A 142691-nucleotide genomic window follows, 5' to 3' on the forward strand; every position below is an offset into this window, starting at 1 on the left:
CGATTAACATTTTGCAATATTCTGTTGTAGCAACGCAAGCGGTGAACAAAAAAACAACTGTTGCAGAGACCACAAGCTGCCAAAATACTTGAAGTATGTACCGAAGGGCACAGTATCGCCTGGACCGCCATTGCATTTCATCGCACATCTTAAGCATGGATACCTCTAACGTGGTGCTGGTCTTACTTCTGATGAGCAGACGGCTCGGCTTCAATTTCAGCACGTGTGCTAAAGTGAACAGTTGAAAAGTTAATACATTTTCTTAAGCAGCCACCTGGACAATGCATTTTGTCCCAGAAGTATGCCCACCTCTTCAGACAGCCAAACTGAGCAAGGCTCAATTCATGCAATTTGTTTTGCGATGACACGTACATAAGCCAGTAGAGGGTGTTGCAAGGCCAAGCTTTTTCACACCAAAGCAAGCTAGTGGTTGTCATCGAAGTCTGGGCTTTAGCATCCTGAAACAACACTGGAGCCATGGGAGACGCAGTGGGAGGGCTACAAATCAATTTTGACCACCAGGGGATCCATAACATGCACCTAAATCTAAGAACACGAGCACTTTTGGCATTCTGTCTCCATCAGAATGCAGAAAGTGCTGCCAGGGCTAGAGATTTGAACTCTCGAACTCACCAGCAGAGTGATGTAGCCATTGCAGATAGTAAGCCATGGACTTAAAAAAAAAAGCTTTTGTAGAGTTTTATAAAACAACACATCAGCACAGTGAGATGAAAATTTTTTTAATAGACAACTTTTAATTACAGCATAGTGACAGTACATGTGCTGCAATGTCAGAGAGAAACTACTGTTCAAGAGTGTCATTTAATGAAGCATGTCAAGAAGCATTTGCACAGGAAGTGCTCTGGCGAGCAAGAACAATATATTAAGCATGATACATAGTCTTGTACACGCATACAACAAAATAAACGACAACACGTGCACAAATTTCAAGGAGGCTACAAGCAAGCCACCAATGTTAATGCTACATTCATGTACATACAGACTGCAGTGAGAGAAAAGCTGTTGGACACTGCGAAATAATGTTGCGATGTGTGTGGCAATTTGAAACAGCCGACGCTGCTTTGTCTTCAACAAAGTACAGCTAAGGAGCACCCTCGACACTCCGAGAAGCTCCGTCTTGCTTCGCCTGTGGCCTGAATGCTTGACCTCGGCACGCCCTGCAATCCGTCGATAGCTAAGCATCCAGCAATGTCTGAGGTATGGCACGTGGCAAACAAGCATGCTAGATTGTCACTCACGTATAGCTCCATAGTCAACTGATGCAGTTTACTAAACTTTTTATTTGGAAAGCTTGTGCAGCCTTAAATCAAATTACCTTCTTTTAGGTCACACTTAGAATTAATCCGTAAAGGCTGCTTTTAAGAAAACCAAACATCATTGCACCGGACATGAAAGTTGCTCTATTACATTATCTGTTGTAAAGCACATACGCAGTTTCTTATAGTATGCTGATGGCAACTAGAACATATTTACTTTGCTATATATAGGTTTGAATGTACAAACTAAGCCGTTTGGTTCTACCAGTTGGTTATTCCGAGCACATCTATGAAATCAATGAATCATTGCGATTGAGTTAATCTAGCTATATGCAGTGCGGCTGTTCGCTAGAGATAATCCAGCTTGCCACTGATAACACGGACATAAACCGACAACCTTGTTCTTTGAAATGTATCTTTAGGCAATGAGATGCCCGAAACAGTGAACAAGTGATTGAACACATGGCTTTGTTTCCGCAGCTCCATAGCTGGCCCTCCTGACACCTCCACCTAAAGCATTAGTTTACCAACACAGAATTTTGCACCAAAATATAACACTAAGCTTTTTTGTGCAAACCACTCCTGCTTGTGTATAGCAAGCATGACTTATACCAGTTATCTGCCACATACAATCGGCGATAAAAGTTTGTAAAAGATGAAATTCATGAGAAAGCTGTATTTCCATGGTTCCCGGGAATGCTAGGAATATTGAGTAACATCCTATGCAAGCATGTATAACAAACAATGTAACATTTTTTTTTTTCACAGTTTGGAAAGCCAGACTGCACAAAAATACTGCATGGCTGACTGGGAACAACTAAATAAGTGAGAACTCTGGGTTTCGATAACTTCTTGTTGCAGTTTTTTTCAGCTTTAGCAAAAATCACGGCTTTTTTCTTTTTTTTTCGGAACCCGTGCTTTCTCAATTTCTTCCACTGATAGTGCAGTCAGACCTCCAATTTAATAAATCAATTTTACGAAGTGCTTTTGATTTCCCAACACACATTCATACAACCTAATGCATTAACATGCTCAAACCAATGAACTACGAACCTTGCCTAATTAGACAAAGTTTCGGGAAAACATTGGTGCAACAGATTTTGGTGTCGGGCGCAGTACATGTGACGGATGCCCCTGACCTGTTACGAATGCATGCCACTCACATTAAGGCACACAAGACGTGATCAATGATCTCATGAAGACTAATGTGTATGCAGGCAAAAGAATTATTTTTTTCTTGCTCTCCAATAAGTGTACGGTTATTTGCGCGAATGCGTTACATGTTTACACTTTAGCGAAAGGGTTTAACAAGTCATATCAACTTTGTTAAATTGAGGTCTGACATTACTGCTTTTCAAGAACTTTATTAGTGCATCATGGTAACCAATGTTGCAATAGGATGCACTTTCATGTAGACTGCCCACAAACTTTTGTGACAGCATAACTTCATTTAACTACATTGCGCTCCATTACATCCATTTATTATCATTACTAGCATTACTACTCGTAGACAGGCACACAAGGTGTGAGGGTGCAAAAGTGACAAGGCACCCCAGAGCCTATGGGAGGGGCTGAATATTTTTCTCATCGCATGAATCACTCGGGAATAATTATGTCGGGTAATTCAAAACAGCGCCCCATACAGCAGGCCACAGATGTTTGCAGGACATAGGCTGCGTGAGAGATATGAACTGCTGTTCCTGTTAAGGCATAGCAGTTCTAGTTTAATAAATAACTACGTAGGTCGCAAAGGCTACTGCGCACAAAAACTAATTGATCTGAGGATATGTGCCTGGGCTTTGTGACAATTCAGCTTTCTCGCAAATCCCGTGTCTCTCAAACAATTATGGCCATCTGTACATCCAACTGTACATCATGGTGAAGACTCGGGGTGCTAAATAATGAGCCCAGCGATTAATCTATAAGGTCAATACTGAACCATCATTTCGGTTGGAACGTTACTGAGTGACTTCATCCGAGATACTTGACAACTATCCAACTAATCGGCACGTAGCTAGAATGAAACAAGGCGACATACAGAGGCAGGGATGAGGGGAATGGGGGAGGGGATTCAACAAGGGACACAGCCCAGGAGGTTGGCATTTGCCCCCTCCGGTGCCCCCCACGTGGGCACCTGTGTACACCCCTGTCCTGCTACTCCGCTGAACTGCTTCCGTAAGCAGTTTCTTGTCGGCCTCCCGTTTGCCTTGGGGCGAGGATCTAGTCCCGTCGCCGAGAGGTGTTGCTCCGCAGGTGGTCTCCACTAGCACACGCACCCGCGGACGCACCAAAACGAATCCACTCGTGTGTCCCGTGCAAGGGCTACGTGAGCACAATGTCGGAGAACACGCTCTTGGGTGCGCCGACCGCCAGGGGCTGGTCGTCCGAGCGCATCTCTGCCACGAGGGTGCGCGCCTCATTGCGCGACATGTCACCGCGCAGCAGCAGCAGGGACTGCAGGTGCTCGCCCGAGATGTCCGGGTAGCGCTTGATGAGTCCTGACACTTCCAGGCTGAGCAGGCTCGTGTCCTTCATCTTGAGCACCTCCGCGAGCAGCGGAAGGGCGTCCAGCGGCGAGGAACCGTGCGAACCCATGCTGCCACCCCTGCGCGAACTCGCTGCACAGGCGTGAAAAGAAAGACACCAGATGTTTGCATAAAAATGCGACTGAAAGAACGTGCAACAGAAAGTTCAAGTCTCTCTTGCACATGTTGTTGTACATGTTGTAACGTAGTACCACAGTCAATCAATCACTCAATCAGAGAACACTAAAATCTTGCGCATAAATATCTGGTTCGATGTCCTGATGCGGCTAGTTATCAATCCAATACAATTTTCACATTATTGCCTTCACCAACTGTTTTGTAACTTCACGTTGTTTTAATATGTATACCATAGCATTTGGCTTGCGTCTGTGCAGTCTTGCTACTGACTTCGTAGTACTTCCACTCGCAAATTGTATATATTTATATGCACAGTGAAATGCCTTTATAACGACGTGCTCGGGACCTCAAAATTCCTTCGTTATTCAGGTCACTTCATTGTTAAAGTCGCGCACCATACCGCTCGCAATAGCGCAGGCTAAGCATATTCGACAAAAAGAAAACCTTTCCGAGATGAACTGAAAAGAAACTTGGCAAAATTAGTCGACAACTTTTTCTGTGCTGTGCGACTTCAGCCAACCTCACTGCACCTAGGCTGATAGCATCTGCTGCGGCAAAACGCCGGAAACATGCAAGGTAAAGCTGCAGATTGTCAAATGCCGCCATCGCCTCCCTTGCTGTCAAAATTTTTGGTTTGTTTACACAATCTCTTCATCACCGGTGCCTTAATTTACATTCACATCTTATGCCTTAGACGGCTTTGAAGACATTGGTCATCAGTTAGAACTGCATCACCATGTCGCCATCAACTGTGATGCATTCGTCAGCCATCGCACTCGTTCATGTGTTATGAAACGCAGTGTACTATGAGTTGAGCGATTCCCAGTGCAGTCCAGCACTTATATCGGCATGCTCTCTAAGTACGTCACTAGCACTGCCATTGACACCAGCATGGAGCACACCTTGGCAACATCTGCGGAGGGACGTGGTGGCAAGGCTACATACTGTTCATAGTAAAGCAACAAAACAATAAAATTTCAACATAAAATTAAGCTCAATCCATAGGTCCAACATGTATTGCAAGTCCAGAGGTCTTTTCAGAAGAAAAAAGAATGACATGCTAACTGGCTCAAAATCTTGAGCAGTTTTATTGTGCTCCAAATTTTACCACTATAAAACTCCATTAATCATGTGCTGTCGCTCACCAATAGCCACTACAGTGTGCCTAGACAAACGCGCTAAAGCAGGGTGCAGATACTGCATTCCTTGATAAAGCTGAGTTTGCTGTGGCACTAGTGCATATTTTAGTAACTGCTCACTTGAAGAAAACTATGCAAAACGTTTGCATATAGTATGTGAAATTTGGCATGATTTGATTAATTAATTAATCAAATGAAGCCCAAGCCTGCATCAAGTACTTTCTTTTGTTACACATTTTATATATACACCTCCACTTTGTCACTGCCACAGTTTACTTACTCCCAATGCTATTCAGCTGTACAAATACATATATATGCATAAAAAGCATCAGAAAAAAGAGTGAAAAATAAGAAAAGCTTTGTGCAGTGCATACGCATTTGGACAGTGACAGAAAATCAAGTGTTTTGCACTAACTGCTCTTCTACATCTACATTCAGCTGCCCTTGCTTTGTTCCAAGTGTTCACGATAAGCCGTTTATACTTTCTCTCTCACCTGCTGACGGTGGTGCAACCTTCCTGAAGAACTCTGCAAGTTTGTCACTCTCTCGGTTGATCTTCTCGGCTGCATCCTTACGCTCCTCGTAACCCTGCAACGTTAAGAGTTGCGGCACCCTTATAAGGTGTCCTCTAGGTGACCAAGGGAGCGAACATTCACGCTATAAAAAAGGTAGGGGCGCAGACATGGACACAAATCGTGGGAAACCAACAGCATGACCTGTTGTGTTGCCCATTTGTGCCTGCATGCCTACCTTTCTTTCCAACAAGAATCCCTACCAACTAACTCAGTAATTGCAAATCCCTTGAAAAAGGAAAAAGAAGAAAGAAAAATTAGAGATAGAACAAATAAAGAAAAATACAAGGCACAAAACACTAGTTCCTCTTGGAAGATGCCAGGTCGTCAACAACAACCCAATAACGTGAAATTATAGAGTTGCCACTAGCCAGTTGGGTGACGCACTGTCATTTCACTCACTGCTCCCGTGCGCTTGCTTTACTGTTGACTGGCCGAAGCTGACCACTGTTACGTTTCGCCTATGACGCGCGGTGTAGCCGGCGCGGATTCAACGGACGCCGGGGCTTCGTTCAAAGCGGCGGACATTTTGGCCCGTTCGGAGCGGCCGCGACGCATCCCCGCCGAGCACGTCCCGGCATGTTTCAGTGCCACGTGTCTGCGTGTGTGTGTGTGTGTGTGCCCACGCTTGTCAAAGCGCGGCAGCCGGGAAGAGGAGCTCCCCCAGTGTGAAGCGAGGAGGTCTGATCGGCGCCGGCCCGGCTGATGCGTCACCTCCTTGTCTCTACATGTCTCTCAGTCCGTCCGTGCCTCGCTGTCACGTGGTGTCATCTCGTGACCTTCCTTCTTGCCCGCGACGCCAAGAGTATAAAAGCAGCTGCTCCTGGACGCCAAGAGAGAGGCTCCGGTTTCTTCAGTTGTGTAACGTGCTCTCCCGTCTCTCTACTTCGGTCGACCTGACCGCCCGCTCTTTGCGATGCTAGAATAAACAAGTTGTTCTGTTAGCAGTCGACTCATGCTTTGCTGGGACCTTCGGATGCTTCCAGTGTGCCCCAGGCCGCCAGGCCAACGCTACCCTTGGGGCTTGCGACCCATTTGCAACAACGGGTGTCAGCACTGAGGTTCCAACAGCTGGTGGCAGCGCTGAGATTCCAACAGCCGATGCCATCGGTGGGATTCCAACAGCTGGTGGCAGCGCTGAGATTTCAACAGCCGGTGCCATCGGTGAGGTTCCAACAGCTGGTTGCCAGCGGTGAGATCGCGACAACGGAGGCCAGGAGCGAAGATATGCGGTTGACTGTATGCTGAGCAGCAAACGACCATCCGGGAGCAGTGCAACGAGCCCTGTGTGATGACTGGTTGCCTGCAGCGGAACGACTGCGCTGAATTCTTGGCTGCGAGGTTTGGTGAGTGCGGGACTTTCTTCTTCTGAGTTTTGCCAGGCTTTTGTTAGTGTCAGAAACAGAGCTGGTAATTGTGGTTGTCGTTGCTGCCGGGTTAGTTTGCGGCAAGACAATAGTAGGCAGTAGAGAAAGCAGCATTCAGAGCAGCCATGGATTTGAAGTCGTTGCGCAAACCGAAATTGCTGGAGCTTGCAAGAGAGTTGGGTCTGGATGTCTCAGACAAACTCAGAAAACCAGAACTGCTAAGGGCTATTCTTGAGTTGAAAGCTGAGGATGACGAGCTGTCGGAATGCCTTGAGACCATTGAGGAGAGGGAGACGGCAAAAAGACAGGAGCGCGAACTTAGAGAACAGAAAGATGAGCGTGAACGTAAACAACAGATAGAACGAGAGCAACAAGAGAAAGAAAAAGAGCGAGAGCAACAAGAAAAAGAAAAAGAGCGTGACCGTCAACACGCTTTGGAAATGAAGCGTCTCGAGGTAGAGATGGAACGCGCTCGTAATGGAAGTCAGGCACACGGTGCAGGAGAACGAGTATTGTTCAAAATGACTGACTTGATGCGGCCGTTTAAGCTTGGAGAGGACATTGGTTTGTTCCTGGTTAACTTTGAGCGAACGTGCGAGAAGCAGGGGTTCTCTCGGGAAACGTGGCCACAGCGCTTGCTCACTTTGTTACCCGGCGAGGCGGCCGACGTAGTCGCTCGCTTGAATAGAGAGGAGGCAGAGGATTTCGACCAAGTGAAATCGAGTCTGCTAAAAAAGTACAGGCTGTCAGCGGAGGCGTTCCGTCGGAAGTTTCGGGAAAATGAGAAAGGCAAAAGTGAGTCGTATACAGAGTTTGCCTACAGGCTTATGTCAAACATGCAGGAGTGGCTCAAAGAAGAGAAAGCGTTTGGTGACCACGAGAAAGTTCTGCAGTGTTTCAGGCTAGAACAGTTTTATAGTCGGTTACCTGAGAACGTGCGGTACTGGGTCTTGGATAGGCCAAACGTTAGTACGGTGGCTAGAGCCGCTGAGCTAGCCGAAGAGTTTGTGACGCGTCGGGCTCGCGGAGCTAAGGACGGTCAAAAAGGTGAATTTGGCTCTAAGTTTGAGAGGCCAAAGTTCACGCCCATGAGAGCAAAGGGGGACACACGTAGTGCGGATGCGAGTGAAAGCAGTCCGACCGAACGTAAGGAGACGGCGGCAGCCGAAGCCGAACGCAGAAAGCGATTCGAGGCGAGGCAAGCGCGCGTGTGTTATACGTGCCAGAAGCCGGGTCACTTTTCGGCGCAGTGTCCGGAAACAAACGCAAAAGTAGTGTTTTTGTCATTACGCAGCACTGACGAGAACATGAAGCTTCTCGAGCCTTACATGCGAGACCTCCTCGTGAACGGGAAAGAGTGCCAAGTGCTTCGCGATTCCGCAGCTACGATGGATGTAGTTCACCCCTCTTACGTAGAACCCGATATGTTCACGGGCGAGTGCGCATGGATCAAGCAAGCCGTGGAAGCTAATAGCGTGTGTCTCCCCGTAGCAAAAGTGCTTATTGAAGGACCTTTCGGAGCACTTGAGACGGAGGCGGCGGTGTCATCTATACTGCCACCCCAGTACCCGTACCTATTTTCGAACAGGTCCGATCACCTCCTGCGCGAGAAGGGGCTTTTGTTTGGTGAGGCTAGCGTTCAGGCCTTAACCAGATCGAAGGTTCGGGAGCTCGCTGCAAAGGCGGTAGTTGCGGGGCCGACGTTGTCGAACAATGAGAAAGGGTCAGAGGCGCAGCAAGCTGATATTCAGAGCACGCCCGAACTGAATAAAATTGAGCCTGTAGCGTTAAAGGCACCAGATACTGGAGAGGAAATTCCCGATGCGGGAAAGTTAGAAGAGCTATCTGCAGATTTGCTCATCGCGCCTACGTCAGACGGACTTAATAGGTTGCTAAAAGTCAGCCGGTCGGCTTTGATAGCCGAGCAAAAGAAGGATGGCAGCCTAGAAAACATACGCTGCATTGTCAAGGAAGGTATCGCCAAGAAAAATGCTCGCTTTGTGGAAAGAGGTGGGGTCCTGTACAGGAAGTATATAGACCGCAGGGGAGTGGAGTTCGATCAGCTGATCGTGCCTCAGTGCTACCGTCAGGATCTGTTGCGCTTGTCGCATGGGGGTTCGTGGTCCGGACACCTAGGAGTTAAGAAAACTAAGGACCGTCTCTTGCAAGAGTACTATTGGCCAGGGTGTTTTCGGGATGCAGACCACTTTGTGAAGACATGTGACACCTGTCAGCGGGTGGGCAAACCAGGGGACAAATCGAGGGCGCCGTTGAAGTTGGTACCTATCATTACGGAGCCTTTTAGACGGCTCGTTATTGATACAGTGGGACCTCTGCCGGTAACAGCCACGGGGTACAGACACATTTTGACTGTGATCTGCCCAGCGACAAAGTTCCCTGAAGCAGTGCCGCTTAAAGAACTCAGCTCAGTTGAGATAGTCAATGCACTACTGTCCATATTTGCGCGAGTTGGTTTTCCTGCGGAAATCCAATCAGATCAGAGCACAGTGTTTACTAGCGCTTTGACGACAGCCTTTCTCGAAAGGTGTGGGGTAAAGCTGTTACACAGCTCAGTGTACCACCCACAGTCGAATTCCCTTGAGAAGCTCCACTCCGTCATGAAGCGCGTGTTGAGAGCATTGTGGTTTGCACAATACACTGACTGGGAGCTGTTTCTGCCTGGGGTGATGTTTGCATTGAGGAGCGCGCCGCATGCGGCTACGGGGTTTTCGCCAGCTGAGCTGGTGTACGGTCGCTCGCTGCGATCTCCGCTTCGCATGCTTCGAAACGGATCACTGCCCTCTCCAATGGCTGCAGACCATCTGTTCCACAAATGGCCGCCTCCTGCGCTGGAGCCTCGCTTTGCAACAATATTCCTTTGAGGTGCGTTACAAAGGGGAGTCTCAACGGTAACGCTGATGGCTTAAGTCGAAGCCCCTAACGTGGGAATCAGCCTCAAAATTGTTTGTTATTGATGTTTTTCTTCCTGAGGCAGGATTTTTAACATATTGCTTTCGTGTAGTGTTTCAAAGTGATGATGTGCTTTGTAGTGCAATTTTCCGATTTGTGGACGCTTTCTGAGTGCTGCTATAGACTACTGTCAGGAACTAGGCAGTAGTATAAAAGGGGAAAGAGCCTGGCATGGCTTAGTGAGGGTTGTGCCGTGCTTGCTGACTGAGCGGCTGAGTTTCGGCGCAGTTCTAACGCTTGCTGGGAAAGAGAACAAAAATGGCAACTCTCCTGAAGTCACTTTGCAGTGTCCTGTGTGAACCTGAACGTGAGAACGAGGCCTTCTCGGTGCGCTGCGCTCAAGAAACGCCGAGGGACGACCGACTTCAGTTATGAGCATCATCGAGTGACATCCCTCCGGACAGCGGATGCAGTCCCCTGACCATCGGGATCTCCCTCCCCCGGCGGGGCGGTCTGTTACGCTTCGCCTATGACGCGCGGTGTAGCCGGCGCGGATTCAACGGACGCCGGGGCTTCGTTCAAAGCGGCGAACATTTTGGCCCGTTCGGAGCGGCCGCGACGCATCCCCGCCGAGCGCGTCCCGGCATGTTTCAGTGCCACGTGTCTGCGTGTGTGTGTGTGTGTGTGCCCACGCTTGTCAAAGCGAGGCAGCCGGGGAGAGGAGCTCCCCCAGTGTGAAGCGAGGAGGTCTGATCGGCGCCGGCCCGGCTGATGCGTCACCTCCTTGTCTCTACATGTCTCTCAGTCCGTCCGTGCCTCGCTGTCACGTGGTGTCATCTCATGACCTTCCTTCTTGCCCGCGACGCCAAGAGTATAAAAGCAGCTGCTCCTGGACGCCAAGAGAGAGGCTCCGGTTTCTTCAGTTGTATAACGTGCTCTCCCGTCTCTCTACTTCGGTCGACCTGACCGCCCGCTCTTTGCGATGCTAGAATAAACAAGTTGTTCTGTTAGCAGTCGACTCATGCTTTGCTGGGACCTTCGGATGCTTCCAGTGTGCCCCAGGCCGCCAGGCCAACGCTACCCTTGGGGCTTGCGACCCATTTGCAACAACGGGTGTCAGCACTGAGGTTCCAACAGCTGGTGGCAGCGCTGAGATTCCAACAGCCGGTGCCATCGGTGGGCTTCCAACACCACTCTGAACACATTCTCCTGGTCTACTCGGAGCACTCGGAGGCGCTCTCGCCTTCATCCTGGAGCAATACACTTGGACAATCAATTTCGAGAGATCACGTGATTCACGCCGGATGCATTGTCGTCTGTGAGTGGCAGCTTTCTTGCCGCAGTACCAAGCAGGCACAGTGCACGAGTAGCACAGTGCCAGGAACAGCCCTTGCTTGTGGACAGAGACACATCTTGTGCCTGTCATGCAATCTCTCGCGAAAGTTAAAGTATTCTCGAATGTGATCGTTCCAAGAGTAATGCCCCGTAGAGCACAACTAAAGATCTGCCAGAATACCAGTCACATGGTTTCTGCTGCTTTTGGTGCCGACTGTTTTCCTTAAGCGAAGCAGCAGTGATGTGTGACTGCTTCTAGCCTCATATTGCTTCCAGCCTTATATTGCTTTGGGAAGTGGCTGATCAAACGCCTTCTCTGGCTCCAATCTTGATCGTTCCCCACAGCATTGCAGTTTGAGTTGGAAACCAGTAGGAATCAGCCAAATGTACCATAGGCACATTCTGAATCTGAACCAGTTGGAATGTGTCAACTGGTTTGGCTTTGCCAGCATCGCTTTGGACAGGGCAGAGAAAAGCGAGGAGCTGGAGATGTCAATTCTCTCTGCGGCTTTTGTCTTAACTTATGGTAGTGAAACCAACGGATGCTTTCTAAACGTTTAGCGCATGAGAATCCAATGATCTATTGGAAGGGCATGAATGCTTCTCACCATCCTATTCAGCCACACAAGGCTTTAATGTAAAATCAACAATGTATGTTCAACTTGGCAACCCATCTACTACATATATATTTCCATCAGAAGAAATTATTGCGAAAGCCGTAAGCTTTCACAGCAGGTGCTGCAATCATCTCGAGAAATTCTTGAAGCAATGTTGAGAAATGACGGTGAGCACCTGACTGACTTCAATAACGAGGTTGAGATAGGTCAAGGCGAGGTCACTGGCTGTGGCGGAACGCTGAGGTAAGACCAAAAGCACCTCAACCTCAACGAACGAGGTTGACTGCAAGTATCATATCCAATTTGACTCTGAGGCGAGGTTGAGCTGTGCAAGGTCATTGGCTCGCCTTCGACCTCGATTTAACGTCTGTGCTTAGTGTCCACTCAAATGTCTTTAATGTAACCAATAATAAAATTACAGCTAAAAAAATTGTCAAGGAACGTTACTGAGTACAGCAAATCAGCACAGCAGAAATCCACAAGGCGGAGAAAGTTTGATAAAAATTATCAGTTTCACCTGAAGGTGAAGCCCTGAGAGCAATAGCGAGGTTTAGCGTTGTGCTGAAGGTGCCATAGGGAGCACCGTCAGCGGTGTCGGAGGCATCACACCTCAATGGCGCACGAGATGAGACCAACAAAAACCAGCCGGCATTTGTCAGTGCTGAATGAAGGGATTGGATAGATTTAAACTGAAACTTGCGGTCCATTGCTCTCAGTCCAGTGTATGCACTGCGGTGTGGTATGCACACAGCTCATAAGGCAGGAATGTTCATGTGCGTGGGCAAAACGCTCATGGCAGCAGTGGAAGCCAGAATGCTGCCCTCACTCTGGCAGAGGTGACCGAGCTGAGTGCGACGGTGTGTCCACATGGCTCCTTCGCGTTTGGCGCCATACGCACTGCGCATGAGTGCGGGTGCCATCACAGCCTGACGACGGCAAAGTGATCGTGTGATCGCTATTGCAATAAAAGAACAACAACAACAACAAAATTGGCGGCATCACCTGAAAGCGCCACAAAGCTACGAATGAAACCCACACAGCTTTCATAGAAAAAAAAAAACCACTTGCATGGTATTGATTCTGGTTTAGATCGCCGATTGATCCCCACACCAGGCCAAATTTTTCTTCAACTGTAAAACTTTCTGATAAATTCGTATGGGCTTTCCCTTTAGCTTTGTGCTGCTTTCCAGATGTATGACAATTGTTCCCTTTTAATAAGCATTACTAAATTGCAGCAATTACTACAATCAAGGGCCGCTGCTGCCCACCCTGCGATGGAGCAAAGAAATGGTTTTCTATTCATGATGTGTTTGCGTACCTGCCGACCTGCGAGATCAAAATTTGTAACAATCTCTTGTGCATGATGCTGATGAGAGGTAGGGGGGATAGCACTCATATTGCTTTAAAGGTTGCCTTTTGTGGGGTACACATGGACTTTCCTAATGATTTACGTTAGGCACAGCAAACTTGAAACAGCGAGCACTGACAAGCAACACATTATTTTTAGAATACAGGAATTTTTTAATGACTTAGCTGTTAGACTGACTATACCAAAATTAAATTCTGGGGTCTTACATGTGAAAACAACAGTCTAATTATGAAGTGAGCCATAGTGGAGGGCTCTAAATTAATTCTGACTACCTGGGGTTCTTTAACATGCACCCGAGTAGTGCATGACCATTTCAGAAATTCATGCCCATCGAAGTGCAGCTGCCTTGGACGGGATCACACCCACAACCTTGACCTCAGCAGCTCATTGCTATGGACAAGTAATCTACAACTTTGCCATTGCCAATTTCGCCTGCTTTAGGAAATCGCCTTTATAGACTTGTTTGAGTAAAGTACCCATATGGGGTCCTCCATCGGACTTGCAGTGGAAGGTTTGGAGGCCGTCAAGTGAAACTTGTCCACTAACAGAAACTATTCTAGGCCCCCGTTCCTGTGTTGAGCGTCGGCGTGCCTCGGCGTAACTGAGCGAACGGGCACAGCGAAAAATGAAAACGAACGTGGAGCGCAGAGGGAGATGAAAGAAGAGAGCATGAAGCAGAAAGTGGAGGATGAGAGTGTGACAAAAGAGTGAGGAGGAAAGCAGAGTGCCTCACGAGACTACGAGATGGCACCACAGTATCTGTAATCTGATTGGTAAGTGCGAAGCGAATTATGTAGTACTTTCTGGATGCCATGCAATTACGCTGGTACCATCGAAGAGCCATGTATAAAAGCCGACACGCTTGACCCACAGATCAGATTTTCGACGATCGCCTACTCTGCTAGCCGCTATTGTTGTGCTTGAGTGTTACCTGTTTCGCAATGCGTCACTCCGTTCGCAATATCCCGCACAAGCCAGATTGTCCGCACAAGCCAGATTGTCCACACAAGCCAATATATTGCGAAATGATAACACATATAGAGTTGCATTCAAATTTTGTATTAGGAAGTATCGCAACCATTGAATTTTTTCGTAAAGCTGTCTTCCCCTTCCCACTCGCCCACGCCAGTCCTCAAGGGTGAGACGCACCCACCTTGAAGGTGATCTTGCGCTGCAGGATGGCCTGCATGTACGACCGAGCCAATGCCCACTGCACCTTCGCGACCAGCATCTCGTGGTTGCTGGGCAGCAGGCGGGTGTAGTCGCGAAAGTAGTCGTCGAGTGTGGCCGCGACTGTGTCGATGATGTTGGAACCCGTGAGTAGCCACTTGCGGGTCATCACGTCCGTCAGCTCCTTGTTGAGGTCCAGAAAGAGCTCATCGCGCAGCGAGTCCAGGGCGCGCTCCTGTAGCCGATCCAAGCTCTGCTGCAGCCGGTGGTAGACCTGCGAGGACAGCAGTTGTAAGCAAGTACTAGTGGGCAATGCGGCTTGTGAATGAGATGCGAGTAGCAAAAAGTTCTAACTGCCGATGAGAGAGAGAGGCGAAGGAAGGTGCAGACACTTTGCAAGGCATATGTGTCACAAAGTGCGTGTATCCCTCGGCGTTGCCCACCGCCACCAACAGTTCCCGCCGCGGCGTGCCCGGCGCGGGGAGCGCTCTCCCTAGATCCCGCCAGCACCCAAACCGGTTCCTCACGTCACAGCCGGCGCGGGGAGAGGAGAGAGGAGAACGAGGTGGAGCGACCTGTGACAAGCGGGCAGAGTTGCTGGACCAGCGAGGCAAGCGGCAGGTGAATTGGGCGTCAGGCAGGCGTGAGGACGGCGGCCTGAGTTCCTGTAGCCGGAGCCTCCCTAGACGCGGCCCCGAGTCAGCCCCGATGTTCGGCAGCGACGTGCGGTTACGACGGACCCAGCAGCCCGGCTCCTCCCCAGCTCGGACGCCCTACTCGTCACTCCGCAGATAAGCCCACGCCACGTGTTTCCGCATCTTTCAGAACTTTCCGCCGGACTGTATTTTTGTAATCGCGTGTAATCTTTTGTTTAATTATCCATCGAGTGTTAATTCTTTTATGTTCTGTTAGTGTAGTGCTTGCCGTATTTATTGTCGCGTGTATTTTTCGTTTGTGTCGCGTAGTTTATTTGTATTTCGCGAGTGTTAATGGTTCCCACGTGGTGGGCTTAGTGTCGCGCGAGTGGCGTCAGGGCGTGTGCTGTGTGACCCGCACGCCTTCCGCGAGCTAGGACCCACTACTGGAAGTTTGCATGTTTTTTTTTCCCATTATGTCTCGGGCATGATTTTATTGTATTAAATTGAGTGGGTGTGTTGTACGACGTCGCCTCCCGTCTCATGCCTCTGGTTCACGGTCGATCAGGCGTGGACCTTATCGCCGGTCAGCAGTCGAACCCTCACTAAACGCACGCGGGGTGGGTTTGTTGTCGCCCCATCCCCTCTGGTTCGGAGAGTGCGAACTACCCCACCATCAAGCCTTGACAATATGACACACAAGAGGCCTCAGACAAGATGTTGGTTGGTTCATTTACGGCTTAATGGCACGAAAGCAACTAAGGCTATGCTGCACCAACCACAGGATGATAAATATAAACGAAAAATAGAAGCAGTTCTAGTTGCATTACTGCAAGGCTTATTTAACGAGCCAGTCTTGTCTAAAGACTTAAGGATGTCTGTAAGCGAACAAATATAGTGCGATAAAAGGTACAAGTGGATTGTCTCCTAAACGTAAAGTGGTGTATAAATTTAATCTGTATAATTTGTGAAAGTATTTTCATCTTTGTGTTTTAATAGCACAGAATGCGATTAAAATGGGTGTTATTGTTAGTGGTTCTTGCTATTCATTCCATATCCCTCAGACTAGCCGTATAAATTGCTATTGCATGTAAAATCTTGAGTGATTACACATCAAACACCTTTTTGTTCTTTAGGTGGAACGAAAGAAAACGGTACTCTTCAACAGCAGATTACATGAAGCAGACGACACACATTGCGTGGTGCTCTTTCAGGGCAGTATTCCTGAGTGAGCACTTTTGGGGATACTACAACCACCTTTCGCAAGGTTTCACCCAAACTTCCACAGGACGTGTCTCTGTACATGGCCTACAGCATTCACCGTGCAAGGCTAGCAAGCTTGTCACAGCGCCGGGAGTGCTGCCAGTTGTGTATCCGTCAACATGTCCGGCACAGAGTCATGTGAAATCTTGCAAAGGTGACCATGCCCCCGAAAGCGACCGCTAAAAAATAATAATATTTGGGGTTTTACGTGCCAAAACCACTCTCCGATTATGAGGCACGCCGTAGTGGAGGACTCCGGAAATTTTGACCACCTGGGGTTCTTTAACGTGCACCTAAATCTAAGCACACGGGTGTTTTCGCATTTCGCCCCCATCGAAATGCGCCCGCCGTGGCCGGGATTCGATCCCGCGACCTCGTGCTCAGCAGCCCAACACCATAGCCACTGAGCAACCACGGCGGGTACGCTCAAAAATGATGTCCCTGCTCTTAAATGTCATCTGCTTTATGTCCTGTCATAAAGCGATCCTATTTTGTTACCTTTGGCCACGCAACGCATAAGACATAACTATTGGTTCTTTGTTATTAAATTAAAGAGTTTGACATATTAAAACTGCACAGCAGGTTATGAGGGATGCTGTAGTGGTGAAGCACTCCGGCTTAATTTTTACCCTGTGGAGGTTCTTTACTGTGCACCCAATGCATGGTACACGAGTGCTTTTGCCTTCTGCCCCCACTGGAATGTGGCTGCCGCAGCCAGGGTCATTCACTGGACGTTGTGCTCAAAAGTGCAACACCATAGCATTGCAGTGCTGTGCTCGGTTATCGTTAGTGCGGTCAGCCAGAAATATAGTGCTTTCTTTGACTTCACAACGGTGTGGCGGCTACACTTGCAGACTACATTTTCTGGCTATGAAGGCAAAGCTGCGAGGAGGAGGGGTCTTCTGTGATTATGTGTCACCGTGTGAAGCAGTTTGGACGAGTCTGGTGCTGCTCTCTTGGCTCCTCTGACTCTGCAGTCTACTTAGTTCCATGAAGGCAGCCACAATTAAATCGGCATAAATGCTGTGCACCATTTTCCTTGTTTGCTGCAACACTTATTTGTTGCTGACGCTCGTTATAACCCTCTGGAGCGTGAGCTGAGCAGAGAACCAGCACGCAACAAGTGGTCACCTGAAGACACGGATACCATTTTGCCTTTGAGGAATGCACAAATGCACAATTATCCCGCAGGGGCTGTAACTTGTGGGGATGCTCAACTCTCACGCGTCTCCTGATGTTGTTTTCCTCGCATGGCTCTCGCATCTCCTGTAATTTGGCTTCTCCCCATAGCTAAGCGCTGGTGGCGGTCGGTGTGGTTGCAACATGTCACGAGAGATGGTGCGAGTGTTGCACTGCTAACGCCACCTGATGGTGGGTTTAGTGGGGTGTGACATGGAGGAGGCACTTCCTCCTGGGTTTGGGGTCGGTGAGCAGTGCGAACGTGCTGCGCGTGCGCCGACCCGCTTCGCGGGACACTGGAATGGATGAACACGATCGTTCGAACGTGCCAGGTGCCATCGTTCATGTGACCATAGATGCAAATAGTCGGTGTCCAGCATGCGGGCAAACATATTAGCTCCCTATCCGGTTGCGGTGAGTGGGACTTCCTCGATTTGTTGCGTGCCCATTGGAATGTTCTGTGTGTTGTGAGTCAGCTAGCAGGCATTAGTGTATGAAAGGTGCAATAAATGCTCTCGGGACAAAAGAACAACAACACATAATGCAAAACGCCGCTTCTCTACTCTTGTGTCCTGTCTGCACACCTCGCCTCTTTTTTTGCATTATGAATCCTTACCAACTAGCTCAGCTTTCTGTTGTTCTAAACAACAACACAGTAGTGCAAACAATCACAAGGGCATTAAACGTGAAAGGCAAAAAATCTGTGTTTGAAGTGAAGCCTTCATAGATGTTTAAGTGAAGAATGCGGTTCCTGCTTAGCAACCACTTGCAGTAGAGACCACACAACCCGGTTCGAAACATTTTCACTAGTTAGTGCCTTGTTCAACATAAAACTATGGCACTCGATTATGCACATGCCAGGCATGACGACAAAAGAAGGATAATGATGGAACGGCTACGACGGCATGATCACAGCTGTATCAACAACGATGCAATGACGACTATGGAATAACGATGATGGCTTGACAACACAATCACTATGACAAAATGACGACAATGGAACCACCACGACGACATGACAATGGCAGGACGACAACATCTTGCCAATTCTGGTGTGACAGTGACTGTGCGACAATGGGACGGAGTTATGATGACTATGGCATGACAACAATGGGATGACAATGATGCAATGACAGTGTGATGACAATAGGATGATAACAGTTGAAACACTACGACAGAATGACAACGATGGAATGACCATGACGACATGACAATGGAGGAATGATCACAAGTAGGTGTAGTAAAAATAGGAGCACCATCCTGTATGCAACTGATTTGGCAAAATGATGAAGGCAGCAAGAAAGTTGAAGAGGCAAAGAAAGTTTCACTTTAAAATTGTTAGCCAACTGAGAGTAGCTTCCTTAACTGCAAAGCTTTCTTTCTGAGAAACCCCTACGAGTTTCCCTTGCAGCTTAGAGCTTCTCTAGGGCGGATGACCATTTTCGCTTAAAAAAAAAAAATCTGCCTCAACCTTGTGAAGTCATTCTACCTCACAAGAAGAACCTTCCTCACCCCTCACCACAACTTAAACGGAGCCGAGGCAACCGCCCTTCGCCTGTTAGACCAATACATACCCCTCCCTCACACGCTATCACATCATATACCCAGACATCTACCCGAGCCAAACGTGCAAGATCTGTAAAACTCAATCATCAACACTCCCCCACATGCTATGGGAGTGCAAACATCAATACCCAGACCTTAATCCCGTGACCCTCTCGAAGAGATGGCACGCCGCCCTGCGCAGCTCCCATCTCGACGACCAACTCTGGGCGACCCAGCAGGCCTACGAAACGGCGAAGAGGCAAGACCTCGACGTCCCATCATGGGAGGCTTAGGCCCAGCCAACTAAAATACTGGTTCTCATTAAAGTTCTCTCTCTCTCTCTCCTTGTCTCTCTCTTGCAGATTTCTGCAAGACTGACGTACCAAAAACAACTGTTTCTATCTCCTAAAACTATAAAATGCCAATGAAATTATGTGGCTATTTCCTACAGTAATGCTACCTACCTGCACATTTCAGTTCTGTAGCATTGCCTACATAGCCAGCAAAATTTGTGCGCGATGATATACCCTTCATTTCCCTCTGAAAGACGTCAACTAAGTTGGCCTCACCTTATATGCAAAACAGGTGAGACTACGGTGCTCACCTGAGACACCTCATTGTCTCCCTTGGCCAGGGCGCCCTGGCCACTGCAGCAGTCGCTGTAGGACTTCTCAAAGAGTTGCCGGAACTGGAGACAGTTGTTGGCCACGCCTATGACGTACTGGGTGAAGAACTTGCGCAAATTGCGGTTCTCGAAGTGACGGTCCCGGAACTCGGTCACTGCCTCCATGTAGGAGGCCACAAACTTGGTCGTCTGCTCTAGGCTGATGGTCAGCACTTTGCGCACCAGGTCGGGCCCCACCGTTTTGGCGACCTGGAGTTCAGTGACCAGTCCTTTAAAACCTCAAAAGCCTTCACGATCCGTACAAGCAAAAGAAGCCAGCAGAATGTCAGAAGCTTAAAAAGAGCTTCCGACACAGTGTAGCAAAGTGATGTGAGACGTTATAAAGTGAAGACATGAATGCTAATCAAGTGAAGCACACTTGACTTCTGTGTAGAAACAATGTAATGCATCCACATAAGCGTAGTACAGTGGACTCTCTTTAAATGGAACTTCAAGCAACCAGGGAAATTGGTTCTGTTTATCAGGAGTTTCATTTACTGAGAGTCATTGCAGGGAGCAGTGCACGAATACAAAACCAACTAACCATGAGGAAATTGTCCCGCTTAATTAAGCAGCAGTCCCGTTTAAGCAATTTCGTTTATCAAGATTATACTGTAGTATGAATTCACACAGAATGTATGAATTCGATGAAAACGTAACACCTAATTCAGAACTGATTAATTTAGTTATCATCAGCAATCTATATTTATGTCCACTGCAAGACAAATGCACCTTCCAGCGGTCTACAATTACCCCTGTCTCGCTCCAGCTGATTCAAGGTGATGCCTGCAAGTTTCACAATTTCATCATTCATCCTAGTTCGCCGCCATCATTCTGCACTTCCTTTCTCTTGGCACCCTATCTGTAACTAATAGAGCACTGGTTATCTGCCCTATGCATGACATGGTCAGCACAGCTTCATTTGTCTCCTGTTAAAGGGGCCCTGAACCACTTTTTATTGAAGTCAAGAAATGCATTTAAAGTTAAAATAGACTATTTCAGAAATACTTTGCCGCAAAAAGTTCTTCAATATGTTAAGAAGCTTGATTATTGGCAATCAAAGGTCCCCTATGATCCCATTCGCTGTGCTTGCATTCCTTCTTCAATGCCTTGCACTGCTAAGGCTACGGCGGAGCAGGGCATGTTTACAACACTCTGCTTACTGAATGTCACAGTGGCATGCAGTTCAAATTTGATTTTGGAAGTTCATGTAGACATCACTACTTCCGATTTTGCCGTCTACGATGCACCAAATATAGCCTAGCACAAATATAGCCTCAGCGAGCTGTAGTGTGCTCAGCCACTGGACTTGTCGTGGCACCCTGTGGCAGCTGCAGTGCCTATGCCACGTAGCAGACCGCAATGCAACTGTAGTGCGTATGTGCAGCATTTTCTGTGTGCAAGACAGTGCTTGAGTATGCTCACAATGTCGCATATGAGTGCTGGACAGTGCTCGCACTCATATGCTCCAGTCTGGCCGTGCTGCACGGTGCAGACCGGCATGGTCCTGCACCAGCTTCACTGGCAGATAGTAGCCACATCCAATTTGCGCATTTTGAAGCACTGTCAATAGCTCAATACGAAGCGAAGTCTGCCAAGGCGTCTAACCAGGAGCGGCCAGGAGTGGGCACCCGCTGGCAAGTCTGCGTGGGGTCTGACCTCAAGTTTCGTGTGGTTCGAGGCTAGTTGAGTGTTCAAAAATAGTTGAAATTAGCGAGACCCGACGGCTTCGACACCAATAAGCAGGGTGGCCACAGTTCAGCTCCTATGCAGGTGGCCGTGGCCGAGCTTGAGCAAACAACGGCCGACTTCCTCCGCAAGTACGTAATTCTTATCGAAATTCGGAGGCACATTTTCATTTACTTCAGCCTGTTTATTAAACTGCCTCAATAAATATACACAGTAACATTAGGAAGAAGCGCACTGATCCAGACACCCTTCTTGATGTCAGCTATTGGCCAATAGCAGCCGCGTATGGGAATCTGCTATATTACAAAATAAAGTGCCCAGAAAAGAGTGAGGAGCAGGCTTCAGTTGAAAAGAGGGCGTATGAAAGGCGACTTCGTGCTCTGCTTGCAAGCTCTATGTGCCGCACACAGCTGCAAAGTTTGGCTCAGATGCTCACAGGCGCGTATGCTATCCGCGGACGGTGTTTATTTACCAAACCCGAGTGGTGGTTCAGGACCCCTTTCATGTCCACTATAATATTGGCCACCCCTGTTAACTGTCTAATCCACACTGCTGTTCTCCTGTCCCTTAATGTTACACCTATCATTTTTTGTTCCCTCGCCCGTTGCGTAGTCCCAACAAGCTTGTTGCATGGACTAAAATGCTTGCATTGCCTTGGTGGCTTGTCCTGGTGTGTTGCACCTCCGCCTCTGCTTAAATCGGCGACGATTTGCCATGCTTTGCGCATATGTTCGTGCCAGCGAGTTTTCAGTCCATGCTGCCTGTTACAGCCCTTCTTGGGTGTGTGTGCCTGGCTTGGCTTAGTTTGACTGGCACTGGCTGGTCTGCTTACAAATGAAGTAGTTGCTTAGCCCAAATAAAACCACGGACACAAGGAAGACGGACAAGGACAAGTGCTTGTCCTTGCCCGTCTTCCTTGTGTCCATGGTTTTATTTGCGCTAAGCTACTACTTCAAATATGGATGACCAACTAGCCCAACAGTCAACTCTGCTTACAAATGAGCAAGCTGATGTGTAATGGCAGACGCTTTTCCCCATGTCTGCAAGAAATGTACAAGCACTTCTGTGTGAGTGCAGAGGAATAAGAAGGGCAGGCTTAGCAAACTTCTGCTAGAGGAGCTTCTGCATTCTTGACTCGTCATTGATTATAGCGCCTATGTTGCACCTATAGAGTGGGTGCCCACCTGCAGGTGCTGGTCGACCATCTGGAAGACGATCATGGGCGCCGAGGTGTGGTAGCAGCCCCGGCTGTCCATGTCCGGCTCGCACTCGCGGTGCCAGTCCTTGACGTCAGACTGGAGCGCGTTGCGCAGCCAGTCCTGGTAGTTGGCCACCAGGGTGCCCAGGTACTTGTCAATCAGCTGCTGCACGTCCTGCCGGCCCAACAGGGGCTCCAGGGCCTGCGTCTCCTTATCCAGCGCCAGGTCGGGGTGGCCCATCAGCTCCTCGCTGGTGTACACCGTCAGCCAGCCCAGCACCGTGATGTACTCATTGCCTTCCAGTTCATTGGCGATGATGCTCTGCAGGTGCCGCGACAGGCAGCTGTGGTACATGCGTACATACCTGTCGCGCGTTGCAGCAAGAAGAAAAGAAAGAGACAAATCAGGGCACTTCGGAAGAGGACAGAGAGTATTGGCAAGTTAGTTCTGCGGAAATCTGCAAGAGGAGGATGTTTGGCTCTTTGATCTGCTAGCCTCTGGTTAGCTCATACAGTAGGGCGGCTGTCCCAGAAATGCATCGGTTGCACGTTTGAGCTCCGGAGCAGGACGCCATTTGTTTAGCTGGGAAGTTTTCTATCTGAGAAACTCGTATTGGGATTTCAATTTGTTGCTTTACAATACCCTCGGGTGGTACTGTGTAGATTTATGTCGTTTAATGTCCCAGGGTATTACTCGGGCTATGAGAGATGTCACGGTGAAGGGTAACAGTGAAGCGGTACCACTGTGAAGAATAACTCTGACCACCTTTGATTCTGTAGCATGCACTTAAATCCAAATAGGTACACGAGAGTTCTCACATTTTGTCCCATCAGAACGCTTTCACGACAGCCTAGAATCAAACTTGTAGCTTTAAAGTAAGCAGTAGAATGCCATAGTGTCTTAGCTGCACTGTGGTAACATGTATCAGCTCTTTCAGCAAGAGCTACATACTTTTAGAGGGAGAAAGAATCGGGTAACATAACATCCTGTACTGACTGAATGCTTGCATTTAGTGCATTATATTAAAGCACTTATGAAAGAGCTGTTACTAAATGAACATGTGCATAGTATGTGCCATGTGTTAGCAGCCTCCGTGATGGCATTATTGTGCACCAGTAACGAGCTCTACAGTGTTACCCTCCACTTATTATGCTCAAAAGTCTAAAGTGAGTGGGCACCTGTTGAAGATGTCATATTCTGGTGGGAAACAGGGAGCGCAGACAGTCTTGACGGTCCTCAGGTCATCCAGGACAATCTGCCTTGTTACCTCCAGGTGTCGCACCAGCCACATCTTGTTCTCGTGCCGGTCTTCAAACTGGTTACCTTCGATGCGGTCCTCGACTGCACTTTCCAGCACCTATACAAGGGTACGGGGTTAGCACGCCTTCACAATATGTGCCCGGAATTGTGAGAACGTCGAAAAAGCTGGATCCACTGAGGATGCATTTCTTCTTTTTGCTTATCATGTCATTTGAGTGTATGTTTTATGCTCATAGTACAGCTCACAATTCATTGTCATTGTTTCAATATGTATACATTTTAAGCAGTTTAAGCGACTGTTTTCAAGCCCCTATACAAACCCATTACAGCTACCTTTTGTCACTGACTGCATCATCAAATACGTCACACCATTGCTTTATGCTCTTTAGCCATCAGTGGCCATTGACAACAACAACAACAACAGCAACAGCAACAACAACAACAACAAAGAAAAGGGAAAAAAAGAAAAACATGATCATCATCAATGCTAGAGGGTGTGCCACTAACTACGCATTTAATCATTCGGTGAAGGCACATTATTGTTTGTTATAATGTCACCCGTTTTCAGTCTGGGCCTCAAAATATATTTTCTTATTTTCCTATGCCCTGCTCATGTCTTGCTGAAAGTAAAGCATGTAGTGACAAGCTGCGCGTAGCTCTTACTTTCATGAGAGAGTTTTAGCTGAGCATTTATAGTCTGCTCTACTAGGACCAGTGCGTCTTAACTTGCATAGAGGTGCTCAGCGTATGCACTAGTGCGTGTGTACACAATGCTAATGCATAAACACGAGAAGGCAGAACGCTGCTCTTGCTTTGTTACAGAGAAGATTTGGCGATGTGTGACAGCGTGCCCATTTGGCTTCCTTGTTGTTGTTACGCAGCCAGGCTGACCTTATCGAAATTTTTTGCTCAACGCAATTCGTAGCAGTGCCACAGTGCATAAACTGTGAACAGAGCACATTGCCCCCCACATAAGCAGTGTTCAGCTAAAGATCTCTATTATTTAAAGGAACACGAAAGAGATGGCACCAAATAAGCTTAGACTGATGGAAAAATCTTTAAGATCTCCATTTTCATTATTTCATAAAAGAAGATATGAAGACCACGCTCTGACTTTTAAAAATTTTCACGCCAAGACCACAAAGCCGGCAAACCAGCACGGTGTCACAAATTTCCCGGTATCTCCTCGTATTTTCACCCATTGTAGGCCAATAAAAGTTCTCAAAGCTCTCCAACTTTGGTCTTTGGCTCCTTTAGAATACTATGTTGTCCATCTTTGTCAATATAAAATTAACTAGGTGTGAGCAGACACCATATAAATCTACGATGACATGGCGAGCAGGCGAGAAAACTTCAGTGTGGCGTTGCAACCGCTCTTTCTTTTTTGCTCCTTTTTAGGCTTAAAACAACTCCTTAAACAGTAAGCATGCCTTTTTTTGTATTGTAGAATGTTCATTTACTAATACAGCTCAAGTTATTTTTGTCTCTTTAGTGTCCTTTTAAGGGAAAGATGTTTTGCAATGTGACCGACAGCCTTTGCTCAGCTGCGTGCCAAGCCACAGCGAGTGAGGCAATCATCAAGCAGCAATGAGTTAAGAGGAGTTAAAAAAGTAACGGCACCTGTTCACTTTCTTGAATGTCTAGCTGCTGAAACTTATTCAGATCTCACCGAACTACCCTCTCACCCAGACTGTCCTGAAATGATAAGTCTTCCTCAAAGAATATGAGGGGAAACATGGGGAAGGAGGGAGATGGAAATTCAAGACGATGAGCAAAATGAGAACAAGGTGAAAGCAGGAGCCAACGTTTCGACAAGTGGTGTTGTCTTCTTCAAGGCAACATATGCTTTGAACTTGCCTTGAAAAAAAAGACCACTTGTCGAAACGTTGGCTCCTGCTTTCACCTTGTTCTCGTCTCGCCCATCATCTCAAAGAATACGAGTTCCCCAGATCCACACAAATCCTGCTCATCAATGGGGGCGTCACAATTCACGCGCCGCACCTCGAAGCAGCGCTTCCTCCACTGCTTGGGCCTGCTCGGTGGCAGGAAACCGCCCGAGGACTTCTGACGCTCCAGCGCTGCTTGGTCACGCCGCTCCTCGCGTTCGATAATGCGCAGTGCGGTCACCACCACCTGCGCATTGGCAAATGGCACAGGTTGGTATGATGTTTTTGCCAAGAGGCATCACAGGTCGATATCAACAGAATGACTGTACACATTTCCACAAGAAGACCTGTGTGTTTGTTTTCCGTTGAAACTTCTATCCGCCGAGTGCGTCGCTTGATTCAAGAAGCAGCTATGTAGCACGAAGAAGCTGCCACTTACACTCAGATAAACAACGTTGGATATGTTTGTGCAGTGAGCAGAGGGCATTGTGTATCAGTTTTCGAGCCCGTGCAGTAAACATTACACAGGCCAAGCAATGCTGCATCAACACCAGATTGAATTAACATAAGCAGTTGTTTTTCAAAAACCCGTCTAATCGTTTTTTATCGATGCACTGCAGTGCGGTTGAAAAACTATTGTTCGAAAGGAAAAAAATTTCTTGGTCACAAAGTCAAGAGTGCAAAACCTTGTCATGGAGGCATACTACATAAGGAATAATTGCCACATCAGCCTTAATAAGTCTTCAGTAAGCTTTCAGCTTCCATGAAAAAGAAGTTAGTATGAATCTTGACTGCAATAACGTGACTCATGCCTTGCATCTGGTGTTTCCATTTTTATTGCCTTTTTTACCAGCTCACAGTATACATGAGTAATTTTTTGTGTTAGGCAGCAACCATTCTTCCAAAATAAACTTAGTTGCATGCCACACTTGTTTTTGTCATCTCCACCATCCCTTACTGTTTGCACTGTTCACTTTCTTATAATGTCTTGAGATTGCAGAGTGACTTTATCACTACAGTTGGCACCTTCTTTGATGACCAATGCTCAGACAGTCACTTCTTAAATTAGTCTCTCTTATTTTTCTTTCTTTTGGTGCACAGATCAGACCATCTTTTGCTTGTGCAGAATTGCTGTTTGGCATCTGTTTTGACAAATGGTGGCGATGTGCTGTGCACAGCAGTGAATTATTCTGCATTAGACAACATTTCAGCCCATGCAATGCGTTACTTCTTTTCAGTGGGAGGGAAACCAACAGCTGCCACAGCTCACATGCGTTTAGTTTACAATAAAGCAGACCTCAAGTGTCCCAGAATAAAAAAGGGGTGTTTGACTATGCAGTCATCACAGGTGTTGTGATAAGCTTAAAAGAGAAGAAGATAGGTAATTTTGAGTTATTATGTGTGAGAACCATTATCTGATAGCAAGGCATGCCGTAGTTGGAGACCCTGGATTAATTTTCACCCTGTGGAGTTCTTTGACGTGCACCTAAATATAAGTACATGAATGTTCTTGCATTCTATCCCCGTTCAAATGTGGTCGCCGCAACCAGAATTGAACCTGCAACCTCAAGCGCTGCAGTGCAGTGCCATAGCCGCTAAGCAACTGCGGTGGGCGTGCAACAAGCTTTGACTCTGCAAGTGCGATGTGTGGCTTTTGCACACAACCTTGGTTCACTTTGCACCCAAGATGGTGGACCTCCGTCTGTTGTCTTGCTCTGAGAATTAATGAGTTCATGAAAACTGCACCATAAATTGCACCAGCAGTGCCAGGTACAGCACCAACCGCAGTCACCCACCTGCGGTTCCTTGCGCACCGAGTTGAGCGTCCTTTTCAGCACCAGCCAGATCTGCTTGCCCAAGTCATCTGAGAGCTTCTCCACATCCACAAAGTACTGCTTGAGCATGTTGCGGTCTGTCACGCTCTGGCTGGGCAGTTTGTGCAGCTCGTAGAGCAAGTCGTCACGCGAGTTCTCCAGCTCGGACAGGGCCTGGTGCGCATGCAGCAGCTTGTCGTTGGCAATCAACTCCTGCGTCTTCTGCACGCTGCCCGGGACATTGAAGATGTGCTTTAGGTTCTCGATGGCCGCTCCATACTGAGAGTGGCGGATGCTCTCTTCTTTCACCTCCTGCAAGATGTGGAGTGAAGGAAGAGAAAAAAAGATAACGCCTGTTTCACAAGCTGCAATTTCGCACTGATGTTTCTGAATTTCGCACTGATGTGGTCACAAATGACTGCTCTATAGAGTAGTCACTTGTGACCGTGATGCTGAGATCTTTCAGGAAGACGAACAGAATCTCAGAGTGGTGTGTCAAATGTAATATGAATTTGAATCTGTCTAAAACTGTTCATATGAAATTTTCAAGAAAGAAAAACCTTGATATGCAACCGTATGTTATTAGGAATGTAATGTTGGAACAGGTATTCGAATTTAAATATTTAGGTGTTTATTTTACTCCCACTTTGAATTGGTGCCGTCAAGTCGATTATGTCACTGCTAAAGCATGCAAAATCCTGGGATTTCTTCGCCGAAATGCAAACACTTTTCCACAGTCATGTCGGGACATCTTGTACAAGACTTATGTGAGGTCAATTCTGGAATACGCGTGTATGGTTTGGGACCCGCCTACTCGTAGAGATAAAGATAAGCTGGAGCGGGTGCAGAACATTGCTGCTCGCTTCGTATCTGGCATACGCGGGGCTCAATACAGTGCATCGCGTACGAAGGAAGCACTCAACTGGGAATTACTAGACATGCGCCGTAAGAAGTTGAGGCTGAAGTTTTTCCATGCTATTTATTATTCAGCTGTTCGGGTTGATCGCGAAAAGTTTGTGCTAGAGCCTTTTTATAGATCCAATCGTGTTGACCATGATTTTAAGGTCCGTGAATTTGCGACAAAAACTGAATTGTTCAGAATGTCTTTCTTTCCTAAAACCATTAGGGAATGGAATAGACTGCCAAGTGATGTTGTGAGGGTTGAATCAAATGATGCTTTCTTTTTGATCTTGTAGATTGTAGATGTGCATTGCTAAGGGCTTTGCCTTTTTTTCTGTTTTTTTTTCGTTTTTCCTCTTTTGTTATCACTTTTAACACTGTACAGGAGCAGAGGTGTCGTATGTATTTCTTCTTGTACCCCCCCCCCCCCCACTGTAATGCCTTGGCGCTGTGGGTTCCTTAAATAAATAAATAAATAAATAAATAAATAAATGGAGCCACAAGTGCTACTGTGCTGTACAATGATAAAAGACCTGTCTTTTAGCATGTCTTTTAGCAAGCACCAACTAAGCCAACAAGCAGTTCTGTACAATGATAGTATGTGGTCACAATGACTGACTGCAACTGCGTATCGGTGCTCCCTTTATTCCTCTCTCTACTTTCCCCTCACTTTACCTCTCCTCTCTCTCTAGCGTAATTAGCAAACCGGATCTTCCCCTCTGGTTAACCTCCTTGCCTGCCTTTCCCCTTTCTTCTGTCTCTCTGTCTCGCACCAATTTTCACGGCTACGATTTCCCCATATGCAAACTTCTAAGTGCCATCTCACATGTACCGATCACCGTGGCTCCAATTTCTTGCATTTGTGAGCAGCTAGTGGAACACTGACCTACAGAACCTTGTTGACATGTTTTTTGGGTGACCATGGAAAAAGAATGCATGATGAGGTAATACATAACAACCAATAGTGCTTGTGGCAGTGCTACTAATGGCACAAAGAGCCACTCTCACACAATACCTTACTTGAAGTTGAACGGGCAGCCAACAATCTATTGAAAGCATGGTCAGTAATACCCATTATCGCTACCTGGTGGTTAGACAATCTTAAAACTTTTTGGGGGGCAGTCGTAGGCATTAATAACAATCAGTCTAACACCTTTATATCAAAGTGCTCAGGGCCCCCAATATCATTTGTTAGGCAGGTCACTTGGTTGGAAAGGCTGTGCACTGTGCTGCTCACAATAGAACTGGAACAGAATTATTTTTTTGTTACACAGGTCATTTAATTGTAGAGGCATTCATTGTAGAGGTGCTCAACTGAAATAATTACGAATTTATATCTTGCGATTCTCTTAAGTCATTGATATTAACACCTGCTTTTTGAGCACTCACAGCGCTTTTCCATTTTCCCCGGAGCCTTGTATGTCAAAGTAACTGCACAACACAGAGCAGGTCATGAGACACCTTCTGCGAACCAGGGTGAGGGGCACCGCTTTAGTCTCCTTCCTCTCGACTTTTGGTCACCGGTGCTGATCTGAACACAGCAATTGCAATCTTTCTGTGCCACATGGCAGATCCTGCCAAATGATAGTTTTCAGTGGTCACAGTTAAAATTACAATTGTCAAATTCTTGAATCAAATATGAACTGAACAGCAAGGACTACGGCAGATTAACTTCCAGACGAACTCAAAGGGACCATGAAACTTTGTTTTATCACAAGATAATTGGCAACATGACTACGTGCGTGCACATATCTTACTTCAAAATGGTAAATTAAGTAGACTTACAACGGGGGAAAAATGACATAAAAAGCATTTATTTAGCTGAACTTAATAGAAGACTATCTTCAAGCGGTACTCTCGCTTGGTTTCATCCAGTCCATGATGGATGTTTGGCGCTTCTGCACAAATCAACGAGCAGCCACAAACGATGTCAACTCGCCTAATGACCTTAAAGATCCTTCTGTGCCTCTGTGCTGCCGGAAAAAGTTCGCTAGGGATTTGAAGCAGGCATATGCCACCTCACAGGTCTTCAGTGCAGGCTCCGAGCTAGCGTAAGTACGAAGGAGCGCGCTGAGCACAAGGCAAAGCAACGCTAGCTAGAGGAAAATCTAGGTGACATTGAGCAAAGTGGGGAAGGAGAAATAAGGCGAAGAGTTGTCAAGGAGAAAGGTAGGCAGAGGTGCGCTGGGTTGACCTCCTCTGGTAGTTGCTACAGGTTACGTTTGCAATACAGACATACTGGTTTTCTCTCGTGATATCATCCTTGCATGCCGTACGCTGTGTGTGCGAGTGAAAGCATGCGACGTTAAGCCGACGATGGCAGCTCAATCTCACGTACGCAAAGGAGGAAATGGGGGTGAGGAAGCATGTCGTTTTCCGTTGCGTGCATGAAACCAGGGAGGGAGGAGGGTGTTGTACTCCAGCTGCACGCAGTTGCGCAGGCTTTAGCTTGAAAGCGATATATATATGCTTTAGGGCACAGTCTCGGTAGGCCAATGGCTCGTAGCTTTGCATGCGCCGTGTTCTTATCACTCAGTTTGCATTGAAGTGATGGACAGGGCAGAGGTCACTTCACTCGCTGCTGCTGCTGCCGCGATTCATCGTGCCAGCTTTTTGACAGCAAGTGTGCCTGGTCATCGAGTGTGACGTGCTGTTTACCTGTGCATACTGACGCCATGCTTGTCAATTTAGTTAGTAAGCAAATGAAAGAGGCATTCTACTCCAGCGGCTGCTGCATGTGGTACAGCCGTGTAAGTCCTATCTTGAATACAATCTGCGATGTCAACAGTCCATGTGCATTAAGGGCCGACAGCTTCGTGTGCGCTAAAGCACCCATACGCTTGCGCATCATCCGTGTTATGAAGTGAAACGTCACTTTTTTCTCTCCTCTTGTTTTCACCTCCTTCTTGGGCAACATGCGCCACAGGCCTCCAGTAGGGTGCCTCGAAGCATGCGTCCTCGGCTCATCGAGGCACCCTAGCCTGCAGATCGGCAGCGGTGGCAGTCATCCCAAACGTTCGTCTGAATCGAAGATCATGTATTAAGCGGATTTTATTTTTTGCATCGAGTCTATGGCAAACCAAACAAATGTTCCCATGTTGTTTGGTATAGGCGAGAATTCGGCTTAACCGAGTTTGTCTTAATGAGAGTTCACTGTATTTGGTTTCTATCAGAAATTTCAAATTTCACACACACCTAACTTTAAGCATTAATTTTCAAGTTACAAAAGTTCCTGTATGCAAGATTTGCAAAATGAACTTATGACTTGATTTCTTGTTTTTTTGTTTCTTGTTTACAGATTCCATGAGACTTTTCCAGACATGAAGCTTTGATGTCTTGTAGAGCAACATATGCTTTACATAGTATCAAATGCAACCAAAGGTTACAAGAATATTTCGTTTTTTCTACCCAGGATCCTACGCACCATTGTCAAGAGATGAGCCTTGACCTATATATACTTTCAGCCATTAAAAGAAATAAAGAAAGGAAGGACGAATATGGGGCAAGCAAGCAACACGGTGACATAAGCGCTTATGTGTGTCTTAATTGAAACCATAATTGTGCATACTTGTTTAAGAAACTTCATTCTTGAACGCCACTTTATGCGTTATTTTCGCCTGCTACTGTGCTCTAGCTAGACCAGGTGTATTGAGGCACTTTCGGTTATATCGCGATGTCAGTGCGTTGTTTAACACACAGTGCTTTCGTACTTTTAATCCTCAGCTATGTGTGCGTGCGCGCGCGCGAAGGAATAGGATGACGAGGATTCAAAGCTAGCACCATAAGCGAAGGTGACAGGGCCGCTTATAAGCGAACTTTACAGCTGTCAATGTATACCTGCAGTCGCTCGGTGAGCCCTGGCAACGACTTGAAGATCTCCTGGACATCCTCGTTGAGGTTGCGCTGAACTTCGAGCAGGTCGTCGGGGATGGACTTCTGCAGATTCAGGGCGGTCCGGAAACCGTCGAGCTGGGACTGAAGCGCCGTTTTGAGCATGGCTTCAACAGACGCCTTCTTGCGGCTGACGCGCTTCTTGTACTGCTGTACTTTTTCCAGCTGCTCGGGCACTTGCAGCATCGTGACGATGTGCTTGATCGCCGTCGCCTTGGCCTCGGCCTCCAAAGCGTTCACGTCCATGGCTGTCCTAGTTCCACGTTACTCAATTAGGTATCGTAGCCCTGGTTTGGAAATGGAACGAGCGTCTGCTCGCAACGTCCCCTCTTCCGGGGTTGAACCTATGGTTGAACGGTGTCAGCGCGCTGTCCTCTCGGCAACCGCCATTTGTGCGGGCTGCCTTTCTAAATCCGTAACTTCCCGCTCGTGTCACCTGATAGACATAACGCAGCTTAAAAGTTACGACGTGGTTAATAAATAGAAGAGCAGGAAGCGACGGCAAGCACAAGCCCAACGCCCCCAGCAAAGTGTATATGCCGGTGCGTCCTATCATTATCTTAGTAGATCCAACGCGCTCTAGTAAATGAATAAAAAATATATCTGACTTAAGAGGCGCTCGTGTCGCATTTTGAGCTCACGCAGCAGAATCGTAATACTGTAACCGTACTGCTGGATTCGGCTGATAATGGTAGATCCCATATAGTTGTAGTTCCCTACCAGTTTCTTTTTAGAAAGTATGATACCAGCAGAATCACCATTCCTTCAGAAAGCTTTACAATGACTTCAGCTACCTTACGAAACAAGCGACACAAGCGCCGCCGCAGCTTATTTTTCGCACAGAGACTGGCGTTTTTACCTCCCGTACAATACGTTTTTATAAACTATATGTAAAATGATGGTGATAATGAAATACTCGCTCCACAAACATTTTTAGTTCACATACGCCTAAATTAAGCAAGCCCGCAAGTATGCGACGGCAAATAAGAGTTTCTTGTAAGTGAACAGCAACCAAATGATAATTTAGCAGAACACACAACTCTGCGGGCTTTTTTTTTAAGAAGCGCGACGGAACCTTCTATTTCGCTTTTGCAAAAGCGTTTCCCCAGTAGCACTTTAACAGTACTTTAGACAGCGCGTTTGCTAGCCAGGTATTTAACGGCCGTGGGCTGCCTTGTCCGAATTTTATCCCGTCCCCAGAGTCGACGCGGCGACGTACACATCACGCCCCGTACGAAGCCGCGTCTGACGAGCAACGACGCTCCTTTCTTCTCTCTCCTCGCCGCGGCGTCCATCTTTAGCTTTCGCACCGCCATCTCGGCTCGCGGAACAGGCCTCGCAGCTGCACGCCGCTTTCCACGCCGCATAAAACCTCACTCATCGCCATGGCTCCACCGTGCTACGCTGACTTGGGCAAGCAGGCGCGTGACCTGTTCAACAAGAACTACCACTTTGGCGTCGTGAAGCTCGACTGCAGGTCCACCACCGAGACTGGCGTCGAGTTCAACGTGAGCGGTACGAGCCTCAATGACACCGGCAAGGTGAACGCCTCGCTCGAGACCAAGTACAAGGTTCCCGAGTACGGCCTCACGCTCAAGGAGAAATGGAACACCGACAACACGCTCTCGACCGAAATTTGCACCGAGGAGAAGCTCGCTCGCGGCGTAAAGGTGGCCTTCCACGCCAACTTTGCGCCCCAGACGGGCAAGAAGTCGGGTGCCCTGCGAACGGCCTACAAGCTCGAGAACGTCCACCTCAACGGTGACGTCGACCTGGGACCCCCGGGTCCCGTCGTCCACGGCGCCGCCGTGCTGCACTACCAGGGCTGGCTCGCCGGCGGCCAGGTCTCCTTCGACACGACCAAGAACCGATTGAGCAAGACCAACTTCGCCGTCGGATTCCAGGCGGGCGACTTCGTGCTCCACACGGGCGTGAACGACGGCCAGGAGTTCACCGGCTCGGTGTTCCAGCGCGTCAACCCGCAGCTGCAGACCGGCGTCCAGCTGGCGTGGACCGCCGGCACCAACGCGACCCGCTTCGGCCTGGGCTGCGTCTACGACCTGGACCAGGAGACCTCGGTGCGCGCCAAGGTGAACAACTCGGGCCAGATCGGGCTCGGCTTCACGCACCGCCTGCGACCGGGCATCAGCTTGACCCTGTCGACCATGCTGGACGGCAAGAACTTCAACCAGGGCGGACACAAGCTCGGACTCGGGCTGGACCTCTCGGCGTGATCTACGCCGCAGTTCCTTGACCTCTCGCGCCACGCCGGTGCAACACTTTCTGCTGCTTAGGCCCAACAAACGCACCACGTTGCATGTCTCGACCGACCCCTCCACGTTTCTTCTTTTAGTCTGGGGAGAGAGAAAAAGTTCTCGAGTAACCATTGGGACTACGAAATAGCGAAACCAGTTATTTGCATTTTGAGGACCGTTTTTTTTTTTTCCTTCAGTGTTTCTGTGCATCTCGTCGCGTGGCGAGTGCGTATGGGTGTGTACAGTCTTGTATCATCGGGACTTGTAAAAGTGTAATACCCTGTACCGTTTTTTTTTTTTTCTTCAGGTGTCCTTGCGAGTGAGTATAGTGAAGTCTAGTTGAGTGACTGAAGAAGCTTTAGGTGTTCACTTTGTGCTTTCTTTCATTACATTTATTTTGTTGCATCTCCTAGGAGAAGCACCGAAAGAAAAAAAAAAGCAAATAAAAACCGTTGGCTAAGCTCAGCAACAACTTGTGTGCTCTTTTGAAAACTTCCCTTTACTCACTGCTGAACGACATTCTCGGTGGTGCAGTCGGCATGCAGCTGAAAGTGTCCAGTGTGGGAGCTTGCAGTGGAAGCTTTGCTTGAAAGTTGATGCTTGTTGCACTCCATGTCGCAATGTGTCACACCCAGGATCAGGCTACGAGGCATCGGCAGGGTGAAATTTTAACCTGAGCCGCACCTCGCATCTATCTGCTCTGCCTAAAAAGCTTACCCGATTGCTTAGCATGGAGCTCCAAGTTGCAACTGGCGCATGATCCCTGTAGTGGTGCAAGAAAAAAAAGTATTGAAATGCCATAGAAAACTGGCTTGGCGGCTATGGTGACACTAAGTCGCAAGTTGGATTCTTTGCCACAGTGGCAGATGGGGATAGAATGCAAAACCTCATTTGCCCATGCTTTGGGTGCACAGTTAAAATTTGCTTAAAGGCCTGCATCACTTGTGTTCTTTATAGCTCGCTGTGCAACTTTGGGTTATTGAATCCACAGCTTACAGCTCTAGTGTTACTTGGTCATTAAACTATATGTATCACTGGTGCCCGAGGCACCAAAATGTTATTCTGTGAGCATGGATGATTTATCGAAGAATGTGAGGATTTTTGCAGGGAAGGCTCGAAACAAGAACTGTATTGAAGTACGATTAGGATAGGCAAGTAGCATTAAGGAAAAAAAAGGTCCGACAATAACCTCATCACTCACAGCTGTCAGGCAAGCATGCTTTGTTCTTGCATCATCCAGACCCTTGAGCTGTCTTTCAGACCCCATAGTGTGCAAAAGATAGTTTCCTTGTAGCCTGTTTCATTACATATATATATATACATATATATATATATACATATATATATGCATGCCAGTTGAAATCATAGTTCAGCTTTCCTGCGCGTTTGGTCAATGCAATGTATTGAAGCAATTACACATTGTGAAGCTTTGTTCGAGGAAATTATCTTTCACTGATGGCATGGTCTCGAAACTTTTGCTCTCAACCGTACAATCCTCAACCAAAACAATACTTACATAGGAGTGTACATAGCAGAAGTACGACACACTGCCTCTATGTTGAACTACATTTGCTTCACAATTAAACGCTATTTGTTATATTGGGCAATGTTAACTGTTTTTTTTTCAGTTTTGCAGAAAGAGGCAAGACCTATACCCATGGACAACTTTCTGTGGAAACGAACAGAAGGGTGCAAGCTTCTGTACATGTGTTGCGGTTCCAAGTAGCCTGGCAGAGTTCGATTGACTTATTACAATGAGTATTATTCGAAGTGGCAAACAACTAAGAAGTTAGAGAACTAAAAAAGTCGTCCCCTATATTCACTTGTACTATGCCCGTTTGTTCACAGACTTGTAACTTGTCTAATGTCCCTATTTTGAGTCTCTTCAGAAATGTCAAAACGGCTTTGCCTTCCACGTGTTCCTTCATCGTATCGTCAGCCTATTTTACGCCCAGTGCAGGATGAAGGCTTCTGCCAGCAATATCCAATCGTACTTCTTTTCATACTTAGCAGACAACACTGCAGAAGCTGTGCAAGAAGCACAGTCATGAATGTCTCAACCCCCCCACGTTCAAGAATGTTCCTCCACTGAGCCCTTCACTGCAACTCGAGGAAGAGGATGGAAGCGATGCTCCTTGACAGAAGTGGTCACTGCTCTTCATGGACCCTTCACGGCAATTTGTCAGAAGTGTAGGGCCTCTTCTAGTTGAGGGATGGCACTGTACTCAACTCGTTTGAGTGGAGCATGAGCTTTGAGTGGAGGATCGTTAGTCACCCTGTGTGTTTCGCAATGCAGTTGTCTTTGATCTGCAAAGCAATCTGCAAAATTCCTGCTTCCTAAAACACACTTTCTGGATGTCAGGTTACGTCAGACTATGTGTTATTTGTGCCCCTCGGTGCTTTCAGTATGTCAGTTAAATCTCGATATAACAAAGTAGGTAAAATCGGCAATTCGGTTCGTTGCAATGAAATTTCGTCGCATGAAATTTGACCTTTTGTGCACATAAGTACAGTCGCCGATTGATTTTTCCTACACGAAAAGGTGCTACAGAATTTTCCAAATTATCGGGCAATAATAATTTTAAAAAAACAAATTGGAATGAGAAAACAATTATTTTGATGAATTTGGGAGTCGGTGACGAATGATACGGTTTCATGCCACATTGACAACATCTTCACATATGCGTATGAAATAAGCGAAGCTAGCCACGCTTTCGCACGCACTCCACTTCCACGGCTGTTAGCGTTGCCCTCACTGGGACAACGCTATCCTGAAAAGCGCCTACAGTGGGAAGCGAATGCTTCTACCTCTCGCTCCAATGGGTCATCGAAACTCGAGATTATGCAACCTTCAATGCTAAACGCATGGGAAGGCAGCTTACCTGATGCCATGACCACTCTTTGCACATGCGGTAGATTATCTATCACGGCTGTGTATGCGCTCACTCGTGTCGTTTACTGCCATGCACAGCCATGGCCGAGAGGCGTGCCAATGTGCCCCGTCCCTTGCGTGCACTTGATCGCCTTACCAAGGTGTTACCGCAAGCTTGTTCCCCTTCCCTCTTTTGCAGGGAGGCAGCACTCGTGCGTGAAGCCACCATCTTTCTTTCTCACCCTCACGCACTTTCACTAACACCTAAAGCACAACGTGTGTGGGGCGCAACAGGATCTTATCGCACTTGGACTTTATAGGGAACATGATGCAGCTCCACTTTGGGGGGTTGCTCTTGTGGCGCAGCAGCGTGCGATTTCAGAAGTGCGTTTGCAAGCAGCTGCTTGGGTCAAGCTTCTGTTTATTGTCTCGGCATTCCTTTGCGGGCGGCAGTGTAATTTCGTTATAGTGAGGTTCTAATTACATGGTGTTCTATGGACAAGAGGCTAGGTGAAGTTAAATACTTTGTTATATCGAGAAATTCATTATACATAAGTTCGTTATATCAAAGCTTAACTGTACCATATTTTAGTTTTAAGTGGCATGTTGTAGCCCCTGGTTGCAGAAACATGACACTAATTTGTTTGAGGCTTTGATCTGCAACACCTTCCATGTAATGAACACATCATATGTTGTGACATAAAAGTATCAGACTTAATCTTGAATGTAATTACGTGATGCACACCTATACGTATATGCCTATACTACATGCCTGCAAATTTCCTAATCTTATCACGCAACCTTATCCTCAGCTGTCCTCGATTGCGTATCCCTTTTCTAGGCAGCCACGTTGCACTGCCCTAACAGATTGCGCCATGCATAATGTGACTTGTCTAACTCCATTTCTTCTTATGGCACATTTGACTAATCATTCCACAGCACTACGGCAATGCTACAAAGGTCACACAATACAGTCTTGAAGCTGTATTACAAGTATAAACAGATCTATAAAAGGTTTTTACGGTAGGCTTCACTACTCCCAGCAGGGCCTGCTCATGCTCACTGTCAAAGTCCTATACCCCATTCACATGGGCCACTTTTGATCATGATTGAGCCTCATTGGGATCAAATCTTTTGATCTCGATTGGCTCCCGTCTGCAGCTTGCGCAAAGAGGCCAATTGAGATGGAGAAATTCAATTGTGATCAAAAGTGGCCCCTGTGACTGGGGCATTAGTTGCTGTCCTAATCAACTTCTGGAGCATTGCTGCAGTTTTTTGAAACTAGCAATCAAGTGTTTCATCGACCTCACAGAGAATATCAGCAATAACAATATGTCATCTAATGGCCTGCTTAGCCTTACCACTATCGTTTTACAATCCATCACACGTGGTGCAGTCCCATTAGCTACTCCTCAAGCTTCTTTGTCATCCTCCAAAATCAAGAAAGGGACTGACAGATAGAATAGCACACTGTGGTATAAAGTTTGTAAACAGGGATAAGGTGCCTCAGAAAGGCTGGCCAACGTTTCGATAGGAAGACCGTTCCGATAGGAGGATAGGAGAAACGTTGGCCAGCCTTTCTGAGGCACCTTATCCCTGTTTACAAACTTTGTCATCCTCCAAGTTTCAGCTCTCATAAACTAGCCTTACTTCTAAGGATCTGTTAATGCAAGGAGTTGGTGGCTCATCTTCCTTTGGAGATGAATGGCAATGTTTGTGCGATTAACAATCTTTGGTATGGTGGATGTGCAAATGGTGATGGTATGTCTTGCATGTTAAGATGCTATATCCATGCTATATCCCCCCTTGCCATCTGTGAACTGTGAAAGCAGCGATCTCACTGCCAACCACAATGCCGAATGATACCACAACACAGTAGATGTCATAGTTGAAACTCCACAGTGCTGAAATCCGAGTAGGAACTCCATAGCAGCCCCCACTATCCCTAGCATCCTACCTGAAACTTTGTTGCAATGACTCTCCGTCAAGCGGCCGCGCTCGACACGGAGGTGTCTGCTTCAGATGGGGTGCTACAGCTTTAAACTATTTAAGGCTATGCACCCCTCGTGTCACCCTGACACACTCATTCTGGGGGACAGCCAAGAATGGGCATGTACCCACACTATACGCAATTGGGGGCCCAAGCTAGTTGGCAACTGGGGTCACTGGTTAAGCAAAAGAGGTTAGATACAAACATACCGCAAACTGGGTGAGGTTCTCACAGAATGCCAATTGCATTAAATGAAAAGCAATGACAACAGCACGAGAGTTTGTCAAGACTGGAAGAGCATGGTTTTCTATTCCTCTTTCTTGTCCTCGCCGCCTTTTTTCTCCATGCCTTCCCGGTGCTTGCGCTGCTTCTTCGTCTCGGCCTCGTCGATTGGAGCCGGCTTCACAAATGGAATGAGTTCCCGGTACTCTGCAAGCGTGAGCAAACATGATTCATTTAGAGCTCTCATTCGATTGGCAATGGCAAATGTGCCTGTCACAGAGGAGGAAATTTAGTTGACTGGTTTGACGTCTGGCTGGTTACTACCATGCTAAAACTTGGTTTTCAGCGATGCAGAGCTGCTGGCTGATCCACAAGGGAGGCCCTGGTGGCCCGGGCCGCCTTTGAGGCATGCCAGCTGACAGTAATGAGCGTGGAACAAGTCGCTCTCTCTCTCTCTCTCCCCCCACTCCTCCTTCACCATATTCTTTAATGAGTCCTCTCCCCCCTGGAGGGTACCCTGGATCTGCCCCTTTGAAGAGCCTTGTCAAGCTTGGAGCCAGAAAAAGCCTGCCAAAGCTGAACGTACAATTTCAAAAATTTAAATGCAAAGAATTCGGAAACTATTCCAATGCATTGTACCATTTCCATGTTCCCCTTAATTTGTAACAGTGGCTTAATTCGAACTCCAAAACATACACTTGAGACTACCGTAAAAACCAGAATATAAGTCGAACTTTTTTCAAGAAACCATTGCGAAAAGTCGACCCTCGTCTTTTATACCAGACATTTGCGGAAAAACTACGAAAGTCTTGTAACAATGGGCAGATGAAGTAAAGAGCCGCCTTTGCCATCGCCATGAGCAGCAGCACGGCGTGGCAACATTGTGGCACCACCAATTTGCGTTTACGTTGTCACAAAGTTATATTGGTTAAAGGCTGCTTTTTTCACATTTTGTATCAAAATGAGCGGAAGCCGACGGCAATTCACCGTTGCCTTCAAGAAAAAGGCGATTGAGTGCGCGGAAGCCCACGGCAACCTCGCAGCACAGCGCGAATTTGGAGTATCCGAAAAGAGCATTCAGTACTGGCGGAGGACGAAGCAGCAAACCAAAAGAAAACGTCATTTCGTGGGCTGACCGCAAAACTGGAAGACAAGGTTGCGGAGTTTGTCCGGGAGCTGCGTTTAAGATCGCTGCCTGTGACTGCCGAATGCATCCGTTTGAAAGCGGTAGAGATCGCGCGCACCTCTGGACTGGGCAGCGAGAAGCACTCGTCATCCGACTCTAGTTCGGACGACTCTGATCAAAGGCGTTGTTCTGGTTCAGAGTAGCACTTGTGCACTTCGTGCCCTTCTGTGTACTGTACACCCGGCCAATTTTTAACAGTATCGCACGACCATCGACCCGCATGTTTGTCAGCACCTTATCATCACGGCACAGAGCGGCGAAAGTAAGCGCACGTGTACACATGCGCGTACCTCGTTTGTTTCGCCGCTCAGCGCTGTTAATAAGGTGCTGACAAGCACGCGGGTCGATGGTCGCGCAATACTGTTAAAAATTGGCCGGGTGCACATCCGAGCAGCATTTAAATAAATACTGTCACTATTGCGCATGAGTCGCATTTGTTTCAAGGTAAGGGTGTCTTTCGATACTTTTGCCATTGAAAAAGATTTTTTTTCATTTTTAGAATTCGTTAGTTGGGGAATCGACCTACATTCCGGTCCGACCTATAGCCCGGTTTTTACGGTAACTACTACATGCTTAGAAACTGGCTGCAGAGTGATTACACATCATACTGTTGTGTAATTCCACACAAAATAGGCATGTTTGTTGCTCTTCACATTTCAATCTTTCAGAACTGTACACCCATTAACAAAACTGTGCGGAGACCAGGGATTCTGTAAAAATCCGAATTACTTGGAAACTCAGATTGACAACTTGAATCTAAAGAAGGCACCGTCGGAACTCTTCGTTTCATGCTGGTTGAGTCGCATTTCAAAAGCAAGGAACAAAAAGGTGCTGCAGATTACTTCAAGCAATAAAAAAGATTTGAATGTGCTGATTTTGCCGCTGATTGTAAATTTGACCTTTCAGATGACTCGACCAAATCTTCAGATTTGTTCGAGTCACCTTCGATCAAATCGACCAAATCTTCAGACTTGGTCGATTTGGTCGAGTCATTTGGACCAAAGTCAGATTAGCGGGAGTCGACTGTATCCCCGAAAGTACACTGCTTCAGATCTTCAGAACAGCTCGTGGAACACGTTGCATGCACGGAGCATCAGTTGAAGTACTGGTGACGACATGTAAGCACTCACCAAGTGGCATAAATGGCCGCAACGCCTCAGGCACGACGACACCCTCCTCTGTCTGGTTGTTCTCCAGGATAGCACAGATCACACGAGTTGTGGCACACATTGTTGCATTGAGCATGTGCACGTATTCAGTCTAGAAAAAAAAAGTAAAGCGTATCTATGTACAACACCGTCATCTGTCTTAATGTGGATGTGTTGTAGAGGCCACTCAAGTACTGCAACATCCGATTCTCATGCATCGTAGCCTGACATACAAGTACAGTTTAATTTCAATAGAACGGTCGGCAAAACCGGCACTTCGTTATATATTGTTGCCAGTAAAAATTGGGCACGTGCCAAAAGAACCACTGCAAGGACGTCTGAAGCATGAAGATTAGACAAACACACGTACTAACCACCATTCCAACAGTAACTGTACAATCACAGCACCAGAGTTGCTGCTAGTAACTTTTGCAGGAAAGTCTATGCATTCTGCACAGCACCGATCAAAAAGTCGTCACCTGTGCATTCATCTTCTTGGTCTGGCCATAACGGACTAGTAGGCGGCGTGCCTGGTAGTCGAGGCAGTTGGAGCAGGACACCAGCTCTCGGAAGGCACCCGATCCGGGAAACCACGCTTCCAGGTCGTGCTTCTTGGCCGCTGCATTGTTCAGCGCTCCTGGAAAGCGACGAAGTTGGACAGTTGATGCACGCGTGCAGGAAGTGCAAACCATCACGCACTTTGTAAGGCTTAAAGGCCGGCTGCAACGAAATACCGCAGACTTCCGTTCATTAGACTCTGGTCACTTTGATGCCGGCCAAAAGTCCCAATGCATCTTTGCGGAACCAAAGTTTTGTTATTTCAATCCTGAAATTTATCTTTGCTGGATAATTCAAACTTCACCAGTCAGCAAGCGTGCATGAACCCTATGGTGATCCCAACAGCGGCCTCGTGAGTCTCGGCATGTCTCAGCCGAGCTTAGGGGACAGCGAATGCGCTGAACGCAAGTCACCCCTTGTTGAAAACGCCTATTTTTAGCCTGTAAGATTTTTCAAGCAATAATGGTAGCTCACAACGTCCTATTACATAATTTACCCGATTGTAACATGCACCTTTCTCTTTCAAGCCACCATCTTTCATTTTCACCCTCGCACATTTTCACTCAGACGTAAAGCACAAAGTGCGGGGGGCGCGATAGGATCTTAGGATAGGATAGAAAGGATAGAATAGAAAGAATAGGATAGAAAGGATAGGATAGAAAGGCAAGAATCACCTGCATAGTGCAATTGGATACAAAACCATAACTGCCTTTACGGCGTTTGCATACTTTATAGCATAACGCAGTCATATTGTGGCGAAGCTGACTTTAGGAAACTGGCCGCTATTGTGCAACACGCGTTAGACCTCTGCCCATTTTTCTTGCAAGAAAATCGGTTGTGCATTAGGTTTATGACTTGTTTGGGAGCTCTAATGTCATTTCTACATTAGTTTTTTACTTTGGACGCACGGAAAGTGAGCAGTGCACATTTCATCTGGGGTCATCTCAGAATTGGGCAAATACAGCCACATAAGTGAGTGGTGTCTTGGCGTTATCTTTCTGCAACTTGTTTAATTCAACTCAACAGATAATTCCATAATTTCATCGGTTCTGTCAGGGTTGAATTAACGGAATTTGATGGTACTGGTCTGAATAAAAATTCTAGCTTCAGATAGCATAGGTATTGAGCAGCATCCATAACGAATTTTACGTTTGAAATGAGTAGATGCATCACAAAAGGCTAGCAAAAATAGACGTTTTATATAACAGAAAGTTAAAAGATAATGCTGTCAGTACCACACTACTTAGAGATAATGCACAACCCACAACACATAGAAGCAGTGCAGCTCCTCAAGATAACCTTCAAGATAAGGCGACACCCACAGCTGCCCACGGCGTGCTGAAAAACTTGGGAAGCGACGCACTGGGACATATGTCATGCAATGGAACCTCATTAATTCAAACAAGCTTAATCAGAACTTCAGGTTTATTAAAACTTATGCCCTGATCCTGTCAAAATGATGTGCATTTAAATTTGAGAGAACACCCAGTAATTCGAATGCGTAAGCACTAGCGAAGGTTAATTCGAACATACCATGCCGCCATCTGCGCTCTCAGCGACCACCAACTCGAGCGGTGACACTTCCGAACTGGCAGCGCGGCCGCATTCTGGCTGCTGCTCCCATTTTCCATTGCAAGTAGCGTATTTTGGCTAATATAACCGGCACCAGAAGTTCACAAAATGTAACAGTAAAGACAGGGGCGTGACTTCACTTCAGCGATAATTTTCCTTAAAAGTGCAGCTTCATGGCAGTATGTGACGCGCTGCCATGAAGCCACAACTTCTGAAACACGTTACAAATGTGCTAGCTCAGTGCACCTACATATAGGCGCTGCATATAAGTCCTACATTCAATCAGCTTCCTTTAATTCAAACTCCCCTTAATTAGAACAAACTTTATGGCCCCTTCGAGTTTGAATTACCGAGATTCGATTGTATATAATAACCACCAGCTGCATGCGTCGTCTGCTTAGGAACCACTTAAAGGCTACTAATATGAAAATTGCAAGCACAAATTGGAGTTAGCTAGCGCAAGATAGGGGTAACTGGAGATCGCAGGGAGAGGCCTTCATCCTGCAGTGGACATAAAAAAGATGGGCTGATGATGATGATGAAAATTACTCATTTACTAGCCCTGCAACTTTGCCAAGATTGCTCCAATAGTATGGTATAGTATTAATAGTAACTTATTTAATAAACTTAGCCAAAGTGAAATTTTGTTGCAGCTGGCCTTCAATGGAGCTGTCCAACTTAGGTAATTCAGCTTCTGCTACTAATGACAAGTGGGTGTTCCTTGTCTAGGCTACACAAAGACCATTTTCCTAGTTTGCAAGTACACTTCTCTGCGTTGCGTATTTGTCCAACTAGTGGAGGTGCCAGTCGTGATTCAAACGAAAACGAAGTGTTACCTGTTCAGACTGGGGTTTGCCTCAGGCACATGGTTTCATCACAAGAGCGGGTCTACGTTTTCCATATCTTAAGATAAACTGTGCTCGTACCCACTGATTGCAACAATGACTGCACCACTGTTATTAGCCTGGCAAACTGAATAGAGGGAAAGCTAGCTTTACAATTATGAAAAGGTTTCACTTTACAACTCACTCTATTCGTGGATAACTTTCCATGGCAATGAAGAAAAAGTTGTGAGGACAGAGCTTCTGCACGTGTTACTGCACCAAGTATTCTGGTAGCGTATTACGTTGCTTTTAGTTTCTTGGAAGGGATATTAAGGCGAAAGCATTCAGTGGCTCATAGGTTGAAAAATCTGTAGTCCAGTGTCATTGACATTCCGGCACCAAAATTCAATGGCACCAACATTGATGGCGCCACCCATGACCTTTGGTGGGACCAAAACTCAATGGCACCAAAATTGATGATGCCAGCACTGATGGTTGAACCTATTATCATTTGTGGGAGTCACACCCATGATTTTTGGTGTTAACTAAGGTGAAATTAAAAAGGCATAGTTAAGGCACTCGGACCTCCGACCTTAGGTGGGACCAAAATTCAATGGCGCCAAAATTGATGGTGCCACCATAGAGGGTCGAATCCACGACCACTGGTGGGAGTCGAATCCACAACCTTTGGTGTTAATTAAGGCACAGTTAATTAAGGTACATTTAATTAAGGCACTGGAACCCACAACCTTTGGTGGGAAAAAAGAAGTAATAGGGAATAACGTGTTCGAATGAGAATGTCAGATAATTTAATGAATGTCTTGCGAGTGCGAAGGCTTTCGCTTCTATCCTCTTAGCGTATGCCAAAGTGACAACTTTTGAATCTGCACAGCTTCTACATCCGATGTTCTACAATTGCACAAATACAGGAGAGAAAAGCAGAAAAGTCAAATTTAACACTCCGTGATGTATTTAATCTTATTCTGCTGATGTTGATTTTTGATTTTCCCCAGCTTATGCAGACGAGAATATGGGACTTTTTAAAGGAGTGCTATTAATTGTACATGCTTTGCCTTTTCAGCTCTTCCTTTCTTGCCACAAGAAGTTGTCTGCGAGTATGGATTAGTGAAGAAGCCAGATGTTAACATTAAAAAAATTGCAAAATGTGATCACCTAGTCAATAAAATGCTTTATCTCTTACAAATTATCTTCGCTAAACTGTCATTAACTCTAATTCATATAACTGTGAAAGAATTTCAATGTAATCAGTACTTTGAGATAAATAAATTGCAATGCACTAGCCATGCATTGTGAAATTCAGAAAAGTATCTGTAACCATAAAGCCACTGTCTGTGCATAAAAACATGACATATCATAACTCAGAGTACGCCAATATCAGCATGGAATACATACAGAGCACTCTGAGGCAATATAATTGAGAAAGTGCTTTTCAAGTACCCATGCTGCTCACCGCCAATCGCACTGCCAATGGCACTGCCGATTGCACCGCCACTCTCAAAGCACACATGTGACTGGTGCTAGTGACGGGACCACAATGTCTACATCGCAATGTTAAGTCTGAGTGAGCATGTTATATCAGAACTTTGCGACTCGTCAACAGCTTCTCACCTGACACAATGCTGACCACACGGTAAGGAATGCCCAGCTTTTGACAGAACTCTTCCGCATTGCCAATCATCTCGTCAAACATCTCCCACGACTTGTTGTCGTGCGGCGAAGTGATGCAGAACTGCTCCACCTGGTGGAAAGCAATTCAGTGATGAGATCGGCTGACGTCACAAGCTGGAGATGCAAGGCGCAAGCTTGCAAGAAGGTGCCTCTTTCATAAACCATAAGTACAGGCCATCGGGCTTTCTGCAACAGTCGTGTAAACATTTGCGCATGTGCACAAATGAAGTATAATGGCGATAAGAACTTCTCAAGACCTTGAAAGATACTTGTATCATCTCAAATTCTAATGATCTATAACAGACCGCAATCACAGCAGCAAAGCAAAGGTAAGACAGTCCTGTTTATTTATAGTGATTACGTTCAATTGAAGGAGTTCTCGGTGGCCTTGGAGTAGACACTGCTGGAATGCATAACTTCCCACTTGTTCCTTTGTCCAGATAGCCAGCGCTCACTGCATGCTGCAGTGAGCCCTTTTCAAGTACGCAGACTGCTGCCAAGACCATAGAACACACAGGTTTTGTATGTTGACTTTGCAATTATATACAGTGGCCATACTCCTCTTACACTGACAGGTCTCTTAACCACTCAGAAATTCCTATTGCTCATCGCAGCCCAGTAGAGCATTCGAGTCATTCCAAGGCTTTTAGGTGGGAGTTTCTAAAAACTTGTACCACCACAAAATTTGGATCCACCATGACGGTATCATTGGGATTCTGCAACATAATGCAACTACAAATATAACGATATGGAGGCTTTCAAAGACCTGGAAGGGTATTCTGTAAGTGTCCCATTAAGTGGACAGTCCATCTCAGTGCGCACCAATTGTATAATTGGATGGAGCTTGAAGCTGACAGCACAGGCAGGGGCCAATCGTCACCACCGGCTCGCAAGCTCTATCCATTCAGCATGCGCTGAAATGGACAGTCCACTTAGTTGGACACTTACAGTATAACCCCCCTGGTCTATGACGTGAATTAATGCCATGCCATGCAATCATAACCACTGGCTTTAATATACGATGCTTTAGCATAACATCCTGGGCAATTTGCCAAGAGTGTGTGCCTTTGGTGGGAGCAAGGCCACACATGTGCTAAGGTCCACATGAATGTGCATCACAATGCATTATACTAAACTGACATAAAGTCATAAAAGCCTCTGTTTAGAGAGCTAAACTGATGCCCTGCAATCCAATGAAACTGATATCTGCTAGATGCTGGCCAATATTGGAGACAATGCTTGTAACCAGCTGAAGACAAGGACGCTTGGGCAAAGCAGCATTCCGCCCGATCCCTTGAGCCCAACAGTTGCTGTGTCGTTACTACTCCTTTGCTCTTCAACCCTGTGCTCAAATGCTCTAGATAAAAGCACTAAAGACTGTACAGGCACAAATCACCATCATCACCACCCTATCTACTACGTCCACTGCAGCACGGAGACTTCTCTCCCTGTCTTCCATCTCTGGCTTGTGCTAGCTGATTCCAAGTTATTTATGCTTGCAAACTTCATAATTTCATCACACTACCTAGTTCTCTGCCATCCTCAACTGCATTTCCCTTCCCTTGGCACCCATTTTATAACTCTTAATAGACCACCAGTTATCTGGCCTATGCATTACATGACCTGCCCAGCTCCATTTTTTTTTCTCTTAATGTCAACTCGAATATTGGCTACCCTATTTGCTCTCTAATCTACACAGCTGCACACATACAATACAATACAACTTCGTTCATTTGGACACAGGCATGCACCAGACAACAACAGGCACCAACCAATATCTTGCCTTGGCACCTTATCAACTCTAATAGGAGACCAGTTATCTGCTCTATGAATTAAATGGCCTGCCCAGCTCCATCTTTTACCCGCTTAATGTCAACTAGAATAGTGGCTACCCCCATTTGCTCTCTAATCTGCACAGCTGCAAATACGATACAATTTTATTCATTTGGATACAGGCGTGCACCAGCCAACAATGTGCACCGCCCATGTTCTGCCTTGGCACCCATTTGGTAACTCTAATATAGACCATCAGTTATCTGCCGTATGCATTAAATGGCCTGCCCAGCTCCATTTTTTCGCTCTTAATGTCAACTAGAACATTGGCTACCCCCTGCACAGTTGCAAATGATGTGCACCAACCAATGTGCTGCCATGCCGTCTCGTACTGACCTTCTCAAACTGGTGGACACGGAAGATGCCGCGGGTGTCGCGGCCATGCGAGCCGACCTCTTGACGGAAGCAAGTGGAGATGCCAGCATAGCGGATGGGCAGAGCTTCTGGCGACAGCCACTCGTCCCTGTGGAAGGCTGCAATGGGTTGCTCCGAGGTGGCGATCAGGTACTTCTCGTCCACCGCACCGTCACCACCCTTGCCAATCACCTGGTTGTTAGAGAGACTGCATTGACTGATTGATAGTGGAGAGTCTGACATCCTAAAATAGCACAGGGGTTATTGTTGATGTCAGTGACAATTTGTTCTGAACTGCTTTACGCCCAAAGCTTCTTGACCTATCTGGATCGACCTTGTAAAAAATGATAAAAACTGTGCCAAATTTACCAGAACCTTCCTAAAAATGCGGCACTCAGGCTACCATGTTTCATGTAAGCATTCAAACAGCCCATAACAAAGAAAAAAAGACTGCAACAACAACAAAAAAAAAACGCACTAGCCGACCAATGTTAATAAAAGCTGTCATCTAGTGCCAAAAAATCCAACAAGAAGCAAGATGATGAATATACTCGTCATTGGTTCACACTGCAAGGTATTCTTCCTTGTGACAAAACAATACTCGTTTCCGCTATACTGGAACAAATTTCGGTGATGACTATATTCATCACTCTTCATCACTATATTCATCACTATTGTATGCCCTGTATATATTATTGCTTTTTTGCATCCTTTTCCCAAAATATCCCTTCAAAGATTGTACTCCCTGATCTGTTCATTCTTCCTGTATTTTACTTTCTATCATTAGTGCCTTACGTTAAGTTTTACTCGTGTTATTTGCTTAAGAGTACCTTTGTAATTTTTCATTACTTAAATTTTTCCTTTTTCATGTTTTGATCTTGGTAGTAATGTTGATGAGCCCTGCATTGAGGCATACATTTTGTATTAGACTTCAGAAGGCTGCTTACTCTTCTTTTTTGCCTTGATTTTGTACCCCCCCTTACACAATGCCCCCATAGGGCCTGTAAGGTATGTTAAATTTTTAAAAATCAGCGGTAGTGAACGGGTTAAAAAGGTTCAACTGGGGCTGCTTCATAAGTATGTGTGTGCACACCACTTCAACCGCCCACCTTGTAGAGCTCCTCGTCGAACTGGCTGAGCTGTGCCACCTCCTGCATGATTTCCTTGCGCATGAAGAAGGGCGTGTACAGGGGCGAGTAGCCCTTGGCGTGCAGCATCTGCAGCGACAGCTGCAGGAGGGCTTGCTCCAAGAACACAGCTGCATTCTGCACACATCAACAAGGGAGCAACCTGTTCTCAAGCACACTGTAAATATTCAAAACTATTCATAAAGTGTTTTTAAGTAAGCTCACATGGTAAAAACTGACATAATGCTCGGTAAACTTTGTCAACCTTAAAAGAGTACTGGCTAGGGTAGCCAACCATCCTTAACTCAGCAAGACAATCTTCCTTTTTTTTTTTTTTTTAAGTAGTAAATGTCCCTGAGTCTTGACTTGACCCAGTCGGAGGTGCCCAAAAGTCCTGACTGTTGCTTTTTTTTTCTCATAAACATAATGGTTGTGTTGTTTTTGTCTTGCTTGTAGTTCTGTTATAGGCCCTAATTCTTCCCAGCACCTCTCTCTTATTGGTAACCATGTTAGCCAGGCGCCTTTCCTGTTGTTGATTGCAACACGACAGGAACAAAAAAATTTGTTCAACTTTGCTACAGATACACACTGGTGGCTCCTGGCACTGACACTGAGTCGGTCATTGACAGCAGCTCCCCTACCCCTCCTCCCTTCAGGCAATTTCCTGCATGAATGATACAGCGACCACAAACTCTCTCCAAATGTAATTGCAAACCAACCATGAGGTAGTAGCCCCGCCCACCAGCTGTGACCGAGCCCCTGTCACCGTCCATGCCATTGATCATGACAATCAAGTCGACGTGCGAGTACTTCTTTTTTGCCTCGACATCTCCGTGGGTCTTTATCACAGCGTTTTCATCCTGGAGATAAACAAGAAATCAACAGTCACTCAGAGCAGAGGAAATTTCTGCCTCTACCACCACTGAATTTGGAATTGTAGCTATTTTACGGCAGCAAGACCACAACAACCAAGAACAAATGATTGCTTCTGAATAATGATGTACGATAATAATAATAATAATAATAATAATAATAATAATAATAATAATAATAATAATAATACCATAAGTGACATGGCAAAATTATGTGGGCTCCATTCTCATAATTGCATAAAATACGAGTTGGACATGTGATAGGATTGTATGATCTGTTCATTTAGCCATTCCATCAAACTTTCGAGAGCTCTAGCCCAATGCAAAAATTTTAATATATTCTTTTCTTACAGTACTTCAATGTTAAAGATACACAACCAAACATCATCAGCAAATGAAAGCACACAACACACACATACACACATAAAAATACAGTGGCTTTCCAAGACTTCTTTGGCTCTGAACTCATCTACTGCAACGGTAGCAGGCTCCTACAACTGAAACCTTCATCTACTCAAGAACTCACTTAATTAGCAATACACACAGTAATGTCACCATCTATGCGATGCACACAAGCCTGCACAAAGTGCCGAGTGTCAAAGCTGCATGATAGCACAGTGGTTAGCGTGTCCAGCTCCTAGGTGCACATTGCAGCAGGAAATGCGTCCAAGGGGCAGTGGCAGACAAAGTTTATTAGGTTTTGACCTATAGCGAAGGTTAAAGCTGAGGACGGGGAGATGACTGACGATGACCCAATGACAACAATGGCCGTCATCGTCACTGCAACATAAAGGACAGACAGACTTTGGAGCCCTTAGCTGCTCTTACAACTGCTCTCACTTTCTTGTACAGTATTGTATATTTTCTCCGCTAACCTTTCCATGCTTTTTAATCTTTTTAAATCCGGCCATTGCTTCAGAGCCTGACAATCCCAGACATATGGGAACTTTTGCAAACAAGCAAGATCAAGGTAAACTTAACCAATAATCATGGGATCATTGGTGCAAGCTGCAGAAAGGTGCCAATCACAGTTGAAAAATTCAGTCTCTACCAGGCTCGATCGAGACCAAAAGTGGCCCACGTGACCGAAGTATTAGAAGAGGAGGAGGAAAGGGACGCACACCTCATCGTTGGAGACAACACACGACTCGTGAAGCCAGTTGCCCATTTCTCGGAGTGCAGCATTTCGTTCCGCTTCGTAGGTGTCGAGGTCCTTGTTGCACTGAATTATGGCTTCGTCGATGAGTACTCTAATTCGCTTTATCTGGTTGACAGTGAGGCTCTGAAAAGAAAGAAGCAGAAGCACCGAAGTCTGGCTCGAAAATTCTCTACAGAGATGGCAAAAAAGAAAAGCACCAAAATTTAATAAATGCTGCGATTTCTATGAAACCAAGTGAAGTGAGAGGTTGAGAAAAGTTTCATGATGAGAAAGGCAGAGGTCAGCTTGAAGCACATTTCTCTAGCCAGCTACTCTGTAACAGGGCAAGAAAGAGGAACAAACAAGATGGACAGAGATACATGAATAAGGCAAAACACGTAGCAGGCAAGTCTATTCATAGCTTTGAGTTCAGGCCTGTACCTCAAAGCAGGCAAGAGCACTAGAACTGTACAAACTGCCATAACACAATCAGCCAACTCGATTTCACCTTATTGCATAGGAGAATACATGCACCCCCTGTGTCAGTTAAAGGCAAATAATCCAGTAATGAGCGCAGCACGAAACAACCAATACCAAAACAACCAAGCTGCCATGATGTTGCTATTAAGCTGCTGAACACATGGTGGTGCGCTTGGCTCCCAGACGCTGTATATGTACTCTGATAGAGATGCAGAACAGGTGTAGTACAGTGGGGAGCAATGGCAACTTGTGCAAGTTAAGAGGCACATGTGGCTAAAAAAATAACCTCAAATCCATTCGTAAAGCATCTCTCATGGCCCAGGCAAACCTCTAGAATGTCAAAACGATTTGATCGATCGACCAGCATCATGCATTAACAGGTTCAGCCTGTGTTGCCTGGTTGATGTCATTTTAATGTCAAATTTTCTCGGCAAAGCAACTAATCAGTGCGAATGAGCATAATACGTCATAACGATGGGCACAAAATTTGCCAATGCATGACAGCATCGCACATTTAAAAACTACTGTTTAAAACTGGATCAAAACTGTTGGTGCACGTGATTACGAGATGAAACTTCCTTTCATTTCACTTCATCGGTAACATGTCAAGGTTCACTGTTAGGGATGCTGGTGTGGAAATGTAGTGGGCTGTGGACTGCAAAGTTCTGTAGGTTGTGAAAAGCTAATTAGGAAGGTGATATTGTGATTTACCTGTAGCACCTCCGATGTAAGTTCGCTCAGCCTTTCAACAACACTGTCGGGTAAGTGGTCGCCTTCGCCGACGTTCTCCTTTTTCTGAAACCGGGAGAAATACCGAAAGAAAACAATGCACAAGCCCTGTTGGCCGCCAAGACATGACAAAACAATGTAACGCGAGCAACATATTGCGTGACAGTATTACAATAGCTAGTTTTCTGGAACATTATAAAAGAAGAAAAAATAAAAAACTGAAGGCGGCACATGTTCGTGGCAAACCTTGCTGGCGGCATCGGTCCGACGTTGAAACTCAAGTCGACACGTGATAAGATACACCAGCAACCTACCACGAACTTCTGAAGCCATGCCCACCTGATTTACGTTTCAGGCTCGATTCAGCGTGACATTTGTCGGAGGTCGCTCCATTCAAGCAACGCGGCAATTTGCACTTGACTAGCTGTCCTCGCCTTACCTTCATTTTCTGGCCAATCTCCTTGCTGCACAGGTTTTTCAACTTGTTCCAGTTGTCCAGTTGATGCCTCACTGCGACAAACGGAGCACGGCAACGAAACATCAGACTTCATATTTTAAAAAAATTTCTTTCCGGCGAAGTTTATGTTCTGCAACACTCCGAGAAACCGAGTGACGAAACGAGGGGCCACGATTGCTGCATACGCCACGCGCATGCAAAGCGTCAAACGTGTTTTACCAGCCGCTTGTCACACGCACGCAAGGCACCGCACACAAAACTCACGTTTTCGCCACACTGTATCGGCATCGACGACTTTGTCCACGAGTCCGGGATCCTTAAAACGTCTTCGCTGGTTCTCCCGTATCTTTTCGGGGTCCCCGCCCTTGTCGGCGCGGAAAAGTTCCAGGTCCAAAACCATGTTTCTTCTTGCCGGCTGGTCGATGTGTAAACTCTGAAGTTGGCGAGGCTGGCGAGGCGAGGCACAGGCAGAGAGCCGGCTTTGAGCAATGCTTGCGAAGCAACGCGTGGCAGTTTTTGAACGCTCGAGGGCAGCACAGACACTATTACTTGGGGAGTTGCAACTTTTATTACTCTATTGGGGAAGTACAACCTTTATGTTTGTTGTTACCTCTAGATGTCCCTAGGTGCTTAGGTCGCTTGTCGGCGTTATTTTCGAGTGCGAAAGCAGTGAAAGTGCGACATGTACCGGTCGCACCCGAAACCAGCCACAGAAACAGCCGTGAGAACTTAAATTGTCGAGCTCTCAAGAGTCCTACGACTATGGGTACGTCGGCTTCACTGCTGCTGTTTTGCATTGTTACTGGACATTGAGCTTATTGTCGTCCGATCTCGGCCGCTCGCAGCTGTGACGACCGCGCAATTAAGTACGTGCAATCGCCGACCGAGAGAACAGGGTGATAGGATCGCTGCGAGCAGCCGTATTGCTAGTAATTTCCGCTTTGTTCTGACTGTCAACTCTCGGTTTCTCCGCCAGCTTTGGCCGCCATATCTCGCACCGCACGAGGCAAGTTCTGCGAGCTGATCGTGAGATCGTTGGTACGTCCATCAGCGGCACGCAAGATGTTTAGCACGAGTTCCTCAAACGGAAACCTCATCGCCGTGTGCCAAGTGACGTCCACTTCGGATAAGGCGGCCAACTTTGAGACGTGCTCCGCGCTTATCCAAAAAGCTCGGGAGAGAGGTGCCCAGGTGAGAGCTCGAGAGCATTGCAGCAAAATAGAAGCTGGAATATTTGTTGATGTTGAAAAGTATTTCTGCGTAATGACCGGCCGTACAGCCTGTTAGCACCGCCTTGACAATATTTCCCATCACATTGTGGACTGTTGTATTAAAACACCAGCATCTACTGCTCAGACGTTTCGTACGTAGGAGCACCAAATATACATGACTCTTCTGGCAAAACTGTTTGCTTGTTCGAGCTGAAACTTAGCACAGAGATAGCATTGCCTGGTAAATTTAGTTTGCATCTATCACTTGACTGTTTCGTTCACAAAAAATCAAAAGTGCGCGTTGTCTGGGGCGATGCCACCGACAAAACGTGTCGATTTCACTGCAACATATTGGTGGTGCCATCTGTCACAGCTACGGCGAAACAATGTACGGCGTTCGCATTTACCAAGTACTTGGTGGAAATCTACGATATGCAATGTGATTTTACGGTACAGCTTTCATATATAACAGCATGCGTCCCATGATTTTGCTTAACCGTCATTGTTGTCTTTTAGGTGGTCTTTTTACCGGAAGCAGTTGACTTCATAGCGGAAAAGAAGGCGCAAGCATATGAATTGGCTGAGCCACTGGATGGTCCGATTGTCACCAGGTACAAGGAACTCGCACGGAAGCTAGGCGTTTGGCTATCACTTGGCAGTGTCCACGTTAAGGTGTGTTCTAAGCTTTCTAAAGATATAAGTGACTTGCCTCGTGTAGATAGGGCTTGAAAGATGCATACATAGGCATATCCACAATGGCACACTCTCTGTCTGCATTTTGCGCCTCATGGCATGACATTTACATTTCTTATCAAAATGTCTGTCATCGCTGAAGTCTACAAGAAAGCACAATAAAGCCATTCTTGTTGAAGCAGTTTTGCATAGCTTCAACATATTCATTTGTAGATGAGGCTACAAAAGTGTATTTCACCTTCATGACGAACGATAACACATTTTACAAACCAGCCTCAGTGGAATATTTTGTAAATGAAAACTGTTTTCTGTGCACAAATTTTTGCGCAATTTGGGACGTATACTGTCACTACAATATATGTATGAAAGCTTGTGCATGGCTACTTAATGACAGTGAGTGGAATACGTTATCAAGCTCACACACTACTTTGGGCATTTGTCATTCCTTTTTCTCCGTTGTTATTCTTCACTTTCCAAGAGATCATTTTGAAAAGCCATTTTGTGTGTTGTTCTGTGAAGCCAGGACAGGATTTCTACAAGAACGAGAATTTCCTCTGACGAGAATAAAACTTTGCAGGACGTAAACGAACCGAGCAGCCGCATTTACAACACACATGTGATCATCAACAGTACAGGGGACACGGTGGGAACGTACAGCAAGGTTCATCTCTTCGATGTTGACGTCGGGACATTCAGGAGCCGGGAGTCAGACTACACCATTGCAGGGTCGACGATTCCCGTACCTGTCACAACACCTGCTGGAAAAGTTGGCCTAGGAATTATATCCTTCTGTTTTTGTTAAACGAGACGCAGTCCGCACCACAGCTGTGTGTACGTTGTATGTTTTTAACATGCCGAGCTACATTGAAAAGCTCCAAAATTTTTTTTCTATACTGTCTTGCCACAGTCAATTTGGATTTCTTGCCGCTTCTTCATTTGTCGTAGGTCAGGTTCATAATTCAAGATGGCCATTATTGTTATTTATAATTTATACTTTACACAGCTACCGATATTTGGACCTGTATCCTGTAAATCCATCTGGCTAACTGTACGTCTGCTGAGAACTGTGGCATAGGGAATCTGCTGTGGCCAGAGGTTGTGGTGATAGCTTCAGTATTCTACTCGAAATTACGAGTGCAAGTTGATGTGGGTTCTTCCCAGGAGACAAGCAGCTATAAATGAAGTGTGTCACATCCGTGGACCTGTTTAAAGGGACTGACAACTGATCTTTAAGGATCTTATGTTTTATGGCACAACACAAAGCTCACCCCTAAGTAGTGTTTACACCTGCAGCAGTTACTCCCAAAAGCGCATGGATATTTTGTACGCAGAATTTTTCGATCTGAGCAGCCTCTAAAAAAAAAAATGTAAGAGTCCTCCAGCAACGCTGAGAAGTGAGAGCGATATCGATAGCCCACATCGCAAATTGTGAAAGCTGCCCGTCATTCTGCTTCCACAGGAGTGAGTGCAACTGTGGTTAACTGCCTACATTTTTACATTTTCAACCACTTTTGAAAATAAAAAGCAGGTACAATAAGTTTGTGTTGTTGTGCCAACCTTTCTTACATTTGTACTGCATTTTTTCCCAAGCATATGCCTAGGTCATGGCTGGCTGGCCTCCGCCGTCATTATTCTGTCGATAGACAAACCAAGCCAACTCCTCAAAAATTGTGGCGAAGACAACACCACTTTTCCAATCACTATATGTACCGTGTAAGTCAGAAAAATATTATAACAAAAGAAAAGTATACTGCATTTCAATACTAATAGAAGACCAGGAACTGCGTACAGTAATAGGAGGTCACGTGATAGGCCTCTTATGCATCTTCATGTTTTTGCGATGTGGGGCACCAAAGGTCACTTTTCGCGACATTTAGTGAAGACTTAAGAATATAAATTCGTGTTTTATAAGGACGACATGGCTCACTTTAACCAATACGATAAGCCATCTTTCCATTAGCGGTGTTATCTTGAGTCATGTTCTGAGAGGTTGTCTGTCCCGTTATTGCATGTGCTTGATGAGCTCAGCAGTGGCTAGTTTACAAACATGTCCGAAAGAAGTGTTCATGCTCCCATGTTGCAGCTTCCACACTGGGCACAGCATGTGCCGCTGTATGGGGCACCGCTTATGTAGGTATGGTTAATGCTGAATGCTTGCCCATTGCTTTAAGTGTTGACAGGTTAAGTGCTGCTGTTGGATTCCGTTACGATTAAGGCAGAGGTTCACAAGAAGGTGAAGACCTGGAAGTAACCGACACCCAGAGCGACAAATGCTTTCCTTGGCAGCGTTTATGTAGCTAACTTTCCTCCACCCTCGATTGAGAAGGAGAATGTAGGTGTCAGTAGGGTGAGCCAAGTCAACATGTTGAAAAGGGGGTTTGGTTGGGATAGAGAAGACACCTGCGAGGGGTTGCACTGCAGATTCCTTCAATAAGCAGGGGGCGACAAAAACAGAACACTTTTCACATGTACGTGGGCGGCGTCGATCTAGTGGGCTTAGCCTTCCCAAAACTAAGGAAACAGTTCAAAAACGAGCAGTATAAGAATGGGAAAAAGATGTTAAAAAGGGGGCTCAAAGAAACCATAGGTCGATAGGATAAGCGGATACTTACTCACCAATATTTTCGTAGGCTAAGTACTCGTGTTCCGACCCATGTTCACGAGCACTCACTCAGATTTATGGTCACTTCGATTAACAGCTGCTGGCACTCCCATAGATGCTCACATCAACTTACACTGGCTGACATTCGCTGACGTTGACGCTCAAGTCCACTCAAAATCACCCTCATGTACTCATGTTAACTGGCACTCACTCCTGTTCATACTCGCATCCATTCACCACTTTTGCCACTCACTAACATTCAAGCTCACGCCTGTGAAATAAGTAGGGAGCAAGTATGAGTCACTGTACTCATGTGTGGCATGCTGACCTATTAAAGAAACTGACTTGTATAAAGAGGTCTCCCTTTAATAGTCAAAAAAGCAAAGTAGAAAGTGCAGTTGCTGCACAATGCATTGGCGGGCTAGTTGATGCAAATCCATAATTACTTTGTTTAGCGCAAAACACCAGACTGCCCTAACGAAGACATGTCACTTAGTTGTTATGTCAGCTGTGGCCTGAGGCATCCCGGGTTTGACCACTGTTGATCATGTAGAAACAGGTTATGTCACTTCTGTTCACAGGCAGTGTTCAATTTGAGATTGGCTGTACCTAAGAAAAACTGGTGCAGCTTTAACTTATAACAACCAGCAAGAAGAGGTTCTGCAGCTGTATTGTTTCCTTGACTACTTGACTCCACTGCTATGACCTCAGGTTTCCAGAATTTTCCCTCAGCTTGACAAAAATGGGTGCTGAGATCCTGACGTACCCTTCAGCATTTACTGTGCCCACCGGGATGGCTCACTGGGAGGTGGGTTTATTTGCTGTGTGCATTTTGTGTCTGCTGAACCTTGTGAATGTGTATGATTTCTTTTTTTATTCTCTTTTTCGTTTCTTTCTGTTTGCAAATTCTACTTGAATGTTGCTTTTGGATATCACATTTCATGTATGAAGGAGTATTTGCCGCATGTTGTCAGACCAAACTAATCTGGTGGTTTTAGTAAAGCTGTGAATTCATCAGGACTGATTAACTGAGAGGTAATGTCAGCTCAGCTGTTCATGACCCAGAACATGTGCCTGTGAGACAGAAGCTTATATCAAAGCAGATGTTGACATACACTTCACTTCCATACACTTCCCTTCACAATGGTTTAGCTGTTTGTTACTGAGAAAACAAAAAAAGAAAATATAAGGACATCAGTGATTCCTCTGGCTCTGGAGTTGTTTGGCTACTACAGCAGCAGTCTCTCGCATCAGCCACTGCCATCTTCTCAATAACAGCGTCCTTGTGATGCACATAACTTTGCCCTCGTCCATGGCAGTATTGCCGGTTCTGGCCTCCAAAATACACGCACAGACCCTGTCACTCTCAGAGTCTCCTATGCAGTGAAACCTATGGATTACCATGAAATGGTATCCGAATAATGCGGCAAAACACGGACACAAGAAAAAACGAAGACAAGTAGATGTCTTCGTTTCTTTTTGGGTCCATGTTTCGCTGCGCTATCCAGATACCATTCCATAAAATGGATAGCAATACGGGCTTGTTGGTTGGTCACCATTCCATGGTAACCAATCAACAAGCCCGTATCGCCACCCTCTAATGAGTACATTGTGCCATTGCCACGTAATAGTGAAGTGGTTGGCGCATCCAACACTCAACAGCACATTCTTGCAGAAACATGAGCCTTTACCCAGTGTCGGTGGTGGGAAAAGTATATAGTTTTTATTTGCCTTATGGCTTGTACAAAAGTGCTCATGTACCATATGCATTCATCACTGTCGTCCTATCTGTGCCCACTGTAGAACAAATGTTTGTCCCAGTGATCTTTGATTATCCTCTCTCATGCCAGCTGGCCCCATCTTATACATGGAAATTTCCTAATTTCATCACACTACCTATAGTTTCCTGCCATTCTCGACTGCACTTCCCTTCTCCCAGCACCCATTCTGCGACTAATATACCACCAGTTGTCTGCCCTATATGCATTAACATGGCCTGCCCAGCTCGATTTCTTCCTCCTAATGTCAACTAGAATATTGGCTACTTCCATTTACACTCTAATCCACACCGCTGTTTTCCTGCATCTTAACGGCGTCACTGCTAAGATTTTTTGTTCCATAGCTTGTTTCATGGTCCTTAACTTCCTCTCAAGCCTCTTTTGTTAAAAACCTCAAGTTCTTGCCTGATACATTAGTACTGGTAGAAAGCTATGTTTATACATTTCTTTTTCAATTAAGATAGCAGTAAGCTGCCTGTCATTACTTGGTACTGCCTTATGCATGTTAACCCATTTTTATTCTGTAGATTTGTTTCTCATGGTGAGGAGATCCTGTGCATAGGCCGCACCTTAAAGGACCCCAGGTAGTTGAAATATATTTGGGTGCCACCATTACAAGGTCCCTCACCTACAATAAGTTCACCTTATGGCGAGGCTGTAACTGAGAATGAAGAGTTGGCCTACTGATGATGATACGATAACGGCGACTTGACAATGATGACAACATGCATCATTGGATAGGGTGAACAGGCATAATGTATAGGACGAACAGCCGTGGTAAACTGGGTTTAGAGTTTGCAATTGCCGTTGCAGAAAAGGGGATGGTGTTCATGCTTCTATTTCATACAGTGTACTATCTGTGGGAAAGAAAAAAGTTTGTTTAATGAAGGGAGGCATTTAGGGAGTGTATATGTTTTTTGCCTACCTGAACTGATGTACTGTGCAATGGAAGAGAGAAGGCCATAGTAAGAGGTACAGAGGAGTTTTAAAATACAACATGCTTGATTTCTCATGGGTTCTATAGCACTATGGATGCTCTAAAGGAAATTAACAATTTCATCAGCCCACTTGCTTTGATATGGTAACTGGCCTCCTTGTTAGAACAGAAATGCAGAGAACTCGCTGCAATCTGTTTATGTTCATCGATTGAGCACAATTGTCTTCAATTCTGCATAGTATAGAGCATTACCATAATTTCTTTGCAAGGTTAAGATTTTCATTTTGTTCTTTCTTTCCATCACTTCCTTGTTACATAGAAATACTCATTTCATTCTTGCATTCTTCTTTTCTGTGCTACTCTTGTTGTGTTCTCTGTCGCCATTGTTTACTTGGTGTGTGACTGCTGAGCATGCCCACTCACAAGCAGCACATGCTTATGCGGGCAAAAGTGTACCTGTACAAGCACATGGATTAATAAAGAAATCGTTACTAACAATTAAGAACCACAACCTGTAGTGTTATTTAAATGTTGTTTTATTTTCCGTTGGTTTTTGTGGATGCAGGCAATGATGCGAACGCGTGCAATCGAGAACCAGTGCTACGTTGTGTCTGCTGCACAAGTTGGGCAGCACAATTCCAAACGGTCTTCTTATGGACATGCGCTGGTGAGTTATTGTTGCATTAAAGCTTTTGATTATTTAGGGAAGAGTTTTGTTACACTGTGTTATGATAACTCGTATCGTTTTCTTTCTGTAACTTGTGTTTCGGTACCTTGTTTTCCGTTGCAGATAGCTAGGCATACCAATTAAGAATTAATTGATTACTTATTAACTTTTCACCTAAATAACATTTTTTTAGTGTACTTGCCATGGCTAGAAAAAATGGTGTGCAAATTATAAATTTCTTTGATGTGCAACTATGTTTGAGCAATTTACAAGGTTTAGTGCTGTGGCCCAGGAAACTCATCTAGGGTGCCTGTGCGCACCTCTTGCCATACCCGAGTAAAGCCATGGCAGAATTTTCACTCGCTTCCTGTGTTTTACAGCATGCTTCACGAACATATGCGTTGCATAATCGCTGGTTCTCTTCAGTCATCTTTGCCGCAGTAAAGTCCTGTTACGCGGTGAAGCATGTCAAGATTTGAAAAATGGGCCACTGTCACGGAGCATTGTACGTGGCCCTTAATTATATGCAGTGGCGCACTCGGTCCCCTGTCTCAGTATGAGCGCCACCAGCCATTCAGAGCTGTTTTTGACATTAGTGTGGTGATTTGCTGCCGTCCTGATGGTTATGTTTTCCCTGCTGTCTTGTATTGTTGCTGCGTTTTCTTGAAAACATGTCAACAATGTTCTACTGTAGCTACTGCATGTAGATTGTTGCAGAAAAAAAAATTGCACTGCGAAATGCATTGAGAAAGACTTCTGTGACTGGACTATGTGTGTAGCTTCTGCAGCTTTGCCTGCTAAGTACTGTGGAAACTTGGTTGGCCACAAAAAAAAATAAAAAATAAAATAAAAGGTCGATAACAATACCATCTAATCGGCTTTCCGTGGCATTGTAGATTTCGGCTACATTTGGCAAATAATATAAAGTTCTAGAGGAATGATCCTCCAGTCTCAGGCGATTCGATGCTTCTGTTTAGTGTGTGCCCCTTTAGTGCTGGGATGATGAATGAATGAATGAAACCACGTTTATTCCACATTAAAATGCACCGAAGACGCTGCGGTGGAAAGGGGAGGGGTGCATGTCCTTTTCTTTTTTTCCCCGTCAGGTGGTGGACCCGTGGGGCTGTGTTGTGGCTCAATGCTCAGATACAGTTGGCCTGGCATTGACCGTGATCAACCACGATCTGATCAAGAAGGCGCGGCGTGCTATTCCCGTTTGGGATCACCGAAGGACTGACCTCTACGGAAACCTCTCACCGTGTTGGAGCGCCAAAAGCAATGGCAAGTACTAGCCCTCATTAGTCCTCGTGCTTGTCGAGATTTTGAAACATACCGGTTCTGAGCATCTGAGTCATTTGGAACCGAATGCTCAAGTGAGAGAAAGCCAGATTTCAGCATCAGTTGCAGTTGTGCAAGAACGAGGCATGTAACAATCTCCAACGCAAAGAAAGGCAGTCTGTGGACAGCCTTTCTGGTGATTCTGGACACACCAACAAACTCGGGCGTCTGCATCCACTTGGGGTTAGAAATTGGAGTTGCCATTCCTGCAACACCTACCATTCTATAACTTGCTATAGAGTGCAAGGCAGTTTACATTCCAGCTGAAAAAAACATCCTCTTCAGCTTTCTTCAAAAGGAGTACACGAATTTTACCAGAGGGTAACAATTGTTGTGAAACTAACTCTAGATGTTTTAGCCACACTTACAAGCATCTTTAACTGCAATTCCAATGTTTTTATTTGTGCAAAATAGAGAAGGGGTTGGTGCGCAATAGGAGATTTATATGCATGTGTTAGCATAGTTTGGAAAGATTATCTATATGGAACAGAAGATTTGGAGCAGCACTACAATTTTGTGTGCCAGTTAGAACTGCTTGCACAGTTAAACAGTGACATAACATGAATGTAATGAATAATCAGTTATAAATTGAATAAATATCAAACTTTTCTTTTTGTTATTAGTGTGTGACAAATATATGCCTATAACAAATACCAGATACTATAAAAAACATTTTTGTGCTAGATGCAAGTTTGATACAGGCAAGTTTGGCTGTAATGAGCAGTTGCCGCATGATTTTAGGTCATCCATTTTGCTTTCTTCACCCAGAACCCAGCTGCTGAGTACCTCTTAATATATGTACAGGACATAAATTGTCAACTTGCGTGTTTTGCAGGTGGTGTCAGGCATACATGTTGCACAACATGGGCAGTATTGCAGCAAACAGGCTCTGTGCGGCTTATGTTCTTGCCCAATTTTCCTGGTTTGCATTTTTTAGTGTGGGACGAATTCTGAGAGATGAGATTCAGGGATTATCAACTTAAACGTGGAGGGAGCAGCTCCCTCTTCAACATGGGCTGCCATGTAACCTGACACCTTTGGCTTTTGCTAGCTGTTTCTCCTTTCTGGCTAGCTCTGAGCCAGTCACCTGAAGCACGCTTTGCGATCTGCTCACTTGGAGAAGTCGCAGCTTGGCGTTTCCTTTCTAAGACGCTCCATTATTATTTATGATTTTAACAGAAGTACCAGACAAGGACCAGTACCAGTTTGGCCAGGTGACGTTGGAGGCGTCGCAGCTATTTTACAAGTCTTCTCTGTCTATGGCCTTTGTCAACAAAATGCCTGTGCTTCCAGGACGTATCCTTGACCCTCATGTTACCTTGTTGTTTATCGTGGCTGTGTTTGCTTTGAGAGACGTTCAAAGGGCCGTGCCATAGTATTGTATTAGAACCATTGTGAAGCTAACAACCAAGACCAGGAAAGCCTGGAAGAAAGAATTGTGTGCAGGAAAAAGGAGGAGGAGGCTGGAATGCAGTGGCCTGACTTATAGGGCGGCGCTAGGAAACTTTAGAGCTGCCTTTGCTGCCGGGGAAGCTCATAATCTTCTTGTTGCAAGGCAGTCTGCTAACGCTACCAGGCTAGCCAGGGCATATACGTGTTCAGCCTGTGGAAACTTGGCAGACCAGGCCGGTGCTACCAGGCCAGGTGGTACGGAAGCGAGTCCAGCACAACCAGACTAGTGTGTACTACTAGAAAGCTTTTTGAGTGCCCTGACCACACTTCCTTGCCTGATGCATTTTGTGCCGCCAACAGCAGTGGCGCTGCATTTGCCAACTATTGAAGGTACATCACTGCAAAGTGCGTCGGGGGCATGGTCAGTCTGGAGTGCGCATTTGGCGTCGTAGCAGACCTGTGGTCTAGGCCGGCAGTGGGTAGAGCTACGATTTGCTAGACATGGTCAATAGCTAGCATCAACAATGCCACTGCTATAAGTAGCACGAGAAGGTGAGGTGCTTTATGGTCGGTGCACTGCCCATATATTCTATTTAAGTGTAACCAGTCTGCTGAGGGCATGGCCGACCGTGCACGGTCTTGCCTACACTGCCACAGTGTATCGAAGTGTTCCAGTGCTTTATGTGCCATAAGCTGCATGGTGACGGCACCTAGAGACGGGATCGTCACGAACTGCCGGTACCGTGAGTCTCCGTCACATCGGCGAATATAATATCAGTGACTGCCAGAACGGTCAGAAGGAACACTTCTCGATAATTGGCATGTGTTATGGACTGCGTCAGCACAGTTAGCTGTGCTTGTAATGTGCCGTTATTGTATTAGTTAACCTGTGTGGGTATATAAATGCTTGTCCTGTCTGTATCTCTGTTGTATGTCTGTTTGTGATAGACTATAGATGATCACAAGTATGCAGATGGCATGAACATTTGGATGTCTCTCTCTTTCTCTGCATGTAATCCAGCTTGTCCATTATTGTGTTTGATTAATTCAACTCAGCACGTTTGTACTCTATAAAGAGCATACAACATTGTGACATAGGGGCATGTTGAGTATCGAAACTCATTAGCATTTATGACACGAGTCACGAAAGTACAGAGACATTAACACTAGTTTCCTTTTCGATTGCGCATTAGGTATTCATTACACAACACTACAGATATGTCATTGCATCAGCTTCTTTTTCCATGATTTTACCTCCGTCAGATGTCTTGGTAGCACCGTTCAGACCAGCGCTTCGGCTGAGCGACCTGTCGAGCGAAGAAGTTCAAGATCTCTTCCTAGTGGTCCAAAAGGTGCAAAGGGCTGTGGAGAAGCACTTTGGTGCCTCTTCTTCCACACTGTCCATACAGGCAAGTTGGCTGTCACGACCGCATCTATTCACAGCTATCACCACCAATCGTATTGCGATAAGCATCTTCGCCTATGTGTTTCATAGCACGTGGTGCTGTCGGAAGCATAGCGCACGCTTTTAGTAGGCGATAACCGAAACGCACCGCCATTCCCTGCTGCAGACTGCGATTGTATGCATTTCTTGGCCACTAGATGCCGTATAAAAAAAAAGAAAGAAAAAGGCGTGAGTTGCGCGTGATCGAGCCGCCGTCTCACGTGAAAGCACCAGCGCACAGTTTCTTATTCCGGTACCAGCAAATCTACACCTGGGTCGTTGCACGCCGAATTCACAACTATCGCTGCCAAACCTCTTGCGATAAGCGTCTTCACCTATCTGCTTCACAGCGCATGGTGCATAGTGCCATTGATAGCGTACTGCATGCTTTTAGTAGGCGATAATCCAAATGCGCTGCCGTTCTCTGCTGCGGGCGGTGCGATGTGGGCAACATGTTTCGCTTCGGCGGTATCAGCCGTCGCCCACCAGCTTAATTCTGTCTCGGCTTCCCACCGCCCTCTTAACATGCCATGCAATAGGAAAACAACAAAAGGCATCTTGGGGTGCCAGAGCACCACCAGCTCGACGTGTGTCATCTCATGTCGCAATGATCGGCGTGATGCTTCGCATTACGTAGATGTCAGCAATAATGAGTCTGTCAAAATTTTTAGTTACTTCAGATAGTACGTTTTCCAGGTTAGTATGTTATTTCTCTCGGTTTCTTCCAAAACGTATGAACGAGTTTCTACTGCAATAAATCATTTAGGACGCTCAGGGGCTTAGTAGTGTACTTTCCTCAATTTCAAGGTCCAGGACAATTATGTAATGTAGAAAAAAAGAGGAAATGTCCACTCAGATACTGCAGGGCATGTTTGGTTGTAGACTAAATACATAACGTACTGTGTAAAGTTTAACCACGACTTTAATTTTTCAGGATGGCCCTGATGCCGGCAGATCAATAAACCACATTCACGTGCACGTGCTTCCGAGGAAACCGGGTGACTTCTCTCACAATGACAATGTCTATGTCAAGGTCAGTTCTATGGCGAAGCTAATTCTAGTTCTAACAGGTCATAATTTTCGTACAGTCAAACCTTGTTAAGTCGCACCTGACATGCAAGTCCCCTCATTATATCTGATGATGTGTGCTCATCAATCCACTAGAATTGTGCATGGTGATATAGACAAAAGAAATTATTGTCGTCAAGTACTATGTGCAAAAGAAACGCAGGCCTGATGCCTCCAACTAGCCGACTTTGACGCCTTTTGCATGGCTGTTGGTACACAATTGTGTGATCGGTGTTATCACATGGGACCAGCACATTGGCTTGCCAGCTGCAGGCCAGTCAAGCCAAGCTGCTGGCCACTATGTGCACGTGCATCCAGGATATGCTGTTTCAAGTTGCTCAGGCTGAGTACTTGACATTTTTGCCACCAAAATGCGTACGTGAACTGCTAGCAAACGAATATTCTCTTCAGTAGAACCAATATTGTCTCAAATCTTGAATTTTGATGTTGTTATAGCGGTACGATAGTACAGCTAAACTTCAATAAGCCAGAATGGGTAAAAGATGCAATTTGCTTCATTAGACTGGTAGCGTCTAGTCAGAAGTTGATTAAACAAGAATTTTTTGGGAGGATATGTGTTTATGCGACAGGTGGTGCAACAAAGCTTATCAACTGGCATTGTTGCTTACGTCTTTCATTTTTCAACATAGCGGAATGGCACGAAAAACCTGTGCATTTTTTGAACAATACAGAAATTCAAAGAAAGTCTTATCAACTCTGAATCAGGGGACTTAACATTCATTATGAGGTGTTTTCAAAGGACAGACAATGGCAGCAACAGAAAGTCCCTGTTGCCCAAAGAATTCTAATCATCTTAGTTAAAGTAATTAATTGGCATTTCTGTGAAAATATATGTAGGTTGTTTACTAGCATCTCACCTATACATAGCATTTGTATTTAAAGTTTGCTAATGCGTTACTTGGACAGATATTGAATTTGTTGCATTTCAGAAAGACACCCAGCACCAAAAGGTTAGCAAGGCCATTGTGAGGTCACTGTAAGATTACTATATTGGAAGATTACTTGCAAGATTACAAGTGTAGTGCTTCGAGGGTCCGATAAGGAGATTCAGGGGTTGCTTTTACTATTTTGTGGCTGCACATAGGACTAATAGATTTTTTGATTGCAAGAACAGTGATAGAGACACCCTAGCTGCGCATGTGCTTTTGGCATCACCTTGTTGCTTCTAGCGGCAAAGGACAACTCAGAACTATTGTTCTGTGTGGACCACACATGGTTGAACATGATGTGCTCTGCTGGAGCACTGGTGTGTGTGAACAGAGGATTAAAGGAAAGCACTTTGCAGCTCAGACAATGCTTTGTGAGACGCTCGCCTCAGTATACCTGATAACTATGAGTACAAGAGAAATGAATATATACATTGGTGGCATCTCTTGTTCCGCTGCATGGTGAGGTTGAAGACTACCTGACGAGTGCATTGCAGCATGCCCGCATGCCTCATAGCATTAACTAGCAGGGTTAGTAATTATCCCAGTTGCACATATAAGAAGTGCTACTGGGAAGCTGTTGCTTGACTGTGACAATCGTCCTCTGATGGTTACTGCTCAATTTAAATTTTTCTTCCACTTGACGTCATTTTCCTGTTCCTCTCTCAAGTTCTTGCATATGAAATCTTATGAACTCCTAAGACACGTCTGTAAGACCTCTCTGTTTGCAGAGCTCGTTTTTGCATACTGAAAGCTTGTATGGTGACCAAGCAGTAAGCTGTGGCAGCTTTTTAATAACTTCTCAGGCTTTCTTTTAAGCATAGAAAAAGAAGCTCTGCAACTTTAATGTGTCGCAAACATCTGAAATTGATGTTTTCAAATGTGCTTTACAAACCTTGTGTAGATATGAATTGTCAATGTAAAGTTGATAATTAAGAAGTTTATTAATTAGTGTTAACCGCTCTGTAGCAAGCACGAGGAGTGCTGTCCAATCACCAGCACCGGCATTAGGCACAAGATCACCGCTTGAGCTTGTACTCTGTGTTCTGTTCCCGTCGTGTTAGCCGTTCTGAGCTCACAGTAAATAAATCTCTTTAGAACTCTACTTATGAGAATAAAAAATACTGGATGCTTCTCCTCGAGCTTGCCGATGATGTACGGTTGGTTTCAACTACACAGAAGGATTTGCTTGCTTTTTTTAAACATGATAAATGGGACCCCGAGTGTAGTTAGCTTGTTCGATACAAGCCTTCCTTTCCAAGTTATTTCTTGTTCACGGTGTTTCTTGTGCAACCTTGCAGCTTCAAGAACACGACAAGGATGACAAGAAGCCAAAAAGGTCTGCTGAGGAGATGGCAGAAGAGGCACGGCTGCTGAGGGCATTATTTCAATGACGAATATTAGCAACGCCTAGGATTTATGCTTTAATTCCGTAGTGTTCTTACATTAACGTACAAATATGTATAATGCTTGTAAATAAAAGTGATTTAAAGACTTTCCAAAATAATTTTCAGCCTACAGGACTCTTTTGTAAGATAGATGAATGCAGGCGTGTAGCATTTGATAAAAGCCTTCGCAGATTTATGCATATCAAAGCAAGTGAATTTCAGAATGCGTTTTTCAGCTGCACCAAATTTCTAAAAATTGCCTGTGGCTGATAGCACAATTCAAACCCTTGATCTAAATAGCTCGATGAGGTGGCCATTAGTTGTACAAGAAATCAATCTGATTAATCAAATAATGAATATATACATGGTAATTAACCTTTTCATTAGTTACATTATGGCAAATATTTTGATCTACAAATTGTAGCTACTACTATACTACTACTACTTGCTACTAGCCCAGCAACAGCAACTTCTGGAATAGTAGCTATGCTTGTGGACAATTTTCTGTGGCTATGAAGAGGAAGCTAGGGGGGCAAAGCGGGCACAAGTGAGAGCACTTCTAAAAAGAGTCCCGCATATTAATCAACGTTAGTTTAGGCTGAGGAAGAGAAAACATAAACACCTTATTAACAACAGTTAAATAAGACACGGAACACACACACCACCGAGTGTGAAGGTTTACTTATTTTGCGGCTTTCCCCTTGCACGTCTGGGGAAACACGAAACTGTCGCACGTGGAAGCTGCGCCGATTCAGCGTCTGTTCCGAGCAACAAAAAGCACTGTCGAACGCTGCCGGACTACTTGGCACGTTAACTGGGCAGAAGCTCCACTTCCGTAGCTTTCCCTTCATTGCCACAGAAAGTTGTCCACGAATATAGTGAGTATACAAGGCATATTCGTGCATTTCATACATAAATGACATTAACATCTTACAGCTAATTGTGAGGATGGCACTGGTTTCAAGATATGCGCTGTCAAACTTGCAGCAATAATGCACTGTTCCATTTACTTTTTCAAGAAAATGTTGTTTATGCATTGCATCACAAAAGTAACTGGAAGACTGGTGCATTTCATCGGACACATTGAAAATTAATGTCTGAAAACTGATGTAGTCCTGAGAATTCGTTCCAAGTAAATACACTTTGCGAGCTCACTGGCTAAATTGAAATATCTGCCGTAAAGTAAGTAATTAAAACATCATTAATTACAAATAATTAATGTTATTTTGTTATTTCAACAATTAGACATTCTGATTTCTCGTAGAAGTACAGCCGAATCCACTCGCAACGATACCGGTTCTAACAATATATCGGTTATAGCAATGAGAAGCTGCTGCACCATCAACTTCTGTATATTTTCCATGGTGAAATAACCTCCTTACTACAATGCCTCAATGCTGCATTAGCAGTTATAATGATAAAGTCTGGCTGCTGGGTGTCCGTACTGAAAGGTAGGGATACGAAATCCTTGACAATAAAGAAAGGAAAACGAAAAATTCAAGCCACTGAATGATGGCCTGCTGCCAAAACAACCGCCGCACGTTCATTTTCCAGCCTTCTCTGCGTGTCTCTCTCCCATTGCCCTTTCACCCCTCTGAAACATGAATGGACTGTGCCAACTGGGCTGGTCCCGGATTGCTTGCTGGATCCTCCTTCAGTGCAGTTCTGTAAATAGCTTTAATCGCTCGCATTCGTCTTTGTTGGTTGCGTCGAGATCGTTCCTGGCCATGTGGTTTCTCAGCCTCGTTTGACTCGCCATCGAAATGGAAAATGGCTGATCTGCCAGCTGATCATCTGCAGTGCATGACATTGCCGGTGAAAAGGAAGCACATGGCTATAATAGATTTTGAAACTTAAGTGCTCCTAACCAATGAGGTGATCGTCGCGAATGTGCTTGCATCGGATATCGACGGCGACGACAGTAGCAATGACACAGTAGGGCAGGCTGCCTCAACATTGTCCTCACAGGAGGCCCGGCAGATGATTCAGTCCCTCCCTCTGGGGTTTCATTTTCGCAAGGAATCTTCCGTGGAGCACTTGGATGCCTTGGAGAAGGATGCCTGCAAGCTTCGTGTAAAGCATGCAAGGCTGATGGACAGAGTTTTCTCGTGCAAGCCAGTGAGAAGTATGTAGCGAGGTGCTTGTGACAATCTCACCTCAGCATTTCTTCTGGATTTCTCAAGCTGACAAGCTGCCACAGCAACCTTCTAACATTTTTTTAAAAGGCCCGGCGCCACGAAAGCGATCTCGGTGACGCTCGCATATCGCTTGCCGCCCTTGACCCCTCTTTGCAGTTGTTGTAGCAGTGCCATTCTTTAACGCCGACAGGCACGGCTGTTACACGTGATCGGAGCACCAAGGAGGCAGTTAAACGGGCGAACACAATCAACAGCCAGATGGAGGAAAGCAGTGGGGCAGGGCACTGGCCTACCCACCATTATAGTTTTCTCACACCTGCTCTGCCATTCCCCTAGTTTGATTTTTTTATGCAACCTGGTTATGACAATTATCGGTTATAACAATGTCATTTTTGTGGCACTTGAATATTGTTATGAGTGGTTCGACTGTGGTGGTCTCCTCACTGGGTAAATTCGTTCAAGGGTTAGAATTGCGCTATTTGCCACAGGCAATATTTAAAGATTTGGTGCAGCTAAAAAATAAAACGTCCTATATAGCAATGACGGCTAAGCTAGATAATGGAGCTCTCGCACTCTTCGGAAGTCCTATGTTTTTCACTGCCTCAAATCTACCCAAGACTTTGCAAATGCTACAAGGTATGATGGCGCTGCAAGCAGATGCCCCCGCTGGCAGTCAGATCCTTGATTGTAAAGAGTCACCTTGCCCGACGCTCTAGGGTGCCCTCTCTGCTGTGGGTGTGCTGCGCCAGTACTGTGCTGGTAATGAGGGAATCGAACTGAATTAGGCCAACACAATCTGATGGGTGGAGAATGTCAGATGTGCTTTGTAGCCCTTAGTAACAGTTAAAGGCAAAGGCAAACATTACGGAATACTAGTACACACAGTTTTGTTTTCAATAAATCGATTCCTTCCATGCTTCTTTTCACCATGGAAGATGACAAATTCGTGTATATAACAAATGCATCACAAAAGCTTACTTAACTTCATTATTGGTGAATCTGGGTACATTAGCTTACCTGATGTATATCTATTTTTAGCATATAAGCCTGTTGTAACCTGGTTCGACTGTAAATTGCCACCAGCAGTGAAAATGACACGTGACAACTTCCTGCGTACAACTGATATTTGTGAAGTCCCGTTGACGATGCTTCGCATTTTCCTCGAGCTACCGCCTTGAGAACCTTATAAATGTAAAACTGACAAGGCATGCCGATCAATGGGTCATTGTAGACTCAAGGACAACCTAGGAATCAAATACAAGCCCCACCAACAAAACTGCTCTGTGTCTGTCCTCTATTCCTCTTTGCTCCCAAATACAGTTCCTGAAAAATGACAGTATTGAAAGAAGTTTGCCTTTGCCATGATGTCATGGAAATGAATTCTATGGGCTGGTGAATCCATGCATTATCTCCAAGTTGGGCAGTAGTGCATTTGCCGCTTTTTTCATTGGTTGACACCGACTACAGATGGTTCTGCAACGGCCATGGCAGCAATGAGCTTGTGCCTCGTGCCAGACAAAGTGCGTCAAGTTCATTTAACTTACCGTACATCCCGTTACATTTTAAATAAAAATGCCTCAAGTGTGAATATAATTTTTTGTTTGAGTGAAAATGTATTTGTAAAATTGTGGCTAGCTGCAGAGGAAAAGGCTGAGTTGAAAACGTTTTGTCTGATGCACTACAGCGGTCCACCATTGTCCTTCCTGCCACTGAGTTATTTCTGCTGGCAAAAACAGATGATTTCCAGGGCCTTTGTTTGTAAACAGCAAAATGGTCTATAGATGCCTTCATAGAATGTGTTGGTGGGCTAGTTGGTTCTTACTCGCAGGTTTAACAAGCACGCACCATGGACGGACAGAAGACGGTAGACTCAAGGCATGTACAGTGCTCAGCGATTGCCGAGCGATTGAAACGCAATACTCGGACAGCATAGCGGCTGGTACTTTCTTGCACCGCTGGTGGGTGCTGGTGACACAGATGATGCATTTTTGTCACGTGAAAGCGAGAATCCTTTTGATGCATTGTAACTGCATTCGGCCTCCTCAATAATTACCGAGCAATCACCGGTGGCACGATAAGTGCCGGCTGCCATGCTAAGTATCGCGTTTCAATCGCTAAGCACTGTGTACATGCTATATCATGTGTCCTATGCACACATGAGGTTCAAGTGCTTATATTTCACCTGCCTTCTCTCGTCCAGTCTAATGTGTGCATTTGTTAAACCTGCCTTCAACGATGGCTTCAACGCAATCCATTGGTGCACATCCTGTGAACTTAACAGACTGTAGCAGATGTTTGTTCATGAAGCAGCTTTATTTCAACCAAGGCAAGAAAGAGATGTCACAGGCGCTGTCGAGTGACGTGTCAGTTGGGAAGCTCGAGTAGACAGGCACGTTACCCACGTCACATGATGCGGCACTTCCGGTTCTCAACAGCTGCGCCTCTGCTGGACAGTGTGGAGCTTGCGCTCAGGCGGGGCCGGCTGACGACCGCGGATGCCGGAGGGGCGGTGGCCGCCTTCTCGGGAGGCTCGGGCGCGTCCGTGTAGACGCGAAAGTAGAGCACTACACGTGCTCGCCGTTGCGCAGCACCACTGGCGTTGGTGGCCGCCATGATCTCGGACTTTCTGGGTGCCGATGCGTTGATCTTGCTCGAGCCCCGCCCCGATGGGTCGTAGTCCACGGTCAGCGACTCGGCACACAGGACATTGCCGCCTGCGTGGTGACCGACATAACGGCGCCTCTCCATGTCACTTGTGCTATCACTCATACAGGATATATGTGCGTGTGTGTGTGTGCGTGTGTGTATAAGCGAAAACAGTTAGCGGAACCGAGGGATTTAACTATTCGTTAGTTACATTCAGATGATTAGTAGCACTCGTTATAGCAAAATTGCTTTATTTGACGTATTGCTTAACTTGACAATTTTTTCCTGTTCCGACCGCAGTGTGAGACCGAGTTGTTCGACCTTTAGAGAAGAAAGTTGCACTATAGTTGGTGTGCATTTCAGGATTCTCGTGTCGTAACCTGCTTGCTTTTTAGTCATCTTACATCTCCCTAGCATTTACAAATGCGTAAATCTCTGATATTTCAAAAGGCAGTAACACTGTACTTCACCTGGTACAATGTGCGAAACGAAATATCCGCATGCGAACCCTCTGTTCAGCATACACGCTATAACCCCTTTGCATAGGTTTTTGTGTGTCAGTCTGCTGAGGTGAAGAACGCTGTGAAGGAGCACTCTGCGCCATGTGCTGGCAGCTCCTTGGAAGTAAAAGTGAATCACGCCTGGTGGTAACCGACAGACGTACGAGGCAGCTGTTCGTGCACGGCTGTCAGCATAGTTTCACTGCTGCCGTCTCGCCACTGCTGAGCACCACTTTGTTTCAATCACGCTGGTTTCGATATACGTTTTGCGAGCTCCTGTGCTGTTGGAGTGCACATAGCGCGTTACGTGGAGGAAGGAAATAAACATTACGTCGCGTAGTAAGCCTTAGGTTACGCAGCCAGACTTCGTAAGCCAGCTCTGTGAAGCCGCCCCCTTCGCCTTTTCTCTTCCAAAATGTCAGCCCAACACAGGACCCTGCTCAGCGGACTTGACTGATGCAGTGGGCTTGGTTCGCGATAGGTTTCAACTGACGCGCACAGTATTGGTTCAGGTGCCTCGCCAACTGTTCTGTGCATATTTTCTGCCAATGTGTTCGTGCAACTTCAGTCGTTTATGTTGCAACACTTATAATCTTTGCAATATGTGAGCGCGGCCGCTGCTGCAGTTTGCTGTCACACGTACCCGGTGCCTTTTGGAAAAGGCTGTACGTTGAGCGTGGCGGTGGAAAGTGCTAAAAACATGCCGCGACATATCACGTGTTGAGCTGACCTCTTTTTTTGGGGGGGGGGGGGGAGGGGGGGCTTTAATTTCGTTCTTCCTCCATGGCGCATGACTATATACTATTTTATGGCTGCCGCCTTTAGCGAAATACTCGTTATAAAGATGTGACATTTCTCTCAATAACTTCGTTATAACGATGCAAGGTTACATGTAACTGGCAATTGCGTTCTTCCCCCAAGGCGCACGACTATTTACTATTTCATGATTGCCGCCTTTAGCGAAATACTCGTTATAACCATGCAAGGTTACGTGTAACTGGGCGTAACCATGCATGGTTACGGCCAGTTGCATTAGCACGTGATTTCAGTTGTAACACGGGCGAATGAGTCTCTCTTCCTGCAGCAATAATGCGGCTGCACAGACCCTGCACAGTTCAGCAAATCTGCGCCCTAGAGCTGTTAAACAGAAATGAGAGGGGGATTTCCTTCAGTGTTGAGCAATATGTGCTTCTTGCGTAATAAAGAAGAAAGCGTGCAATTAGCGATCTCTCGTTAATGTCGGGGTTAAATTTGTCCACTCACGCAGGGCGACGCTCCAGAGGCTCATGTTGGCCTTGAGCGCGCGGATGGCCTCGGCGACGGGCAGGTCGCGGCCGCCGCGGCTGAGGGCGGGCATGAACACGCGGTGCGACAGGCACCGGGGAAAGCTCAGGCTCGCGAACTCGGCCGCGCTCTCGGGAAACGTGCTGTACACGATGCGCAGGACCTTCAGGTAGCGAACCAGCGTGCGCACCTTGCGGGAAAGCGCCGTGCCCGGAGGAACGTCTGCGGGTATTCACGCCGCATTTGACGCCTAACAGCTGTTAAATGAAAAGACTTAACACTTTTAAAACTTTGCGTTAGGCGAAAGTGGAAATCGACGCTCTAAACGCCCCAGAAAAGAATGCCTGGCCACTGTAGTACTCCAGTAGCGTGCTGCAAAGCATCGGTTTCCAGGATTTTCTTTTTATGTTTTACAACAAAGTCTAGAGGCTCTCATAGGCTACGAGTTTTCTCAGCTTGTAAGGAAAAGACAAAATGTTAAGAAGACGTAGGCAAAAGACTTCACTATAAGTGGAGCATATATTTAAAGAAGAGACGCTCCGCTTACTAAAGGGAGCCTATTTGGAAAATTTCCCTGAGCGACTGGCTCTTCGGTAGAGACTACTGCCTCTCTAACTTGTGGGGACGCAATCGACTCCCTCGCGTCAGCCGATGTTGTTTTCCCCCCATTGGCTTTCACGTCTCCTGTAACCCGGCTTCCCCGCGTAGCTGTGTGCCACCAGCAGTCGGGTGTATTGTTGCATAGCCTCCTATAATTTTATGATTGTTGCCTATTACGAGAGGTGGCGCTACTGTTACAATGCTAGCGCTACCTAGCGGCGTGGATATGCTCGAGCGTAAAGGGAACGAGGCTGCTCCTTTTTGAGCTCGGTGTCGGCGATGCGCGCGGACGCTGGGACCCGGCGTCCGGACCGCGGGAGCGTCCCGCGAAAGGCTTCGTAACGGGACACCGCGGAATGGACGAGCACGATCGTTCGAGAACGCGCCAAACACGAACCTGTACGGCACGAGGCGACTAAATTCGCTTTGTGTCCTATCGCGGGAAGTAGACTTTCTCGATTCGTCAGCGCCCACCGACATGTTCCATTGGTTATATTTCGGCTAGGTAGCACTGGTGTATGTATAAAATGGCGCAGTAGATGCCCTTTTGATTGTTTGCACCCCCGTGTTGTCGCTCCTTTGTCCCAAGAGCATTTTTTTGAGACATCACAAACTACATTAAGTTTCAGTAGAAGAACATTTTGCAGAAACGTTGCCAAAACGCGGCTGTGTTGTTTCGGGCGACGCAGATCGACAGACACCCTGGAGCCTACATCCCTGTAACGGTAGCCAGCAGAAGTGTTCACTACTACGCCAAACGTGCGCATACCGTACTTCCCAGCGCAGATCTCGTAGATGGCGTGTGGCAAAATGTTTTAATGATTAACATGTGCGCTCCGAAATTGTCGCGCGCGACTTGCGAAGGCTCACCGATCTTGGCCTTGACGAAGAGCGTCTGCAGGTTGTACAGCTTGAGAGGGCTCTCGCTCTGCAGCCACTGGGAGGCCCGCTTGAGCACGCAGGTGAAGTCCTCGAAGGCGTAGTCGTCCAGCGGCTTCGGAACCATGTCGCGCACCTCTGCCGCACAAGGTCGGATGCGATGTTCGCGTCAACTCAAGCGAATGCCTTGAATATGTCAAATAATTGCCAACAAAAAACGTAACGTGCCACTCGATCGTCACCCTTTTCGGCGACAAACGATTTGTAATGGCGGAGCCTCTTGGTGCGCAATGGTGTAGCCAGCATAATTTATTGGGGGGGGGGGGGGCAGCCTTTTGTACGCATGACTGTGTCTGTGATCTTCATTGACGCTACGCAGTTGAATGAGTATTCTCTGCAGAGCTGGACAGGCCGTGTAAACTTGCTAATGAGCTTGCATGTTTCTATTAATATTCCTGTCCTTCTTTGTACGTGTGTTAGCGCTGAATACACTATCTTCTCCAGAAATAACGCACAAACTAGTACTTCGCTTACGTTCGTTAGCGTTATTTGTCACTCGGGAGTGTTCTGTTATGGCTAAGGTCTATTCCAAGCCTACAAGAAACCCGAGAAACTAGGGCGCAGTTCGAACAGCGCGCTCAATGTGCAGTCGCTTGTGATTGGTCGCCGCTGCTCTGAGCGCAGGCATTACCGCATTCGCTTTCGGCAGCGCATTGGCTTGTGAGGGCCTCAGCGGCTGGGTGGAGGGGAGCAGCGTGACGTCACGCACCCCGCAGGCCTCCGCATGTATGTGTGGAGCCAAATGCAGGAACACGAGCTTGTACCGCGCCCTTTTCCCACTTTCGTCCATAGTATACACTGTCGCTACTACTACTACTTTGTGCGCTCTTCGCCGAACGGACAGACGTAAGCATTACGCCATCGCCAACGCTGTTCGAATTGCGATGCTCGTTTTCGAAACATTGTGGGAGCTATCGGATGGATTACTGTTCAAACGGCGAGGTGAAATGTAAATAAAATAAATATTAATTCAGTGTTAAACTGCTGGTCTACTTTAACAAAATGAGATGTTGGCTGCAGGGCAGGCATCGGTAGCGTGGCCGAGCGGTCTAAGGCGCTGGTTTAAGGCACCAGTCTCTTCGGGGGCGTGGGTTCGAATCCCACCGCTGCCAAATTTTTTTCTCTTTTTCGGAAACGACAGGTTTTGTAGAACGACCTCTAATTAAAAAAAAAAATGCGTAAAAAATCAACATCCGATCCGACTGGCAAGGCACGAACTCCGAGCGGAATTAAACTTTGAAATAATACGGGCGGCGTTAAGAGGAAGCTTTAGCTCGGGCCCAACTCTGACGCGGCCTATTCAAATACATGTAAAAACGCAAAAAAACGTTTTTCTGAGATAACCCCTGTACCGATTTTAATGAAATTTCTTGCATTTGAAAGATAAAGTTAAATTCTAGTGACTGTTGGAAGCGGAATTTCGATTTAGGGCTTGAATTTTGTTAAAAAGATTTTCAAAAATTCAGAAGTTTGAAAAAAATAGAAGCACGAAGTTTAGAAACTAATAGCTCTACATCTAGAACAGATATCGCGGTTATATAAACGGCATCCATTAGATCATTCAAAGCGGACAAATTTCATATGTTATTTTACATCTTACGTGAATTTGTTACGTTGTTTACGAGGGTTCTGCAAAAGTTGTAACTACATATTAATAAATTTTTTGAGATTCATGTGTAAGGTGTCAAATTTGTCCGCTTTAGATGTGCTATTAGGTACAATTCACAGAATTGCGATGTCATTTTTTTTTGCTGAGTTACAGAGTTGTAAACTTGCTAGTTTCGTTTTCTGAAAATTTGCGATTTTTGCCAATTTTTAATAAGAAATTGACGACCTAAATCGAAAATTCGAAACCAACAGTCACTAGATTTTAAGTTTTTCTTTTAAATGCAACAAACCCCGTTAAATTTGGTGCAGTGGTTGCCGAGAAAAACGAATTCTCCTTTTACATGTATTTAGATAGGAGCACTCGAGCTAAAGCTTCCTCTTAAGAGTTGCGCCTTGTTGATTGTTAATCGTTCGTTACGCGGGAACAGTGCAGAAATTTGACGAAGCGTGAAAGTTTAGCCATAGAGAGGACGCATGCTTCCAGCAAGACGTTTCTGCCACCGGTAGAGAGGTCCCCATAACAAAACAAACAAAAAAAAAACATGCGTTGACAACCGCTTCTCGTGTCGCTGTCAACACCATGCACCGCCACTACGCAATTTTCTCACACTGTTGTGGAAGGGTGAGGAGTTTCAATACAAGGAAGCACCCGAACCACGCGAAGACGAGGACATGCATTATTTGCTGGAGCGTGTATAATGCATGTTCTCTTTGCCGCTGCATTCTTGGCCTGCCGCGCGCTGACTGTGTACTCGAGCCTCGTTATAGCGAACTAATTAAATCGAGCTAATTATTATGACGAAATAGACCCAAATTTTCCTTAGTATTTCCATAAACAATGTGTGGATCTGAAATCTCGCTTCGATGAAGTCAAATATCCTATATAAAAGCGACGATAATAAGTACTTCTCGCGCGTTTCACATAACTTAGGCGGCAATCCGCTGCGCGCGACGTTGCTAATATGAGAGAGCTTTAGATTAGGGCACGCAAGCGGGAGCTTGCGTACTCAAGAACTACGGGCGACGCTACTAAGCATGCGCAAACCCAGACGTAAGAGTCTGCACATGCGCAGTACCATCGCCCCTGTAGCTTTTGCGTACGCAAGCCGCTTGCGCCCCCTGATCTAAAACTCTAATAACTCGATCGTCTGATGCGACAGTTGCTAACACCCGCGCGCTCATTCTAGGCTTTACTCTAATTTGGCAGGGGCTCAGCTTGCGGAGTCTGTAGATATTTGCCAATATACTCACGCACGCTTCATGCGCTAGTTAAATATGCAAAGCCTCTATTACTACTGGTATCTCTATACTGAATCAACTGACTTTTCGTAATCTATAAGAGCCATATAGCTTCATCTTACTTGGCAGTCAGTCGCCCCCTATACCCCTTCCCCTCTGCTGGCAGGCAATGTTGACCATGGGGCGGACAATAACGAAATAATGACTACGTTTATGGAGTACTTACGGCTTCAACCTCAACTTCGCTATAGCGCGAAATAATTCTTGCTCCCCACTCAACTTCGCTATACCGAGGTTTCACTGTATAGTTCGAACCGGAATGAAGAGCCGACCGCCTTTCCAATGGATACGGGTCACGTGGCACTCACGTATCCTTTCTCGAGTGGGCAGGCCCCTGTAGAAGAAGATGCGCAGGCTGAAGAGTTGGAAGTAGCCGAAGCCGTCCCCCTGGGCCACGTCGCGGCGCATCTTCTCGGGTTGGCGGACGTCGCGCGACTCGACGCCGATGACCTTGCCCGGGACGGGCCTCGCACCGGTCGTCTGCTCGGCGTTGAATCTCTCCAGCAGGTCGGGCACCGTCTCGTAGCGGATGCAGCCGGCCGGCTTCTCCACCAGCTGCGGCTCTAGGTCGAGGTAGCCCAGCTCCACGCCGCCGTTGATGTGTGCTTCGCAAGGGAACAGCCACACCCTGCGTTCGCCGAGGCGGCTCCTGGCTCGATTGACGCATGCAGACAGACAGACAGACAGACAGACAGACAGACAGACAGACAGACAGACAGACAGACAGACAGACAGACAGACGGACGGACGGATGGACAGACGGACGGATGGACAGACGGACGGACGGACGGATGGACAGACGGACAGACGGATGGACAGGCGGACGGACGGACGGATGGACAGACGGATGGACAGGCGGACAGACAGACAGACAGACAGACAGACAGACAGACAGACAGACGGATGGACAGACGGACGGACGGACAGATGGACAGACGGACGGACGGATGGACAGACGGACGGACGGACAGATGGACAGACGGACGGACGGATGGACAGACGGACGGACGGACAGACGGACAGACGGACAGACGGACGGACGGATGGACAGACGGACGGACGGACAGACAGACAGACAGACAGACAGATCTCATCATCACCGTCGTCGTCATCATCATCAGTGTAGCGTAAATAAACTATAAAGGGCAAGATATAGTCCGGCGTAACGCACGCGCGCGGCCACGCGCGGCGCGGTTAAGCGACGTCGGTGAAAAGCGCGCACTCTACAGTCCGGCGTCCCGGCGTAGCCGGCGTGCTTAGGCGCGCTTGGCGAGCACAACGCCGCCGGCGCGGACATAGAGCGTGTTCTATTTCACGCGGCTGCCGCTAGACCAGAATGCACTGCGCGCTGCAGCGGCAGCGAGCAGAAGGCAGAATGGCGGCCTGCGGTGCGCGTACTGACAGTGCGGCTGTGGTTTTTTGAACATCCGTGTGGGATGACAGCGCGAGTGAGGACGCCTGCTTGAAGCGATTTGCAACCTTCCATGTGTATACGATGTGAAACGCATGGACCACCGCGACACAGAGCGCAAGAACAACGCGTGGGAAGCTATACGAAAGCAGTGTGGTCTCGCCACAGGTAAGCTGCATTTCGCAGCTCCTGTACTAGCTGATGGTAGTCGCCGAGTTGAGGGCGCTTGTCGAATAGCTTTCGCATGTACATACATGGTCCGCTTCTGTTTTTGACGTAGCCGAAGTACTAGCAATATGAGTGCGATGTTCTGGCTGTCAGGCACGGCGGCCGCATTTCGATGGGGGCGAAATGCGAAAAACACCCGTGTGCTTAGATTTAGGTACACGTTAAAGAAGCCCAGGTCAGAAAGAAAGTGGTTTTCGCACGTAAAACCTTATGTTTTTTTTTCTGGCTGTCAGGACAAGTTAACGCCATCCCGCAAAAGTTTTCATTTTAGTGCACAAACAGCGCGCGGAACGAGAAGCGCGCGCTACCCGAACGACGCGCATGCGCCATGTAAACAGCTGTTCGCCGCGGCGAAGTTGGGCTCCCGGACGCACAGATGGCGCCAGCCTCGAGCTGCGCGCGCACGCCGAACTTTAGAGGAAGCAAATTTCTTGCACCCCTGGCGTCGCTAGCGCAGCGTATCCGACTTCGCCTGCCGCGGCCTGGCGCGCCGAGAACGCCGGACTATATCTTGGCCTTAAGGGCTAGGGCTAGGTCAACGTTTTTAGATTGGTTGGGCTAGGTTGACCGACTACTCGCTGGCTGGCTGGATATATGGCGCACCGACTGACTCACTGACTGACTGACTTAAAGAAAGTAACCGATTCCCTTTCAACCGGCTGGCCATTTCTGTGGAACAAACAGGAGCCTCGCCGATATAACCTAAATAATAAGCTAGAATCAATTCATAACCACGCCACTTGGTTTAATCTATTTTTAACTTACTCGCTCGCTCTTATTCACTCACTAGCTCGCTCACTCACTCACTCACTCACTCACTCACTCACTCACTCACTCACTCACTCACTCACTCACTCACTCACTCACTCACTCACTCATTCTCTGTGCGCGCATATTACTGTTTGTATATTCGTTGTGACGTCGTCTGCGCCGTTTGCCCTGTTACTAGGAAGGTTCGGTAAGATGTTGACTTGGGCTACAGTTGGCTAGGCGCGAATCTGTGCTGTTTGTGTAACTTATTCCGCCGTCTGCGCTTTTCGCCACATTGAACGAAAGCTGAATGTAGCACACAGCTTGGAACTCTCGAGCCTTTCTACAGTCCCAGCAGCGGTCAACGCTGTCTGCGTGCCTTGCCTGAGCCCGTCGCCGTAGTAGTGCTTCTGCGCCGACAGGCTTGCGCGCTCTTCGTCCGAACGGGAAGAGCGGTATCCCTTCGCTTCCCCCGAAGAGGAAGAGGAAGCCGGATCCCGGTCCCTGAACTTGAACTGCACCGTCTCCATGGAGACCACACGGTAGCCGCAGATCTGCCGGTACCAGTCGCTGGCACGCTCCACTACGTCCCTGCGCCGTGTTGCGGTGGTTGGGGCGATTTCGATTTAACCATCATCATCGTCGGCACCCCTGTCTGTGTACATTGCGTATGATGGCTTATTCTCCCACGCAATCTCTAATTACCTCTGTCTCGCACCATCCGACTCCATCCTACAGATATGCCTACAGTTTCCCTAATAACGTAATCTTACCACTTCATTCCCTGCTTTCCTCCATCACATTTCCCTTTCCTAGGACCCGTTCCGTAACAGTACGGTAAATATTAGTCTAATGTACCGTAACTTACTCTACTTACTAGTACGTAAGCGAAATTTGGTTATCTACTCAGAACATTACATGATTTGCGCATCTTCACTTTGTTTTAACAAATGTATAGAATATTGGCGCGTTCCGCTTGCCGTCTAACCCGTACTGCTCCCTTTTGAACTGACGCTTTGGGAACAGCTGCCGCTACAGAAGGTGTCCCCCAAATAATGCTAGTCATGATGTCATTGACCCTTTCCCAAACCGCACTATAGCTATAGGACAAAAGCACGGCTTTCGAGATTGCAACGGTTTCCGTTACAGTGTCGTTGCCGTGGCGTGCGGCAGGACACCATCTTCCGGGTGGTTGTCGTCTGCTAAAACAAAGAAACGTACCAAAGGAATAGACAAGTCCGTTGCATTGCGCGCTTCCCCAAGCTAGTCGTGCACGGAATGCAATATTTGCGAAGGGCGCCAGTGTGTTTTATCATCTCCATAACGTTACAAGAGCAGCGGAGAAATTCCGCAGTACTACGCTATAAGCATGCGTAAGCATGCCCCCAAATTTAAGTTGGCCCACGTCCAAACTTAGGTTCGCACACCCCCAAAGTTCAAGTTAGCCCACTCTCAAATTTCAATTGGCCCAATATATACATATAAGCTTCCTCAAGTTATTTTGCTCTCTCGCTTGTGCACACGGCATAGCGCCTTCGGATCACACCGAAGCACCTCGCGCCACTTCGCTTCGTAGCAGACGACGGATTCGCTTTCCGCATGATCGACATGTGCGTGACGTCACCATAATGTGCGTACGCGCCCCGATCGAGGCGATGGCGTCACCCAGGCGGCGACCAATCGCTGCTCGCAAAGCGAATCCCTCGGAAACCGAATCATTACCGGATGCGGCAACGAACGCACTCGTCATTGCCAAGGCAAGTTGTTTTGATGAGAACGATCGAGTCGGATTAGACAAAGACGAGCTCATTCATTGAAAAGCGGACGTAAAAATAAGGGTTTTCTCATGTTTCGCAGTTCTTGCAAGTGTCACCCTCTTGCCCGTTAGCCTTTAAATTGGATGCTTCAAGGTGATACATGGCCGCCTAAGAGATGTATATAACTGGCACGGTCTCTGCCATCTCTCGAAGCACATGTATTTCACTGTGACGCCAGCTCGCCAGCTGCTCGATGTGCACTGTCGAAGATTTCTAGGCGAACGCAAAACATGCGAATTTCGTACTCACTCAAACGCCTGAAACTCCAGGAGACTTGTGGTCTTGGAACGACGCACGAGGGGCAGAAACTCGTAGTAGAGCAAGCCGGGCACCACGTCTTGACCCTTGTCCTCTTCCGACGCGTTCGACTTGTTGACCGTCTGCAACGAGAGCCGAGACGATCCGCTCGCCTTGGACGACGTTAACGATGCGCTTTGTGCCATGTCGACCTTAGTAGAGCGCGCGAACAGTTCAGTCACGACCACGACCTTATCAACGTCTGTTTCAGGTCGTCCGATTCGGACCTCCTGGCAAAAGTGTCTTCTGCTTCAGGTCAACTTCAGGCCTCGTGGTAACAGCGTCTTCTGCTTCAGGTGGACTCCGGGCCTCCTAGCAACAGTGTCTTCTGCTTCAGGTCAACTTCAGGCCTCGTGGAAACAGCGTCTTCTGCTTCGGGTGGACTCCGGGCCTCCTAGCAACAGTGTCTTCTGCTTCAGGTCAACTTCAGGAGCAACAGTGACGTTTCCTTCAGGCCACCCGCTTTACCGGCCTGCTAGAAACAGCGGCAAACGCCCTTGCTGAAGACAGAAACGAAAGCGTTTCCTCACCGCTTGTCGTTTCGATAGCGCGGATGCTAATTACCGGTGAAGATGTCTGTCCAGGTCGCACGCGATGGTAACATCGTGAGGCGCCCGAGAGGGTTCACGACGAGGGTGTCGGTCCTGCGATTCAGCTCTCGTCGTAGGCGAAGGAAAGTCACTCGATGGCACAGCCACCGTTCTTCGAAACAACGCCTACGTGGAAGTCAGCAGAGACGACGCGCGGACGAACCTTCGTTTTTTTTTTCTCGTCAAGGTGCGAAGACCGACACGGGCTGCCGCATTCCGTCCTTGATGCACGAGGACCACTTGCGCGTTGTGAGCAGATTTCCCGCTGTCAAGACCTGGAACGGCGGAAGCGCACGGAAGCCAGGAGGGGCTGCCGCGACGAAGTTGCACGCGATTCGCATTTTCTGTTCTCTTCTTCGTTGAACGGAGCACCTTTACTACGACAAAACCGAACATCGAAGAAAGGAAAAGAAAAACATAATTGATTGATTGGTTGATTGATTGATTGAGTAACTTTTATTTTACAGTCCTGCAGAACGCGTACTAGCACGTCGCGGGCCGCTCCCACGTCGGGACCGACAGGCCTAGCCTGCCAGCCGCATCGTGGGCCTGCTGGACAGCCCAATTTATATATTAATTTAACATACCCTCAAGCATCGAGGCATTGTGCAGGCGTCCCCCATTAATTAAAAATATAAATAAATAATGACTTCTGAGGGAAGCCAAAGGAACCTCACTGAATAATTTCTTTCTTCTGGCAGAGACAAGACGTGTTTGAGAAGGTCAACAGCTTATTAATATAAAGAACAGAAATGTACACGTACGTTGAAAGAAACTGGGGGTCTTAAAAGGACACTGTAGGCAAATAAATAAGTCGACGTGGACTGCCTAAATGCCATTCCAGAAACATAGCGATGCTTGTTTCGTGCCATGAAAGGACTTAAGTTTGCGAGAAAATTGCATCTGAAGGGTCCGAAAGGTTACTACAACTAGGGGTACATAACACGCTGGAGGAAATCGCAGAAGCACAGAGGATAGCGCAACTCGAAAGACTCTCTGGAACCAAGGCGGGCAGAGAAATCATGCGAAAGATCGGCATAAACTACAACGGAAAGAACGGCCATAAGATGCAGATTCACCCAGACGTTCGAGCCGCAATTAACACGGGAAATATCCCGAAGAACATGCACCCCGTGCACAATGTCGAGAGAAGAAAATGCCGCACGAAAACGATTCTCAAATACCACGGCGCGCAGGAGAGGGTGCTCTTCGTAGACGCCGCGCGGTACCCGCGAAACCGGGACGCCATTGGTGGTGTCGGCGCTGACAAAGGTAACTCCCTCTTCGCAATGGCGGTCGTATGCACGAAAGGAAAGACCGTGACTGTGAGCTCCGAAAAGACTAGATCGTCGGAGGCATCGGAAGAAACGGCAATCGCATTGGTTGTAATCAACGGTGGGCAACAATACAGAACAATAATCAGCGACTCCAAGACGGCTATTAGGAATTTCACGAAGGGCTGGGTCTCCACCGAGGCGGCCAAAATCCTGAATCGCAGAGCAGAAGACTTTAAGAACGGCACAATTACACTCAAATACCTCAAATGGATCCCGGCACGTGTGGGAGAAGTTACAATGAATGCCCCTCCCAACCTCAACGAGAAGGCCCACCGAGTCACCCGAAAACTCGCGGCGCGGACAGTGACGGCCCAACACCCCGCAACCCCCGGGGAAGGGGGAAGCACTGCGGCGGAGGCGATGGAGAAGACGGAGGAGGCGAAGACGACGACGAAGCGATAAAAGACGACAGGGACACACTGGTCACGTACCACGACATACTGACACACTACACGAAACAAAGAGAAGCATACCCACAACCCCACAAACAACTCGACAGGTCTCAAGAAACAGATTGGAGAAGATTGCTAACCAGAACGTTCCGAAACCCAGTACACTTAAACAGAATAAATTCAACACGATATCCAGACGCGATCTGCAAGCTCTGCAAACACGAACACGCCGATGGCACCACATCTTATGGAAGTGCACACAGATCAGATCAGTATATGTAGAGGACAAAATAGAACAGGACCTTCTCGAGGAGCGATGGCTAAGCGCTCTGACTAGCTCAGAACTACACGACCAATTATGGGCTATCCAGCGGGCCCGGGCAGCGGTGGAAAGGCTATGCCTCACCGCACATAATACCCGGGTGGCCTGAGCCCGGGCTGGCAACCTCGCAGGTCCTTTTTGCATTAAAGTTTTTTCCGTCCGTCCGTCCGAGTACCGTTTTCGAAATTCAAATCTCCCGCCACCCAACCGGTGGAGTGGTGACGTTGTACGCGCCATCACCACCCACTGCTATCGGCGGTGAGTAAAACGGTGCCCGTCAGACGGTGGCACCGAGCCAAGGCAGAGGGGTGGATTCGCCGCGGCAGCTGCTTTTTGGTCAAGTGGCGTATACCGTTCGGGCACTGCTCTGCGCGTTCTCCTGTTTGTTTTTCGGGTTTCTAACTCGTAGATTGACTGATCCACGGTGTTTAACGTCTCACAGCGCACTCTGGTCATGAGGAGCACCGTAGTAGAGGCCTACGAAATAACGCTCCGAAATAACGCTCCGAAATAACGATTCGAAATAACGCTGACTACCTGACCAAGTTGCGCGATCGATTTTGCACCGGGTACGCGTAGGTATCAAAAGAAAGAAAGAAAGGAAGAAAGAAAGAAAAGTAATATACACCGCATGGCCTGGACAATGCAACTCTTGTATATGCATTTCCTTGCTGCATATTGTGCAGCGTACATTTATCTTGAAACCCGACTTTCTGCAACGCGAATGAACAGTACACATATAAAACAACGTAAGAGTCTCCCGCCTAAGTCGTTTACCTATATGACCTGTTCATTCCCGTTGCATAAACTCGAGTTTCAAGGTTACCTTTATTATCCTGTCCACAAGGAAAGGACATTGGTAGAAGAACGCGGAAGAGGAAACTCGCTAACGGCACGAACTTTATCAGGATCAGGCTGGACATCAGCAGCGTCAACCAAGTACTCGTATTTGGCGGTGGCCGAAATGGCATTTCGCAGAATTGAGTTGTAGGCCAGCTATTCGAAAAACAGCAAGGATAGCTGAGAGTCGGTGAAGGTGGCACTATAGAGCTCAACCCAGCTCCTCAGGCGCGGCGGTGTCGCCTTCAATACCACGTGACACCGTGACGTCACGACAGAGGAGAAATGGGGCTTCAACTGGCGCCGCCGCCTTCAAGGCTGACCACGTGACACCGTGACGTCATGACAGAGGAGAAACGGGGCTCCAACTCGCGCCGTCGCTCGCGGCGTCGCGGCGGTATATAAGCAGCTGCGCTTGTTTCTAGGTGGCTTTGGCTCAACTCCTGCAAGATAGGCTGGGTGGGAATCGAACCAGGGTCTCCGGAGTGTGAGACGGAGACGCTACCACTGAGCCACGAGTACGAATGCTTCAAAGCGGTACAAAAGCGCCTCTAGTGAATGCGGTGTTGCCTTAGAAACGAGCTGTTTCTAAGGCTCAGGCATGCGTCGCTTGCTCAGGCGCACATTTCGTTGCCGCGCCGAACGCTGCGTTGCTCGACGCTCACCGCGTCCAATGTGGGGCGCGTAGTCGCTGCGCCGTAGCCCATTGTCTTACACCCCTTGACGGGTCGACGGGAACGCTGTCGCGTTCCATTCTTGAAGGCGAAGCAGAGTAACGCATGAGTTGTTTCTTCGTCTAGCCGAACCAAATATAGCCAAGCAACAGCAGTTCACCAGGCTAAACAATGGTTCAACAACTAAAATAAAGGTTAAGCCCTGCAGGGCTTAACCTTAGCTAAGCCACAGCCATTTTTTTCTTTTTACTCGTACGGAACCTGACGGATACGCCAGAAATGCGCCTGGAGTGTCCGTATAATTGATATCGCAATAATAAAGACGTGCAGGTGGGCGCCAACAATGATCATATGCAGTAAGTAAGCTTTTAGGCACAATTAACTTTAAAATGAGAATGTAGAGGCAACTAAAAAAACATTGGAGGACGCTTACGCTTCGCCTTCAAGAGTGGAACGCGATAGCGTTATCGCACCCCGTTCGCACCGCCTACTCAAACGCGCTACGCCAGCCAAACGTCGCGATCGGCACAGATAGCCGGGCCCCGACGCACCATGAAGGCGGAGGCGATCATGGGGCGAGTGGCGCGCCACGTGTCGGGGCAGCGCCGTACATTGCGAGGAGGAGGTCTTCTGTGTTTGTCGCAAGATGGATCTGCGTGTGCGCAGAGCGCAGAAGAAATGTAGCGGAAACGTACTTCGCTACTCGTGAAACTGCGACTTCTGTAAGTTACATGGTCATAATTACCGATATACACCACACTATAACTTTCTATGGCACGTTTCTAAGGCAACACCGCATTCACTAGAGGCGATTTTGTCTCGCTTTGAAGGAACGAACTCGTGGCTGAGTGGTAGCGTCTCACACTCCGGAGACCTTGGTTCGGTTCCCACCAGCCCATCTTGCAAGGTGTTTTTTTATTTATGAAGTGCCTTCTGGGATTTATCGCTCACGGCTAAAGCCGCTGACGCCGACACCAACGCCGACGACACCGGCTTTTCTGCGACACGAGCTCCTTAACGCTGTCGCGTTAATAAGAAACCCTCAAATGATGCGGGTAACAGAACTCTGGTACTGACACTTTGGAGCGGGGAGGAGGCTTTGGCATTGCCAATGAGCAGGGGTGGGGAGTCCGCGCAGGTTGACGTCCGAGATAATTTGGCTTGTCGGGAGCGGGCAGAGGACGTGTTTGGGACGTACTCGAATAACGCAGCTGTGGGGGGAGCCGCCGTCGTAAGCACAACTGGTAGTGTAACGTACCCGTAATGCGGTGGTCGTAGGTTCGCTTCCCACCGGCAGCATAAGTTGGTTTTTCGTCCACTTTCATCAGTCCCTTTGCAGCCTACCGTTCCTGCCCTTGATTTCCGCAGTGCAAATGAATGATCGTGTGCCCTCCTTGATTTGATTACTGCCGGTCTAAGATTCTTTTGGTGCGCCGAGCAACGCTAGGTTGCTCGATTTCAACGTTTAAATGCGTAATCATTTCTGCGCCTACCTAACGAGGAAACCCGTCCGTCCGTCACCTGAGGTGAAAAGCGCGGCGGAAGCAGCAACGAGAGAATTCACCTTCGTGCTGCCCCTCGCTTCAACGCGAACTAATCGGCGAGAACACAGCGCGCACGAAGCTATGAGCGCTAGCTCGGCGCACCCTGTCCCCATCGCAGATCGCATTCAAGATGGGACCCGCGCGATCACCGTCCGTTATAGCAGTTATTAACGCGACAGCGTTAAGGAGCTCGTGTCGCAGAAAAGCCGGTGTCGTCGGCGTCGGCGGCGTTGGTCGTGAGCGATATTTATACTGGTCGGATCATGTGTCGTAACATTGCTAATGACAACAGGCTGTGTCGAGATGAGCAAGTGTCACGGTGCGTGTCATTTGGCACTTGGAGACCGGTAGCTCCTTGGCAGGTCCATCCTCCCGTTGGGCAAGTCTTCTCAACGCGCCCTGGTTTGAAACATCTGCAGCTGCGCCGCAATGTAAAGAACTCAACGGATATAGCCGTACCTCTATCTTCGTTCTCTTCTTCTCTTCCGGTACTCGCGCCACTTTGTCCTCGTTTTGCCGACACATTACAGCCCATATATATATATATATATATATATATATATATATATATATATATATATATATATATATATATATATATATATACTTCGATAACCCACAAGGGAGTTTGGGCAATTTTTTTTCTCGCTCTAAAGAAAAAGTAACTGTAATTTTGTTTCGTAAGCATGTAGCATATGCAATATAACAAGCACCTTGTCACGTATTTCGACGCATCTTCGGAATAACGCGGGGCCATCGCAGATTTGAGGATGCCACTCAGATGCGTGGTCCAATGGGGAAAAGAACCCGTCGGCATCGTTTTCTTTCCTCTCATCACATTCATTAATACTATTATTCAAAATTTAACGCTACTTCTTTACGTCTACCCTTTACTTTATGTACTTTTAATGCTCTTTACTTAATACCCTTTACTTTAGTACTTTTAGTTCATGTTGCTATTCTTGTCTATGCAAGGCTGACTACGTTATCATTTCATTTATTATCGTTTTTTTCCCGATGTTCAATTATCAATTTATTTTCACTCGTGCGTTTAAATCATGTTATACCACCCCGTTCGTGGTCTATCCCCCACAGTGGGTTTGTGTCATTAAATGAGTCATCGTCACCCGAGTCGGTGACGTAAGCAAGCTAGTTGGTGGCGCGCGCACCGCTGACTCGTGCAGCTCGTGCATCGGCAACCCGGCGACGACGTTCGATCACGCCTGCGTCGAAGTCAACGAAAAATACTTGTGAAGGCAAGAACCCATGTATGGAAAACAAAAGGAATACTAGAGCGCGCAGGGACAGCTACTACCGAAGATCCAGAGGAGACAGCGAACCAGAAGGCATGGCATCGTCGTCGACAAGCGAATCATGGGAGAGGGCGCCAAGCCGGAAATGGTCGTCGGATCGCTTGCGCGTCACTGCGCCCCGTCACCAAGGGCGAAGTTACACTGTCGGAACCGCAGACGAAAGAGATCTTGTTGAAGGGGCAGCGCAAAAAGACGATGACAGAAGGCAGGAACACACAGGTCAGCGCTGTCCTGTGTGTTCCTGCCTTCTGTCATCGTCTTTTTGCGCTGCCCCTTCAAGATGTTCAACCAGTACCAACTTACCCAAATGTCGATCCTTCTACAGACGAAAGAAAGGTCGGAGAGTCGACTAAAAGGCTGCGCCGACGACGCAGCAGCGAAACCAGCAGCACCACGTCGACCACCTGCTTGAAGAGAACACAATAAAAGAGAGGAGGAAGAGAACGCAAAGAAAGGGAAGCAGCACCAACACGAAGCAGAGGCGAAAGAGCCGTCGAAAAGCAAGAAAGAAGAAAGAGAACAGCAGGAAAGGCGCGCTCAAAGGCGTCCAGAAGTGGCACTTCTCAAACAAGGACGCTGAAACGACGCCGCTTTGTGGACACGAAAAGCAAGAGGGCCAGTGCTAAGCGTCGTCGAACTGTCTCGTCTGAGAGAAGCAGCACAAGAAGGTCCAACAGGAAATCAAACCGCGAGTCCAAGAAGACGACAACAAAGTCAGATAGTAGCTCCCAAGATTCCGAGAAGGAATCCTACCTGACCAGAAAAATTAAAAGGTGCTACCAAAGTAATAGTCTGAGAAGACAACATTTAGAGAAGAGGATGGAAATCGTTGAAGAACTGAAAGAGATACTTCGGAGGAAAGATAAAAGTGAGTGCCCGTTTTTTTTTTTTTCAGTGATATCGACACACACCTTGTTACGGAAAATCTGTTCCGCGGAAACCCGTATTGTCGAAGAATGTAAGAAAGAAAGAAAAACGAATAAAGAAAGGAAAGACAAGGTTGGCGCTCACCTAACGGACGCTACAAAGGAAATCCACAGGGGTTCCCCAGAAAGAAGGCCAACGAAAAATTCCACCTCCTCCCGGGGTCGAAATCGTGACCAACGCCTTTCCAGGGCAGTTGCTACAAATCGTTTCTATGCACCTTCCGGGTTTCCGTTGAACAGATTTGCCATATTCTGTGCTCAGAGTTCTCGAATAATTGGCCGCGTCCTAGCAATCTGCTATAGGCTCCTAATGTTCCGCGCACACCACGCTCAATGCGTATGCGCGCGCTTCTCTGAAGTTCACTTGCCGCCAGGTTATAGTTCTAGTAAAGCTCTAGTTTGGGCTATTTCGTGCATTATAGAGCACATAATAGGGCAGCGCGAAAAAAAAAAAAGCCACTGAAGAAAGGTATACGTACGCATCCGAACACTACGGGAAGGCCCTGGGCGATGTTAATCTACCTCGTCGCTTCACCAACTCCTGTTTTGTCCAAGCAGTGACGCACAGCCCATATATAGTGCGTATTCGGCGACTGAGCCATTTTTGCGCTAATTACGGAGCTGGAAGCGATAAAACGTTCACAGTTCCGGCGTGAGGAATGGTGTGTCTTTTACAGCGTAGCTGTATTCCTTCCAAGGAAATTTTCGTGTCGTTGTGGTCAGCAAAAAACTCCCCAATACGTGGGCCGATCTTGGCCCACGTATTGACCCACGAAAGTGTAGTAGACTGTTAGATGTCGGTATAGTATGTAAATACGATATCCATTGTGCAGGACAGCTTCCTAATTGCTCCTGTAAATATGAAAGAATGGGGAAAATTCGGCTGTGCTATGCGTGGTGGTAGTAGCACACATCACGAGGGGTAGAACGCTGTCTTAACTATACTGGTCAGATGTGACCAGTATAGTTATCGAGAGTGAGGTTAACGTGCACACACATTTGTGATAGCGTGCGGATGATATGCAGTAGCGGTTCCGTAGCTCACATGGCATGCCATTAGGAGGGCTTCTGTGATACTGAAGAGAAAATCCTAGCCTGGCACTAAGCACTTCTCTTGGGACTGCATGACGAAGTATTAATTCGCTTATCTTGTTGTTAGTACCTCATAGGACATGGTGGGGGGTATTACCTGCGAAATGCGGCAGCATTGAAATTATGTGGATTGGTCTGGCGCCTGGCATCTGCAGAAAGGTCATTCATATGATAGTTACGTTCTTCACATAATGCTAGTGGTTGAGAACGCTTTGGATTTAAAAACACTCCACCTCTGCTTAAAGTTATTTCAAAGATGTAGAGTATTCGCTTAAGAGAGCGTTTTGTTTGATTAGCGAGGGATATGTACGTTTTTTTACCGCTGGTGTGGTATTTATGCCATGTGCACTCAAGAGTCAGTGTGCCTAGATGGGCAAAAAAGTCTTTTCTCTTTATTGTTGAGGCGCTTTAGTCCAATTTTGAACCATGGTAAAGAGTTCTTTTCGATTACAGTTATAGTAGGTACGTACGTTTGTGTCAGATCATGGTTTTCATTTTAAAAAGAAGCCAGTTAGTTTCAACAGAACGTTTTAAAAACCAGCTGACAAATTCCGTAAGTTAAATATTTATATCAGTATAGCTGCCTTTATCATAAAGCACAATGCTTTTCTTTATTTGGAGGAGGCAGGGGTGCCACATAGCAGTGGGGTATTTGGCGTTTAATTATAGCTAAGCCCAGGTAAGTGTGCCACTAGCTAAACTTTATTCTAGGGAGACGTAAATATAAGGTTTAGTGTGCTACATGACTTATTGTGCCTTACTGGGGTTACCGGCAATTTATGTTAGGCCAAACGTAAGACACATATTAAGGAAATCATTTTGAACCCGAGATTACCCGAGAACCCTAGCCCCGAGATTCCAACGTCGTATAGGTCAAAGCTGCCACAATGCAAGCCTTGGAAAGAAGCAAGTACTGTTGCTTCAGACGGTGACCTGTTTGAGCATGTGGTATAAGTGGCATTGGAAAGTAAACGCTCAAAACTAGTGTAAAACGTGACTGTTTAACGCACCTTCATGATGTCACCTTATCCTTAGATAAAAAAAAAAGCTCACGACAAAGATAGGAATAGGTAAAAAACGCTTTGTTTTGACTCTTTTCCTGAGTTCAAGAGACAGAAAGGGTAAATGGCAAAACCAGTTGCACCTTTGGATGTTTCTTCATGGCATGCTGAGACGCCTTACGTGCTTTTGTTTTATTTTTTACTGAAATAAACTCCCAAGTAGCTCTTTTCTATTCTTCCGAGATGAGTGAGTGAGTGAGTGAATAAACTTTTATTTGGTCCAGCAAAGCGCGATAAAACGCGCACCTGGCTAATCCCACGACGGGACTGACAGATCTAGTCTGCCGGCCCGATCGCGGGCGCGCTGGACGGCCAGGATTTGATCCTCAAAGACGGGACTTCGCAGGAGGGCGTCCCACTCTTCCTTGGTGAACTTCGGGCCCAGCGACCCGCACTCCCAGAGCATATGAGGCAACGTAGCTACCTCACCACAGGCCACGCAAGAACAATTGGTATAAACCTCTGGATATATGCTATTAAAGGTCGCCGGATTTGGGTACGAGTTCGTTTGCAGAAGTCTTAGTGTGACCGCCTGCGGCCTGCTTAACTTGGAGTGAGGCGGGGGGAAAACCCTTCTCTCTAAGTAGAAGAATTTAGTTATTTCGTTGTGTGTGAGAGGAGCGTCTCGGTGTCCGGGGAGAGAGTCACCCGACCCGAGGGCAGCGCGGTCGGTAAAGCCACGCGCAGCCTGGTGGGCAGACTCGTTGAGGTTCAGAGGAACCCCCTCAATCGCCCCCACGTGTGCAGGGAACCAAAAAATCGAGTGCATGGAGGTGTTGCCATGTTTGGCGCCTTTCAGAATTTGAACTACCTGCCGGGCTACCCGGCCTTTCTGGAATGCCCTGATGGCGGCTTTCGAATCGCTATACACCCTGTCTCTCCGACCGTCTTGCATGGCGAGTGCAATGGCCACTTGCTCGGCCACCTCTGGGTTCGTCGTCCGGACGGAAGCACAGTTGACAACTTTACCCAGCGTGTCAACGACCGAAACTGCAAAAGCCTTGCCGTCACGATATGCAGCTGCGTCCACGAAGCTTGCTGCGATTTTGTCCCTGTTTATTTGCTTTAGCATATTCAATGCTCTTGCCTTGCGACGACCTGCGTTGTGAACGGGATGAACGTTGCGGGGCAAAGGGGCGACCACGATCTTCTCCCCTAGTTCTCTGGGGATTTGGGTGTCTTCAGCCAAGTTCTTGGTTGGTGCGAGTCCGAGCTCCTCGAGGATACGCCTGCCGGCCGTCGTGGTGGACAGCCGAGTTAGCTGGGCCCGTTCTTGAGCCTCGGCTATCTCCTCCATGGTGTTGTGTACGCCGAGCCGAAGCAGGTCCTCTGTATGCGTTCGGACGGGCAGCCCGAGGGCTCTCTTGAAGAATTTTCTAATGAGGGCATTAAGCTTTTCCCGCTCGGCTCTGAGCCAGTTGTGCATGGCCACCGTGTAGGTGAAGTGACACAGCACAAAGGCGTTGATGAGCCGAAGCAGGTTGTCCTCCTTGAGGCCACGATGTCTGTTCGTGACCCTTCGGACAAGGCGAAAAGCATTGTCGGTTTTCGCAATTATCTTGCGTAACGCAGTGCCGTTGCCGCCGCGTGATTCTATAAACATACCCAGGACTCTGATGGTCTCGACCCGGGGTATCGGGTCACCGCTCCGAGTGAACAGGTGAATGTCACTTTCCGAGACCGGTTTCCAGCCCTTGGGTCTGCGCCCTTTTTCTTTTCTATAAAGGAGAAGCTCAGATTTGGTCGGGGAGCATCTGAGTCCGGTGGGTAGCAGGTACTGCTCCGTGACGTCTACCGCCTCTTGCATGGCGCTTTCCACTTGCCCTTCGCTACCGCCGGTGCACCAGATGGTGATGTCGTCTGCGTAGATGGTGTGTTTGATACCTTCAACTTGGGCCAGATTCCTCGAGAGGCCGATCATGCAGATGTTGAAGAGTGCAGGAGAAATGACTGAGCCTTGCGGCGTGCCCCGTGGGCCCAGGAGCAACTCGTCGGAGACAAAGTCGCCGATCCGCAGCTTCGCTTTCCTCCCCGTCAGGAATGAACGGACGTAGTTATATAGTCTGGGGCCCAGCTCGAGGTTTGCCACGGAGGCCAGAATGTATTCGTGGAGAACGTTGTCAAAGGCTTTCTCGAGGTCGAGTCCGAGCAGGGCCCTGGTGTCTCTGGTACTGCCGTCGATGATTTGATGTTTGATCATCTTCATGGCGTCCTGCGACGAGAGGCCGGCACGAAAGCCAATCATGTTGTGAGTATAGATGTTGTTCTCTTCGAGATATCTGTTTAGTCTGTTGAGGACGACATGCTCCGCCATTTTCCCAACGCAGGAGGTGAGAGAGATCGGTCGGAGGTTGTCCACGTTCGGAGCCTTGCCGGGTTTGGGGATCAGGACGACGTTGGCGGTCTTCCATTGCTCTGGGACGCTGCCGTTTTTCCAGGTCTCGTTGATCTTCTCGGTGAGGTATGCGATCGAACCGTCGTCAAGATTCCGCAGCATCTTGTTGGTGATTCTGTCGGCACCTGGCGCACACTTCCCCTTGAGCGCAAAAATGGCTTGCCTAATTTCCCCCACGGTAAAGTCTTCGTCCAATTCCGGACGGCTTGGGCCGAGGTAGTCAGGAAACCGGTCTTCCTCGTTTCCACGCTTTATGGGAAGGTATTTCTCAATGAGCTTGGCAACCAGCTCGTCCCCGGAACAGGATGTGGTAGCTTCGTGCAGGGCTCTGGCGAGCGTGTGTCTCTGACTGGATCTGGTGCTGCCCTCGTCGAGGAGATGTTTAAGCATGCCCCAGGACTTGCCGTTACGCATCTGCCCGTCTATCGAGTCACAGACCTCGTCCCATTGCTGCTTGCCGAGGGTCCGACAGTGATCTTCGATGGCCTTGTTAAGCTCGGAGATCTTTTTCCTCAATCTTCGGTTAAACCTTTGTCCCTTCCATCTTAGAAGCAGCGCCTGCTTGGCCTCGATCAGATGGGCCAGCCTACTGTCCATCTTTTCTACCTCCAGGTCGCTGACGATCTTCTTAGTGGATGACTCGGCGTCACTCTTGATTCGCTCGCACCAATCTTCCAGGTCTTTAGGGACGGGTGCGCTGTCGTTGCCGCGGAGCTTGCGAAAAAGGTCCCAGTCCGTGACAGTGAATTCCCTGGATTTACTTCGGGTGACTTCGAAGCGGGTCTCGAGCACATAATGGTCGCTGCCAAAATTTATTGCGGTGTTGCTCCACTCGGCTCCCTCGACGTTCTTCACGAACGCCAGATCGGGGGTGGTGTCCCGGCTCACCGAGTTGCCGATTCGGGTGGGGAACGCCTTGTCCGTGATGAGCGTGAGGTCCATTTCGTTGGCGTTCTGCCACAGACCCCGGCCCTTGCTCGTGTCGTAGACGTACCCCCACACACCGTACGGTGCGTTGAAATCTCCGACGACGACCAAGGGATGGGTGCCGGCCAGGTCGACGGACTTCTTGAGTATCGTTTTGAACTGCTGTTGCGAGTGCCTGGGATTGCTGTAGATGTTGAGAATAAACACGCTGTTTCTTCGCTGGTTGCGTTGTCTCGTGTTGAGCAGAACCTCCGACATGACGTATTCGACCTTGCAACTCGCCAGCTTCAGGTCGTGAGACAAGTGTGTAAGCCTCCTGTCAATTAACGTGCACACTCCCCGACCTTCGCCCTGCACGGAGACGGCACGATAACCAGAGAGGGATGCGGCAGAGACGAGGGTTTCCTGTAATGCTATTACTTGCGGTTTGTTAGGTAGCGATCTTAAATATTGCTGCAAAGGAGCCCTCTTATTGGAGTACCCCCTGCAGTTCCACTGCCAAATTTTGAACTCCTCTTTGGAACTATCCATGATTAGATAAAGTGTCCGGGGTACCCGCTGTAAGCACAGGTGCACGCAAGAAGTTCCCCCCACTCTGACGTGCCGATGTGCTCGTAGCCCTGATCTGAGTCCCCGACGCGTTCGGAACAACAACCTGCATCGGAGTTACGGACGTATTATTATTCGGGATCACCAGACGCTCGAGGGCGTCAATGCGATCGGCCAGCGCGCCTAGGCCTCTCCGCGGGTCTCCAAGGGCGACTTGCACCTGTGCTAAGCCTTGCTGTAACTGCTGCACACTCTTAGTGAGCGTAGCCAGCATGCCTTTGATCTCATATGTTTGCGAGTCTGAATCGTCCTTACTGGAAACTGCCCTACGCTTGGCGGCGCCGGCCGAGTCGCAGGCCGGAACTGGTGCTTCTGTGGCGGTCGGCGCCGACGCGTTGGATGTAGCACTCTGACTGATTACCAATTTCTTTATCTCTATCATTTCACTAGCCATCTTTCTTATCATTTCTTTTAAGTCCGCGTTTTCCTTCATCTTCTTTCTTCTTCCGAGATATGCCTTTTTTTGCGCTCTTTTGCGCACTGTTACTTTTTTTAAAACATTGCTTGAATTTCTTTTGTGGCTTTGTTTCACGATACGCGAAGGGATCCCGAGTGCCTCACGACTGAGCACAACATTCTTGCGTCCGCAAATGCTGACGCTTATCGCACCACAGTAATTAGGTCGCAAAACCTCTCGAGCCATCCTACATGACGAAGCCTTGTGCGATGCGGTGATAAACGTATGCAGCCGTATACATTTCAAAGGTTGCTTGGAGGCGCTTGAGTAGAGGCGCACGAGGGCCCATCTATTTCATATTTCGCGTATTTCGCCGGCTTTTGCATTTTCTTCGAGAAATTCGCAGTTCGGCCCGAAAGGCGAAGCATCAATTTCGATAGCACATTAGTAGACTGTAAGGATAGTAGTATTATCGGCCGTATAAACATCGCTTATAATAGATAATGTTTATAATAGCGAATGTTTGTAGCTTCGGTTATAAACATTTGCTTACTAACTAAATTACCAATCATAGAATGTGTAAGCGTGACTCAACGAGGACGTAGAAAGAAACAGACGCACGGAGACAGCGCCGTCCTTGTGTATTTTCTTTCTACATCCTTGTTCAGCCGCGTTTACACATTCTATCATGGATTCAAACCAACTAGCCCGTCAACGTGTAGATTTTAACTAAACTAACCAGCACGGTGTCACGCACGCACAGGTAGACACGGACACAGATCGCTCGATGACAGCGAAAACTGTCTGTGAAAATGCTCGAGTTAGGAATCGTGGCAGCAGCCGCGAGCCAATTGACCTCGGTGCACGTGTCCCTTCAAGGCGTATGCAAATCGTAGAAAATACCGCGCATACGAAGTTACCGGCACTACGCGCACTCTGTAAACATCGCGGATCGCTTGGAAGATGAGGAACGCGCGGGAGCGCTCTTTAGCCACGTCGCAGACCGCAGACACACGAGCGCCGGCAACGCGTCCCTACGGCGTCTGCAGGCGTCTACTACGGCGTCCGCGATTCGCGTGGCCAACGCCGTAGTAGACGCCGCCGCCGTCTTGCCTCTGTACGGAGCGGCGGGCGAGGAGGACATTGAGGCGTCGAGTAGGTCGGACGTTGGTCGGACGCGCTCCGATCGGCTCCTGCTTTTTCTCGATCTGTTGGAGGTTTATGTAGTAGTTTCTCGTGAAATTTTGGGTGCATTGCTTCAGTGGAGACTGCCGAACACTTGGATACCTCTTTTGGAAAGGTGGGTGGACTTTCTGATAATTTATCGCCGATCTTGTGCCGATCACGCCGGACTGAGTGCTAACCCTAACGCCAATCGTAACGGCGCCGTTCTCGGAGAGACGCTCGACCAGTGCCGCTGAGCCCGTGTATAGGAGCAAGTTCGCCGCCTTTTGTGCGACGGAGCGTCAAGTCGACGGGGAGGATTCAGCCCCCGTAGGTTTCGGGAAAGATTCTGGCTGGATAACGGTCGCCAAACGGCGCGTTTACGAGAACGCTGCCGGCCGTCTTGACTCCAACTCGTCGGCGGCCCTCCCTGACGGCCAAGATACGCTGCCGGGCCGAAATAGATACAACGAAGCTAAAAGCAAGATTCTCCGGGGCAGCAAGCACTACCCAAGGACGAAATGAAGATACTTTGGTGAAGAATGCTTCCAGACGCCGTATGTGGTCAGACGCAGAAGAGAACGCGCGCGCAACGCTGAGTGGGAAGAAGCAAGCAAGCCATCATCACTCTTCAAGGATGACCAGCACCATCCGACTATATCCGGTGAAAGGCCCCCACGCTCTCAAGAGGCGTATTCATCGACCCCATCCGGCACCCAAATATGTTCCCGATCCAGACGGCTATCCAGATCCCGCGTAAGAGTGCGTAAGCGTTTCTATGCCTACTCAACGAGGAAGCACGTCCGTCCGTCGCCTAAGGTGAAAAGCGCGGCGGAAGCAGCAGCGAGAGAATTCACGTTCGTGCTGCCCCTCGCTTCAACTAAGCGGCGAGAACACAGCGCGGACGAAGCTATCAGCGCTCGGCGCACTCTGTCCACATCGAAGATCGCTTCCCAGGGGGGACCCGTGCGGCCACCGTCCGTAACAGTTATTTATACTGGTCGGATCATGTATCGTATAACATTGCTAACGATAACGCGCTGTGTCGAGATGAGCAAGTGGCACAGTGCGTGGCACTTGGCACTTGCACCGGTAGCTCCTTGGCGTGTACATCTTCCCGTTGGGCAAGTCTTCTCAACGCGCCCTACTTTTAAACCTCTGCAGCTGCGCCACAAAGTGAAGAACTCAACGGATAAATGATGAAGACGAAGCCTCAATTAAGCCGTTCATCTGTCTTCGTTCTCTTCTCGTTCTCCTCCGTGTGCACGCGTCACTTCGTCCTCGTCTTGCCGGCACATTACAACGCGTACTTCATCATCATCATCCGAGTCGGTGACGTAAGCAAGCTAGCTGGTGCCGCGCGCAGCGCTGACAACAAGCTCGTGCACCGGCAACCCGGCGATGACGTTCGATCAAGCCTGACGCGAGCTGCGTCGTGTGGACAGGCCGCAGGACTATTCGTGTGCCTGTGTGGTCAACGAAGTTTCAGTGCTACTTTTAAAGGCAAACCCATGGCAAGCAAAAGAACAAAAAGAGCGCGCAGCGACAGGGCCTGCCGAAGAAGCAAGGTTGAGAGCGAACCAGAGGACACGACCTCGACCCCTACGAGCATCCTTTAGCCAGGCGGAAAATGGTCGTCCGATCACCGCCCCGTCACAGCGCCCCATGACCGAGGACGAAATTGCACGTTCGGAACCACAGACGAAAGCGAGAAGATGGGACACTCGACTAAAAAATTGGAGGACGCTTAAGCTTCGCCTTCAAGAGTGGAACGCGACACCGTTCCCGTCGACCCGCCAAGGGGTGTGAGACAGTGGGCTACGGCACAGCGACTACGCGCCCCGCATCGGACGCGGTGAGCGTCGCGCAGCGCCGCGTTCGGCGCGGCAACGAAATGTGCGCCTGAGCCTTAGAAACAGCTCGTTTCTAAGGCAACACCGCATTCACTAGAGACCAGGGTGTCTACCAACCGGGAAAACCGGGAAAACCGGGAATTCTCAGGGAATTTGAACAGTCTGGAAAAACTCAGGGAAAACTCAGGGAATTTGTGCTTCCATCAGGGAAAATTAGCTGTAACTTTATTGAAAGGGAACGAAAGTCGTGTTAATGCTGGCTCCAGTAACAGAGGAATCGCAACGAATCATTATTGACGCCGTGTCATCGGCACGATGTATTGCCAGAGTAGTTAACGACCGATTTTCTAGACGCCCGATTTTTCGGACATGCCCGATAATTTGCACGGTTTTGCGGCACCATCACGTGCTCTATATAGTCAATGTATATTGCCCCGACTGCAGGTCTGAAATGGCATTAATCAAAGCCGCCACCGCCGCTATTTTGATTATCTCGCCGCCTCGAACCGGCACTCTCGCAGGCAAATCCGCAAATCTGTAACCACCACCGCGGCAACGTCAGGCCTAGCTGCTTCTATGTTCGCTATTAAGCTTCTTGCCGTGCGGTGCCGTGTTTTTCATTGAAATATTTCGCCGCTATCACCAATGGCACCGACTCCGCCTTTGTAATCCTAGCGATTGGCTTTGAAGCTCGCAGAGCACAGCGCGTTGCGTAATGCCAGTCTGCGAAAGTTAGCTTCGCCTCGGTATACTAATGTTAGGCGGTGAAGCATAACAAGCGTGGGAAGGGGGCAATTGTCGCGGGACACAGTATACATTACTTAATTACACATGCGTGCACGTCGTCTTCTGCCACAGTACAAGCCCTGATATGCCTAAAAAGCGTACTGGCAGGCCTTTTTGAGACGTGCCTGTGGTAATTTTAGCCCTTAAAGGCAGTTAAAGACATGCATTAATTTTTTTCAGACTGCCCGTTTTTTTCAATTTTTTTTTGCGGCCCCTCGGAAGTCCAAGAAATCAAATGTTGACTGTACAACTGACCAAGAGAGAGAGAGAGAGAGAGAGAAAGGCAAAGGAAAGACAGGGAGGTTAACCAGAGATTATCTCCGGTTGGCTACCCTGTTCTGGGGGAAGGGAAAGGGGATGCAATAGGTGAGAAAGAAAGAAGGATAAAAAAAGGAAAAAAAAAACCCAAGCACACACACGCACGTACACAAACTGACCAAGAGGATGCTTCAGATGATCCATGTGGTGAAAGCGTGGTAGAAGGAGGATGAGAACAGAAAGGACCGACGCACTGAGGAAGTAACGGGAAAGGAAGGGTGCCGCCACCTTTTTGAAGGAGCTTGAGCTAAAAAAACTAAGTGATGGCTGATGCTGAGACACAGGTGTCCCTCATCCAAACCAAAATAAATTGTTTACGCAGTGAAACCCAACACTGAGATGTTGTGTACGGGCTGAGAGTATGTCAGGACAGTTGAGGTTGACTTCCCAGCTGCTGAGAGAGAACCTTAGTTGTGACAAAGTTCAGGACCTCATACAGATGAGCTTGCTATCAGTTGATAGAAATAGCTGATATTAAAAAAAATATTTACTTATGTATGCATCTCTTTTTCATTCGCATTTGAAAATGTTCGACTCAATTTGGAATGGGCTTTACCATTTCTTTCGCTGTGCATTTTACTGACACCTTCCTTCTGTTTTCTTTTTAAATAAAATATATATTACTCTTTACTATTCAAACTGGATTAAGTCATTTTTTTGTTTCAGCATGCTTACTAGAGAGTGACAGCATCGGGCAACGTGGTGTCAGCCTGTCTTGACATAAAACAAAGATCTGACTCATTCAGGGAATTTCGCAAAGGTGCTCAGGGAAAACCTGGAAAACTCAGGGAATTTGGAAATGTCAACTTGGTAGACACCCTGGAGACGCTTTTGTACCGCTTTGAAGCATCGAACTCGTGGCTCAGTGGTAGAGTCTCCGTATCACACTCCGGAGACCCTGGTTCGATTCCCACCCAGCCCATCTTGCAAGTTGTTTTTTTATTCATGAAGTGCCTGCTGGGATTTATCGCTCACGGCCAACGCCGACGACACCGACGCCGACGACACGAGCTCCTTAACGCTGTCGCGTTAAAACAGTCTGCACCGACGACGTAGTACAGAAACAAGCACCACGTCTTCCACCTGCAGAAGGACGAGCCCATCAAAGAGAGGAGCAAGAGAAGAGAAGGGAAGCAGGAGCGAAGAGAAAGAGGGGAGCAAGAGCCGTCGAAAACGAAGAAACGACAACGTCAAGTAAAGAAGGGTTGGATCGACTTCATAGTGAAACAAGCAAGACCAGTTGCACTTACGGAAAGAAAAGGCGATCAAAGAGAGGAGCAAGAGAAGCGAAGGGAAGCAGAAGAGAAGACAAGGCCGGAGAGGAACAAAAATTGGAGGACGCTTAAGCTTCGCCTTCAAGAGTGGAACGCGACAGCGTTCCCGTCGACCCGCCAAGGGGTGTAAGACAGTGGGCTACGGCGCAGCGACTACGCGCCCCGCATCGGACGCGGTGAGCATCGAGCAGTGCCGCGCGGCAACGAAATGTGCGCCTGAGCAAGCGACGCACTCCTGAGCCTTAGAAACAGCTTGTTTCTAAGGCAACACCGCATTCACTAGAGACGCTTTTGTACCGCTTTGAAGCATCGAACTCGTGGCTCAGTGGTAGCGCCTCCGTCTCACACTCCGGAGACCCTGGTTCGACTCCCACCCAGCCCATCTTGCAAGTTGTTTTTTATTCATGAAGTGCCTGCTGGGATTTATCGCTCACGGCCAACGCCGACGACGCCGACGACACCGGCTTTTCTGCGACACGAGCTCCTTAACGCTGTCGCGTTAAAAGCCGTCGAACACGAAGAAAGAAGAAAGAGAACACCATCAAAGAAAGAGAAGTTGGAGAAAAAGGCGCGCGCAAGAGCGTCCAGCAGCGACAGTTTTCATACAGGGTCGCTGAAACGACGCCGCTTTGAGGAGACGAGTCGCAAGAGGGCCGCAGTTAAGCGTAAGGATACGCACAAGAGTCCTCGAACTGAGTCTTCCGAGAGAAGCCGCACAAGACGCTCCAAGACAAAGCCAAACCGCAAGCCCAAGAAGGCCACAAGAAAGTTAGAAAGCCGGAGCCTAACGCCCTCATATGAAGGGAGCTCCCAAGATTCCGAGAAGGAATCTTACCTGACTAAAAAAATTAATAGGTACTACCTAAGTAACCGTCTCAGAAGACGCCATATAGAGAAGAGAATGGAAATAATACAAGAACTGAAAGAGATCCTCCGGAGGAAATATAAAAGTGAGTGCCCGTTTGTTTTTTTCGGTGACATCGAGACACACTTTGTTATGGAAAATCTGTTCTGCTGAAACCCGTATTGTGGAGAAATGTAAAAAGAAAAGAGCGAAGCAAAAAAGGAAATACAAGGTTGGCGCTCACCTAACGGAAGCTATGAAGGAAATCCATTGTGGTTCCCGAGAAAGAATCGGGCTTCATAGTGTCAAGAATGGCGAGCTGCGAAACAAGATTGCCACACAGTTACGACAGGGCGACACGACGCGCACCTCTCCCTCTCCGTCGCTGCAGCTGGGAGGCGTTCAAAGAAGCGGCCTTTGCGCTGGAATCCGGCGCCTTCCACCCGCCCCATCGACATTGTGACGGAACTAGTTCGGCGTGTGTGAACAATGATTCCGGAGTTCCCCAACGCGGAGATGATTTGACACGCATGGACAAGCTGCCGTGGGGACAACGTATTTTGGTGCGTCTCACGCTTCGGCACCCCGCCAACGCCGTCGTCGGGCATCAGAGCGCGGTTGCCTTTGTGTCTGTAAACTGATCTGCAGAGCCGCGGCGAGTTGGTGATGAGTAAACGAACAGTCGCCGTGTCGTAGGACCGGCGGATCAAGTGTATAAAAACTGTGGTTGTGCGAATGCTGAGGACACTTCTCTTGAGCAGTCATGTTAGACTGAGTCACTTCTCTCATGCAGTCCTGTTGGACTAATACTCTTTTTCTCAAGCAGTCATGTTAGACTGATTTAGTTTCTGTAAATAAACCCTTTTTCCTCGTTCTCGATGAGAAGCAGTTCTTGACTTCATCAACGATCTCAGCGTAAATAAGCTGGACGACGGCATGGGCCAGCTACCTTCGAATTCATGCCGTACTCCAATCTTGGCAAAGGACCACGGACGATGGGATTGAGCCCCCAATCCTGACAACTGGCTGACAGCGGTGGGATGGACTTTGCGACATGGTGCTGTATCTGCGGTGAGTGCTTGGTTTTTGCTTTGACTCTCTAGGCTTCATTTTGTGGTTGTTCTGTTTAGAACAGTAGGGAAGCTAGATTGTTGTGTGTTAGCTAGGTTGTGTTTTCCTAGCTAGATTTAGAGAGCAGAATCAAGGCAGTAAAGCAGCAGTCATGGATTTAAGGACACTGCTGAAAGACGAGTTGTTGATTGTTGGTGAGGAACTGGGCCTAGAAGTACGCAAGGAAATGCTCAAATCGGAATTATTGGAGCTAATTTCCAATCAGGCCAGTGAGGAAGATATTGAAATGGGAATGGAACTTCTCAAAAAGAGAGAGAAACGGGAAAGAGAAAGAGAAGAACGGGACCGAGAAAGAGAAGAAAGGGACAGAGAAAAGCAAGAGAGAGAGGAACGCGATAAAGATCGCGAGTTTCAGTTAAGAAAAATGCAACTTGAACTTGAAAGCAAACGTTTGGAGTTGTCTCAAGGAAGTGAAGGCGCTCTGGGACTATCAAGTGAGGCAGAATCGTACCGCATGGACAGGCTATTAAAGCCATTTGAGGTCGGGACCGACATAGGCTTGTTCTTAAGCAATTTTGAAAGGACTTGCGAAAAGATGAACTTCGGCACGAGTACATGGCCACAGCGGTTGTTGTCTATGTTGCCGTGTGAGGCGGCGGAAGTAATCGCCAGATTGAGTGTGCAGGATGCATATGATTATGCAAAAGTTAAGGCTAGTCTCCTGAAGAAATACCGCCTTTCAGCCGAAGCTTTTCGGCAAAGGTTTAGGAGCACAGGCAAGAAAGATAGCGAGGGCTATCCTGAGTTTGCATATAGCTTAAAGGCCAACCTAGTCGAGTGGCTTAAAAGCGCGGAAGCGTACGACAGCAGAGACATGATCATTGAATGCATGTGTTTAGAGCAGTTTTACAAAACCATCCCCCAAGCTGTGAAACTGTGGGTGCAAGACAGAGGTAATGTAAACACTGTGGAAAGGGCGGCTGAATTAGCCGAAGAGTACGCAACCCGCAGAAAGTTGAACGCCGAGGAGGGAAACTGGGACGGTCGAAATGGACCGCGGAAACCATTTCCGTTCAAAAAGGGTGCGCAAACTAGACGATCAGAGCCTGTAGACATGGCGGAAAAGCCCGCAGAAAAGAGCGAGGAGAAACTTAACGGAGAAACCGCACAAAAAGAACAGAAAAGAAAATTCGAATCTGTTAGACCAATTCGCTGTTACAAATGCCACAAACTGGGACATATAGCTGCAAACTGCGAGAAGTCTAGCGTAGTTTTTTCCTACGTGGAGGAAAAAGATGAGAATATGGAACTTTTAAGTCCGTATCTCCACAACCTGCGAGTTAATGGAAAACCATGCCGAGTGTTAAGAGACAGTGCCGCCACGCTGGACATTGTCCATCCGTCTTACGTGATGGTAGATGACTTCACCGGAGAAGTAGCATGGATAAAACAGGTAGAAGAACACAGCGTGTGTCTGCCCATGGCCAAAGTCAAAATCAGTGGACCATTCGGGGAGCTAGAGACTGAGGCTGCAGTTTCCAAATTTTTGTCACTGCAGTATCCCTACATCTTTTCGAATCGTTCGAATCAGTTACTGCGTGACAGAGGGCTCAAACTGGGAGAGGGCATAGTGCAGGCATTGACCCGAGGCCAAGCTCGTAAGATCGCGGCGCTTTCGGCTGAAAATGCTCAAGCTCCTCCAGCGGAAGCAGAAAAGGGGATAACTTCAATACCCGAATCCGAGCTAGGCCCGAGGGACAAAAGAACAGTTGAGGAGAGCCTGCCAGCTGACCAGCGCAATGAGAGCGTAGCACTAGAGTGTCAGAGTTCTAGCCTGCAGGAAGAGCAAGCAGACGCGCTCCCAAGCGAGACAGGGTCGTTATTATCACCGGCCTCAAAGAACTTTGATCAACTCTTACGCGTGGATAGAGAGTCACTGGCAGCTGAGCAAAAGAATGATGAGAGCTTAGCTAAATTACGTGACACAGCTAAAGAAGGCATTGCTAGGCGCAACGTAACGATACATGAGAGAGGAGAATTGTTGTATCGGCATTACAGAGATCGAAAGGGTAGGATTTTAGATCAGTTAGTCATACCTAATAAGTATAGGGAGGACCTTTTGAGTCTTTGTCATGGAAATGGGTGGTCCGGCCACCTAGGCATAAACAAATCAAAGGAAAGATTGCTTATGGAATACTACTGGCCTGGCTGTTTCAAAGATGTAGAAAACTTTGTGAGATCATGCGACGCCTGCCAGCGTTCTGGTAAACCAGGAGAGACTTGGAAAGCTCCACTGAAGGTAGTGCCCTTAATAACAGAGCCTTTCAGACGACTTGTAATAGACACGGTGGGGCCTCTTCCAAAAACAAAATCGGCCTAGAAGAAGTAGTAGAACACTCGGTAAGCTCGCACGCTCTAAAACCCGAGCAGCTAGATGAGCTAAAAGGGGTGTTGGGGGAATATCTCGACAGATTCAGCGATCGGCCGGGTAGAACCGAACTGATAACGCATGAAATTGAGCTGACCTCTACCGAACCAGTAAGATCAAAACCTTACAGGGTGTCTCCAAGACAGAGAGAGATTATGGAGGCAGAGATACAGCGCATGCTAGAGTTGGGAGTTATTGAGCCCGCTGAGAGTGACTACACGTCACCGCTAATACTCGTAGAAACCCCTAACAAGGACCCTCGTCCGTGTGTTGACTACAGGAAGTTAAATGCGATCACTAGGGATCAGCTGTACCCGATACCCAACATTGAGGAACGAATTGAAAGAGTTAGCGCTGCTAAATACATTTCAACTATAGATCTCGTGCGGGGGTACTGGCAAGTTCCCCTTTCAGAAAGTGCCAGCCGCTATGCCGCATTCATCTCGCCTGTAGGCACTTTTCGCCCTCTCGCACTCAGCTTCGGGCTGAAGAACGCGCCGTTTAGCTTCTCTAAGTTAATGGATATTGTCCTAAAAGACTTGCAGGAGTTCGCCTTACCTTATCTTGATGATGTGGCCATTTTTTCGGGCAGCTGGGAACAACACGTATCGCACCTCAAACAGGTGTTCTCACGGTTGAGGGAAGCCGGCTTAACGATGAAAGCGGAAAAGTGTAGGTTTGGTTGTTCGCAGGTTACTTATCTGGGCCATGTTGTCGGTCAAGGCATGAGACAGCCGGCTGAGCTGAAAATAGCTACGATTGGAGAATTTTCTCAGCCGCGCACGAAAACGGACCTTCGTTCATTTTTGGGACTTGTGGCGTACTATCAACGGTACATTCCGAATTACTCGCAATTGGCAAGTCCATTAACAGACGCCCTCCGAAAGGGAGCACCGAGTAACGTACACTGGGATAAGGACAAAGAGAACGCTTTCCAAAGTTTGAAAACGCTATTGGTTTCTTGCCCTGTGCTTCGCGCGCCAGACTACACAAAGGAATTCATAGTTCAATGCGACGCAAGCGACAGAGGTATGGGCGTGGTACTTAGTCAGGTCGGCGACGATAACGAGGAGCATCCTATCCTCTACGCCAGCCGTAAACTAAATGTAAGAGAGGAAGCCTACAGCGCTTCAGAGAAGGAATGCGCTTGTTTGGTTTGGGCCGCCCAAAAGTTGTCGTGTTACTTGTACGGAGCGAAGTTCATCTTCGAGACCGACCACTGTCCTCTGACGTGGCTCAATCAAATGTCACACAAAAACGCCCGCTTGCTCCGATGGAGCCTCACTCTCCAAGAGTACAACTTCTCCGTTAGATATAAGAAGGGAAAGTTGCATAGCAATGCGGATGGTTTGAGCAGGCTAATTTGAATTCTGCGTTTGAGGGTCCCGCCTAAATTTTAGGGTTACTAGTGTTAGCTTTTCTTTAGGCGAAGAAAATCCCCTCTCATTCAGCAGAATTCCCTCCATTAATTGCTGAATTTGTCAGCAGGAATTTGCTTCAGAAATTGGCATAGTGAAAGGTAGCATTTTTTTTTGTTTCTGCACTTATGTTGTTGTTTTTTTGAAGCCTAGCGAGTCTAAAGTGAGAGCCAATGCACGTCATCTCGGCGCAGAGCCGTGTTGTGGGGTTCATTTTGCAGTTGCCTGTCCTTGTTGGATGTTTTGGGGCGGTGACATCAATGCACAAGTGGTCGCTGCGAGCCAAGACATCAATCCCGCCCTGACCAGCAGCCGTTCTCTTCCTGCCTAGCGGTTGTCAGCGCTAGACAGTCGAGACTTTCCGGGCCATGGAGGCGCTGTCAAGAATGGCGAGCTGCGAAACAAGATTGCCACACAGTTACGACAGGGCGACACGACGCGCACCTCTCCCTCTCCGTCGCTGCAGCTGGGAGGCGTTCAAAGAAGCGGCCTTTGCGCTGGAATCCGCCGTCTTCCACCCGCCCCATCGACATTGTGACGGAACTAGTTCGGCGTGTGTGAAGAATGATTCCGGAGTTCCCCAACGCGGAGCTGATTTGACACGCATGGACAAGCTGCCGTGGGGACAACGTATTTTGGTGCGTCTCACGCTTCGGCACCCCGCCAACGCCGTCGTCGGGCATCAGAGCGCGGTTGCCTTTGTGTCTGTAAACTGATCTGCAGAGCCGCGGCGAGTTGGTGATGAGTAAACGAACAGTCGCCGCGTCGTAGGACCGGCGGATCAAGTGTATAAAAACTGTGGTTGTGCGAATGCTGAGGACACTTCTCTTGAGCAGTCATGTTAGACTGAGTCACTTCTCTCATGCAGTCCTGTTGGACTAATACTCTTTTTCTCAAGCAGTCATGTTAGACTGATTTAGTTTCTGTAAATAAACCCTTTTTCCTCGTTCTCGATGAGAAGCAGTTCTTCACTTCATCAACGATCTCAGCGTAAATAAGTTGGACGACGGCATGGGCCAGCTACCTTCGAATTCATGCCGTACTCCAATCTTGGCAAAGGACCACGGACGATGGGATTGAGCCCCCAATCCTGACAATAGCCAAAGGAAAATTCGTCCTCCTCCCGAGGTCGAAATCGTGACCAAAGCTTTGTTAGGGCAAATACTGTAAATCGGTTCTATCCACCCTCCGGGTTTCCGTTGAACAGATCTGCCACATTCTGTGTTCAGAGTTCTCGATTAATCGGCCGCGTCCTGGCAATCTGCTAGGTTCCTAGTATTCCGCGCACACAACGCCAAATGCGCATGCGCGCGCTTCTCTGAAGTTTACTTGCCGCCAAGTTAAGGTTCTAGCAGAGCCATTGTTTGGGCTATTTGGTGCATTATAGAGCACGTAACAGGGCAGTGCGAAAGAAAAATAATTCCGCCGAAGAAAGGCTTACGTACGCTGGACGGGCGCAAGGCTTCCAACTATATATTTCAGAAGAAACGATAGTTCGCGGGAGATATTCGAACAAGCCGAGAAGGACCTGGGCGATGTTTATCTACCTCGTCGCATCGCCTTTTTTGTGCAAGCAGTGACGCACAACCCATATACAGAGCGTATTCGGCGACTGAACCTTTCTGTGCCCAAATTATGGGCTTGAAGCGGTAAAAAGTGTACAATTCCGGCGCGGGAAATGGTGTTTTTTTTTTTTCAAGGTCGCGTTTGTTAGCATGCACGAGCTATGCGAAGCGCGGTTACGCTTTTGTTTTTCTGTTCGCGGTGGACAACATGAAATGCCGTCTATTGCTGATATCTGAAGGCGATGCGCATTAATATTCGAGCTGTAAAATTCCAAATGACACCTTGCGTGCAAGCATTGCAATACCATATACCGCGGTGTGCGTTGAAATTTCATAAAGGCGTCTGCTAGTCCAAAGGAACATGTATTTTGTCTTAATGTCACAGACGCTACGCGGTACTTTCAGGTGGAGAGCGGTCCGACTGGTCGTTTCCGAGCGCTGTGATATCTGAGTGAAAAAAATTAACACAGCTGTTACATTTTGATTTTGTTAGGATTTGCTTGTCCCGATAAAGATTGTAGATTTGTTAAAGCGGTCGTAAACGGAAGCTTTAGCTCGGGGCTAGCTACGATTTAGATTTTCAGATACTATGTGTAAAATCAAGAAATGCTTTTAGCTCATCCACGCCGAACCCCAGACCACAACGCTCTGTCATCTCGGATTTCTCTGTTCAACGTTATGGCAGATCACTGCTTCGCGAAACTGTTTGCGCAAACTTAATTTCTCGAAAAACTTATTTACGATACTCCATCGTGCGAATCTTGAGCGCACTGTTTAGGGTTTTTTGGATTCGTGATTTAATGCGGCGGCGCCGAGCCTCTCCTCGGGCAGCTCGTTTAGCGGCAGCGGCAGACGAAGCGTTTCCACCGGTTGCGTCGTTCATTGTCGAGCTCCGCGTGACGTCATGGTGGCGAACAACCGGCGTCTGTACTCCAACTGCACGACGCGACCGGCGCGGCGCGTCTTGACGCCGTCGGGCGCGTTGCAGCGTTGCTGGCGCGTTTTTCGCCCTCCGCGCCGCGGCGCTAATGGCCACGTATCCCAGCATTCCTCGCGCGGCGCGGAGAGTTCGTTCAAAACGCGCAGTGCGTGACTGTTGCCCCCAGCTCTGTTGTGGAGCAGCTGCTCGAAGGCAACGCAGCCATCCGTGAGTATGCGACACCAAGAGAATGGACTGCCGAGACCGCTTCCCTGGAGGCACGGCTGCTCCATGGTTCTCGCTTACTAATGGTGTGCCTAGTGCATGCGTGATGGCAAATGGTGGCACATGTTACGTCGAAGCCACTTACCTGATTGAAGTTGTGGCCTAGTACGTGCACTAACACGCTGCATTTTAGGTACTACATTAGGTGTTCATATGTGGCGTTCAGAAGATTGCCTTATTGACGCACATGTGCTTCCCATTGCGGCTCGTTGTGTCGTACAACAAGTCTAGCCCCGTTTGTATAACTTCATGTATTGCCAAATGTGCAGCTGGCTGTGCCAGAGACAGTGCCAGAGCAATCGGCAGGCGAACATTTTTGATCGATTCCTTTCAGAATGGGGTAGTTTGTGGCTCTTAAAGAATATCTTCTTTTTCCTGGCCTCATTAATGCATATTTAGTGTGTACGCGTCACTTTGATGAGCTGGGTTTTCACAGTTTTTTGATGTCACATGACCGTAATGAAGTGGCTGCCGCCCGAAATTTTTTATCGAAAACGAATGGCTATGCACAAAGGGTAAGATGTGTAAAATGTTTTCGTTTGATTCGGCCCATTACCGCATAATCAGTGTGTACACGTCATATCGGGTCATGACGTCATGGGGCAGACAGGAAACGTGGGCGGGCAACAGTCTCGCATGCTTTGAGGCAGAAATGGCCAAGAAGCAGATTGCGAAACCTTTACGTCAAATCACCTCTCATGTTACTCTGCCATTCTGCAGCACAATGAGACTGCGTGAATACAGATATTCTGAGGTGTGTCTAAATATTTTTATCAATCAATCAACCAATATTTATTTTTGACAAAATAACATACAAGATGGGTATAAGCACACATTCGGAGGTCCCGAAGTAACAGCTGTCGGGGGGACCTCCTAACAAGACATGAAAAGGGTATAGTAGGATCGTGGCAAACAGTGAGTCATGTCATATCTTATACAATTTCTACATCGGAAATAAACGGTAAGAGAGAAAGAGCATTATAACCATCACAACATCTGCTGGGTGGTGTGATGCGTGGAAAACTGGCGCATTATGTACTGGTCTGCCAGTTAATGATTTGATGACAAGGGAAGTGCTGTTTCAATGTTTATTTTCTTAATTCTTAACGAGGAACTTTTCAAAGTTGCAGACATCGTGCCAACACCTTATGGCAGCACTGTAAATGGCCTTGGCGACAAGAATGCAGACCTGCTGGACATCACTCTGCTATTTGAAAAGGTAAGTTAACCTCATAGCACTTTTGGAAATGCTGTTACAAAGGCCTCCAGTCTTTTTGTGGTTCACAATTACTAGTAGTGAATTGTGATTCGTAATTTGTTTGGACAAGGTATTTCGCGTTGTCTGGATCTTCGCTCTAGACAGTACATGTTCCTTGTGAAAAAAAAAAATACCGGGATACTAAACATGCTTGTGCTCTTTGCAGGCGAAAGTTAAAGTTGATTCAGGCGAGTTCCTCGCCAAAGTAGCAGACATGCTGAAAAATTCTGGTAAGCTTCTTTGTTCTATTAAACAATATGCAGTGCTGTCTGTACCACTAGCTAGTGTCCGTTAGAATTTGAAATGCAAAGTCTGAGAGCAGTTATTCTGGAAGCGATCTCCAGCCAGCTCATCCTTTTGTGATTCTAACGCACTCGATTGTTATCGCGCGACGAAATAATGCAGTTTAATGTGATTTACATCAGCTTTGAACACTTCATCTTGGAACTTTAGTAGGAGATGGGAATGACTGGGATTTCTGCCAAGAAATTCACTTGAAAAATTAGTCTAGAATGTGCACGACCCATGGCAATATTTCTCTATTCGTGGCGAAATTCACCATTGTCTACCAAAATTTGCTCTGTGCTCTGTGCCTAGGTACTCTGTGCCTAGGTCTGAGATGGGACAGCTATATCGCCATCCATACGTGGTTATGAGATCTGTGTCAAATCTGTTGCTCACTAGGCGTGTGCGTCGGCAGAACAGGTGCTAATTAGGGGTTTGATAACATTGTGTGAATACGAGGAAAGTGGAGTTTAATTGCCGTTTGTATTTAAGAGAGAACCACACTGAAAGAATGGGTCCTTGAAAACTGTGTTTCTGCTTGTTAATATTGTGCATGCTTACATAGCCCACATCTAGAAGAGAAAGTATTCAGGAAGAGTGGCTGCTCTAAAATGCAGCAAAATATGCATATATTTGTAACGCAATAACAGCAGTATAACAAGCAACAAGTCCTATGTTCTTACACTTGCTTGTAGTGTTATTATTGGCCAACAACAACAGGCCTGTTGAAAGTAGGTTTATGATTCACCATTAAACAGCAGAATATCATAGGGTATTCAAGATATTGTGCTGTTTTGTTATGAATGATTGTCAATATACACTGCCAGCATAAACATGTCCTCCTGTGTTTAATACGATTAACCAATAACTGTTAAACTTTCTGCACATTCTCTTTGTTTTAAACTTTGAATAACATCATAAAGTATAAAACCAGTAACATTGAAGCTGCAGCAAAGAGAATCTATTCATTGTTTACAAAAGGCCCCCAAATTATATTGAAAGTACTTGTGAAAAAAGAGCCATCTACAATTTTAGCAGGAGGAGATGACAAAAGGAAGTACTTGGTATTACTATGTGTCTGAAAAAGTGGTAGATTTTTCAGATTGGTAGATTATTACTGGTTCATTACAATATAATAAATAATATTATACACTATTGTATGCTTATACAGCAGGAAATTAGGATGCAGTGGTACTTTGCTACCAGGGCCTGCTACAGGCTGCTACAAAGCGCCAGTGGAAGCTGGCCCTGTCAACCTTTAATTGCCGAACTCTGTCGAGTGAGGCTAGCTTAGTAGGACTCTTTGAGGAACTATCAGACGTTTGGGATATTATCGGCATTATTGAGATTAGAAGAACTGGTGAGCCTTATACATTGCCAAATAACGGCCGTGTCCTCTGCTATAGAGGTCTCCCTGATAAGAAGCAATACGGAGCAGGATTCTTAATCCATAAGGACATAGCAGGCAACATTGACTAATTCTACAACATTAATGAAAGCGTAGCAGTAGTCGTAATCAAACTTAATAATATGTGTAGATTAAAGACAGTACAAGCCTACGCTCCAAGATCCAGTAACGACGATGAGGAAGCAGATTAGTTTGATGAAGATGTTGAATTAGCGATGAGAAAAGTGCAAACTCGGTATATAGTAGTAATGAGTGACTTCAATGCAAGAGTGGGGAAAAAGCAGGCTTGTGAACAAGCAGTTGGCAACTACAGAGTAAATTCTATCAATGCTAGAGGAGAGATGTTGGTAGGATTTTCAGAATGGAATAAGCTTCAAATAATGAACACTTTTTTCAGAAAGCCTAGTAGCAGAAAGTGGACCTGGAAAAGCCCTAATGGTGAAACAAGAAATGAAATTGAGTTCACACTTTCTGCTGATCCCAGCATAGTGCAGGATGTCAAAGTGATAGGTAGGGTAAAGTGCAGGGATCATAGGTTAGTGAGGGCTGGGAATCACTTCAGTTTGAAAAGAGAAACAGCAAAGTTGGTAAAGAAGAAACAGGTCAGGTTAGATGCAGTAAGGGTAAAAGGTAGGCTGGTACTTGCAAACAAATATGCAGCCTTAGAACAGAGAAATGATGATGGCAACATAGAGGTAATGAATGATACAGTAACAAGACTGGCTTCAGAGGCAGCAATTGAAGTGGGAGGCAAGGCACCAGGGCAACCGGTAGGTAAGCTCCCCCAAGTAACAAACCACCTAAGAAATAAACGACAAAGAATGAAAGTGTCTAACTCAAGAGATAAGGTAGAATTCGTGGAACTGTCCAAACGTATCAACAATGCGAAAATAAATGATATTCTAAATTATGATGTGAGGAAGACTGAAGAAGCCGTAAAAAATGGATACAGCCTGAAATTAGTGAGAAGAAAACTTGGCCTAGAACAAACCAGGATGTATGGACTGAAAGGTAAGCAGGGTAATATCATCAGCAATCTCGAAGGTATCATAAAAGCAGCGGTAGAATTCTATGCTGACCTGTACAGTACCCAGAGGACGCAATACAATAAGCCTCTCTATATGGCTGTCATAGATTACGAAAAAGCATTTGATTCAGTAGAGATACCAGCAGTCATAGAGGCATAGCATAATCAAAGAATACAGGCCGCTTACACAAATGCCTTGGAAAATATCTACAGAGATTCCACAGCCACCTTAATTCTACACAAGGAAACTAGGAAAATACCTATAAAGAAAGCAGTCAGACAAGGAGACAGTCTCTCCAATGCTATTCACTGCATTCTTGGAAGAAATATTCAAGCTATTAAACTAGGAAGGTTTAGGAGTAAGGATTCACGGTGAATTCCTCAGCAACCTTCGGTTTGCCGGTGGCATTGTTCTATTTAGCAACACTGCAGACGAGTTGCGACAAATAACTAAGGACCTTAACAGAGAGAGTGTAAGAGTGGGGCTAAAGATTAATGTACAGAAGACAAAGATAATGCTGAATAACCGGGCAAGGGAACAAGAGTTCAGGATCACCATTCAGCCTCCAGAGTCTGTGAAGGAGTACGTTTACCTCGGTCAACTAATCACAGGGAACCCTGACCATGAGAAGGAAATTTACAGAAAAATAAAAATAGGTCGGATAGCATACAGCAGACATCGTGAGCTCCTGACTGGAAGCTTACCATTATCACTGAAATGGAAGGTGTACAATCGGTGCACTTTGCCAGTGCTGACATATGGGGCAGAGACTTTGAGACTGACAAAGAAGCGAGAGAACAAGTTAAGGACTGTGCAAAGAGCAATGGAACGAAAAATGCTAGGCATAACTTTAAGATATAGAAAGACAGTGGTTTGGATCAGAGAGCAAACGGGTACAGAGGATATTCTAATTGACATTAAGAGAAAAAAAATGGCACTGGGTAGGTAATGTAATGCGCACATTAGATAACCGTTGGACTATTATGGTAACAGAATGGGTACCAAGAGAAGGGAAGTGCAGTAGAGGACGGCAGAAGACTAGGGGGTGTGACGAAATTAGGAAATTTGCGGGTGCTAGTTGGAATCTGTTGGCACAGGGGAGGGGCGATTGGAGATCGTAGGCAGAGGCCTTTGTGCTGGCAGTGGACATAAAATAGGCTGATGATGATGATGATTATGAAATATAAGTACAAATTATGCGTAAGGTTAGTTTAGGAGAGATGAAGTATACCTCTCTATATATTGCTGATCGAAGTTCAAGTTTGCACCTGTTTGTTCTCTTTTTGGCATTTTCTATCGTGTGCAGAATTTCCCTGCCTGTGCCTACCCGCCTGTGCGAAATGATTCGGTGATTCAAGGCATCGGCTTATATTTTTATACACATATTGATCATTCACTCTCCTGCCCCAGTTTTCTCCACGTAATTTTATACGGAGAATACTTTTCCTTTGAAGGTGCTGCTTCTTTTCACTACAGAGAAGCAATGTTGCAACATACGTTCAAAAATATGTTGCGTTACACAACTATATATGTGCCAAGCAAGCGGTTTAGCTCAGATTTACATTCAAAGTACTGAGCTCTTAGGTATGTATGCAATGGGGCTTAACATCTGACCAAGATTTATAAAGTGTGGCAGAAACTCATACAGGGCTACTAATTGCTCTGGCACTTGGGCAGACTAATTGTTAAGAATCTCTTTGCTACACAATTTGTGTAACTGGTCATCCGTTATGCAGGTAGATGATGTGCTCTCTTTATTACAATGTCAAATCACAGTTTGTTTATATTGTTGAAGAACAAGCTAGTTCAACTTTTTGTACTCTAAAGCTGTCACTTATACACCTGCACATGGCCTAACAAAGGGTAGGCAGGTACCAGAAAGAGAAATGTGCGGCAAAATACCACACAGCAATTCTTCTGGAGCCGCCTGTTGCACCAAATATGTCATTCAAAACTGAAAGTATTACATGAAGGAATCAAAAGAGGATATTGCCCGCTCTTCTGGCAAATATTGCTTCCTGGTGTTAACAGCGCGAAACATAGATGGGACACGAGATGAGAAGACGATACCGCGTTGTTAACACCATGATGAAAAACCAACAAGCCCAAGCTGCTATTCTAGCGAAATTATTACTTGTTGCTTGTGCCAGAAATTACAAAGTCGTTTATAGAGGTCCGAGACCCATAACTGCATGTGCGGCGCCATGTAAATCTGATCATCTCTCAGAAGTTTCAGAAGAATCAGAAGTTTTTACGCACAAAACACTGTTCTCAAATATTCGTCCATGCTGCACATATTCAGACGGAGAGGCGCACCTAGGAAAAAGTAGAATATGGCATCCTAAGCAGAGGGCCTAGGCAAATCATTAGCTTTGGTTTTATAATGCCTTTAGTTGATATTATTGAAATAGGAGACAAAAATGGCACCAAAAAATATGGGCACTGGGTGGCACCTAGTAAATTTCAGGAAAAATTTTGCCATGTCTCCGTTCTTGTTGACCAGCATATCAAGCTAAAGACACACAATCAGGGTACGCTTCTAAAATGTAAATGAAAGGAATCTCGCATTACCTACACTGCCGTTAGCGAAGAAAAAGGCCAATCCACAACTTATCGACAGGCCTTGCCTCTGTGTGGCGTTTCGTGTGAACGTGACCAACATTTTGAAGAATTTAATGGAATAGCTCGCTTTAATTCCCAAAAGAATGCTGTACGACAACTAAGCCTCATCATGATGTCTATATCGAAAGCCAGTGCACCCTTTCCAGGGGTATCGAGCAATGTGGTTAATTTTTTGTTGTGTTCGTGCTAATCACACCCGTACCTGCAATTTTATTTTGTTTATTTCTTGTCTCATTGAGACATACATTTTCATAGCTCTTGCGACTCGCTACAGCGCTCTAGAGACACAAATGGGTGGTTCAATGTTTGGAATAGGTTACGAGAAGGTCAGATCCCAAACGTGTCAAACCTATGTGAAATCAGCTAAGGATACCATGTCTTTATAATATGTGGCATAAATAATTTGTGCCATTTTTTATATGATCAGTTCTTCAAAGTTAAACATTGCCTTCAGTGATTCCGTACTATATTTTGAAATTGAAGTAGCCCCAGAAAGCAGCCAAATATAGCACAATGATAGTGCAGTGAAAGATCTTACAGCTTAAGGACTTAAACTGCTTCATTGAAGAAGCTGCGCTCTACCAACAAACCGGAAATGTTGCGCCAATGAGCTAGCTAAGAAAAACTTCACCCGCTTCCCAAATGTACAATGCATGCTGGATCGCTGTCTCATGGTTCCATCTTCCACGAAGGCCTCACTCTGAAATCTTCTTAGTCGGTGCAAAGTGTATTCCCCCTTCATATTTTTAACAGAGGTGTCTTGAGGACTCTATTTTGGTGCCGATTGTGTTGGAACATTTTCTTGTAGACTTCAGCGTGTGCAGTTGATGTGCCACATGCATCTTTACACACGGCACAGCACTGACCGTTCTGAATTCAACATTCCTCTCTCTGCCCAGGTTTTTGCACCGCTTCAAGTGTCAACATCGTACGAGCGCGAGTGCCTCTCCTAGAGCTGACGCACACCAGTGGGATCCCAGTCGACGTGACAGTCAACAGCGCCTCAGCAGTTGACAGCTCACATTATTTGAAATACTACAGCAACCTTGATGAAAGAGTTGCTCCCCTGGTGCTGTTCATTAAACGTTGGGCTCACAAATGCGGTATAAGAGGAGCCAGAGAAGGAGGCGTGTCGTCTGTCACACTGTGCGTCATGGCGATAGCTCACCTGCAGGGTAAGAGACCTTTTAAACAAGGTCATTTGAAATGCATGCCCTGCTTGCTATAGTTACGCCCTGAAATACTTTTTCTGAAGTCTATTTGTGTTGCGGCATCTACTTGCCTTTAATAGCGTTTCAGATTAGTTTGCATGGAATAGGTGTGATGTGTTTCCTTTCCCGTCACCGGAATAGACGCATTCTTTGTCTGGTCGCCGACTCGAGCAGCCCGGATCTTACTTTTGCGGCGCTTCGTGCCAGGCCGTCAGGCCTCACTCCATAGGTCCCGCGTCCGGCCGCCCCGTCGAAGCTACTACAAACTGGCGACAAGGGTGGGACATACGGCGTGAGGCCTGATGGCCTGGCGCGAAGCGACGCAACAGAAGAGCCGGACTCCTCGAGTCGGGGCCGGACAAAGAATGCGTTAATTCAGGCGAGAGGAAAGGAAATACATCATACCTACAGTGTTAGGCACGGAGTAGCGCCAGCGGTCATAACCATTCGAAACAGAAACCAAAACGAGATATTGCAAGGTTCACACTGATCATTCACTACTACAATTATCTCCCTGTATAACAAGAGCCGTATCACTGGCCTACGGGCTTTATTGGATGGGTGGATTGCGGTAGAGCTTCGGCCACTGAACTTGCACGATTTGTGACCTCAGCCGTGCTTATCTGAATATGAGTCAAGGGGCCTTGCCCTCCAGTTTACAGGAGAAGCAGTAGCGTATGAAGCAGAAAAGTGTAGTAGACTGTGAGATGTCGGTATAGTATGTAAATATGGTATCCATTGTGCAGGAAGGCTTCCTAATTGTACCTGTAAATATGAAAGAATGGGGAAAATTCGGCTGTGCTATGCGCGGTGGTAGTATATAAGCACACATCACGAGGGGTAGAACGCTGTCTTAACTATACTGGTCAGATGTGACCAGTATAGTTGTCAAGAGTGAGGTTAACGTGTACACACATTTGTGATAGCGTGCGGATGATATGCAATAGCAGTTCCGTAGCTCACATGGCATGCCTTTAGGAGGGCTTCTGTGATATTGAAGAGAAGGTCATAGCCTGGCACTAAGCACTTCTCTTAGGACTGCATGACGAAGTGCCCATTTGTTCATCTTTTTATTAGTACCTCATAGGCCATGGTGGGGGGTATTACCTGAGAAATATGGCAGCATTGAAATTATGTGGATTGGACTGGTACCTGGCATCTGCAGAAATGTCATAGTGGTCCTGGGCAGTCTTGAAAAAGAAAAGACAAGGAATGAGATCCACAATATTTCAAGCATGTGGAGGGTACACGTATTTTTCATGACTTGTATGGCAGAGACGGGGCACTGGATCGTATGGCTGAAGTACTAGGAAAAGAATGATAAAATTTGAGATAAAGACTCGGTCTTCAAACTTGATGCCCTGTATCCAAATGAGAAATTCCAGCTTTTAATTTTGGTGGAAAGCACTTGCGTAGTATACCTAATCGGAATAAATAAAACGAGCTGCACAATTTTGCATTGCTTCTTGTGCATTAGAAAGGGCAGTTTGGCGTGGGTCCCAAAAAGAGCCTGCGTTCTCCAGCTTAGGTATGAAAAAGTTAGATAAGTTAGCAATATTAAGCATGGGGGAGCAATGTGCAAGTTGTGGTGGAAGTAATCAAGCATGCCACTGGCTTCATTGGTAATCTTCATACATTGAGAAGACCAAGAACGGTTATTTGAAAGCGTAACGCTAAGGTACTTGCATGATTCCAGAGATGATATTTCCGAGTTGCAGAGATCATACTTGCATGCTGATGCTTTCCTCTAAGAAATGGTACTATTAAAATATTTGTAGTATTCAGTGACATTGGCTATAAGTTACACCAAGTGGTAACATTGTCAAGATCATCTTGCAATGTACGGTTATCAGTACTAGCAACGGCTGGGCGAAATACGACACAATTGTCCGCGATGCGATGAATGTTAGGAGGGAGTTCAGCGGGTAAATCATTCATATATATAAGAGAAGGCGCCCCATGACTGTGCCTTGGGCCACTATGGAGAGAACAGGGCTTCTTGATGAGGAGTGGTTGTTAGAGTAAAGTACAGTGTGTGTGTGTGTGTGTGTGTGTGCGTGCGTGTGCGCGTGCGTGCGCGCGCGTCACTCATTGGCGCATCGCGCTGATGTACTGGGGTAACAGGATTTGAAAGCAACCATTCGACCAACCTAAGTAACTGAGTATGTGACACTGTTTACATACGGTGCCGCTCGACAGCAAACATCTTTGACGCCATATGGATCAATATAGATGCGGGATTCGGTACTTACTTCAGTTCGAAGAAACTCTTTGATGCCAACTTGCAGTACTGGGTATATGTGCCATTCGGTCTGGGCTTTACTCTAACGAACCCCTTTCATACCAACTTGTGCTATTGGGTATGTATGTGCCAATAGGTGTTTGGCGCTCTTCAATGAACGTCTTTGAAGCCAACTTGGGTAACTATAGGTATGGCACACCGGTTATGCACTGTGTACTATGATGAAGAATGTCCTTTGAACTTCTCCAATGCTCAGCAGAATCGAACCCACCTCATAGGGATCCTTATGGACAATATCCTGAAACATAACTTCCCACTGTGCAGAGCACAACTCAAGAGTTTGGTCATGGGATGCACGATTCTCCAAACAGGACTTCGAAAGCGAAATAGCAACCACTGACCAGGCCTGGTGAGGCGCAATAGAAAGTGGTGCCCTGGAAGAGGGGCTCCAGCAGCAGTAATTAAGCACAGTCTTTACTTCAGTCGAGTTGTTTTCGCTTTTCCGGCGCAATGGCAAGCTGAGGAACAAATGCGGTGCGTATGTGCTGCTTTTTCAATGAGCGGCTTTCACGCCATGCAATAGCAAGCTGCACCATGAAGTCACTAAGCATTCGCTGCTCTTCAATGGTCCTCTTGCCAACTAGGCTTACTGAGTATGTGCAACTGAGTCTGTGGCAATCCATAGAATAATTCTCCACTAACGTGCCAACTTGTTTCTGGTTGGTACATGGCTGAAGGAATCGAGTAACAGTGCTGGACGACAGGATTCGCTTCGTCTGTCTCAGTCATGTCCCGTTACTCGTTACTCTGTTTCGGAGGCCATGCACAGGCTTCACGGTGGCGGCGCTAGATGGCAGTGGGTGTTCATATGAAAACTGCAAACGAGAGAGGAACCCCGCAGTAGTATGGCATCACACATGCCCCATTTCGACAGTGGCAATACATTGTGGTAATGTAGCAATGCGGTGTTTACACATTACTGTCGGCATTGTGAGGTGAGTTTGGCCGCACAATGTCTTTGAGCCTAAAAGTGATATTCCGAAAGAAAAAGAAATATCAAAAGCCCATAGTTTTCAGCAATCAGTTGCGTTCAGCAGCATCGCGATGCCGCTTTTTCTTCTTATTAGGAAACTCTCACGCGATATCTATGAGGTTTTTCTAAATTATTCATGTGCACAAGTCTTTTTGAAGTAGCTTTCTAGGAATACCTGCGGATTTCCTTTGCAACTTCGTGCTACAGTCTAGGTGTAACTTTTTTGTATCTAGGTGTAACTAGGTGCTACAGTCTAGGTGTAAGTTTTTGAAAAAAAAAGAAACCTTCATAGGAGACCATACGCATTTGCTTTGCAACTTTGTACTACACTATTCTGTTCTTATATTCTAAACCCCGAGTGTGGACAAATTTTTCTACTCTTTCTTTCTGTGGGGACCTCCTTGGTCCCTCTTCTATGGTTCCTGCGTGACTTGGGCCATTCGCCCGCACGATCGCTGGGGACACGCAGTTCCAGCCTTATTTTGGATAGCGTACATTCCCCACTGGCGCGATGCGCAGCTAGCTGCTTGAGCGCGCGGCTCACGGTGTGCCGCGCGTAGGAACAGTGGCCGAGTACCCCCTTGCCCTCTCTTCGGCTTCTCTCTCTCCTTCAGCATCCGAGGTGCGCAGGCGCCTTCGCCCGGACAGATTCACTTTCAGTGCTCTTGGATGTCGGATGTGCGGACCAACTTGCTCTTGCGCCCCTCTGAGCAAGGTAGGCTTCTTTGGTTGCGGCGAACCTAGCTCTCGGAAGAGCCTGCGTGGCGGAGCAGACTTCCCAGAAGCTTTCACCCGCAGTCTGCAACTGCCACCCTAGTGTCCTAACTCCTGTATTGTACGTGCATTTTGCACATAAGAGGGAATAAACCCCCGTTCTTTGCTACCACGGTGGGAGCCGTCTCTGCGCCTTGCCGTGGCGAGTCAGCGAACCCACCGTGGCGCCCCTTTGCGTGCACTGCACCGTGGGGACGAGCTACATGTCTCCTTAGACGTTAGCTAACCAGTTCCAAGCGCGTTAACTGGACCGCCCCCCCCCCCCTCCCACCCATGTGAGAAATGGGTATAGATTGCCTCTGCAACTTCTTGCTACAGCCTAAATGGGTGCTAATATACTTTTTCCCCCTTCTTATAAACCCATAAGTCACGCTCGCGTTTCCCGATTAATACAAGTGCCATTTACCACATACTCTGTTTGCCATACAAAAATGCGAGTGAGCTGAAGTACTGCGGTGACAATTACAACATGGTCTGTTTTGCTGTGAAGGAACGAACCCCAGAGTGCTCCCAAGGTTAAGCCCAGTAAGTGACCACTATCGTCTTAACTGTCTTATAAAATGCAGATACCTTAGTAACCTGTTCTTCTTAATGAATTTGTAATAAGTGGGTTGCCGCTTACTATCTCTCAAAGTAAAAATAATCTGCCTAGCGTAGGCTGTTGCGCCACCAGTGAGTTACCAAATTATTTATCTTCCCCGGTGAGCTAAAAGGAAGTTCAGCAACAATACCAAGCAAAGCGGGCTTTTTAACCACCGTAGTGACTGCAACGTCGTCGTAAATCTTCTTTGGGCGATGATTATGCGGCCGTGCTGATGCAAGCTGGCATCCTGCAATGAACTGCGATGGCCTAGACTAAAGCTTGGCGGGAATTCGAATGGCTGGCAAGCATTAAATTATGATGGCGCCCGTTACCTAGTCGAACCAGTGCATACAAGCTCTCGAGATTATGTGCAAACTGAGGTGCTAAAGTAATTCAAGAAAGGCAAAAAAAAAACATTTCTGAAGAGAAAAGACGTTCATCCTAAGCGTCTTTCCATGTCATCTGCACTTCTTTCTCGCCATGCCATTTTAGCATTCCCCTTTGCACATAATGTCACACCAGCCAGCTCAGCTATCCATGATTCTAGAGCTATGGGGGAGGGGAGAGGAGTGCATCTGAAGCTACAGCGCCTGCACAGAATGTTATCTTTTGGACAAGCATGCGTGCCTCCGCTGTCGGTGCTTCTCGCCATGCCAGCATTGTGACGAGTGCTGGCGTCATCGTGTGAATCTTTCCCGTGTGCTCAATTCTTTGGGCATTTGACGTCGCTCGCGTTTGGTCAGTAAGCGAATGTTCTCTGCAATGTAATCTTGCACCTATAAACCACAAGCCTTACTTCATGTATAAGTGTAATATATTTTTTTCACTGCCACTGTCTGGAATCTGTGCCCGTTTTATTCTACATTGTTTAGGATGGCACCAAAATGTGATGGACACACCATCACGAACCCACTCATTATGGGTCGTACCGCCACACTGCTCTCCTAAATGCATTTGCGCCCTTCAGGCCTCAAATTGTTGCCTAATAATATTCCTCCTTTATCTTGCGTGTAATTCTTGCCTGTAACATGCCTGGCTTTCTAGTCTACCTTCCAGAACGCTGCCACACTGTTAAATGTGTGCCGTTCGTGAGTCGAAATCGCCAGGCAAATACTGTACTGCATTGCTTCTTTCTTCCATATCCCCTTGCGCTGTCCTTAAAACGCCACGACTGTAATGCGATAGCTAATTTGCTCTTCAATAACGCGTTATATTTCTCCTTTAGCTCCTCGGAGTTCAGGTGTGCTTTGATAGGCGTAATTTTTTTTTTCCATGCAGGAAATGATGAACAAGACCACAAGCCGTAAACGACTGACGTGGAAGAGCAGAAACCAGGAAGCAGTTGGAGAACTCTTCCAAGGTTTCATCAAGCACTTTGCAGCGTACGACTTTAGACGCAGCATTGTGTCTATAACACCGACACAGCCCAGAGATCGGGCAAAGATTCAGGCAGATGCATCCAAGTTGACCACGCCCGAGTACTACGTGGTGGTTCTTGGTAAGCTTCAGGCATGGCCAGCGCATATATTGCCTACATTAACTCGTTTCACTTCAGTTAGGTGGCAAGATTGAATATATTTTACGTAATACCCTTTAGTTCGGATATAATAGGTGAGTTGCATTCAAACACGCCGCTTCGTTTAACAAAGTTACTTAGGTATAAACAGAGAAAGAATAAAGCTTCACTGGAGTAAGTATGCATAAGCATACTCCTCCAATTTCAGTTGGCTCACCCCTAAATTTAAATTGGCCTACGTCCGAATATCAAGTTGTTTATCCCCCTAATTTCATTTGGCTCACCTCCAAATTTATGTTGGTCCTTCCCCAAATGTAAGTTGGCCGGACCCCAAATTTAGGTTGGTCCACCCCCACATTTAAATCAGCCTATTCCCTAATTTTGCATTGGCCCGCCCCCAAATGAAGGTTCGCCCATAGCCAAATATTAAATTGCCCCGCCCCCAAATTTTAGTTCGCAGAACCCCAAATTAATTAGCCCAACCAGCTTCAGTTGGCCTAGCCCTACTACAGGCTTCCCTTTGCATTTTTGTGGAGCCTTATGTATCCCTATAGGAATCCTCTCTTTTAATTGGTTTCTGTTGTTCCATATTGCATATAAAGCTTCCAATCATATACATTTACAATATTACAACGATTAAATGTGTTAACTTCGCAAATTACATATTTTGTGCAGATACAAGGCATTACACTTTTCCCTTGATGGACTAAGGTACTCGCCAAAAAATGCTTACGCATTTATACATAAGTATAGTTTTCTGCTGTTTAGTGCAATACGTACCTCGAAGACAATCAACACAAGATGAGCATTTTTTTGTGTGTGTTTGTCCACTGTGTCTAAGCTCTCTGCCCTAAACACTACAAAAAAATTCGTTTAAACAATGCCCAAAACTCAACACTGGTAGTTGATGTGCTTCCACCACAACAGAAAAGTTGAGATGGTCAAAAAAGAGAATTCGGTAGGTTACAGTGCCGTAGCAAGAAATTTATCTCTGGGTGGGGGAGGGGGGGGCTGTTTTTCCTAATAACTACCACTGCCCCCCTCCTTCTATATATACATATATATATGTGTATGACATTTCCTCTGAGACAGAATGCTGACAGGCCTCTAGAAAAAGTATGGGATAATTGAATGTTTAATTCTACGAGGCGTGTCATGAGTGGTAGTAATCCTTCGTCAGCACGTTGACATTCTGCGATTTGAGTTGGTTCAACAATGCCTAGGTATTGAAAGTCGTCTTCCTCTGATAGTGCTGCGTCTACTGGTGCGCACAACAAGCAGTTGGCGTCAGTGTGCTTTTTTTGCAGACCTGTAAACCACCGTAATGTCATAGTCTTGCAATCCGAGGCTCCATCTTGCTAGTCTTTCAGATGGGTCCTTGAAGTTCGGCAGCCAGAAAAGTGAATGGTTATTGTTGACTGCTTTATATAGTCGGCCACATAACCATGGACGAAATTTACTTACGGCCCAAATCACTCACTCTTTGCACACGCGGCCAGATTACCTCTAAAGCAGGGTGCGCGCCACGGCCGGGACGCGTGCCAGAAATCGAGACTTACCCCGCCCCACCGCCCCCCACGCGCATGCGCTTGATCGCTTTACCGCGAGCTAGTCGCGCCCTTCCCTCGCCCTTTGCTCGTGCGGCCGGAAGGCGTCACTCGTGAAGCCATCATCTTTCTCGTCTCCTTCTCGCACGCTTTCAGTCGCGCCTAAAGCTGTGTGCACAGTATGCGGGGCATGATAGGATCTTATCGCGCTTGGACTTTATACGGACAGAACATGATGCGGCTCCACTCCAGCGGTTGCTCTTGTCGCGCGGCGCGTGATTTGAGAGGTGCGTTTGCAAGGAGCCGCTTGTAATTAAATCGTTTGACTATCGGCGCTGGCAGTAATTTCCATTTGTTTGTCTCGGTATTCTTTTGCGGCACAGTTAAATTTAGCTATAATCAAATCGCATACGCACTTCGTTATATTGAGGTTCTAAATGCCTGAAGTTGTAGGGACAAGAGGTTATGGAAACTCAAATACTTCGTTATATAGAGGAGTTCGTTATATTGAAGTTTGTTATATCGAAGTTTAACTGTATCATAATCTGCTTTTGAAAACGTCACAAAAGGTACAATCTCAGAAAAAGTATCGCAGACACTTTAATCATTCACTACATGTGTTTTGAAGGTTTGGTTCCAGGACTTTTCAAGAGATCATTGAGAATCGGCTTAGCAGTTCCGGTAGTTGAGCTCTCGATTGTTTTCACTTTAATATGCACATGCAGTGGAAGTTACTCGCTTCCAACAAGTAGACCCACTAACAAAACAGTGATACAGAAATTATATTAACAGACAGACGCTCTTGCAGCATCAGTGAGTGCGATAAAGAAACATTACACAATACAATCTATAAAGCAAAACCTTGCCTGTGAATCATTTCGGCTACATTTACATATAAATCTGTGACCGGCAGATGCACCCTTAACAGGAAAATAATGAAGCATAACATTAAAGTACATGGCATATGCCTGATATGTTGCCATACAAAAGGTGATGATGATGATTATTGAAATTTATTGGCGCAAGGGCATCTAAGGCCAAAGAGCGCCAGGACATGTGTTGCCATATAAAAGAGAACTTAATTGTTCCGCTGTGTGGCTTTGCTTGCCACTGGGTGCACCACTCACTTTTACTGCCCCCTTGTGGTAATGAGTGTACCGGATTAATGGGGCTACCATTGCTTTCTTGAGGTATGGCGCTGTGGCTCCTTTAGCGTATCTTGACTGCTGGCATGGTAGAGAAGATGGAATGGGGCGAAAGAACCAAAGCATAAATAAAGTAGCACAACCGACTGTTCGCCATGATGGGCCTTGTGTGTGACCGGTTTCTTTGCTGTTGACTTGCTCGACTGGCTCTTGCGGGCGCTCCTGTTTGGAATGAAGTGCTTCCGCGAAAGCGGCGGCTGTACATTGGAAGACGATATTACTGAGGACGTGTGAAGAAGGTGCACATACACTCTTAGTGTGCAATTCTGGCTAAAAAATACGCGAACGCGAGCTTTCCTAGCGAAGAAAAATTCATGAAACCTGTTTCATAGCATTCGAGCTCAGAGGTGGTTGTTCACTGCGGCTATCGTTCACCACGCTCTAAGATAAAGAAACAGCTGTTGAGGTCACTCCATAAATACTCCTTCGGCAAAACGTAGTATATGAGCAGCATTTGTTTTTTTTTTCATATATGGCCACATATGGCTAGAAAGAAATCGAAATGCGCAACCCTATGAAGAAACTGACTCCCCGACACTTGTATACTTCGCTCTAATATACAGATATCTCCCGTATATCTCTTAACGCCTAAATAACCAGTCAGTTAAGCACAAGGTCACAGCGCAATGCAAAATTCTCTACTGGTATACTCATGTCCTAGCTTGGACCACGTCAAGCCTTGCTGGCTTTTTGTCCACGGTCCTCAGCATCAGTTGTATGTTGAAATAAACTTGATTTGAACCTGATTTGATCATTAAGAATACTACCTTGAATTGGGCGCATGCTGTCAATTTAAAAAGTTGTCGAAATTATTCCGGGGCCCCACACAAATACAGCCCTTACAGCACGTTATTTTGTTTCATTTATTTACCTTAAAGACCCCACCAGGATGTATTACATGAAGGGTGGGTGTGCATAAAGAAGAAATAAAACACTCAAATTTGGGACAACAGGTACTCAGTCACATTGGTAGAAAAAGATGGTAGGTAAGTCAAAGCGACAATATTACGAGGAAAGCTTTTCCAGTCTTTGGCTGTACAAGGTGAAAAAGATTCTGAAAAATTAAGTTCTCACACGTGTACGGGAGACGAAGTTGATGACCAGTGCGAGGAGATATGTATGCTGGTGCGGTGATGTAAGGATCACTATTAAGTGATGAATAGTAAAGCTTATGGAATGGACAAAGTGTTACTATGTGTCGGTGGAGGGATAAAGTTTGCAGCCCAGATTCCGCTTTGAGCGTGATAACGCTGACTTCATGAGCGGCACGATTTGGTACCGCTTCAAGGTCATCTACGAGTTATACTTGTTGCGGGGACAACATGGCTGGCGCATACTCTAGTTTCGAACGGATAAGTGACTTATAGGCAAACAACCGGTAGTTCTATTTGCTGATGATATGACGTTTGTACACTCTAAGAAAAAAAGGACTAAAAGGGGTAGGGAGGTTAGTCCTTTTGGGGACTAACTGATTTGCCACAACCATTAGTCCTTTAGGGGACGAACTGACATGGGATGAACTGTTACTCCCCATGCACTTACTCCTTCGGGGACTAACAGTTGCCCCTGCCCGATGGTCCTCAAGGGAGTAACGGTAATTCGTTCCGATGCTCCGCAAAGGTGGAATTAATTAAATTAGGCATTTATACCATAATAAAAAAATTAATGAGCTGAAAAAAAAACAGGCCCGAGAACAGGAGTTGAACTCACGTCCTCTCCCTCACTAGTCAGGTACTCTAACCACTTCACCACGCCGCTTGGTTGACAAGACGGAATATTTAGACAAGGTTAAGCATGGGAACACAAGTGCGGCAATATAAAAGTGACTCCGTATTTTGTGCGAGCTATGCAGTGAGAGTCTAACGTTGAGTGTACTTGCAACCATAAGCGACTCCGAAAAGAAATCAGCCCGAGTATTATTAGGGTGATCTAAACTGAGGCACTACGCCATGTATACGTGTAGCGAGCTCAAACGGGACACCGAAGACGACAGAGAAGGACAATTTCTCTGTCACTTAGCGTGTGCCGTTTGAGCTACACATCGCTTCAGTCGGCAACCTCCTTGGAACGGAAGGAACTTAGGTACTATTGACCAAGAAAATCTAGCCGTCTATCAATGACTTGCGCGTTTAATGTGTACACTCACTTATGGGGTGCGCACGAAGGGCATGCCTCTTCACATTCCAGTTTTAAGTTTCACGTAATTTTCGAAGAGGCAAGGTGCTGCTTTGCATATGTAGTTCAATAGACAATGCACTAACTTCGAACCATTCATGATTTATAGACAATACCGTATTCGCCGCATCGCTCCATGACACGGACCAAAACAGCGAAGTGCCTGGGGAGTAACTGTTGCCGTTCGTCCTCCCATTGCTCTCTTTCCGAGCAGGGACTAAACACTTACTCTCCGAGATTTGCACACGGCACGCACATTCATGCCGTTAGTCCTTTGAGGGACGAAAGCGCCCTTTTTAGGACTAACGGCGCAGTTACTCCCGTTTTCCCCGGGATTTTTCTTAGAGTGTAGCATGCACATGCCATGACAGATCATTGCACAAAATAACGCCTAAGTATTTGAAGGATGTTACTGGTTGTATAGGTTCGTTAGCAATTGTGTACAGCTGTGTAGCGGGGCGCTTTTGGCGGGTAATGGAAAGAAGTTTACATTTAGTCGTTCTTAAGGGTCGTTAGCCACCGGTCGTGCTATTCCTGGGCACGGTCTAGATCATACTGAAGCTTTACTGCGTCGCAATGGTTACAAACTGATCGATAAATTACACAGTCATCAGGAAACGCTCGGATTTGGTAAGGCAAGTGTTGAGCTAAGGTCGTTGATATATAGTAGAAATAAGGGAGGACTGAGTACAGAACCTTGGGATACACGAGATGTTGCAGGAACGGGGTCAGAGGTGTGGTTATTAACAAGAACGTGTTGAGATCAGTTAAACTTTCATTCTCAAGTAGGCATGCATTATTTTTAACCATGCGTAAGTTGGCTTGCTGCTTGCTGTGTTTTCCATCCCACTGTTGTCAGTTCGGCTCGTCATAATGAATCGCTCTTTCTCTACAAAGTAAATGCATGGGGCTGAAGAACGCGTTTCAAAATTGGCAAATCATATCTTGTGACAGTGCCCAAGCTGTTGCTCCTAAATATGTGAAACGTGTAATGCCGTTTTTCCACGATGAGGTGACACTACTTTAATGACAAGAAAGTCATCAAAATATGAGGCCTGTGGTCTTGAAAGAAATCACCCAGCTCCTAGCTTTTTAGATGGTGTGTGCCCGAGCGTTGCATGTCCTTGCGCACATTGTGCTGAATCTACTGGCTTTGCTTGCATCCAGCGTGACCGTTGAAATGTATTCTGAACGCTTGGTCCCATAAATCCTACAGAGGATCATCAACTGACTCCGGCATATAACTTTGTATGAAATTTAGGCCACTGTTATAGTGAAAGTTGACTGTACTTAGGTAAGCATTCTTGCACTTATACTGACTGCATTTTTTCTGTAATTACAGTTTCTTGTGGGTGTGAGGGGGGGGGGGATAAACGGAAGTGAAAGTTGCGTAACGGCAAAAGAGCGCAAAAATTCAAATTTCATAGTGCTGGAGAAAAAGCTCTGATTAAATACTATTCTCACGAAAGATATTGCGAAAGAAACTCCGAAGAACTCTCTTTAATTTGGCCCCGAGATGACTTCAAAAGTACAAATCTTAATAGCTTTAAATAAAGCTACGTTTAAGCAACCATTTGTAAAAAAAATGCAAGCCTGACACGTTATCTTCAATTCTGCTTCATTTCTACTTGTGTTTGCAGATGCAGTCACTGGATGTAATTTGGCGACTGCCGTGGGATCGCGGGAGAACTTCAGGAGGCTCACGCGGGCATTCCGGCATGGGAGCCATAACTTGAGCGAGTGAGGCGGCAACTCGCCTGACGTTCGGATGAAGACGAGTGTGTGACCTCAACAGAGCTGTGTGTGACCTGTGTGTGACCTCAACCTGTGTGTGACCTCAACCTGTGTGTGACCTCAACCTGTGTGTGACCTGTGACCTCAAAAGCACTGCACGGAGAAGGGGTATGGGGAGAAAAAGATGGAGATAGTGACCGGAAGTAAAAAGCGAGTCGCGGCGTGCATCCGTGTCCACGCGCGAGAACAGAGCGCGCGGCGCCGGCGACTTTCCTTGATTGCTTGCAGATGTGGGAGACGGCCGCATTGAAGTTGACGCGGCAGTCGATCTGCAGGCCGAGGTAACGGACGCTCTTGCGCCACGGGAGAGGGCAACGGCGCAGAGTCAGCGGTGGCGCTTCGGAACGTGCTCGCGTTCCTCGCGGGTGTACCAGTAGTGCCTCTGTTTTGGTCACCCAGCTGGAGACCGATGCTCCCCATGTACTGGTCCACCGCGTCAACTGCAGTCTGGACAAATGCCAGTCGCAAAGAGGGTGATGTCGTCAGCGTAGATTGCCACCCGTACTTCGTGCGACATCGCTTTTGGGATGTAGTTCGGAAGTCGCGCGAGGGCAAGATTAAACAAAAAGGGGCTCAAAACACTGCCCTGCGGAACACCAGAAGACACACTGCGCGCGGGGCGGCCGAGCGCACCTCCAACCCGCACCCGAAGTGTGCGATCAGACAAGAAGGCTCGCACGTAGTCGAGTAGCCGGTCGGTGATGGCGAGCTCGTGCAGCCCACTGACGATCGTAGAATGCGGCAACACATCGAAGGCGCCCTGTACATCAAGCAGGACGAGGTAGCCGCCTCGCGACGGCCCGCCGCCTGCCCTTAAACTTCGTAAAGTAGTGCCACGCTTTGAAGAGTGCCGTCGCCGCCGCCTCGCGCTCTGGCCGAGGCCGCCGCCGCGCCGCTATTGGCGTAATAGCATCACGTGGGCCCTCCGGCCTTCCTTCAGCGCCATTTTTGCTCGAGAAGCGTCTACGAAGTGGCGATGAGCGCATGTTGGCGCCGTTGCTACGCTCGAGTAGTGTAGGTGGCGCCACGGTCGAGGAGGGGGCGTGAAAAAGAGAAACGAGCAGAGGTGAAGGGGGAGGAGGAGAGTGTCGCTATTTTACGGGGATTAAGGGGCTTTATTCTTACTGGCGTCAGGCAGGGAGATACGATCTCTCCAATGCTATTCACAGCGTGTTTACAGGAGGTATTCAGAGACCTGGATTGGGAAGAATTGGGGTTAAGAGTTAACGGAGAATACCTTAGTAACTTGAGATTCGCTGATGATATCGCCTTGCTTAGTAACTCAGGGGACCAATTCCAAGTATGCTCACTGACCTGGAGAGGCAAAGCAGCAGGGTGGGTCTGAAAATTAATCTGCAGGAAACTAAAGTTTAACAGTCTCTGAAGAGAACAGCAGTTTACGATAGGTAGCGAGGCACTGGAAGTGGTAAGGGAATACACCTACTTAGGGCAGGTAGTGACCGCGGATCCGGATCATGAGACTGAAATAATCTGAAGAATAAGAATGGGCTGGGGTGCGTTTGGCAGGCATTCTCGGATCATGAGCAGCAGGTTGCCCTTATCCCTCAAGAGAACAGTGTATAACAGCTGTGTCTTAGCAGTACTCACGTACGGGGCAGAAACCTGCAGGCTTACGAAAAGGGTTCTACTTAAATTGAGGACGACGCAACGAGCTATAGAAAGAAGAATGATGGGTGTAACGTTAAGGGATAAGAAAAGAGCAGATTAGGTGAAGGAACAAATGCGAGATAATGACATCTTAGTTGAAACCAAGAAAAAGAAATGGGCATGGGCAGGACATGTAATGAGGAGGGAAGATAACCGATGGTCATTAAGGGTTACTGACTGGATTCCAAGGGAAGGGAACTGCAGCAGGGGCGGCAGAAAGTTAGGTGGGCGGATGAGATTAAGAAGTTTGCAGGGACGACATGGCCATAATTTGTACATGACCGGTGTAGTTGGAGAAGTATGGGAGCGGCATTTGCCCTGCAGTGGGCTCAACCAGGCTAATGATGGTGTTGATGATGATCCTTACTGGACGCTGCGCCATCTGGTGGCCCTGCTGAGAAGCGCGCGCGTCCTCCGAGACCAGAAGCATGGCTCACAGGTGCGTGCGGTTCCATAGCTTGCCGCACACTGAGTGGCATATACCTCAGTGACCCAACTTGGCAATAGGTTCACTCATAGAGTTTCTCACTACATTACCTAGAGGGAAATCTGGCGCTGCTGCGCTGTGGTATGCATGGGAATGCCGGTATGTTGTGACTTCGGATTGGCATCGTTCTCGGAGAGACAGGACACCTTGAAGACGCGCTTGGCTAGCACCGTTCCGTCTGTCACAATGATTCATTTTCTACTAAAACAACACGTAAAAAGCTGTTTTGGTTTTATTATTACTCAAAAACATGTTTTGTTTAACTATGAGAACTTGTTATTGCGTGTACGGTTATATGGTACGTAAAAAGTATCAGCGGGCCGTTAAAGTTGGAAGACAGACGACAAGGTTCGCGCTCGCTTTGAAACAGTTTGTCGTCTGTTCCTGCTGTTCTTCGCTTGGTCATGCAGTGTGGGTGAGTAAAGATGTAATATGCGTGAATAGAAACATTTTATGAAGATTTTACTTTGAAAACGCGTTAATTGTGTAGCCAAATCCACGTTTTAGACGAAGCCTCTTACAACACCAGCCAACACGAGCTTCGCAGACACATATCCCGTCATTCCCATGACGGCACGGCGCCCTCTTAAGAAACTCCCATATACGGTGGCGCCAGATTACCCTCTAGGTGTTATAGTGAGAAACTCTATGGGTTCACTGAAGAGCGGTACACACCCAGTGTATTCATGGCGCAGATCTCTAAAGCGTTAGTGTGAAAATCGTTCGTCGAAAAGCGGCACACAGCCAGCGTACTTGTGACGCAGCCTCCACGTGCGTCGCGTTGTTGTCCTTGAGTAATCGCCGAGAGCTGGACTCGATTTCGCTCAAGATCGGATAAGTTTACGCAAACTTTTTCGTCATTGTAGGCCGGCATATTGTCAGTGGCGCATGTAAATTTACCCAAGTTGGCGCCGATAACGTTCTTTGAAAGGCGGCGTGCACCTGCTGGCACATACCGAGCCACCCAAGTTGGCGTCAAAGAGGCTCTTTGGACACCAGCACAGAGTGGCCATGTCCAGTGCTACAAGTCGGCGTCGAAGAGTTTCTGCGAACAGAAGTGCCTACTAAGTCCCGCGTGGACGCATGTCGGCGTGCAAGAGGTTCGTTGAGGAGCGTCACGTCTGTACACCTTACCACATACTCGGTGACCCAAGCTAGTACGACGGTTGCTTTCGAACCATCTTACCTCTGCACAGAAGCCAGATGCGCACCTTGTTCGACTACAATATACCTAGTGATCCATGTAGGCAGGGAAACGTTAGATAGATAGATAGATAGATAGATAGATAGATAGATAGATAGATAGATAGATAGATAGATAGATAGATAGATAGATAGATAGATAGATAGATAGATAGATAGATAGATAGATAGATAGATAGATAGATAGATAGATAGATCTTGCGGGCGACTTTAACCTAGCTGACATAGACTGGTCCACAATGCATCATACGTCAGAAGCCTCTGAAGTGCTAATAGACTTAATGCTAAATTTTAACCTACATCAACTTGTCACTCGTCCTACCCGCGTTCAAGGCTCAACGAAAAATATCCTCGACCTCATATTTTTTAGCAACCATTTTACTACAAGTCAACCACAAATAGACATTATTGAAGGAATATCTGATCATAGTATACCTATGTGTACATTCCAGCTTGATCATTGTATTACTACCCAGTCAACAGTAAAAAGCTTTTTTAACTTTCATAAAGCAGATGACGCAAGCATACTAACCTATCTGTCGCATGAATTCGATTCCTTTTCGGAAAAAGCATCTCAGGAATCTACTGATGTAGATGCATTGTGGCTACATTTTAAAACCATCGTCCTGCACTGTATAACTAATTATATTCCAATGCAAAAGAAAAAACAGCACCTTAAAAATCCATGGATCACGCGCGAAATAATCCATGCTAAACGGCGCGCAAATCGGCTTCGTAAGGCTAACAAGAATAACCCAAAACCATCTACAACCTTGAAGTTAAAATCTGCAGTTATGCATTTCAAGCAGAAACTAAAAGATTCGAAACAATATTACTACAGTGTCACTCTTGCTAACTTCCTAAAAGATAACCCACAAAGATTCTGGAAACATCTGCGCAGTACCGAGCAGACAACAGCCAAACTAACTGAAGAAGAAAAAAGTGCAACGGCAAACAAATATAACAATTTCTTCAAATCAGTCTTCACGGAAGACAATGGCACACTCCCCCCTCTTCCACCATCCTGTACGTCAGTGCTTGATCGGTTAATAATAACGGATGCCGGCATCCACAATCTTCTCCTCAACATTGACCCCAAGAAATCAACCGGGCCTGACGAAATTCCAAACGAATTCCTAAAAAAATATGCTGAGTGGTGCAGTAGATATCTGGGACACATTTTTCGTAAATCACTAGCAACTTCTAATCTACCACATGACTGGAAAAAGGCTAAAATAATACCGATCCACAAGAAAGGAGACAAAAATAATGTTGCCAATTTCAGACCCATATCTCTCACCAGCACTTCATGCAAAATACTAGAACACATCATTCTAAAACACATGACAGTATTTCTAGAACGTGAAAACATCCTATCGCCTCACCAGCATGGTTTTCGATCTGGCTTATCAACCATCACTCAACTAACAGAGGTAGTTCATGACCTCGCTCTTAGTATTAATAATCGTTCTCAAATTGACATGATTTTACTTGACTTATCTAAAGCTTTTGATTGCGTGAGTCACACTAAACTAATTGCAAAAGTGGAGCATGCCATCGGGAAAGGAGAAGTTTCTGCTTGGATAACAGCTTTTCTAACACACCGCTCACAATTTGTTATGTTTGACCACATGCCATCTGATGTCGTTCCTGTCACATCTGGAGTACCACAAGGCTCGGTACTCGGGCCGCTATTATTTCTAATCTTTATTAACGATATAACCGATAATATAGGGTGCAAAATCAAACTCTTCGCGGATGACTGCGTGATATATAAGGAAATTAACAGCCATAACGACCATCTCGATCTTTCTGATTCCCTTAACACGCTAGCCGAGTGGTGTTCCCAGTGGCAAATGTCTATTAACGTCAATAAATCAGTGGCAATGACAATAACAAGAAAAAAGCAACCCTCTCATTTCACCTATGTCGTTAATGGCACACCTCTTTCCATGGTTGAGCAACAGAAATATTTAGGAATAACGCTGACATCAAACCTCAATTGGGAAACACACATAACTAATGTTACAACTACTGCACTACGAAAGCTATTTTATCTAAAAAGACGCCTAAAGATCGCTCCAACGAACATTAAGCTTCTGGCCTACAAAACATTTGTGAGACCTATTTTAGAATACGCTAACACAGTTTGGTTTCCTTACACAGCAACTAACATAGCTAAACTTGAAGCTGTACAAAGAAAAGCCGCAAGGTTCATTCATAGTAAATATCGTTCTACTGACTCACCTTCACGTCTCTTAGCTTCCTCAGGCCTCAACACATTATCGACGAGAGCGAAACAAGGTCGATTAAAATTTCTGTTTCAAATGCTGCACCATCAGTATAAAATTGATATCACCCGGTACATTTCATATTCGCAATCTAGAATAACACGGCATCAACACGAACATACGCTAACTGAATATTCCTTTTCTAATGACGCATTCAGGTACTCATTCTTTCCTCGAGTAATCAGAGAATGGAATGAACTTAACTCATCATTAACAGCGACAAATTCTTTATCCCTGTTCGTTTCACAACTGGAGCTCATCACAAGAGATTATTAATGATTTCTCATGTTTGTTCCCTGTTCTCTTTATGCTAAACTTACAGTGCTTAGAAAAAAATGTATACACTTCTTTGTTTCCAATACTTCACGTTTTTTGCTTTGACTATGATATGCCCCGGTTGTTGTTCATTTTTGTTCTGCTTTGTTTAGTGTTCTGTTGTATAGCTTATCTACCTTATCCTTTGTAGTTTGTTGAATATTGTTGCTTTTTCATTCTTTGTGTAACTCGCAATGTATTTATGTCTGGAAAAGAAAGTGTTCATGCCCGTCTGCTAAGCTCTCGGCTGAGAGCGGCAGTATTGTAAAATAAATAAATAAATAAATAAATAAATAGATAGATAGATAGATAGATAGATAGATAGATAGATAGATAGATAGATAGATAGATAGATAGATAGATAGATAGATAGATAGATAGATAGATAGATAGATAGATAGATAGATAGATAGATAGATAGATAGATTATGAACTATGAACCGCTTCAAACAGGTTAAAACTGATATTCTTGCTCCACAAGTGAACTTCAACCGAACTGGAAAACATGCAGAAACCTCACCACGACGTGAACTAGAAAGCTTTTCTTTACGACACCTTGTAATCGTACTGACATCGGCGTTCTTCGTGAGAGGGGTTCTGCCGGAATTTTCTCGGTGGTTCTGGACATATTTGCATAATAAAACATTTATTTGGTTTATACAATCTTCCTCTTCACCAGCGCTGTTATCGAGGCACTATCATGCCTATCATGCTCGAAGCAGGCTGGGAAGGTGGCGGGTCTTGCATGCGAGCAGAATCGGTCACCTCGCGCATCGTGGTCATGACCCAGGTTAGCTGCTCCTTCACGGAAGAAGGTTATAAGCTAGGGGATGTTCCCTTCCCGAGGACGGCAGGGTGGTGATGGGTGCCGTTCCTTGATACGCATCTGCTGGTATCGATCGGGTCGTAGACTAGTTTGAACAGGGGTTTTGTCGTGATCATATTATAGTAATGTTCACCTAGCGCTAAAACTGCACATGCAAACGGCTGGAGTATTAAAAAAATAACTTCGTGCAGCTGCAGATAAGTAGCGAGGATGCATGTAGGGATGGGCAGGTAGAATATAAGTATATCGGGAATAAGAAAGCGGCGAATAAGAATGCGGCCAATAAGAATGCGGCGGCCACCAAGGAGGGAGAAAGGGATCCTTTGGTCAAGGGACTAACGAGGAAAGGTGAACATCACGACATTGTGCAGGTGGTAAGAGAGGTAGTTTTGAACTAGTGGAAAGCCAGATTCGTGTCATTTCGTAGTAGTCTGTGTCCTGTGAATGTGGGCACGTTAAGAATTCTGGTGGTAAAGATTAAGCACGTAAAACCCCGTAATCTAACTTCTTAACACCACTATACACAAACACACGTCAGGAGAAATCGGAGGGCACCTAAGCACGTTAGGGGAATTAAGGAAACTATTTGTGTATGGTATACGATACCTATCTCATAAGTGTCGTTATTTTTTTTTTGGAGGATGTCCCTGAAGAACATGGCATCCTTACAACCTACAAAATAGCCATCAGTCATTTCAGAATGTGAACGCAAACGGCAGTTTGTCGTGTTGCGTGTGCCGAGGTATGCGTGGCCGGCAGAAGGTCTTCACCCCACTTCACGCAGAGTCAGAGACGAGGAGAGCGTTCTCGGCGAAGAATTCTTTATACAATGTGTACAAGTCGGGGTGCTTATCAGGAGAGAGCAACAGAGCAGCTGTAAGCTGCTTAAATAACACGTCCCCGTCCCCGGATTCCCCAGACGATCCGTAAGGACGAACAAGGTTGAGAGAGGGTCTGGGCATAAAGCCCCTTAAACTTCGTAAAGTAGTGCCACGCTTTGAAGAATGCCGCCACCTCCTTTGGCCTAATAGCATCACGTGGGCCCTCGCGTCGTGCATCAGCGCCATTTTTGCTCGAGAAGCGTCTACAGAGTGGCGAGGAGCACATGTTGGTGCCGCTGCTACGCTCGAGGAGTGTAGGCGGCGCCGCGGTCGAGGAGGGAGCATGAAAGAGAGAAACGAGGAGGAGTGACGGCGGAGGAGGAGAGTGTCGCTATTTAACGAAGTTTAAGGGATTTTATCCGGGCAGCCTCCGTGGTGCCAACGCCGCTTTCACTGGCCGGCGCCTCCGGGCACCGCGCTGCGTCGTCAGGCCAATCTGGTGGTCGGTCGGAATGGTGCGCCGGGCAAGTTCAATGGCCCGGCATAGGACAAAGGGAACAATCTGCCAGGCACGGTGTCGAAACATAGTCCTTGGGTGGTCGGTAAAAGGGTTGCCCCTGGGCGCTGCCACGCAAAGGAGGGGGGAGGGCTGCATTGCTGCCGGCACGAGGAGGGGCCGAATAGCAGTCCGTGAGCCGGCGGCCGCTTCCGTCGTTGACGCCGTGCAGCCACGAGGACACTCAAGCCGTGCGCGCAGTCGTCATGGCCCGAAGCGGTCACCATTTGGGGATGAGTGCTGCCTCCACGGTCGACACACCACAGCACTGACCTCCCTTCCGTCAGGCAAATCCCAAGGCACAAACATAACAGTCGGCAACGGAGTGAAACAGCCCCTTTTCTTCCAACCAGGTTTTGACGGGAATTAAGTGGTCCCGAATGTAACTTAAAGAAAAAATGTTTTGATTCCTGGAGGAATGATCATTCAAAGGGCGTGCTTAAGTACCATCTAGGCAATAGCATTCTAAATAAGGCGCACGATAATGGGGAACAGGAAGCACTAACACCTGCTAACTCTAGCGGAATATATGCCCTATAAACGCGCCCTATAGCGCGCGTCGAGACAACCGATGTGACATATGCGCGCCGCGTAACGTCGATACGTGCCCGCTTTGCAATGTGTATTATTGCACCAGGTGGCACGCCATCTAGCAAATGCACAGGTAGCTGTATAAGGTGTATACGAGAGAAGATGTAAGTATGAAATGGCTACCGATAAAGCAGATTGGTTGGAAGCGATACTAGCCACAATCCTAAAATTGATGTAGTGCAGTCGAGCAGACTTCTCCTCTGCCGCAAAACTGGCTAAGCGATCAGTTCGCCCTAACAACCGACCGCGGCGCTCCGGGCGCTGCTTGTTTGATCA

The 142691-nt window shown here is 46.9% G+C and overlaps 6 protein-coding genes and 1 non-coding gene across 10 annotated transcripts; 4 read left to right on the plus strand and 3 right to left on the minus strand.

Annotated features, from left to right (window-relative positions):
* Nucleotides 1-723: 723 nt before the first annotated feature.
* Nucleotides 724-33298, minus strand: Sec6 (Exocyst complex component Sec6). The gene is made up of 9 exons (XM_065423896.1): nucleotides 32291-33298; nucleotides 27536-27865; nucleotides 25855-25986; nucleotides 23772-23950; nucleotides 22579-22957; nucleotides 19646-19915; nucleotides 14403-14693; nucleotides 5574-5667; nucleotides 724-3895 (listed from the first exon to the last, which is right to left on the minus strand). The coding sequence occupies exons 1-9, from the start codon at nucleotides 32588-32590 to the stop codon at nucleotides 3600-3602; spliced, it is 2271 nt and encodes a 756-aa protein (XP_065279968.1). The 5' UTR covers nucleotides 32591-33298; the 3' UTR covers nucleotides 724-3599.
* A 262-nt stretch (nucleotides 33299-33560) lies between these two features.
* LOC135895747 (voltage-dependent anion-selective channel protein 2-like) lies at nucleotides 33561-35071 on the plus strand. Its single transcript, XM_065423901.1, has one exon. It carries the CDS (start codon nucleotides 33730-33732, stop codon nucleotides 34576-34578), a length of 849 nt encoding a protein of 282 aa, XP_065279973.1. The 5' UTR covers nucleotides 33561-33729; the 3' UTR covers nucleotides 34579-35071.
* Nucleotides 35072-39681: 4610 nt separating this feature from the next.
* On the minus strand, nucleotides 39682-54161 carry SerRS (Seryl-tRNA synthetase). The gene is made up of 11 exons (XM_065423900.2): nucleotides 53915-54161; nucleotides 53633-53703; nucleotides 53176-53259; nucleotides 51970-52128; nucleotides 50694-50834; nucleotides 49957-50112; nucleotides 48830-49039; nucleotides 46601-46730; nucleotides 42497-42654; nucleotides 42000-42129; nucleotides 39682-39890 (listed from the first exon to the last, which is right to left on the minus strand). The coding sequence occupies exons 1-11, from the start codon at nucleotides 54048-54050 to the stop codon at nucleotides 39769-39771; spliced, it is 1497 nt and encodes a 498-aa protein (XP_065279972.1). The 5' UTR covers nucleotides 54051-54161; the 3' UTR covers nucleotides 39682-39768.
* Nucleotides 54162-54262: 101 nt separating this feature from the next.
* Nucleotides 54263-69234, plus strand: NitFhit (NFT-1 protein). 3 transcript variants are annotated; one of them, XM_065423899.2, is made up of 11 exons: nucleotides 54263-54416; nucleotides 54627-54841; nucleotides 55378-55472; nucleotides 56185-56335; nucleotides 58854-58964; nucleotides 61437-61538; nucleotides 62645-62819; nucleotides 64056-64172; nucleotides 65532-65677; nucleotides 66647-66745; nucleotides 69029-69234. In XM_065423899.2, exons 1-11 carry the CDS (start codon nucleotides 54413-54415, stop codon nucleotides 69119-69121), a joined length of 1308 nt encoding a protein of 435 aa, XP_065279971.1. In that variant the 5' UTR covers nucleotides 54263-54412; the 3' UTR covers nucleotides 69122-69234. The 3 variants fall into 3 exon arrangements, with proteins under 3 accessions (XP_065279971.1, XP_065279969.1, XP_065279970.1); XM_065423897.2 differs by having other exon boundaries at nucleotides 54264-54416; nucleotides 55378-55533; nucleotides 56132-56335; XM_065423898.2 differs by having other exon boundaries at nucleotides 54267-54516; nucleotides 55378-55533; nucleotides 56132-56335.
* A 4313-nt stretch (nucleotides 69235-73547) lies between these two features.
* LOC135922003 (uncharacterized) lies at nucleotides 73548-85555 on the minus strand. The gene is made up of 6 exons (XM_065456409.1): nucleotides 84585-85555; nucleotides 82903-83109; nucleotides 80438-80757; nucleotides 77154-77300; nucleotides 75663-75905; nucleotides 73548-73967 (listed from the first exon to the last, which is right to left on the minus strand). The coding sequence occupies exons 1-6, from the start codon at nucleotides 84776-84778 to the stop codon at nucleotides 73657-73659; spliced, it is 1422 nt and encodes a 473-aa protein (XP_065312481.1). The 5' UTR covers nucleotides 84779-85555; the 3' UTR covers nucleotides 73548-73656.
* On the plus strand, nucleotides 78253-78334 carry TRNAL-AAG (transfer RNA leucine (anticodon AAG)). Its single transcript has one exon. It is a non-coding gene; the product is annotated as a tRNA-Leu (tRNA).
* Nucleotides 85556-111654: 26099 nt separating the features above from the next.
* Nucleotides 111655-134240, plus strand: LOC135921993 (poly(A) RNA polymerase GLD2-like). 2 transcript variants are annotated; one of them, XR_010570687.1, is made up of 6 exons: nucleotides 111655-112919; nucleotides 114107-114195; nucleotides 114401-114464; nucleotides 120477-120752; nucleotides 126699-126918; nucleotides 133504-134240. XR_010570687.1 is itself a non-coding variant. In XM_065456399.1 (5 exons), exons 1-4 carry the CDS (start codon nucleotides 114061-114063, stop codon nucleotides 126725-126727), a joined length of 504 nt encoding a protein of 167 aa, XP_065312471.1. In that variant the 5' UTR covers nucleotides 111655-114060; the 3' UTR covers nucleotides 126728-126918; nucleotides 133504-134240. The 2 variants fall into 2 exon arrangements, 1 of the variants encoding a protein (XP_065312471.1); XM_065456399.1 differs by having other exon boundaries at nucleotides 111655-114195.
* Nucleotides 134241-142691: the final 8451 nt, after the last annotated feature.

This window comes from Dermacentor albipictus, chromosome 6 (genome assembly GCF_038994185.2).
Source record: "Dermacentor albipictus isolate Rhodes 1998 colony chromosome 6, USDA_Dalb.pri_finalv2, whole genome shotgun sequence".
Lineage (NCBI taxonomy): Eukaryota > Metazoa > Arthropoda > Arachnida > Ixodida > Ixodidae > Dermacentor > Dermacentor albipictus.

Coding starts and splice junctions, on each gene's coding strand:
- LOC135922003 (XM_065456409.1), bottom strand. CDS start 84,778: ATGGCACAAAGCGCATCGTTAACGTCGTCCAAGGCGAGCGGATCGTCT. Junction 83,110..84,584: donor CTGGAGTTTCAGGCGTTTGA/GTGAGTACGAAA, acceptor AACACGGCGCAG/GGACGTAGTGGAGCGTGCCA. Junction 80,758..82,902: donor TACTACGGCGACGGGCTCAG/GCAAGGCACGCA, acceptor CGGCGAACGCAG/GGTGTGGCTGTTCCCTTGCG.
- NitFhit (XM_065423897.2), top strand. Junction 56,336..58,853: donor GAAAAGTTGGCCTAGGAATT/ATATCCTTCTGT, acceptor ACTTGACTCCAC/TGCTATGACCTCAGGTTTCC. Junction 66,746..69,028: donor ATGACAATGTCTATGTCAAG/GTCAGTTCTATG, acceptor GCAACCTTGCAG/CTTCAAGAACACGACAAGGA.
- Sec6 (XM_065423896.1), bottom strand. CDS start 32,590: ATGGACGTGAACGCTTTGGAGGCCGAGGCCAAGGCGACGGCGATCAAG. Junction 27,866..32,290: donor GGCTCACCGAGCGACTGCAG/GTATACATTGAC, acceptor CACATCTTGCAG/GAGGTGAAAGAAGAGAGCAT. Junction 19,916..22,578: donor TGGTCGACCAGCACCTGCAG/GTGGGCACCCAC, acceptor ACTGAACTCCAG/GTCGCCAAAACGGTGGGGCC.
- LOC135921993 (XM_065456399.1), top strand. CDS start 114,061: ATGTTTATTTTCTTAATTCTTAACGAGGAACTTTTCAAAGTTGCAGAC. Junction 114,465..120,476: donor AGACATGCTGAAAAATTCTG/GTAAGCTTCTTT, acceptor CTCTCTGCCCAG/GTTTTTGCACCGCTTCAAGT. Junction 120,753..126,698: donor GGCGATAGCTCACCTGCAGG/GTAAGAGACCTT, acceptor TTTTCCATGCAG/GAAATGATGAACAAGACCAC.
- SerRS (XM_065423900.2), bottom strand. CDS start 54,050: ATGGTTTTGGACCTGGAACTTTTCCGCGCCGACAAGGGCGGGGACCCC. Junction 52,129..53,175: donor TTACATCGGAGGTGCTACAG/GTAAATCACAAT, acceptor CTTTCTTTTCAG/AGCCTCACTGTCAACCAGAT. Junction 46,731..48,829: donor GTGTCCACCAGTTTGAGAAG/GTCAGTACGAGA, acceptor GCTTTCCACCAG/GTGGAGCAGTTCTGCATCAC.
- LOC135895747 (XM_065423901.1), top strand. CDS start 33,730: ATGGCTCCACCGTGCTACGCTGACTTGGGCAAGCAGGCGCGTGACCTG.